This window comes from Pezoporus flaviventris, unplaced genomic scaffold, assembly GCF_033815535.1.
Source record: "Pezoporus flaviventris isolate CSIRO_AGI_PZ_B2104156 unplaced genomic scaffold, CSIRO_AGI_Pfla_v1 ptg000008l, whole genome shotgun sequence".
NCBI lineage: Eukaryota > Metazoa > Chordata > Aves > Psittaciformes > Psittacidae > Pezoporus > Pezoporus flaviventris.
Window position 1 is genome coordinate 1068229 of NW_026892556.1, and position 117752 is coordinate 1185980.

At 48.9% G+C, this 117752-nt stretch overlaps 6 protein-coding genes across 17 annotated transcripts; 3 read left to right on the plus strand and 3 right to left on the minus strand.

Moving 5' to 3' along the window:
• The first annotated feature begins 10765 nt into the window (after nucleotides 1-10765).
• On the plus strand, nucleotides 10766-47218 carry LOC133267505 (zinc finger MYM-type protein 4). 10 transcript variants are annotated; one of them, XM_061449806.1, is made up of 29 exons: nucleotides 10766-10947; nucleotides 21497-21539; nucleotides 21932-22471; nucleotides 24054-24121; nucleotides 24703-24873; nucleotides 27640-27718; nucleotides 28153-28405; nucleotides 29381-29555; nucleotides 29672-29884; nucleotides 30304-30454; nucleotides 31112-31227; nucleotides 31358-31630; nucleotides 32097-32247; nucleotides 32520-32692; nucleotides 33059-33209; nucleotides 34673-34813; nucleotides 35096-35133; nucleotides 35683-35827; nucleotides 36105-36223; nucleotides 36593-36764; nucleotides 37335-37388; nucleotides 37499-37678; nucleotides 38433-38527; nucleotides 39070-39241; nucleotides 40950-41101; nucleotides 42341-42452; nucleotides 43512-43760; nucleotides 43866-43995; nucleotides 45410-47218. In XM_061449806.1, the coding sequence occupies exons 1-29, from the start codon at nucleotides 10906-10908 to the stop codon at nucleotides 45615-45617; spliced, it is 4566 nt and encodes a 1521-aa protein (XP_061305790.1). In that variant the 5' UTR covers nucleotides 10766-10905; the 3' UTR covers nucleotides 45618-47218. The 10 variants fall into 10 exon arrangements, with proteins under 10 accessions (XP_061305790.1, XP_061305792.1, XP_061305796.1 ...); XM_061449807.1 differs by having other exon boundaries at nucleotides 10788-10947; nucleotides 30307-30454; XM_061449809.1 differs by lacking the exon at nucleotides 10766-10947 and adding an exon at nucleotides 17851-19915.
• A 3474-nt stretch (nucleotides 47219-50692) lies between these two features.
• On the minus strand, nucleotides 50693-51600 carry LOC133267514 (interferon alpha-inducible protein 27-like protein 2). Its single transcript, XM_061449827.1, has 2 exons — nucleotides 51330-51600; nucleotides 50693-50946 (listed from the first exon to the last, which is right to left on the minus strand). The coding sequence occupies exons 1-2, from the start codon at nucleotides 51400-51402 to the stop codon at nucleotides 50771-50773; spliced, it is 249 nt and encodes an 82-aa protein (XP_061305811.1). The 5' UTR covers nucleotides 51403-51600; the 3' UTR covers nucleotides 50693-50770.
• Nucleotides 51601-53091: 1491 nt separating this feature from the next.
• On the minus strand, nucleotides 53092-58329 carry LOC133267513 (interferon alpha-inducible protein 27-like protein 2A). The gene is made up of 5 exons (XM_061449825.1): nucleotides 58138-58329; nucleotides 54223-54287; nucleotides 54010-54048; nucleotides 53541-53699; nucleotides 53092-53266 (listed from the first exon to the last, which is right to left on the minus strand). Exons 2-5 carry the CDS (start codon nucleotides 54224-54226, stop codon nucleotides 53190-53192), a joined length of 279 nt encoding a protein of 92 aa, XP_061305809.1. The 5' UTR covers nucleotides 54227-54287; nucleotides 58138-58329; the 3' UTR covers nucleotides 53092-53189.
• Nucleotides 58330-62674: 4345 nt separating this feature from the next.
• On the minus strand, nucleotides 62675-89132 carry KIAA0319L (KIAA0319 like). Of its 2 annotated transcripts, XM_061449801.1 has the most exons (21): nucleotides 88902-89132; nucleotides 87556-87722; nucleotides 82593-83281; nucleotides 77421-77712; nucleotides 76596-76697; nucleotides 75642-75739; nucleotides 74425-74512; nucleotides 73858-73950; nucleotides 73230-73362; nucleotides 72286-72514; nucleotides 71182-71305; nucleotides 70530-70662; nucleotides 69578-69726; nucleotides 69121-69272; nucleotides 68804-68942; nucleotides 68470-68629; nucleotides 66665-66807; nucleotides 65711-65833; nucleotides 65136-65226; nucleotides 64726-64817; nucleotides 62675-63389 (listed from the first exon to the last, which is right to left on the minus strand). In XM_061449801.1, the coding sequence occupies exons 2-21, from the start codon at nucleotides 87695-87697 to the stop codon at nucleotides 63202-63204; spliced, it is 3360 nt and encodes a 1119-aa protein (XP_061305785.1). In that variant the 5' UTR covers nucleotides 87698-87722; nucleotides 88902-89132; the 3' UTR covers nucleotides 62675-63201. The 2 variants fall into 2 exon arrangements, with proteins under 2 accessions (XP_061305785.1, XP_061305786.1); XM_061449802.1 differs by lacking the exons at nucleotides 82593-83281; nucleotides 88902-89132 and having other exon boundaries at nucleotides 87556-87681.
• A 192-nt stretch (nucleotides 89133-89324) lies between these two features.
• On the plus strand, nucleotides 89325-92823 carry NCDN (neurochondrin). Its single transcript, XM_061449804.1, has 6 exons — nucleotides 89325-89466; nucleotides 89845-90831; nucleotides 91044-91270; nucleotides 91446-91670; nucleotides 91883-92025; nucleotides 92293-92823. The coding sequence occupies exons 1-6, from the start codon at nucleotides 89371-89373 to the stop codon at nucleotides 92727-92729; spliced, it is 2115 nt and encodes a 704-aa protein (XP_061305788.1). The 5' UTR covers nucleotides 89325-89370; the 3' UTR covers nucleotides 92730-92823.
• Nucleotides 92824-98120: 5297 nt separating this feature from the next.
• TFAP2E (transcription factor AP-2 epsilon) lies at nucleotides 98121-117533 on the plus strand. Of its 2 annotated transcripts, XM_061449821.1 has the most exons (8): nucleotides 98121-98277; nucleotides 98386-98832; nucleotides 99153-99204; nucleotides 110861-111079; nucleotides 113427-113655; nucleotides 113872-113990; nucleotides 116662-116803; nucleotides 117167-117533. In XM_061449821.1, exons 1-8 carry the CDS (start codon nucleotides 98251-98253, stop codon nucleotides 117453-117455), a joined length of 1524 nt encoding a protein of 507 aa, XP_061305805.1. In that variant the 5' UTR covers nucleotides 98121-98250; the 3' UTR covers nucleotides 117456-117533. The 2 variants fall into 2 exon arrangements, with proteins under 2 accessions (XP_061305805.1, XP_061305806.1); XM_061449822.1 differs by lacking the exon at nucleotides 110861-111079 and having other exon boundaries at nucleotides 98122-98277.
• The last annotated feature ends 219 nt before the right edge of the window (nucleotides 117534-117752 follow it).

Here is a 117752-nt window from a genome sequence, read left to right on the forward strand (position 1 = left end):
TTTGATGTAAAGCGCGCTGCGTACTCAACCAAGAGGGGCAGTGACGCACAGGTCGTTTTCACTCCATGGTGGTTGAAAAGCAAGCTCCCTGTCAATGCTCTCAATGCCGTCCCCTTGGCTGACAAAGCGGGCGTCAGTTCCCCAAAATGTAAAACTCTCAGTAGGAAAGTAAAGCAGTTGTACAAATTCACAGTGGTTGTGGTCCCTGTATTCCTTATTCTAACATCGAAAACGAGCCCAAAGTGTTCCCCATCTGTTTAAGGTTTTCAGTTTTCAGCGCGCTGCAATGGAGACACCAACGTGACAGCACGACGCTTTCATGCTTTCGCTTCAGAAGGGTTTTGCTCCATCCAGCTCCCGAACTCCTGCTGATGTTTCACATTCGGTTTGGGGTCTGAAGAACCAAACCCCACGTGAAACCCAAGCAAAAGCTGCAGGTTTGGTTTATATACACAAACCCCTGTCACTGCTGCATTGCCCTGGCAAAACGCCACTCAGTCTCATAACCACCTGTGAAGCCCCAGGCTGCCAAAGGGCTGACTTCACAGCAAAGCGAGCTTCCCTGTGGATTTACATTTTCCAAGTAAAACTGTGCTCTAGACCGATCTTTTCCCCAAATCAGCACTGTCCTCATGACTTCACCCACCTCCAAGAGCAGCAGAACGGGAGCCCCACGTTGCTTTAAAATGGACTCTCTCCAGATGTCAGCCCCTCTCTGAGAGCAGTAAATGTTTCCACCACGAGGTGTCTCAGAGGTTAAAGCGCTGGAAGAAGGAATTTGGGACGCGCTCCTGCTGCACGCAAACCTGGCATCGCCTCGCTGTCACACCTGGCTGCATCTGTTCAGGAAGCAGCAAAAAAATACTGCGTGTAAAAGGGCTGGTTTCGCCTTTGTTGTGTCCCAAATGTAAGTGAACTGTATTTTAAAGAGTTGTTAATTTTCAGCATCCCGTGGAAGAAATAAAGAGGATAATTCTGCTCTCAGTCCTGTGAAAATCTGTTCAACTCCTTTGAGGTCTGCAAAGTGGCTTTGAATTTCCACGTACCTAGTAGAGGCCAGGTTGTGCTTACATGTTTTGTAACTGCAATATAAGAGTTTATCCTGGGCTTAAATCAAAGCAACACTGATGTCGCTATGAGGACTTGAAATAAAAATGACCTCTGCTAACAGTCACCTGTTTTGTAAATACTCACAGTAGGCAGCTTGCTGTTTCCATACAAAAACAAACACGGAAGAAAGCCCAAGCTGTTCTCCCCAGTGTGTTCCACTGTAAATAAACCTTGTGTCCAGACTGGAAACCCTTTATGACAACTGTGATGCTATTTACAAGCAGCTCTGTGGTATTTCACCATACTTCATATTGATCTGTTTTCAGGGATGTTTAGTGCACACACACATGAGTTTAGTTCAATAGGTGCTGCTGGGAGAACGAAAAAAGTAGGGAGAACTCAAGATCTTTCCCTCCTCCAGAATATTAATATCTACTTATAACACCAATGTTATTACTTCTGAAGATTCTTCATACTGTGCAACTGATCTACACAAGTGAATTAAGCCATGATAAGAAGAGATGGAGGAATATATCAAAGAGGGAATCAAGCTGCCACTGAGGTGTCTGAAGTCAGGAATGTCTCAGCTGCCACCGAGCAGAAAGGCATGGATCTCAGCAGGGGGTTGATTTCGATCATTTTCCCCTAAACCTTTTCCTCCTCCTCTTAACATAAATAAAAGACTGGCAAGAAGATATCTGCATTATCTTTATATTATTAATTGCAGATTGCAAGAGGGAAGAGCAGCATGTGTCCAACCTGCTAATTAAGAATAATTACCCCATGAGGGTCTGTAAGTGACCTGTGTACAAACAGTAAAAGCTCATGAATCACAGTAACGTGTACCACCACTAAAGAAGCAATTAGATGAGGAGTGATTAAGTTGTGAAGAGATGCTGTGTCTGCATTCCTCAGGGATTTCTGACCGAGAAGGAAACAGTTTAAGGGCTGTTTGCACAAATCCAGGTATGTCACAGAACTAGAGATGCTCAGAAATTTTAAGAATCACGAATCAAAGGAAGGAGTGGAGAGGGAATGAGAGCAGGGAGGCATCTAGAAGGTGCAGGCTAGCATGCTTACCCCGCTGCAGCTCCACCAGTCAAGTCCACGGTGCACTCTCGGATAAACCAATCTCTGCAGAACGGCTCCAGTATCCTAGAGCTCAACACAGTTTCATGAGTAACAGTGTTACCTTTTCTAGAACAAAAGAGGAAGTAAAATGCCTCCGGCCACATCTGGTACCTAACGCTGGAGGCAGGATGGAAGGAGTGGCTAATAGCTGCTGTGATGGTGATTCAGCTGCACAGCAGAGCTCTCAGCAGCCCCCCTGTGATGAGAGTTATCCTCTTTCTCCTGCACTGTTTTCACTCCCTCCATGAACACTAAATCTGCTCTCCAAGAGTTTTTTTCTGTATACCATAACGGATACGGCTTTTTTAGTAGGCCCTTTTTTAACCCAGATGTATAAAAGTAATGCAGGGCCAGATCAGAGATCAGAGTGAAAGGCAAGCGAATTGAGAGGCTGAAAGAAGGGATGAGGGGCTGATTGTCTTTGCACAGTAACATCTTTGATTTCAGTGGATGTAATCTTGATTCCTAATGGAACAAAAGAGATCAGAATCAGGGTTAAGAGTCTGCAAAAAAAGGCAGTATTGGATCTGCAGGAAGTCTGCTGTCTGGAGCACAAATTCACAGTTGCGCTGGAGGCTGTGCTCTCTCAACCTGGAAGGGTTAGAATTCAGGGTTTTCCATTTCTGATGTCTCTGAACTAAATTAAGTTACTAAATGCCTTAAGTAGCAGGAGTTTTGAGTTCTCTGTCAAAATCCAAACTAGCATCAAAGTCACTGGAACAACAGCTTTTTCCCTCCCCTGGCTGCCTGTGTTTTCCTCTCTGGGCAGTAGCTGTGTTCTGCAGTGGGCAGTGATGCTTGCACACAGTGTGCATGCCTGCTGAAGGCACACTTGAGCATATCAAGTCTGTCTTCCAAGAGGCTCCAAGAGCCCTCTGTTTCCAATGAAGGCAATTAGAGTTAAGGGTGCTTATGGGCTTGCAGAAGCACTAAGCATAGTTGTATGACAAAGCCATCAAGCTACACGTTTCCTCAAGCTGTGGAGAGAAACAAGATATGCATCACTGTCCCTGGAAGTGTTCAAAAACCATGTAGATGAGCCTCTTTGTGACATGGCTCAATGGTGGCCTTGGCAGTCCTGGAGTAATGCTTGGACTTGATCTTAAAGGTCTTTTCTAATCCAGTTGATTCTGTGATTCTGTAACAACTAAAATTTCTCCTGCTGCAGTTAACAGCTTCCATTGCTTCTATTAAGAGAATTTAAAATGTCACTGAGAATAAGTATACAATGAGAATGGGAGGTAAACGATAATGAGAATCAATCCTATTCTTCGTTCTTACTGACAAGGCAAGAGCTCAACAGGAAACGGATACATGAGCTCTGCAAGAACACCAGCAGTTCTGGACTGCACTTCTAGTTAATGTTTGGCTATGCAAAGAATGTGAGTGGAGCAGGAAAAGCGAGTAGCCTCACAATGCTGGATTTCATCAGACTGCATGGGCTTTCTTAACAGCTTCAAAACTGGCAATGTCTTCTCTGTGCACTTTTTGGAATCCACTGGTATTTCCAACGCATAAACTCACACACGGGGGGATCATTGGAAACATACAGGAGACAATCATGAGAAAATTAGAAAAACTCTTTTTGCATTATATAAAAAGAGTAGGTGTATTCAAAGAAACATTTGGCAAAAGTGAGGTAGTCACAGCACGAAATTCAGGCTGGTGTTAAAAAGCGGCAACCATTTGTAAATGGGCACTCCCATGTAACCTACAATAAAGAATCAACAGGCAACATCTGTGACCCCGAATAGCCCAGATTTTGCAAAAGTCTTAATCACTGTTTTCCTTTTTAATTGTTTTCTGAACCTTATTATAGCAAATAATGCCCTGGAAACATCCCTGTATTACAAATAATACCCTCTAAACATCATAATATCACATGTGGCAGAGCCTGGAACTGGTCCGAAACAATGTCTCGCTGAGGTTTTACTAATCTCACCCTGCCTTGCAGTGGGTGCTCAGAGGGGGCAGCTTCTTGCCAACACCAACTCTTCCACTGCTGATCAAAGGTGCACAAGGGCTGTGTCACAGTAAGGACATTTAAGGGGATGAGAGTTTAGATTTTCAGTAAGGAGAGAAAAGCAGATGAAAAACCGTGACACAAGACCCTGCTATGAGCCTTGCCAATAAATCTCTGCTGGTACCACAAGAAAGGTGTGAATATAGCTAGAAAATAATTAATAACTGTTTACTGCAACAAAGATGAGCTTTCTGCTTGCTCCCTATGCCAGCCTCCACCTGCACTCTGCTGTGGACTAAATGCATCAATGTCTGGAGGATGTATGCAGCTGATTAAACACAGTTCTCTTCTCCCTCTGGGTTTTGTGCTTCTGCCATAAACTTTTCCACAAAAGACCATCCAGTACAAAAAATACGCTTCAAAAGTAATGCAAGAAACAGTAACTTGTGGATGAGTACTGACAGTTTTGAAGGCTTCAGAATAAAAAAGACTGAGAGTCACTGAGGCAGTATCAGCTGTTTGAAATACAGAATCAGGTACAGAAGTGTAGAAACCATGTTTGCACATGATGGTCACTATCTGTTTAAATATTTCATGATGTATGCAGTGAAGCTCCTTCCTCCCTGTTGACTCTGTGATTTTAGTAACCAGCATACTTCTCATTAGCTGTGTTCTGGGGTTATTTTCCCATTCCCACAGGGTTGCACAGTGACAATGGATGAAAACAATTTCCGTTGTACTTATATCCAGGTTCACTTTGGGGCTCTGAGTTTCTGAACTGCCATATTTGGTGTGCAACAACTGATGTCTGGCATGTTTGGAAACAAAAGCCTGTGTTACTTAGACTTTAAAAGCAGAAGCAGAATAAATTTGTAATTACTGTGATTAGAATAAAAGCGTGATTGCACTGAACTTAAATCCTGGTCCAAATTTCATTTCTACCCACCCAAATAGAAGTAAAACTTCATAATTAATACTGGATTGTTCCCATTACAAAAAGACACTGTTAATTATTAATGATGCTTGGAGTTCTTCCTAGCTGTTTACATCTTTTCACCCTCCAGTTCATGGAGTGCTGAGGGTAACGCAGCGTGTACAAATAAACCCCTCAGAGACGTGGAAATGACTGGTCCTGCACGCAGCAGAGCTGCTCCTGGATGTTCTTATCAAGCAAAGTACAGAGGGGCATTTGTTCGCACGACCAGAGATGGAATATTCTCTTTGGGAGTTCAGCTTCCTCCTTTCATCCCACCCACCACCAGACACTTCCTGACATTTCTCCTGCAGGCAGAGCAAGGCAACTGCTTTTTTTTTTTTTCGCCTTCTGCAAGGCTGTTCCTTCAGTAACCTGTGGGTGGGTGGTGGGGGAAGGGGATGTTAATCTCAACAGCAAACACAGCCGAACAAGTCTGGGACGTGAGGGGGAGTTTGAGGACGAAAATAGGCCTCTGCCAGCCCTCCTGCGTTTGTGTGTCTATGACTAAGCACGCTGAATGCATCGCTTTCTAAAACTTGGCTTTTCTCTTTCCTTGAGCTTCGTTGTTTCCAAGCCTCCTGCTCCCCTTTGTCCTCGCAGCCCCAGGGGACCTCGCAGAGGCAGGCCCCTTGCATCACCAGTGCCAGGGAAATGCAAATCCTGCCTGTGCGCCAGCTCTGTGTGCTGAGGGGGACAAAGCCAAAGCAGCTCCAGAGCGGGGAGACAAGCCCACCTCGCTGCTGCTCCTGCAACAGCCTGTGTTCCCCCCATCTGCTCAGGCTCCAGAGGAGACTCCACTAACAAGTGCTTTTCCACTGCAATACTCACTGGTTTTGCTTATGTCTTTACAGCCGCGTGTTGGCCATAGTGTGTCTGCAGTATGGGGCCATGTAAAACTAGGAGGTTTCGGCAGTTCTGCCCACCTCTGGGACAGAAAAGGCTGAAAAAGCTCTGGATTTTGCCCAGGAAACTCCACAGGCACATGGTTAGCAGCACAAAGCACGTTTGCATAGGAATGACTTGCCAGTATAGCAACCCTGGTCTGACCTATGCTGGTTTCCTAATGCAGTGTCTTGGAAGTGAGGAGAAAGAACACTTTGCTAACTCCCCAGTCCCATGTTTTTACACATACACCCTACATTGTTCCCTCCTTGGGCCCCAGTCTGGGTACAACACAGGCCACATCTGTGTTTCTCAGCCTCCCTGTCCTATTCGGGCACTCACTGAGCTACACTGGAAAATAAAAGAGATTATTCATTGTATTAATTGGTTCAAAGAAATTACACACAAGAAAGACACAGCAGTGCTGTCAGCACCTGCAACTGCAGTTCTCTGCAGAGAACCTGAGCTTGAGCAGAGGAAGGAGTGTTGAGATCTCACTATGAAGGGCTGGCAGGTTTTCTGGGTGAACTATATTCAGCTGTGCGTGCCCCTGGGTATGTGGAAAGATCATTCATCCAGTTCATTGAGCTGCAGCCTGCATGTGAAAGGAGTTTCATGGGTTCTTTTTTAAATGTCACTGTTTTAAAGACGAATAGTCTCACGCAGAATTGTGCAGCAGATTAGAATATGGGGGCTCCAGGGGTAAATTAAAAAAGCAATTCAAAAACAACACTGTGGAACAATCTTATCTTTTCCCTGCCTTATCCAGGCATTTATCTAGGTCTGTTCTGCACTAGTTATCACCACATTATCTACATATTCTACGGTGTCTTTTTTAGCTACATTAGTACATACGCAGTTCATGTGGAGTCAAAAGTAAGTCAGGTCTGAACAAGCTGGAAAACATCCTGCTCTAATTCAAATGCCCTATTCAGAGAGTGGGCTGAGAGATGTCCACAAAACATACTGGGGCTGATCCAGTTTTAAATAGTCCACACTCACTGTCACCCCCTCATCTATCCATAGCATCAGCTTAAGCAAACCTTCCATCAGGGATAGAGTCCAACAACATATGGCAGTACTATGATCTATTTTAATGACAGGATCTATTTCTAACAAAATATTTAGGTTAGTGGTCTGAAAGCATTTTCAGTTCCATGTTGGAAGTTCCAATATTTCCATCGACTCCCTAATATACTTAGGAGAACCATGCAGTGAAATAAAACTGTTCGTTCCTGTTAGCACGCTTGAACAAGTTCCATAAGTTTTTCATTTTATAAAATACTATGGAAATTGAACATGTACCCTCACAAAGTCCTAACAGTTTTGTTAAGTCTTGCAACGCTACTGGAATTCTCATGGTAATTGAGGTTCTTCTGAATGCCTGAGCATGTGGAGTTGGATTACATGAAAACAGAGGTTTAATTAAAACAAACAAACAACTCCCCACACACACTTTCTAAACTTCAGCCTCATAATGTGCAGGCAGTGTACTTGCTGGCTCAGAAACCAAAGGTCAACAAGAAAAAGCAAGTTTGTCCTGAAGATCTTAATTCATAAACCAGCCTCATCATTTAAGGTCTTCCTCCTGACTTCTGGATACTTGAGTTTCTCAGCATTGTTGCTAATAGTTTAAGTAATTCATAAATATTTATATTCTAAGAGGACTATTGCCTCTTTTTTTCTCTCTCCCTCTGGATTTTCCGACTTCCCAGAAAATCTCATTCAGAAACATGTGCATTGTCCGTGTTCAATGCACTGCTCATGCACAGCACATCAGTGCTGTTACATGCAGGCTTTTAGCGCATCTGTGCCTGCGCAGTGGCCTTTTCTGCACAACATTCCCACGTCCTGCCAACTACACAGGGCACTATGGATGTGTCCAAGGGAACCTTGACATGTGGCAGCCTAAATCTAGATTATTTCTAGATATTCAAAACCAATACCGATATAAAGTCATATTAAAATCTTTTATTGTTACTAAATTTTGTGCCCATTTAAAACACTCAAATGCTAATTCTTTTCATCTGTGGCTATCTAAGGATAAAAGGAATCTGAATAATTACAGTTTCCCATCAAACTCACAGTTTACATATAACATCTTCTGCCATAAAAAAAAAAACAAACAAATTCTTTAAAGAAATTTCACAAAATGACTCATCAATGAGAATTATTTTATGCTTGAGGACAAGGATTATTGTGTAAGTGAAAAGCATTATTCATAACTTATTAAATTATTACATTAATTACTTCACTGTCCTTGGCATGCAGTCACTTCTGCAGGGAGGCTTGACAGGATTTCCTAAATGAATCCCAATATTATGCATCCAGCAATCGAGGCCAGATGAAGGACAGTGTTTCTATATGCTGGCTTCGTTTGCCATTGAAATGCAGCTGCCGCTTAATACCGCCCTTTAACTGTGCAAATCAGATAAAGCTGGAAGCAGAGATTTCTCTCTAAGACAAAGTTTTAATTAGCAGTTAGATTATTTAAGTAGAAGGGAGAAAGGAACACATTGTTCTTATCAACTCTTGTGGGTGCTGGTCATGTTCGACACTGTTCACAATAAAAAAAGCAATAGTCTGTATCTTACACATAGTTTCACATATTTTCTTAATAGGCCTATGCCTTGCTAATGTTTTGAATGTCTTAATTATTGGAAAGCATGAAAATGAAAGGCAATCTTACAAAGCTTTAAATATTTAGGTTTTAACCTTGAAAGATTACACTGATTTTTGCAGCCTAAATGTGACCTGCCAGGTATTTCAGCTTACAGAGGTATGCAAACCTTCATGGAATTAAGTCCTCAGAGTCTGTAGAAACAACCCTTGTATGAACTTTTGATCAACACCAGATGAGGAAGAATGTGGCCAAATATAAACCATCCATTCCAACATTCAAACCATGGCTGGCTTACAGTTGTACCAGCAGATGTTAAATTAACGACAAAATCACATGGCTCTTCATTCATGAGGGCTACAGCAGCGGCACAACAAACACGAACCAGACTGGTCTGTGCTCTCGGGCTGATTCCAATAAAGGAACGACCCAAATGTGCTGCAGACACTCCATGGCGTCTCCAAAACCACCATGCAACAGATTCAGCACAGGCAGGGAGGACCCCTAGGCTCCACAGCGGCACACAATTAAAAGGGAATAGACATGGGTTTGAGAGGTACATTAAAACCTTTCACTGCTTTTTGTGTGGAGCTCGGTTTCTTTGACAAATTATAGTTAGTACTTGTGTTGAGGTCAAACAAACGAATACATACCCGCTGCAAGGGAAAAGCCGCGAGTCCTCCATGTCAGCTTCCAGAGCGCTCCTGAAGGGAAGCTGCAACGGTCCTGCCCTTCTCCACACCCCCGGATCCATCCCTTGGGGCAGCCTCACCGCGGGGGAACAGGGAGCACTGCGTGAGCCTCGCGCCATGGAGGTGTCGTGCCGTGAGGTGCGTCGTGGTGTGGAGATGCAGCACGGAGCACCATGTTGTGGCCTGATACGCTGGAGAGTCTTGGCTTGGTGGAGCGGGAGGTATGGTGAGGTGAGGCGAGGGATAGCGAGAGGTGCTGAAGTGAGCTGTGTGAGGTGAGGTGAGATGTGCTGAGGTGAGATGAGATGTGCTGAGGTGAGCTGTGTTGAGCTGTGTGAGGTGAGGTGTGTTCAGTTGTGGTGAGGTGAGCTACGTTGAGGTGTGTTGAGATGTATTGAGGTGAGCTGTGTTGAGGTGAGGTAAGATGTGCTGAGGTGAGGTGAGCTGTGTTGAGGTGTGTTGAGGAGTGCTGAGGTGTGTTGAGGTGTGCTGAGGTGTGCTGAGGTGTGTTGAGTGGTGCTGAGGTGCGTTGAGGTGCGTTGAGGTGTGTTGAGGTGCGTTGAGGTGCGTTGAGTGGTGCTGAGGTGCGTTGAGGTGTGTTGAGGTGCTTTGAAGTGCGTTGAGGTGCGTTGAGGTGTGTTGAGGTGTGTTGAGGTGCGTTGAGGAGTGTTGAGGTGCGTTGAGGTGCGTTGAGGTGTGTTGAGGTGCGTTGAGGAGCGTTGAGGAGTGTTGAGGTGCGTTGAGGTGCGTTGAGGTGTGTTGAGGTGCGTTGAGGAGTGTTGAGGTGCGTTGAGGAGTGTTGAGGTGCGTTGAGGAGTGTTGAGGTGTGTTGAGGTGTGTTGAGGTGTGTTGAGGTGCGTTGAGGTGCGTTGAGGTGTGTTGAGTGGTGTTGAGGTGTGTTGAGGTGCGTTGAGGTGCGTTGAGGTGTGTTGAGGTGTGTTGAGTGGTGTTGAGGTGTGTTGAGGTGCGTTGAGGTGCATTGAGGTGTGTTGAGGTGTGCTGAGGTGCGTTGAGTGGTGCTGAGGTGCAGCCCATGGTGCCGCAGAGGCTCCCCACCACTATCGCCACCACAGCCTCTGCCTGGTGGCCACGCCACGAGGTCACAGCCCTGTGGCCAGCATGGGCCTGGTCGAGGCCCGCCAGGCCCTGGCGCACCCCGGGACCAGCCTGGCACCTCCTGCCCGGCCCCGCCGGGGGGCACCCGGGCACCCCCCGCCCCCCTCGGGCCTGTGGGGCTCTGAGGGAGCTCCAGGCCTCACCCTGCACTGCCCCACTGCGCCTGCGCGGGGGGCGCCAAGAGGCGGAGCCGCGCGGTCGGCGCAGGCGCGGGGCGCATGCGCGCTGAGGCCCCGCGCTGGGCTTGTCGTTGCAGCTTTAAGAGGGCTCGCGGCCTGGCGGGTCTGGGCCCCCCGTCCCCTCCGCCGCCCTGAGGGAGCCGCGGCCCCCCCGCCCCGCGCCAGCCCCGTCCTGCCGCAACCCCGGCTCCCCGCGGACCCCCCCCCACGGCGCCCCCCGGCAGGAGGTGAAGCTGAGCGGGAGCGAGCCCCGGCCCCTCGCCCCGGGCTGGGGACAACTGAGGGGGGGCCGCAACATGGCGGAGGCCAAGGAGGAGGGGCCCGCCCCCCGTGCCAGGGTGAGTGGGGGGCGCGAGGGGAGGTCAAAGGGGAGGGGTCACCGGGCGGGAGGGGGCCCTGGGGGCCGGTCCCGCCGGGGCGGGGGCCGCGGCCTCCCCTCGGTGCTGAGCGGCCGGGCCCCGTGGGGGGGACACGGGCAGCCCCCGGCCGCGGCTGTCCAGTCGCTGCAGCCGTGAGCGGGGCTGCCCCCTCCGTGCTGCGGGGCGCGCTGCCCCCTGAGGCTTGGTTAGCGTCCTTTGGTGCGCAGGGACGAGTGTCCGGGCATCATCTCCATGAGCATCTTTGCATCACCTGGATGATAAACTTAGAGGTAGCTGGGATCCATCAGCACCACCGGTCTCCTGGTCTAAAACCCACTGTTCTTTATAAATTCACTGTGGTTGTCCATGTCAAACCACAGTCAAGATGGCAGTTTGATCCAGATGCAGGTCCTCGCGCTGTAGCTGGTGTGAGCACCATCAGCTGCTGACCCTGTCATGGGGTCCTCCATCAGCATGGCACTGGGCACCCTCCTCTGCTGGAAGAAATACCTTGTCTTTTAAGAAGTGGAAGGATCTTTGTGGTCCACACCTTGAAGTAACTATAGAAGAATAACTTTTTAACAGGGCTCGATATAATCTTGCAACAAGTGAAGTCCCCCTTCCTGCGTCATGTAACTTTGGACTGAAAGCTTCCCTGCAGGAATGAGGTTAAGTTACATTTGTGTGGAAGAGCCCATAGGCCGCTACAAGATTCTGAGCTGTCCACTTCCCTTTTCCCTAAGACGAAGGTGTTTTCCCATTTCCCAGCCTTGAGAAAGACAAGAACACTCAAGTTTTCCATTCCTATATATGAGAAAAGTTTAATTTGCTGGATTTATTTCAAGCAACGTGAAACTTGCGATTGCAGTAAAACTAGTTGCTAAACGGAACAGTTGACCTTCCAGGTTCTGACTGAAGGAGCTGCACAGATGTTTGTCTGCTCTGCAGTTCTGAAATGAACATGGTCACAGAGTTGTCTCAGACCTGTGTTTTTTGGACACTTGCACTTATTTATAAGCAAACCCAAAGAATTTTGTGCAGTTGCTTACAGATCCTGCATAAATATGTAAGTCTTTGGGAGATCAGGATCTTGGCTACCTCAAGAAGTTTAAAGGGAAGAGGCTTCATATAGGACAATAACTTAGGAAATCTTAAATTTCATTCACAGGAGTTGAAATGTTAGTGATGTAAGGAAATACATAATGAGGACAGTCAAGCATTGGAAGAGGTTGCTCAGAAAGGTTATGCTCTATTAATGTCCGGTGGTCTCTTCATGCTTCTTGCCATGATGTGCTCAATTTATCTGTCGTTACCTGGTATTGTCAGTGGAAAAAAAAGATTGCCTTTTTTCTTCTCAAGCTTGCCAGTTATCTGCTAAGGAATAACAAAACAGTATTATCAAGTTCATGTCCTCTTTATTGGCCTCAGAACAAATCATTTCTCTGTCGGTTGGCTAATTATCCGTGAGTTGGAAAGTCCAGAAGTCTCCATCAGTTACTGCTCCATCTGTCCCAGTACATGATGGAAAGCCTTGTGCTGGTTGCATTGACAACATTCTCCACTCCTGCAGGAGCAGAGGAAGGATCCAGGAAAGTGGAGTTGCCCCACATGAGTGAGGAAAGAGAAAGCACAATTTGCCAGTCTAGCTTGAAGGAAAATCCCTTCCTGGTCCCAAGCCTGACAGTGAGGTTAATCTTAATTGTGCCAGAAAGGTTCCTGTGAGATTTTAACAGAGAGTAGTAGCACCAGTGCACTGTGTTCTGTCAGTCTGTAACCTTCAGAGTCTGAGAGGTGAATTTCCTCTTCTCTCCATTCCAAAACCAGTTTATGCACCAATAAGTTCTTGAGGACGATGGGGAGAAGCGAATCCTTCCCAGTTAATTGATTTACTGATAGAGGCTATGAAGAATGAGATTAACATACTGTAAATACAGGACACTTGTGCATCTTCCATTAAAGCCATAATTAATGAGGTCTTGGAAGACCCGTGTATTTCATTTCTCCATAGCTGTCCAGTTCCCATTCTACAGGAGGTCACAGTGATGGACTCTCCCAAATCCTGTACGTGAGGAATAATGAGCATTTCTCATAAAAAAAAACTGTTTTCTTTCATAGGGAATAAACAAAGACTAATTTAATAACTTCTCCAGAGAGGAGCTGAGCAGGTGCTGGTGTGTTCAGGATTGTTCTTTTCAGTATTAAGATCTTTGGCAAATATTGTTATTCCAGAAACGTTTAGGCTGGAACTGGCTCTTTGCCAGGCCCGTTGTGAGCAGTTGCTGTGTTTTAGCTCAATCCACCATAATGAGCCACAAAGTAAAACAGAAAGTTTTTGCCAGTGAAAGACTGATGTGGAGGTTTTGTCTGATTTTGATTTAAAGTATCTACAAAGTTTTTATGGCTAAATTTGTATTTTAGAGGTTTGTTTCTGCCCCTAATCAAAACTGTTGCATTTTTCTAAGGAAAAGACACCAACATATTTAACTTTTCATAGTTGCAAAATAATATCAAGATTTACTTGGAAGGTGTTTGTATGGGGTTTTTAATTAGTTTATACAAATATTTGTGGCAATTCAACTTTAATTTGCATATTGAATAATATACAATAATATCCTTGTCTTGAACGGTTGATACTTTGAATAGAATGATCATTTATTTAAGCCTGTAGCAGTGCTAACTCCTGTAATGTGACACTCCAGCTCTTGGAAATGAATTTGGTGTGAATAGGTGAACACCCGGTGGCTGCCTCAATAAAACAGCTTTAATTTTGCATGGCTTTAATTAAAAATTGAAGGATCGCCTCATTTAGAAAGGTTTGTGACAGAACTGCTCTCGAATGGTACAAAGACAATGATGAGAACATTTCTCTGCAAAGGCTTGTGCATCTCTTAGAGGATGCTTTGATGGCAGAAGTTTTGAATTCACCTTCTAAAAACCAAGTGTAACAGATCTCAGTTTTTCCCGTGAGGACTTCTCCCACTTTATGAGATACAGAAAGTCAAGTCAGCTCTTTATGCCCACCTTGAGGCCCTTTGCATGATGAGGATAGTGAAAATTAATTTTGACGTTATCTCCACTTTTGTCTTATGTAATGACTGTTGTATCCCACCATTCCTTCCAGACATTCCAATTAATGTTGTCTTTCCCCTCAGTTTATTGCAGTTTTTTGGTAACAAAACCAAAACTTAACTTTTACATTTGGTCCTTTTCCTTTTTGATAGCTGGTCCAGATTCAGAGAAGTGTTAGAAGTCTTCTAAGAGGTTGGAGAAGTTCAGTATCAAAATCTGAGTCTTGGTCCTGAGTTCGCCAAGTGCTTGGTCTGAGATCAGGGCTGGGGAGGGTGTAGGAATAATTGCTTTCCATTTGCAATCTTTTTGTGCTTTCTGTACCCAGGTAACAGTTACCTGGGTATTCTCACCTGGGTACTCTGTACTCTTTCTGCTATCAGATGGGAATCTCTGAAAGATCTTCTGCCCAGTCGTGGGGCAGGATGCATTGCTGCTGCAGGAATCTCTTCATTTCCTTTGTAAAAAGAGGGAACCTGAATCACTGGCCTAATAAACTAATGTTTAGTTGTCTAAATTTAGGTAAGAAGAGCCTGAGACAGAATTAGCACAACTGTACAGAGTTATTCCTACAGGAGAGATTTTGGAGTACTTGCTTTCTTTTATAATTTTTTTTAATAACTTGTGTGGTTTTTTGAATCTTGATATTTGTTATAACAGTCTAAAAAGCATTTCATCTTTATTAAATGGCTTTATTTGCCCAAGAAAGCCTTTATGGAATACAGTTTAGCTAACACAGACTATTAACAGGCCTTTATTATGCTTAATATTTCCTGGCAAGAGTTGTTATAGTGCTCTGCAAAAAAATTAAACTTTCTGTGTTTTTTGGCAAAATATCTGCTATCTCAAAATTGACTAGATTGGTTAAATATGTTTAAAGACACATTGGGGTGAGGATTCCAATACAAGGCAAGCGTTAGCTCTGTCACTTACCTGCAGGCAGAAGAGCGAAGCAGAGGTGGCTCAGTGGTTGGACCTCTCACTCTGATGCTGTTCAAGTACTTGCAGGCATTTTGTGCAGTCTTGTTTGTTCACAGAACAGGGCAATTCTTGGGGCTGCATGAAGCCATCAGTCACAGGAGCTCTAATCGCATAGTACCAGTGGCGTTTCTATGGGGTTTTACTGGTGTTCAGGCAGTTCATTCTCAAGAGCCTTGGTTACTTGTAATAGTATCTGCAAAGAAGGTGAAACATCCAACTGAACTGCCTGTTGTAAGAACCACTTCTTCACAGGAAAAGAAATAGTAAATCCAACCAGGGCAAAAACTACAAATGGGGCTGGAGTTGTAGGTTTGATGAGAGCTGGCAGCAAACTCTTACAATAAGGGAAAGACTTGTAGAACCTAATGGTAGATAAGCTGATTCACCAGTGTGGGCTATTAACATCTAAACCATTCTGTGAAGGAGGGCTGATGATCCCCGCTGCGTTTATCAACAAGCAGAAGGTGCTATGTTTGTCAATTTGCCCAGTTTGCATGAAAACCATCTTGTAGGCTTCCTTTTTGGGGACAGATTATAATGAAAAGCAGACGTCAGCTTACACCTTTCACTTTCTTTAAAGATCAATTGACAGAAGGTTGGGGGGTTTCCCCTTTTATTAAGGTAATTATTAAGAAGTGGTTACTGAGATGGTTCATTATCCTCTTGGGGGAGACATTGAGTAGAAGGATCTTTGGGAGGTTATAGTGCCGGTCCTGCACCCCAGATTCTTACCCTCACTGCTTCTTAGTTGTTTTATATGGACTGGTTTTCCCTTAAAAGATACGGTGATGTCTCTCTCTTTAAGAGCTGCTCAGCTTCTGAATTCAGTGGAATTAAAGGGATTGCTTGCTTTGTAGAACATGATCTTCTAAAGAGCTATACTTCTGAAAGCTTGGCCAGAAGTATACATTTGTAATCTGGGCAGTGCTGTCTTCCTTGTGGGATGCTAAAATATGGAACTAAAATGAAATACTTGGTTTGGAGTAATTACCCACTGAGTATCACAGCAGAAACATCCATTGTTATGATATGGACCCTGCTCTGATTTTGGTGATTTTTACATCCAGTTTAGTTTTTCTGACTTATGCTGTGAGAAATGGGAATTCCCTTTATTTCAGCTCACTTACAGATTTAGTGTAACCGAAATCCCAGTGTCAGTGGTGGTTTGTAGTGCCTTCAACAGCAGCAGGAAAGATCAGGGCATAGCCATAGTGAGGTTTTGAGGAGAGAAGTTCTTTGTTTTTAAAGGAAAGCCTTTCTTGTGGATGTCTTGGTTTGTTTGCTTGCTTGATGTGTGTTTTGTGTCTGGGTGTGTTTGCTAATTGCCAAAGCCCACAGGTCTAGCAGGCTTCAAATCAGCACATCAAACTAATGTCTTTCAGAAACCCATTGCAAGGTGAAGCCTTCTTTGTGGAGCTGCTTCCTTCTCAAATCCATGTTTTGTGGGCAGATGGGAGAAGGGCTCTACTTTTTGTAGGTAGGTTAAAACCACTGATCATTCAGAGTAAGCAGGGCACGCTGTAACTTTCTGTGTGTTGACAGGCTCATCTACTTGCTCCTGTACAGGTTGGTAACAGGCTGCAGCCTGTGTGTGCATGTTGGGTGGATCTGAAACCATGAAGTCAACAGGGGCTTTGTTTGGAATTAGCCTGTGAATATTCAGGCAGCTCAGGGATGTCTGGAATAGCTGGGGACAGACAGGCAATGGAATAGCTGGGGACAGACAGGCAATACACCGATGTGCTGAACCCTGTGCTGTCTGGTGAATCAGTCGGTATTCTAAAACCGCACAAGTGAAGGGCACCAGCATGTGCCTGAATCTTCTTTCCTGAGACTTAAAGACTGAAGATGCAAATTGACGGTGAAGTTAGTGAGATGCAAGGTATGAATGTGTTTCTTGAACAGAAAGATAGGGAGCCACAAGAAACTGAAAAATGCCTGCCTTTGTTTATGTGTAGAGATGGGTGTTTAGGATTTGCCTTTAAAACCGCCCGTCCCGGTATCAATTTCATTCCTCTTAGCCTCGATTAAAAATGATCTTTTGAAGTCTTGAGCGTGGCTCAGCTGCCCAGGGAAGCCTTAAGGACTCAGAATCCTCCAGGCTCCCTCTCGGAGCCTCCCCGCCGGCGGCTCCGAACCCGTTCTCCCCTGTGAAGAGCCACGCGTGGTGCCCCGCAGCGCAGGGCCGCAGCCGGGGCTGCTAGGGGGCTCTGCAGGCCCCGCGCCGCACGCCGAGCTCTATGGCTAGCCTGACCCCGCCGGGTTCTCTTCCTGCCGCAGCCGTTCTTTTCCTGTAGCAGGTATCTGCAGCAGGCTGGCTCTTTGTTACCCTCTGCTCGTCCCTCCCCAGGTGCTCCGGAGGTAGGAATGCTGGCTGTGTTTCGGTGGGAAGCAGCTCCGGGAGAGACCCGCTGCTTGACTGTGCTCGTACCGCGGAGCTTTCCCATAGCAGGGGTGCAGCGCGGCTGGCATCCCTTCCAGGGGTGTCATGTGTAAAAGGTCAGGGGGTGCTTCCTGAGCTCAGCCCTCCCGCTTCAGGAATAGCGATTACAATTTTGATTACTTTTTTCTTCCAAGTTGTGTCTTCCTTATCAGTTTAATGATTTCTGGAGTTTGGGGGTGGGGGGAGGGTTGTGCTGTGTGTACAGGGACAAGGCAATTGTACAGACCAGAAACTGAGAACCATCTCTGACTAATTTTAATTGCAGTTTTCTTAACATCTGCTTCCTTTCCACAGTTTGCTTACGGATGCAGTAAAACCTAGGATCAAACTTCAAAAGGCCTGCTAGAAAGATATGTGCCTGTGTATGTAAAGTTGTGGTGCTGTTTTGTTCATTTAAAGAAATCCTCTGGTTTGCAGTCAAAACAAGGTTGTAGCCATAGGCACCTTCTCTCTTTATATTGCACCAAAATAATGCATTAGTTGCTTGATTTATGGATGCTGTGGCACCATTCGAGTATTGAACAGGTTTTTAGGTATTTCCAATTAGCACATTAGATTCAAGTGTAAACAGTGTGCTTCTGTCACCTGCTCCAAGCAAAGCCAGCTTAGTGCTGAGGATGTAGCACTGTTCCCCTGGAGTCCTATTTACAATTGTTAAAAAATAGCAGCATACCTACTGGATTATTATTTTTTATATAAAAGCAATACTGTCTTTATATAAATAGTGATCTAAAGCAAAACGCATTGGTTCCAGGAATACCTGTCTGTTTTGTCACCATTTCTGTATTCTTGTTTCCTTTATTTAGTGCTATCTGAGTGCTAGTGAGGCAGAGTCACTAAGGAAAATGTATTCTAAACCATTTCATTTTGCTAATATCAAGCTTCAGTTGTTCTGTCTTAAGCTCTTAGGGAATGTTCACTACCTAAAAGCACTAAGTATTTTTAAACTATTCTCTGGCAAAATACTAGCCAAAGTGCTTGAATGGAGGTGTTTTAAAATACGATGTCCTGGAGTTTTGTTGTACAACTTCAAGTGCTTTTTGAGAACTGTGTTGGGGAGTTAAAGCTTAGAGTATTTTAACAGAAATCTTACTGTTCTTGAGCCTTTCCACTCGTAGTTATTTAGGACTTAATCTGGGATATTTGAGTGCCTTGTCTTAATTCTGTCAAAAGGACCCATAGGGAATGCCATCCAATGCATCAGGTTTGTGTTTGCCTCGAGGGTACTTTTATTCCACTAATGACCAAATCTTTAAAAATCTGAGCAGAAGAAATAAAGGGAATTGAGAGTGATGGCAACTGACCAGGACTGGTGAGAGAGGAAATTGCCTTGCAGAAATGAAATAGAATAATGTAGAAATAGGAAGGTGGGCATTATTGTTTACATTTCTGTGTAATGCAAGACCAGTGACAGCCAATTTACGTGACTGATTAAGGTGATTTCATGTAACTATTGCTATACAAAATTTCCTTCTGAGATGGCATTAAACAAGATTGTAATAGGATTCAGGAAGGGAACAGAAATGTATGTAATTGAGGGACTATCCCACACTCATTCAGAAAAAAATATATGAGCCCTCATCAAGGGCTTATGCCAGTTATAGACTGCTATGGAATGAGTAATTTATGGGGGAGAGATATATCTATGTATATATTTATGTGTATGCAAATATGTATGTATCCACATAGAAGCATACAAACACTTCCCCTAGTTTCCTCTCTTTGGTTTTATACCGTGTGGGAGTTCTGATGCTGTTCACCATCAGAAACTAGATGGTGGTTAGATAAGACTGCTCATATTATCAGATGCTGAAGTTCCTGTTATATAAATACTTCTAGTGGAAGCTTTTGACCACAGACATAGATCTTCCTCTGCACCTAAAACCTCTGAAAGGAAGACAATATTCAAGATCTCTTTATTCTGGTAGCCTCACAAAAGAAAGAGAAAAGAAACAAAATAGGGTGGGGTTTTTTTCTTAGGATGACCTTGTGGTTGGGAAGTGTTTTGGATTCCTTCCAGGTAGATTGTAAATGTTTTCCAACTTGTCCAAAATATTTCTGGTAGTCTCTAATGTGCTCTTGCAGGTGGCCCCTTGTGCTGACTTCAAATGAAACAGAGAGGTCCAGACTGCAAAATGTATTCTTTCCCTAATAACGGCGTTTCTGGTCTTGTCACCTATTAGTAAAAGATCTGTTATCTCCAGAGGAGGAGGAATACCCAGGGCTTGGATCTATAAGGTAACCGGGACTTTAGTAGAACCTGGAATACTTTTCCACAGGTACTCTGGATCTCAAAAGAGTTAAAGAACTACTTTGATACAAACCTACTTCAAGAAAAGGATGAGCAAATGCTTCGTCTCAGCTGAAAACTTCTCTTGCTTGACCTACAAATTGTGTGAGACTTTTTTGGAGAAGAAAGAGCATTACTGACAGGAAGCAAGAAAAGCATCAGGGGAGGTCAGTGTAGAGAAAAGGACCCAGGCTATCTTGGTTTTGCCTCCCAGGGCTTCATTTTCTGATATTATTATCAAATGGCAACAAGTTCCTCTTTCTGTTCTTCTACAAAACCTGTACAGCACCGCTGTGTGTGTCCTCAGCACCTGGTGTTAGCGCTAAGTATATCCACTATTTATGGGGATTCATTTTACACTGGTGTAAACTTGGTTGACTGCAAGTGGACTTCCAGGTCAACATTAAACTTGCATCTCTGGAGACATCCGAGGATCGTTACAGTTGTAGCAGGACTCAGGCCTTTCTGGAAGGTGTTTCCTTAGTTTTTCCCTCTAGATAATTACCACGAATTGACTTGCATCAGCCTTGTAGAAATGTGTAACTTTCTTTTTTCCCTTGGGTTCTGTATTTCACTTTTTCAGCCTCAAGTGTCTGTTCAGAGAAGCTGGAAAGTTTTGGTGAAGTATCAAAGTGTCTTGGTCTTCACAGTGCTGGACAGATTCTTGCTATTTCATGTGTGTCATATTAAGCTGAAGCAGTCAACTCTTCTTGTAGACCTGGAAGCGATAGTAGAAAGAGACTGATAGGCTTTTTGCTGTCAGATGGACCTTGGGAAAATATGTTGTCATCCTTTCCCGGAGCTGGCTGCTATCAAACTGATAGTTCCCATCACAGTCCTGTAGAATATTGGATTTACCAACTAAATGACTTGAGTTAAATGAAATTAGAGATCATCCCTTTGCTACCAAATCCCATTACTTTACTTAAGATGGCTTAAGAATTGAAGTGTGAGCAGGATCTACCAGAAAAGAAAGTGTTGAGTTAGAGACGTAAAGGAGGGATGACTTCAGTGAATTGCTGTTATCTTTTAGGCAGAAGGGAAGGATGCTAATGAGTTGGACATTCTAAAGGAAACTTTTATTATGCCGGGTGCTCATAGTTCTTCAGACAGCAGTGCAGCATGCCATCAATTTTAATGTCTGGCAGAGAATATTTCATGTAAATGGATGTTTTGCACCGCATTCAGCGTTGTCAGCTGGTTGTCCTTCAGTTACACTCCCACTGACACCCATTGTCTTGTTACTGTCAGGAAGTTAACCATTACATTTTGCTGTTCCTGGAAAGGGGACGTTCCCTGGTAGGGAGATGAAACCTTCAGGTCTGCGCAGCCCATGTCAGTGGCAGCTGGATATGCTGCTGTTTTGCCATTTAGAATGTTCAGAGGAAGTGAAGGATCACAGAGCATCAAAGGGGGAAGAATCTATGATCCTGACCTGGTACAAGTATGTCACATAAATGTGCAAATCTTGACATGTCCTTCCCTCCCTTCTCTCCTCCGCCTTCTCTGGGAAGCAAGCTAACTCTGAGTTGTCATTGTGTCCTTTTTTTATGTACTTGTGAACCTGTTAGGGTAAATGTGACTTCTCAGTGATGTGAGAGTCTTAATCCATAGAACTTTGCTTGGGATGAGAAACGAAGGAGGTGGAGTTGTGACCCTTCTTGTTGGTTTTGGTTTTCATCGGGTACTTTTTAGCAAAGTCCATGGCAGCTGACCAAGATAATGATACAGTGCTTTCCTTTTTACAGTTTGAAGATAAATCTGATGCGGTATTTGATATTACAGAAAAATGTAAGTATCTTTATTTATTTATATAAGGCCACAGTTTCCCAAAACGTTCCTCAGAAGTATCATTGCTGCTGAAAAAGACTGTTTGCCCTTCTCCACGCCCTTGCTGCTCATTCCCTTCATGCATTGCCTTCTCCACAAGTGTTACAGATGAGATGCATTTAATGTTTTTTTTCGTTAGTTTTACTCAGTTCAGCTTCTGCTTCACTATGTGGTGAGTGGGACGGAACTGTTCCTTATGTCAGCAATGTTTTACCAGTAATGTTGGCCCGAGAAGGTTTAGAGTATCTGAGGAATTGCAGCATCAAACAGATTGGCAAAGGACGCTTGCCCTTGTCCTTTGTTACATGTAAAGTTGGTGAATTTTCTGACTGGTTTTGTTTTTTTCTCCCTAGGTGGTGAAATTCTGGATGCAGAAATGTCAGAGGACACTGACAACAACTTAACGCCTGCCCTCGACAGCATATCTTATGGAATACAGAATCGAACAGGATCTGAAAACTCACTGCTGGATGATGATGATGAGGATGAGGATGATTTCTTTCTGAACTCTGGGGATCTTGCTGGCATACCCGTTGTGGGGAGTGACAATGAAGATGAACAGAATTTCACTCCAAAAGACACTCTTTCTTCAGCGATTTCTGATGAAGACCATTTGGAAGAGGGCAAGAGAGTTACAGATCATGACTTGGACAGTGAAAAAGAAATTCAGGTTCAGAATGCAATCCAAAAGGATCTCGCTTCACCATTTGAGCAGAGCCCTGTATTTAAATCAACTCGGAAAGATTTTAGCATAACAAGAGATAATGGCAAAGAGACTTTCTCAGCAAAGGACAAGAATAGAGAAGGACAGTTTCAAGAACGTGAAAAACGGTTGGAAAAAATCCCAAAAGACACAGATTCTAGATTGAAAAGCAGTTTTCTTGACAAAGCAGGTAACTGTTGGCATCGTAGACCTGGCTACCCAGCAAAGAGGAAGAAAGAACTAGACAGAAATCAGCAATAGGGCTAGTTATTAAAAACACCATCTTGTTGAAGAGAATATGTAGAGCTGTACTCAGGGAAGCATTTCATAAAGAACCCTAAACCATGGTGAACTCTGGAGTAAAACCATGAGTTGGAGAAGGGCCTGACAGCATTAGGGGGGGGTCTCATCTTCCACAGCTTGTTTCAAAGCCTCAACATATCCTTTGTTGCTGTGGTTTTCTAAACCAAGCTGGGTGACAATTCAAGCTTCCTTTTGTTTTGTCTTCAGTGTATTTTACAGACCTTGGAACTCCTTAAAGGAAAAGTTGAAGTTTAGTTGAAGTTGATAGCTGGGAAAGATTTTTTTGGAGCAAAGTACCGATTCTTCATGAATGTGCACATATTTAAAGCAGCATGCATTTGGTAGTATCAGCACAGAAAGGCCTGCTAGAAATGTGTTAGTGTCTGCAGGAAGTCAGCCAGAGAGTAGCTTGAGATCTGCTTTTCCTGGGAGAGTGCTCTCCTTCTGCCTCAGATACTTGTGTCTTGGACTTTGTCCAGCCAACATGGAGAGAAGCAGAGATGCCTGTGATCTGTTTCTCATTTGAGGGAGCCTGACAGTCACCAGTAATCTTTCTGCCCACACACTTGGTTTTGACTTCCCAAGCTCCAAAAGTTACAGTAGAAGGGTGAATGAAGGAGTTAGGAACAACCAGGCTGGAATGTGTGATTTAATTGTATTCCGAAGACTGTATGGAGAGAGGGTTGGTCAGCAAGTGAGAGCCTCCTGGCTGCTTGTTCAGATTCACAGCTTACAATTCTGGTATTTAAACTTTGTACGTCTAGTAACAGCATCTTAAAATCAGTGCTTCCAGGTGGCGCAAGTGATAGAGAAGCAATACAGATGTTTTTAAAATAAAGAAGAGTTAAAGATGTCTCATTACTTTTACCTTCAGGTGGAAATCAAGTGAGGAATATTTCTGTGCAAAAGATGTGCTTCAGAAAATTGTGAATAGTTGCAGTTACAAGGTTGTGGCTGAAAGCTGTGCAGCCTCAGGAAGAGCACTCAGTAATTGAAATAGAAATAGTAAATGCTTGATAGGCAGCATCCAGGATCCAGAATTTTTACAAGGTATGTGCTGAAAAAGCTACTGTTTCCTGGGAAAGAGAGCAGAGGCAAAAAAGAGTAGAACAGGAAAGAAAAGGATGAAAGGTGTTGCTCTGAAAGATATTCTATGATTTAGATGTTGAAACCCAGGAGAGTTCAGAACCCACAGGGGTGTAGAAAATTCTGAAGGAACAGTTTGCCTCAGAGTATCACAGCCATTTTTCTGGAATAGAAAAATAATGACCCAATAGAATAATAATAAAATGTCAGTTCTCCTTAAGGAATACCATCTTATTTGCAGGGAGGAGAAAAGGAAGTAGTTTAACGCTTCTGAGGTGCTGCCAGACTATGGGGTTGGGGATCAGCATGAGACTCTAGATAGCTTTAAAGGAAATGCATTGGACTCTGTATTCATTTATATTTAATGTATATGTTTTCCTCAGTTCATAATCAAGTAGAAGAAACATTACGGACGCAGTTAGCTCCACAAACTCCAGAAACTAACTTCAGGGTAAGCTATAGATCTTTAAACCACTTTTGCAAGTGCAGCAATATACTGGAATAATTCAAAATACGTATTTTGTATTTGAGTGTAAATTTTGAGTATCAGGAAAACTGATCTTCTGACTCTTAGCCATCTTTCCTACTTAAGCAGTGCATATTATTTTGTAAAAGTTTGGATTGAGGATTCTTTTGGTAGCCACTGTGGTGTTCAGCATGGTCTGACTGACTGGTGAGCCGAATCTAGACCTGGATGCATCCATCTGGCCTGCTGCCTTTTTTCCAGATAAGACAGGGAACAGCTTTATCAACAGGAGACGCTGCCCAAACAACTGAATGCCCCTACTGACAACCAACTTAAAGAGCTGGGTGGCTTCTGCTTTGTCCAGAGGAGTGAAAAGGATTGGGGGTGGGATGACAGAGGGTGCTGCAGGGAGGTAGGGGCAGCAGCTTGCTGCCCATCGTGTCTCTCCCACCTTCCAGTGGCAGGACCCATTTCTCTTGGTCTGCAACAGAAACTCCCCTTGGTAGCAGCCCAACTCCTAATGGCAGTTGCAGGAGGGTGAATTCTTTTTCATATTATTGTTTCAGGAGTCTAGCTACCTATTTTCTAGTAAGGAATCTATTGGACAAGAGCTGGGGAATTCCTTTGCACCAAATATTAGAATTAAGGAGGAGCCTTTGGATGACGAATATGATAAAGCTATGGCCCCACAGCAGGGACTGTTAGACAGAATTAAAGATGAACCTGATAATTCCAAGGTAAGTTTCCCATTGCATTTCTCATTTTGGTCTGACAACTGACCGCATAAGCTGGATGAAAATCCAGCGATTTATTTGGTTTGTTGACCGAAATTTAACTAGTTTAGTAGAAGGATTTTTCCCTCTTAAGCCACCATGAAACCCAGACTCCCAACTTTTTGATGTCATGTTACCATGTCACTGAAAATGTTTTGCTTTTCAGTTAGAGACAAAGCAAAGTGCCATAAAACTTTGATGATTTAATCTGTGTCAATGTAGACACTTTATCTCAACTTGGTCTCCCTAGGAAATAAAATGCAGATCATGTTTCACTGAACACCTTGTGAGTAGTCAGAGAGATGTGTAGTTGAAATGACACATTGCTGCTACTTCCCTCTTAAAGGTTCTCTTTGCAAGCACAGTGGTTCGTTGCTTTTCTTGTTCTAAATTAACACTTACAGGTCTTACCTTAGCAAAGCATTTAAATACGTTTAGGTCAGTGAAGTCAATTTAAGCATGTGTTCAGGAGACTTTTTCACTTGAGACTGACATTTTTTATGGTGATACAGGGACAAGTCCACTAATTGCAAAATGGAGAAAGTCTGACCTATGGATTGAGTGGTTCTGGAGTGAGGACTGCTGAGCTCTAGCTGGTCTCTTTGCCACTGGTTTGCTGCAGGACACCAGGGAAATGATCTGTGTTGCAGTTCCTGTCTCCTCACTGCTAATGTTTAGGTTACATGCCAAAATTTACCTGGAATTAAAGGTGTGCAGCTCTTCCAAGAACATCCCACTTGCATCGGCACGAGAGTGATGGTGTTCTTGTGCAGGCGTTAGTTTTTCTACCATCGCTCTGTACTTCTGCTAAACCTCCTCTACTCCCTGGGCCTATCTTCCCAATGTGTTTTCTCCTTTTCCCCTGATACTCTTGGTTTAATAAAATAAAGATGAAAACAAAGTGTTTGAAACTATTGAGATTTCACTGCTCTCCTGATTTGTTTAGTGTCATGAGATTGGGTTTATTTTTCCTTAAGTGTATATAACGTCAAACCACGTATAGGTTGGTTAAATCTCTATTCTCTGAATTCCTAGGATGGCATCTGTTGTGTGGATTTGTGGGGAATGCAATGCAAGATGTCTGTGGTTATCAAAGATCATATTAATAAGTAAAAGTGAAGACTTGAAGGATTTAAATATCTGTTGTGGTTTAGATGGACATTATCAAATACTGTATTGTCCAAAATACTAATTCCTGGAGTAAAATCCTGGAATCATCAACTCTGCCTGATGCGGGAGAAGTATGAGAACTGATGAAGGTTCATTTTGTTTTGCTTTAGATTGGAATGAATGTGGGGGTTTGTTGGTTTTTTTGTTCATTCTGAAAGAGAAGAGCATTTCTGGCTGTGACCAATAGTTGGAGCTGAACTTCTTGGCTTTCAACACAGTTTCACTGCTGTGAAACTATGCTTGATCATGCACAGTTGATGTCAGGATTTGCCTCTTACTGACTAAGGATAAAACTGCAGTTAAAATGCTTAAAATCCTGTCTGTCTGCAAAGAGCTAGTTTTTAAATTGTTCTATTAAAGAAATGGTGCTTTAAACCCCATCATCACAGCATGCGCATGCACAGCTTAAAAGCTTCTCTCACTTGAGCTTTGAATGTTTCAGTCTGATGATGAATGAATACTGTTGCCTGTACTCCTGGGAAACCTGTTGAGAAATCGTTTGGTAGCCTTAGTATAGAAACTTGCCATTTTCCCACAGGAATAAGAGAAGCGTTAAGTTTAAGCATGTATTACATGGATGCTGGTGTGTGATTTTAGGAGATGGCTTAAGCTGAGGGAGCAGCTCGGTGCCACTGAGAAGTGAGAGCTTAACTTTGCTCAGTGATTTTGAATTGGCTTACCTTGCAGCCAGACAGCAACTGTGAATTGAGCTCAGTCATAACATGACATCATGCCTCACTACTCTCAGATGACTGTAAGTAGGTTAAATCTTACCATCTCTGGAGTTCCAAGAGATTATGCTTTTCAGCCTATTAAGATTTACATGTAGAGTGTTACAAGCTGCTTTATGGTTCACATTTCTATGGAGAGCATGAAGCATGGTGTCAAAGTATGAATAGCTGCTGTGGAGTAAGCTAGTAATTTATAGCATGTCAGCTACTCCACAAGCGGCTGCCTGCAGGGATTTTCTCATCTTGCAGGAAGTGTAAGGTTATTCCCCTCTCGCTGAAGCCAGTCAGAGCAGGGACTGTGATGGTCTGGCTGTAGTGGTGCCAGCTTTGGTCTGCTGAGAAGCTTCACCTTAGGCTACTCTGAGGTACTTAACTCATGATTGAGTACCACATGCTTCTCACCATCTAGCTCCCAGTCTCTATTTCATTATTATCATCTATTAATGTGGAAGACAAAGTTTGTTTCACAGGATAGGAGCAGGGACAGCAGAACGCTTCTAGATGGGAAGTTTTGTGATGGAAAGCAGAGGATTCCCTTAAGCTTTGTCTGGGTGAATTCTAAGGTGTCTTGGAGTACAGCTGGCAGGGGGACTGCACCAGCAGCCATGCTTTTCTGTTTCCACATGAGACCCTGGGTTGTAGTTTGCTGTGAGCCTCTGGGCAGGATCTGTGTGTGGCTGTCATACAGCAACATCTGTAAACCCGCTGTTTGGAGGAGGCATAGGGGACTCTCTTGTCCTTAAGAGTGAATGCAACATTATGAAAGAATGGAAATCATGTAGCCTGTTTTTACATGTGTGTATTTGTTCTCCCTTTCCTTTTGTTTTAGGAGTACGGCCAACAGCCAAAATCTCAGGAAGGGGAGCTGAAAATCAGTGCCGTATTTTCAGTCAGTGGCAGTCCGCTTGGTAAGGAATAGCCAAGACTTAACTTTATTTAAATCTGTAAAATATGTCACCTTTGCAAATAGCCATGCAGGTTATTCTGGAGTTCATTTGCTACGTCTGACCCCAGTAGGAAACAAGAACTAGTTTGTTTTAGAAATAATAAAATTCACAAATTATAAAACAGTTGTATTTGAGGCATAGGAAAATTGACTGGTTTTTAGGGATGTTAAAAGTGTGTTCTCAGTCTTAAGAATAATTGAAACAATCTACACAGAAAACGAGCACAGAGCATGTAATTATGGAGAGTTCATCTGCTATTTAATTCTCCTTTAGACTCTGACAACCCACGTGAAGTCATAAGCTTTGTGCTTGCCCCCTGCACACAAGTGAGTTGTGTTTTAATCCATCTCTAACAGTTACTCTATGTTTTCTCTGTGTGTTTTTTTTCCTTTTAGCTCCACAGCTGTCATCAGGTTTCCAGCCTGCTGTGGCATCCTCTGGCATGAGTAAAATGCTTCCTTCAGTTCCAAGCACAGCTGTTCGGGTTTCCTGTTCTGGCTGTAAAAAAATCCTGCAGAAGGGGCAAACCGCATACCAGAGGAAAGGCTCTACCCAGCTCTTCTGCTCCACACTGTGCCTCACTGGATACACTGTTCCAGCTTCTCGCCCACCAGCTTCTACCAAGAAAACCTGCTCAAGCTGCTCAAAGTAGGAGGGGGCTTTAATTTGTTGTAGTAGTAATTTGAAACTTCTCTGCCAGTGACTGTTTCAAATGAGAGAAACATAAGGAGAAAGTTCAGTTTGTTAAATCTGGCAACAAACAAAACTGTAGATGGGAGATAAGAGATGGAAAGTTGCCCGTTTTGGGGCTGTTCAGCCTGGAGAAGGCTGCGTGGAGACCTCATAGCAGCCTTCCAGTATCTGAAGGGGGCCTATAGGGATGCTGGAGAGGGACTCTTCATTAGAGACTGTAGTGACAGGACAAGGGGTAACGGGTTAAAACTTAAACAGGGGAAGTTTAGGTTGGATGTAAGAAGGAAATTCTTTCCTGTTATGGTGGTGAGGCACTGGAATGGGTTGCCCAGGGAGGTTGTGAATGCTCCAACCCTGGCAGTGTTCAAGACCAGGTTGGACGAGGCCTTGGGTGATATGATTTAGTGTAAGATGTCCCTGCCCACACAGGGGGGTTGGAACTAGATGATCTTAGGGTCCTTTCCAACCCTAACGATTCTATGATTCTATGACTCAACTACCTGGTGATTAGAAATTGTGACTTTTTTGGTCCCTACCCCATTATGATTGGTATTTTCATTGGTAAAGGGGGTTATTCCACCCATCCTGCATTCTAATTTTATTTTTTTTAGTAGAGACTGTAAAACTAGTTCCCTTTTCCCCAATTTCTTTTGAAAAGATTTAGTGACACCGCCTGATGTATTGATAGGCCACTCCTAAGTCCAGGTGCAAAGTGTTTCACAGAATACCTACTTGAGAATTGTATTTCCTATCCATTTTCCTAATAGGCAAAATAAAATGAGGTCAGGTATTTAGCTCAGCAAAAAGAAAAGCTTTAAATTAAATGAATCCACCCTCTTCTAGAGAATGTTTAGTCTGCAGAAAAGGACAGCAAGTTGACATGAAGCCAACATTAGTTCTTTATCTGTTTGTTTTTCTTTTTATCCATAGAGACATTCTAAATCCAAAGGATGTAATCACTGCCCAGTTTGACAATACAAACTTCAGTAAGGATTTCTGCAGCCAGTCTTGTCTTTCTACATACGAACTGAAAAGGAAACCTGTTGTTACTATTCACACTAACAGCATTTCAAGCAAGTGCAGCATGTGCCAGAAGAATGCAGTGGTAATTGCAAACTTCTTTTTCATTTTAATTTCCTTTAGAGCAGGACAACTGGTTACCTCAGAGGTGAGCATACATATTCTCTCTATCTTTGTTATATATTCTTTCTTTTCTTCCAGATTAGACACGAAGTGAATTACCAGAACGTTGTACACAAGCTCTGCAGTGATGCCTGCTTCTCCAAGTTCCGCTCAGCTAACAACTTGACTATGAACTGCTGTGAGAATTGTGGAGGATACTGCTACAGTGGCTCTGGCCAATGTCACGTACTTCAGATAGAGGGACAGTCAAAGAAGTTCTGCAGTTCGACATGTGTGACAGCGTACAAGCAGGTATATGTTGATAGAACGCTAAAAGTATGTCTTTGATTAGATTTTGAGTGTTCCAGGAAGCACCCGATTTATTAGTTGATCATTTTGGTTACTGTCTAGGTCTAAGATAACTCCTTTTGCCATTCACTGCTTAATCTTTGCCCAGACATGTTGCACTGTTTCCCTTACCACTGAACCGACTACCAGAGTATTCCAGTGTGAGAAGACACACTGAGCCCACTCAGCAGCAGTCCACTGTGACTTCTCTCAGCCTTTGAGGTGCTCCCTGGTTGAATATTCTCTACTAAATTGTAGCATTTGAATTAAGTGGAGAGGAAAAGTAATAGTTGATAATTATTATACTCATGTCAGTGATTTATTTCCAGGTTAATAAAGGCACTTGAGTTCCAAAAGAATGACCAATTTTCATGTTTCCACAGAAGTCAGCCAAAATTACACCTTGCACGCTGTGTAAGGCTTTGAGATCATCAGTCGAGATGATCGAGAGTGCAAATAACTTGGGAAAAACTGAACTGTTTTGCTCTGTTAACTGCTTGTCAGCGTATAGAGTAAAGATGGTTACTTCTGCAGGTAAGTTTATCCTTTCACTTCTTTAGAAGCATAATTTCACGTAGTTCACGCCTAAGCTAATTTGTGTTGGAAGTTAAGGCTGACAGTCTTTTCTAGGAGGGTGGGAAGTGGCTTTGTTTTTTAAAGGGCGGTGCTGAGATGGGATCTTAAGGACTTTTGACTATAGATAAACGTAACAGTGATGGTACAGCCATTTCAGCTTTGTGTTTAGAGAGTTTAAACATGACAGTAAGCCTTAATCTATTTTCTTCTCTTGCAAGTGCAGCTGGTATGTTTCCCAGCTAGACAAATCCGCTCCTGTGAACGTATGCCATACCCCTGCTGTGACTGTTCAGCTTCTTGTTCTCCAGGGTGATCAGCTTAGCTACCTCTGCCTAATGTTGCACTGAGCTGGGCAAACATGTTCTCAGCTGTTTTTCTTGTAAAATGGAAAAATGCTTACTGACATCCTAGGGATACTGGGAGATTAATTAAAGGATCTGGCAAGCAACAGGCACTGCAGCTGCAGTGTCTGCTTCTGTAGAAACTTCATCTTGAGCTTCTGTATGTACTTGGCTTGTCATTCAGATTCTCTGTTCTTGTATGCGCAGCACAAAAGTATCTGCAATACAACCTGATGTTGCATCAATCACTTTTTCTTCTCTGTTTCACCCTCAGGTGTTCAAGTTCAGTGCAACAGCTGTAAAACCTCATCACACCCTCAGTATCATTTGGCTATGTCTGATGGGAGCATACGCAATTTTTGCAGCTACAGTTGCGTAGCAGCTTTTCAGGTATGACATTTAGGATTTCTTCTTAGCTGAATTAACAGATTAATGAATTGATGGTGGAAACACCTGGGATGTTGGGTGAAGTCTGTAATATTGTAAAATGAGCTCTGTTCCTCAATGTGCTTTCCTGCAGAATCTGTTCAACAAGCCTGCAGGAACGAACTCCTCGGTGGTACCTCTGTCACAAGGTCAAGTCATTGTAAGCATTCCCTCAGGGGCGATGGTATCTGCAGGTGGAACCACCTCAACTGTGTCCCCCAGCTCCATGAGCAGTTCAGCTGCAGCTGGTCTACAGAGGCTGGCTGCCCAGTCCCAGCAAGCCACTTTTGCCCGCCCTGTTGTAAAACTCAGGTGTCAGCAGTGTAACAGATTGTTTACAACCAAACCAGAACTGCTTGACTACAAGGTAATGAAGCTCCTATTTCTTAAAAGAAACCCAAGAAATTGTATATGCAATGGCCTGTCAGTACTGCTCTGTTGCTTACTGTGACCTGCTATGAAGGAATTTGGAACTGATCTCAGTATCATTTAATGATTATTAAAATTAATACTGATACTAGCTCTTCGATCTTAAAAACAAGAAAACCTCTGAAAAAACCAAACCCTATGATAGCCTACCTAGGCAAGCACATTCCTGATTCTTGGTCCCAGAGATGATCCTTCTAATGCAAGGACAGAGCAGGTTGTTGAAGGCTTTCTGCAGAAAATTTGCTGTATTTGTTATAAAGCTAAATGAGGGGGCTTATTTGCTGTCCGTTGTTGATTTCCAAGGGCATGATTATGCTTCTGAGCTTTTATTAACGATTAAACTGTATGATTTGGAATGTGAAACATAGAAACATTAAACTCGAAACATTCTGGCTGTGGTGCAGGGTAAAATGTTCCAGTTCTGTGGGAAGACCTGCTGTGATGAATATAAGAAGAAGAGCAGTGTAATGGCAATGTGTGAATACTGCAAAATTGAGAAGATTATCAAGGAGACAGTGCGATTCTCAGGCGTAGACAAAGCGTTCTGTAGTGAAGGTAAGGAAGGGCAGCACTGTGTCTCACACAAATCAAGTCAGAAGTGTTTTGTCTTAAAATTACTGGTGATAAGAGAAACCTAATCTTTTTAGGTTAGAAAACTGGGAATGTTTTACGTTTAGAAACACCCAACTTTGTCCACACTATATGTTTTAATCTTTCAACATTATTACAGACATAACTAAACACAAGAACTAGAGCTGCTGAGCAAATGTCATTTTGATATTAAAGGATGTTTTTTGGGTTTTTTTTGCTATTTTCTCTTCTTTTAGGTTGTAAACTGCTCTATAAGCATGACTTGGCTAAGCGCTGGGGAAACCACTGTAAAATGTGCAGTTACTGTTTACAGGCTTCCCCTAAACTGGTCCAGAATCTCTTTGGGGGGAAAATGGAGGAATTTTGCTCTGAGGAGTGCATGTCTAAATTCACAGTTTTGTTTTACCAGGTAAGCAATATTCTCACATAGCAACCTCTGGAAAGAAATATGTTAGTAAAAGAACATTTGTACATCAGGAACTATGTGAACTATCTGTAGTTGAGTTCTGTGTCCATGGGAGTATGTTGTATGTATGTGAGAGATGAGTAAATCCTTCTAAACTTTTGAGGACCAGTTTTCTATGTAGAGAAAATGTCATACAGGTTGTGGGAAGGTAGATACTGAATGCTGTGTTGCTATATGTTACCCTGCAAAAATGATGCACCCTAACAGATTTCTTCATGCTGTATTTGCTGAGCAGGGTGCAAAGGGGTTTTTATACACTTTGTTGCTCTTCACAAGTGTGTTTAATTTCTCCCTCACTTTTTTTCCTAGATGGCAAAGTGCGATGGTTGTAAGAGACAAGGTAAACTCAGTGAGTCCATGAAATGGCATGGGGAAATCAAGCATTTTTGTAATCTGCTTTGTATTCTGTTGTTCTGTAAGCAGCAAATTGCTTCTGACCCTCCACCCCCAAACAACACAGGTAAAACAGGCTAGGGATACTATTGTCTTTTGGTGTGCATGATAGTGATATGGAAATGTATTTGGAAACTGGATTCAGTGAACTTTTAAAGATGTATCTTTTACTGGGGGGTTGAGAAGAAACGAAAGCACTTTCTTTTCAGACACTTTCATAAAACACAGTTTATGGGTAAAATGTACTGAAACTTGTTGAAGACATAGTCAATACCTACTTGTCTCCTGTGCTTGACACCACATAGCCAGATATGGTAGGATGTTAATGTTCATTCAACAAAAAAAAAAATCAAGTGGTGAAATTAGTAGACTTAACAGTTGTAAATACAGATTTCCATCTCTGCACTTTAAATAGCTGGTTCTGTGTAGCCTGTAGGCATATGAGGAGTTACCACTTCTGTGTCAGTAACTGTTGATTCTTGAAGTACCAATGCCAAGATTCATGTGTGCAATAGCTGTTTCCTTGCTCGTTATTTTCACAGATAGAATGGGAAGGAGGGTGGGAATGAAGCCCACAGGAATAGGAACTATGAGTTTCTGTAGGGAATGAAATGCAAAGGGAAGAAAGGAAGAAAGGCCCATAAGGACAGGAAGAGGAAGCGAAACAAGGGGCAGAAATAGCACTGATCCTAAAGAGGGGCATAATCTCCCACTGAGTGATGGTGACTGCAACAGTAAGGTACCCAACAAGCAATAAAGAATATTAACTGAAAGTTTATAGTGTGTACCAGGCCGTATTCAACTCCTCGGCTTTGTGCATATCTGCTGCTTACATTAGTGGGAGCTGTTTTCCGTCAATAAGAGTAGAATTTATAAGTAGCTTTATACTTCCAAGCCATAACTGTACAATGTGACATTCCTGATCTTGTCAGTACACTTGGCTTTACTAAGGAGAGCAAGATGCTTGCTTCTGCAGAAGTGGGCCTGCAGCCTCAGCTGAGGCAAGTGCAAAACTGGTCTCCAGGTATCTCTCTGTCCTGGGGACTTCCAGGGTGATGGAGTGCCTCAGAACAGTCTTGTTGGATGAAGTGTGGTGATGTGTTAGTGAATGGTGCTTTCAAATGGAAAGAACCTAAGAATTCCTGTGAGAGGCTCATAAAATTCACCTCATTCATTATTTGTCAGGATCTCAGCTGTCTCCTGTACTACTTATGTTCTGTACCAAGCACAGTGAGGCATCCGGTCCTTTTATCTCCTGAGTGCTTCTCTAATACACATAGTATTAGAAAGAGAAAGCCACTTTTATCCTATGGTGAACTTCTGAAATGTTCCAGTGACTGGAAACAGCTAAAGTTTGCTTGTGGAGCCAGCTCCTATTTACACTGAAACGCAGCAGTTTGGCACCTGCATTCCCTTCTCATGCAGCAGGCTTTTTCATTTGGAGATAAATCTGGAGGGTGGATGTTGTTTCAGAAATGCTCTTTTATGAATTACTGCTTATTTTAGTTTTCTTATGTTCATTCTGTCCAGCAAACCTTTCTATGGCACCAGCTTCCTCATCAGGCCCTCCTTCTTTGAGAAAGGACTCAACTCCTGTCATAGCACATGTGGTGTCCCTTGCAAGCACCCCTGCTGCCCAGCCTACAGTTAACTCCAACAATGTTTTACAGGGTAAGACTGCTGCACATACCTGCATTTTTAAATCTCTACTCTTGAACATTGATATTTGCTCAAGGACCTTTTCTAGCTGAGGACAAGAGCCACTTCCTCATTCTGCTTCACATCAGTGCAGACAGTTGAAGTTTTGTCTTCCCGTATTTAAATAATGACTTACATTTATGTACATACACCAGGGAATGAGGTTTAGTGGGAGTTCTTTTTCTTGACCTTGGCAGAGTATGGGTTATGGTCCTCGATGTACACAGGCTATTGTATGTTTTTTTTCCTTCACAGGTGCAGTCCCTACTGTGACAGCAAAAATAATAGGAGATGTAAGTTTTAGGAGAGCCTCTTTTTCTCACTTTCGCCCAGATTGTATCAATAACAAGTAAAGTATCCAAGAATTTCACACTGACATTTTGTAACTGCTTTTCCTGGTTATGACTGGAATTTAAAAGGCATTGAGCTTGCAGGTGTGCTTTTGAACTAATGGATAGAACTTGTACAGTATAAAAGTCTTTCTGTGTCTACTGACAGCCTGGTTAGAAGTTTTAAGACAAAGCTTGTCAAACTGTAGCTCTTGAGATGCCTGTAGTTCTCAAGCAATTCATGTGTGGCTTCTGTACTCGAGGCCACCTTCAGTGCCCAGAAATGGGATGTGATGTCAAGAGGAATAGCGCAGGAGGAAGGGGACCAGCATAGGCTGCTGGGGCTTGAAATACATCATTAGCAAGCTGGGTTTGCAATGGTTTTTAAATGATCATTTTTGTCACCAAGGGGAGTTTTAGATTGCTCAATCTCCCATAGTAGAGAGCAAATACAAATCTTACGATATCCATCAAACCAATATTGACTCTGTCCTCATGTATTTTTCCAAACAGGCCAGTACTCAGACAGATGCCCTAAAGCTGCCATCATCACAACCACCTCGGCTTCTCAAAAACAAAGCATTGTTGTGCAAGCCAATCACACAGACTAAGGCCACCTCATGCAAACCCCACACACAGAACAAAGAATGCCAGACAGGTATGTATCTAATCTACCTGTTTTATAGAAGTCTGTATTGCAGTTGAGAGAGCAATGTGTGATTTACGTAACAGAGAGAGAGTATTTAAAACTGTATTTTAAGACCTTAAACTGTTTTCATTTTGTTGTATGGTATTTTCCAAGTTGCAGTTACAAGACATTTCCTATTCATTGAAATCCATGAAGGTTCATGTGTGATGAGTCTTCTGCACACTCTGGAGTGTACCTAGTGGTCATATCTTTAAGCAATTTTTTTGTTCTATTTTTGGTATAACAGAAGAAGAAGTTGTTCAACCCCAGATCATTGTGGTACCTGTCCCTGTGCCAGTGTTTGTGCCAGTGCCCCTTCACCTCTACACTCAGTACACACCAGTTCCACTTGGGATGCCAGTACCTGTAAGTCATACTTCAGTTCACTAGAGAAGTTGTTACAGTCTTGTTCCTGAACAGGACAGAGCAGTGTCATTGGGTTTTGAGACTAGTCATGCAAGTGGTATTTGAAGTCCTTGAAACCATTTTCTTTCTTTATCACATCGCATTTGATTGATCATCATTATACAGAACTACCAGTTTGTAGGGTTATTGCAGAAATGAAACAAGTTGTCCAGTCTGGAATGATTTTAAAGTTAAATCCAGTAGTCTTAAAATATGTATAAGATTAAATGAGATGAACCTTCCTTGTGTATTTGCTGTTTCCCTTCACCCCCAAACAAGCTGTCTAATCAGTCTAATCTATCAATCTAATGTTTTCCACATGTTCCATAGGTACCAGTTCCCATGCTCTTCCCAACTACCCTGGATAATGCTGATAAGATCATTGAAACTATTCAGGATATAAAGGAAAAGATTCCCACAAACCCATTTGAAGCTGACCTCCTTCAGATGGCAGAAATGATTGCAGAAGATGAGGAGAAAGAAAAAACACACTCTCATGGTGGTATGTGATGTTTTTAAAAGGTGCTGGCTATAGTTGCACCTTCCTGAAGCTTTTGTAATTTCACAAAGGTTTATCAGTCAACATTCAGTAGTGATACTTCTGTTGACAGTAACAGGTTGCTAGAGGTATTATCATCGTGCATTAGGAGGAGTCAAAATCAAGAAGACAAAGCATCTGCATTAAAAGAATATTTTCCTATCAGGCTTCTTACGGTTGATTCTTGGAGGGTGTTGCAGGTTAGACTGTGTTGAACAGTGGTTATCCCGTTCAATAAATGTGGAACAAGCTGAAAAATAAACAAAATATCTTGTCTAAAATGGCTCAAATAACAAACATGGAGGGATGGAAATGTTTGGAAAAGCAAGTATAGGTTAGTTCTGCATTCCTGTTTCTTCTGTAACAGCATGACCAAGGTAGAAAGCTGTTAAGAGAACTGTAGTGGAGAAGGGGACACATCACATGTGTTAGTGTTATGACCTAATACATAGATTTTTGGTGTTCAAAGTATTTTGTATTAGTTGTGTAAGCTGTCAGTCATTTGTAGATACAGGTTTTCTTCTTTTTCCAAAGGATCTCAGACGTCTGAGCATGAGCTCTTCCTCGACCCCAAGATATTTGAGAAAGGTCAGTAGGATTTTTTTTGTAAATGGATTTTGATCCTGCAGTCTCTTTTCTTACAAACTCCTCTTTTTGTCTGCCCCTACCCATGAAATATCTGATTGTTGTCATTACAGACCAAGGTAGCACTTACAGTGGAGATCTAGAATCAGAAGCGGTGTCCACTCCACACAGCTGGGAGGATGAGTTGAATCACTATGCCTTACGATCAAATGCCCTGCCAGAACCAGATCCAGAACTGAAGCAGTTCTCCAAAGGTGATGTGGAACAGGACCTGGAGGCTGATTTTCCATCAGGTCAGTATAATGTGAATAAAAATGCATTGTTGTATAAAAGTACACAGATTTTCTGAGTAAGCATTGTACCAGCAGCCTGCTTGTGAAGGATTTGAGTTTTCATGTAGTAAAACTGGATATTTAAAGCTGCAGTAAAAAAATTACTGGATTTAAAATACTGCTGTTGTCTTTAAAGATGGTGTTCTACAGAACCTCTGACAGGAGTAGCAGGTAGCCTTGCTTGACTTCTTTGAATTTATCCCTTCTGTGTCCCTAGATATAATCGTAGAATGGTTTGGTTGGAAGGGACCTTAAAGCTCACCCAGTTCCAACCTCTGCCATGGGCAGGGACCCCTTCCACTGGAGCAGCTTGCTCCAAGCCCCTGTGTCCAACCTGACCTTGAACACCGCCAGGGATGGGGCAGCCACAGCTTCTCTGGGCACCCTGTGCCAGCGCCTCAGCACCCTCACAGGGAAGAGCTTCTGCCTAAGAGCTCATCTCAGTCTCCCCTCTGGCAGGTTAAATGTAATCTGAGAGCTGCGTAAGAATGTTTGCCTGAACGAGTACACCTGCTGAGGAGGCCTTTTCCCTTTTCTGTGAATTTACTATATACAGAAGGTACATGGGTTGTGTAGCTGTTCAGAGGTAAATCACTATTTGAACATACAGGTGTCATTGTCAGCTGTAAAAGTACTCCATAGTATTTACGTGATACTTCTACCTGGGCTGTTAAATCGTACAATTAAACTCTTAATGGTGTTGATTTGACTTCAGACTCATTTGACCCTCTCAGTAAAGGACTGGGTTTGCATTCACGTTCACGAGCAAGACGGAGACACAGAGATGGCTTCCCACAGCCAAAAAGACGGGTAAGAAAGTACTTCTGGAACACAAGTTCCTTCCATTTGAAGTAATATCATCATGTGTATGCCTATTCTCAAAAGTAAATAAATACTGCTCCAGGGTGAAAATGAGAATTCGATTTAACTATGCTGTATATTTTTTCTTGTTCAGCTATATAAGATTTTCTCCCTCCCCACAGCTAGGTAGAATAAGTGCTCTTTTTAGTGCAGAACATTTTTTATATCTTTCAAAAAATTCCAAAAGTGATGTCTTTTAAGTGCAGTCATAACCTACAGGAAAGACTCAATTTTTGCTTGTGTAGCTAGAGCAGAACAAATTTCTGTGCATATTTATCACAGTGAGAATTGTATTTTATTGCACCTTATCTGTCAAACGTGGTTAATATTTGTCCACATAGTAAAAATGCACACATATCAGTTCAGATTCTGTCATGAGAGTAGGATTTTGTTATCCTGTCAGTATAACAGCCTTTTGATATGAGATCAAGTTAAGCATCCATAGACAAAGTGCTTACTAAATGTTGATTTGTTCTGGCCTTTGCCTGTAGGGTCGGAAGAAGTCTGTTGTTTCTGTAGAGCCCCGGAATCTGATGCAGGGCTCCTATGCAGGATGCTCTGTTTCTGGGATGACCTTAAAGTATATGTATGGGGTAAATGCCTGGAAAAACTGGGTCCAATGGAAAAATGCACAGGAGGAACAAGGGGACCTGAAGTTTTCAGGTAAATTCTCTCTCCATGGAAACAAATACTTAGCTGAAGAGCACTTGGCATGGAACGTTGCTCAAATAGCAGTTGGGGTTAGGTATTACTGAGCTTTAAAGTATCCATGGGTGGAGGAAAGATTTTATGGAATACTGTCTTATGTCTTCTCAGGAATTAAAAAAACATGGCTATTACATTCTTAATTGATCTGTTATCTATTGTAACAGGCTCTAAAATACCAGATTCCTTTTCAGTATTAGAAATGTTACTCTTTTAACCTCCACTTCATGTTCATTTGAATGTAGTAATTCTTCAGTTGTAGAAGGGCTGCTCTAGGCAGCTGCAGAGCTCTAGTCAGTTATTATCAGGCCATAGTTCTAAGTTGACAACGCCAACTTGGCTCCATCTTTTCCTCTGTAGCTAACACATGCACAAAGTATTTGTTTGTCAGCAGAACGGTTTGCTGTAAGAAAACTCTGTGCTGCAACATGAAAAACAGCTTGTTTCTGGGCTTTAGAACTGGAAAGAAACTTTCCAAAGTCCACCTAGTCTGCGCTGCAACCTGGCTGAAACTAACTTTAAAAGGCACAACTTGTTCCTTGCGTCTCACCAGGGTGATAGATGATAATGGCAATATAAATGTCACTTTGTTTTTTCTTTCTACTTACGAATTACTTTTTTCCTTACACAAGCCAGCAGTCCTGGGGCTTGGCAGTGTCCAAGTCCTCTATTCCCCAGTCTCAGATCTGTCTTATGTGTTTGCCCTAAGAGTTTTGTGGGCACATTTTTCAGAGTCTAGCAGAGAATTTCAGTGAGGAATATAATGGAGCTTCTTGAGGGTGGTGGGGAAGAGAGCAAACAGTATTAAATACCTCTGCAATGTGAAGGACTGACTGTGGCAGGACTTATATAAGAAAGATCCCAGAGGGAAAAATTCGAGTTAGAACGAGATCTGCTTTTTGCTCTTACATGGAATTTGTGTTGTCATTACATGAGAACAGCTGGGTTTTGTTTCCCAGAAGAAGAGTAATCACATGAGTTACTGTGTTTTCTTCTTGTGGCTAAGGAAGCAAATAGTAACAGTCAGTTCCAGGAAACTGTGTCCATCACATCCCCTCCCAGCAAGGTTCCCTTGTTAGTCCCAAGCAGGCACTTCTGTAAGTTGTGGAGTGCCCAAACCTGGTAATTTCCTTGCAGATCCTTTGGTCAGTTCCCTGGTTGCTCTGCTTCTCTTGCCAAATCCCACGCATGTCCCATTAAATTCTTCATTCCATCTCCCTGCACTTAACTCATGTCCAGAACTATTAGGAAATACTCAAGATCTTGCTCTCACTCAGGATTCCCCTGAGTCCAGCTGCGGAGGTGAAACCTACTTATTAACCCTCCGCTGCCAGCCTCATGTGCATGCAGTCATTGCCACGCTGCGTCTTTGGGTTTAGCACACTGCCTAACTTCAGCTTTAAATACCTGCAGCCTTGTTAGTCACTTGTAGTGTTTGTGCTGGTTGCACATGCAGGTGGTTTGGCTTTTATTGGCCAAATCCTCATTGTTGTTAACCCGCAGATATGAAATATTTCACAAGTTTACTCATACAAGGTACAAGATAGGAGATTTAATAGTTCTATACTATAGAAGATTTAATAGTTCCTACAACAAATAACAAGGAATGCGTGAAGATTTAACCTTTGAATTAAGTTAATTTTTCTAACCACTTTCTTGGCCACAGTTCGCCCTGTGAAGCTCAAGGAGGACATTCTCTCATGCACTTTTGCTGAGCTGAGTTTTGGCTTGTGCCAGTTTATTCAAGAGGTGCGGAGACCAAATGGAGAAAAATATGATCCTGACAGCATCTTATACTTGTGCCTTGGAATTCAGCAGGTAACTCAGACAATTAGGGTATTGCTGGGAACATGCAGAACTTGCCCTGGTTATTTATGCTTTATATTCATAGTCCCATGTAGCTGCTTGTTTTTTGTAGAGGAGGCAAGAATGTATCGGTTTTGTGCTTTATTCTTGTCTTAATCCCACATTGGACTAATTTTTCTGGACCTTTTTATGATCAAAATGAACAGGCTTCTTCTATACTTGGGAGGAATGTGGCATGGAGGGCAAGGTGTTTCTACCTAGGCACAAATCTTTAGACTTGGTATCTTTTTGATCGGTTTTCATGTATAGGAAAGATTTGCTCCTCAGAAATACTTGCTTTATGATGGAATGTTAGATCTCAAAGAGTTGCTCTCTAACATGCAAGGAAGAGGTTACTCAGCAAAGACTGAGCTCCTTCAGTGGCCAGACAGGTACCTGCTGTGTTGGCAAAATAAAGAAAAAGTACAATGGGAATAAGTGCACTGAAATTAATGAATGCTGAAGGTCATCTGCTAAGTCCTTACTGCCTGCCTTGAAACAGTTGCAGGACAAACCTAGTATAATATTAACTTCTGTTAAAAGCTCAGTATTCAGTAGTTTTCTGTTAGTGGCTTTGTTTTTAAAATAGTCTGCCTGTTCCTTTCCTTGAACACTCATTTGGAAATGAGAACTCAAAAGCTACTTCTGCTGTAAAACCTATCGTTTGACTAGGCATTAATAAGGTCTGGGAGGATCAGCAATGTTTTTGTGTTCCAGTTTTGATGTATTTATTGATACAAACTCCTGACTTGTAGAAAACTTCTTTTAAATGCTGCCTGACAAGAGTTTAAGGGGCTTTGTCTTGATGCTGTAAGTTGAGCTGTTTCAGCAGCCTAGCGCTCTGCCTGTGTCTATTGTCAGGAGGTGGTAGCATGTGAAGCTCTTTTCAACACATAAATACTCAGTAACTCTTCTGGGTTTTCTAGACAGACTTTTTTCAAGAGTATTTAACAGAGGGTGATGATTTTTCAGAATAGAGCTCTAGAGCTTGGAATATTAGCAATAATTCTTGCTCAGATCTCTCATTTCATACTGGGGAGGTCCCTGTCCCTGCAGAAAGTTTGAGTTGATATCTCACTGAAGACTTCAGTAAAGGTTTTTGGACCATGAGACATTGGGACATAAGAAAGGAAAAGACTCTGATGTCCTGTATCTTCTCTGCAATGTTATATATAATCGCAAACTGTATGTCTTCCTTTTTTTCTCTTGTAGTACCTGTTTGAGAATGGTAGAATAGATAACATTTTTACCGAGCCCTATTCCAGGTTTATGATTGAACTTACAAAACTTTTGAAAATCTGGGAACCTACAATTCTTCCAAATGGTAGGACAATTATTTTGTTTTGTGTAGCTGCATGACAAAGCCTTATGATAAACTAATATTTTCTCAGTGCCATGAAGCAGCATTCACCATAGTCTCCTCTTTGTCCACCATGTTCTTGTTTGTGGTAGACTAGCATCATGGATTTCATGTCTGTCTCTACCAGTCATGGACCACACTTAACTGTATCTCTGCCTTTGATCAATCTCTCAACTCCATTGAAAGAAAAGCTTTCCATTCTGGTAGTCAACATGCTAGTTCTTCTCTTCCCTCAAGTTTTATGGTCCATGCAGTTTATCAAGTTGGACACCAGCTCTATTAGTATGTAAGATCTTTTTTCAGAGTACCAGTGAAACTTGAGTGATGTTGGCAATTCCATACGTGTATCCATTTAGAAAACGAACTTTTTCTTTAGTACAGAAATAATCCAGTTACTCACAGAGTGCTGCATACAGTGCTGGGACTTGGGATTTTTTCACTACAAATGTCTTCTAACCCCCCATATGTCCTTTTCCTAACTGACTTACGATAATCACAATGGTCTATTTGTATATAAAGATGGTACAATTTAAAGTCATGCTCCACATCTTAGGAATTATACATTTTTGCAGTTGGCTGACTGTGATTTAATACAGTGAAAGCAGAACTTAGTGAGATTCTGCTGGTGTCTGCAATCTTCCTTTATAGCCTTATCTCCATTCTTCAGGTATTGGAAGTTCATGCGGTTCTCCATGCTCCCTCTTATGTTTGTGCATGCAGTGTTCTTGGGTTTATTGGTATTAACAATTGTTTATGATAGCTCTGAATTTGCAGTTCATTAAGGTAGAAGATTAGCTGAAAGAGGACTTACATGCATCTCTGGCAAAATCTGCCTCCTCAATTGTACTCATTTCTGCCTTCCCACCCTGCTCATATATGATGTTTCCATTGCTTTGGGAAAAAGCCTGAAAATCTTCTAGATTAAACACAGCCTGTAAAAGCTGTTCATTTGTAACTGAATGTAAGGACAGCCTAAAACTGCATAAATAACACTCTTCTTTTTTCTTTGCCCACTGTTTCTAGGTTATATGTTCTCAAGAATTGAAGAGGAACACTTGTGGGAATGTAAACAGCTGGGTGCATATTCCCCTATTGTCTTATTGAACACGCTTCTGTTCTTCAACACCAAATACTTCCAGTTAAAGAATGTCAGTGAGCACCTGAAACTGTCCTTTGCCCATGTTATGAGGCGCACCCGAACTCTGAAGTATAATACTAAGATGACATATTTACGTTTTTTCCCACCCTTTCAAAAACAAGAGGTAGAATCAGGTGGGTGCCTCTGTTTTGGCAATTATATTTGCATTGTCTGTTCCTTTTTTTTTTTGAGGTGCTGTTTTTCACTGAACTTCTGTGATGCCCTTTTTGTGTATCCAGATAAATTATCTGTAGGCAAAAGGAAACGCAGTGAAGATGAGGAGATTCCAGCAGCAGTGGAAATGGCTGAAAATTCGGATAATCCCCTGCGATGTCCAGTCCGACTTTACGAATTTTACTTATCAAAATGGTAAGTGACACAACCTGATTTTTGATCTGTGTATAGATTAGAACAGGCATTTGGGCAAAGGTCCTACTCAGAACTTTTGTGCCTGTGCTGTGGGTTCCTCTCTGCAGTTCCTGGTCTCTCAGTGTGAATGGAATCATGGTGATAGCACTTCCAGCGTCAGCACTGCTGTTAGCAGTATTTGTTACTGGTATTGAGTCAAGAGTAGAGTTAGAGAGGGATGTGTTCTTTAAATGCCTCTTTACACATCCACTGGGTATAAATGTAAATGGAGGGCATTACTACAGTGACCGTGGCATTCTTACATCCTTTAATTCCCATACAGGATCCTTCTTTTGAGATGATTCTAACTAATATCCTGCCATCATGTGAAAGAGGGTAGGAAAAGTGTGAATTAGGTAAAACTGCTGATTGATAGCTTTTACCTGCTGAAATGTGAGATTAACTTGTATTTAGAAGTTAGAAAGAAGACTGTATAGCAAGGACATAGATAGGAGTCGCCTCCTTCTGTATAAACTTCCAATAGATCATTGAGCAGGTGGAATATGATGTTCTTCTCTTTTCAAAGAAAATACACATGAAAAATGAAACAGCATCTCATTAGTGTCAACTAAAATTTAAATAAATCACCATCAAAAATGCACCTACTGAGCTTACTACAGATAGTTCCATTATTTAGGAAAGATGTGCATAGCAGCTGTCCCGACTCTTTGTCTCCCTCTTCTTATCTCCCTTGGCTTCACTTGCATATCATTAGAAACTCTTAGCTGTCCTTGGGCTGTCCTTGGGCATTATCATGCTCCTCATATATTACAGCTGAGCCCCTGCAGTGGTGCAAGCAGCAGTAAAAATTCACTTTGCTGTTTTAACGTGAATATTCCAAAACCAGGCAGGAGGGATCCTTGTTCTAGAGGGTTTTGTGTCTTCCTACCAGAGCCTGAAAGCTGCCTCAGAGCCAGTCTTTCAAGCAGATGGGCTTACCATTCCTCACCATGAGCAGGCCAGCTAGGATTTAGTTTTACTAGCTCTTGAAAATTCCCTGTGTGGAATTGCACAGCAGTTCTGGAAAACTAGAACCCCTTTTGTTCAGAGATTGACTGTCAAATGCATCTATCAATTGTATCAAGATGCTAGTACAATTAATTGTATGATACATTGAAGAACCACATCTGTCAAGGAGTCTCTATAATTTTCTTTGTTTCTAATGCTAAGTGACCTGGAAACAAGTTAACTGTTCCCTGCATAGAAGGGGGGAAGCCAAGTCACTAACAAGGAGATTTTAATTAGGCTGTTCAGATTAGTGTCATCATCTCAGTGTAACTTTCATTTTCTTTGCTGTCTCTCCTGCCCGTCTTTGTGAGCAGGACTGTTGATGCTGCCTTTCGATAACGTGCTCCTGCTTTCTTTATGTTGACAGTTCTGAAAGTGTGAAGCAGAGAAGCGATGTATTTTACCTTCAACCTGAGCGCTCCTGTGTACCCAATAGCCCCATGTGGTATTCCACATTGCCAATAGACCCAGGAACCTTGGACATCATGTTAACACGTATTCTTATGGTGAGGGAGGTACACGAAGAACTTGCCAAAGTCAAATCAGAGGACTCTGATATTGAGTTATCAGACTAACTGAGGTGGGGTATTTTCCTTTGACTACACACCAGAAGCACCAAACTGTGAATACGTCCAGCCTTTGGAAAATGTGTATCAAAAAAAGCCAAGATAATGTCACCTACAGGCATATTTTGAATCACAGTGGATGTACAAACTGGAACTGGAAGGAAGCAAGCTGTGTAAGCTGCAAAAACCAACATCCTGTGGCACCGCTAAATCCTCTGAACAAATTCCAGATGAACTAACCTATTTTGAGTGGTGCATAAATCCTTTATCTGTTCAGGATTTAAAACAGTTGTGAGATATTTTAAAGGAAAAGGGTTGTGTGAAACCTACCATAACAATGTTGGGCATGGAGAGCTAGACTGTGGCTCACGTGACTTCTCAGCCTGGTGGCTGGCAGTCCTTGCTGCCAAAGAACGCGTGGAGCTCCTAGAGCTCTTCACGAGGCCAGGAGAGGAAGTGGTGGTGCTCAGGCAGACACCTTCCATTATAAATACACCTACACATGCTTTTATAGTTGTTTTCCTTTGGAAACTGGGATCAAGCGGTAGGAAGGCAGAAGCCACTGGCTGTCTAAAGGGACAACTGTCTGGCTGCTGTTAAATGGGTCACACGATGCCAGAATCTAGCTCTCGGTCCAGGCCAATTCCAGCTCTTAGCTCTGTTTGGTCTTCGATGCGGAAGAGGTGCTGTAGGTCCAACTTCAGAGGGATCATGTTACGGGATGAACATTTCTGGGGTATGTACAGGAGAGTGACTGTCCTGGGGTATGTGCAGAAATCCCTTCCCTAGCCCAGTAGCTCTGCAGTCTGTTGATATAATCTAGCAAATACTGTGGTGCGCGGAAATTGTTTTTCCCTTAAGGCAGCTTTCCTTTCTCCTCTTTCCCTACTCCAATGGTTTTGGTTATTTTATAAGGCAAATCTGGAGGGCCTTGTCATTTCAAATGGAAGATACGCTCACTCTTTCCGCCTTTGCAACGCGTGCAGTGTTGTGCAAAGGATGCAGTATTACTTTTGACAACTGAACTGTGGTAGAAAATTACCATGTGTGTTTTTTTCCCACCCCACCCAAAGAGATTTAGTCATAGTGTTGGAAATCAAGAGATTTTTTTAAGGCTTGGCTGTTACTGCGTCTTTTGGAAGAGAAAAGCTCCCACGTTGTGTTTGAAGGACAGGACATTATCAGATACTGTCTGTAGCTCCCCTTTTCTCAAGCTATAGATGTGTGTTTCTGGTGACCAGTGGTCACAAATTCACTGGAAACCCAAACTATTTTTAAAGAAGAGAATTGTATGGTTTTGATGTAGCTCCGGTCATCTTCTGTAACAGGGGTCTGATATTTGATCTTGTCACTAAAATTTCAAGAGATGAAAATCAACAGCCTTGAATTCTGTTTCCTTTTTTTTTTTTTTTGTTTGGTTTTGTTTGGTTTTTTAATTATTTTTTTAGCAGTAACAGAAGTAATTTAACAAAAAATAAAATCAGAAAGTAGTCTATTGACGTCGTGTACTCGGTAGTCCTGTCCCTGCCTGTAACAGATTTCACTGATGTATTTTTTAATACAGAAAACTATGTGAAAAGTAAACCTGCCCCTGATTCTGTCTGATCAAAGCCCATCTGTGTCTGTCATTTCTGATCAAAGATGCTGCTTTCTCCACGTCCTGGCCTAGCAGTCCATAATACATACCCTGCCAGTGAACTACCCAAGCTCTTGGAGCTCAGGGATGCTCCTGCAGGCTCGTGTCTTGTTCCATGAACACTAACCTGTCCCTCCCCAGAGTTAAATAGCGAAATAGCAGGCACAGTGTTTTGGATTGGAATGGCTGATAGAACGTTTCAGGGAAAACCAAATCATTGTGGAAGGATTAGTTTGCATGTCTGTAGGGGACTGAAGAAGTCTGAGCTGTGTTTGTTGCACACGAACCTTGGCAGTAGGAGAGGGAAGGGATCTGGGAATTCCGTACTTCTTGGGCATCCCTTTGGCTGATTTCTCACTCCCTCCTTCCCTGACATTCCTCCCCTCCAGGGAATAAGCAAGGGAGCAGTTAGGATAAGCTGTTGGGGGGGGGGGGGGGGGGGGCAGGCTTTGGTTGGGTTGAGATTGCCTAAAAAGCAATACCACATCTGAGTTTTCACTTACTAGACATTAACAGAAATATTCCCATGAAGTAGCATATTTGTATCTTATGAGAAACTTACTCATTTTCTTCCTCTGAAGTCCCTCACTCTTTCTTCTTTGTGAGCACTTTCATGTACATCAATTTTTTCCAGGTACTTGGAATGAAAGACATTTGCCTTTCGTGCTCTCTCAGCGAGAAAAGATAAATAACTTCTAAGCTTGACTGGTTGAAAGCAAAGCATTGTGCTAACTGCTTTTATGTCATGGCTCTGAGCTGAGAAGGGGCTCAGTTCAGTTCAGTGATACGATTAGCAGAAGGAATAGTTTCAGTTTCATTTCCCTGGTCAGATACCTTCTGCTCGGAGGCCCTTTGGCCACAGTGTTTGTTGCCCAGGGTGTGCTTGGGCTATTTTTGCCTCTTGAGGAATTGCTGGTCAGCCTGGCTGGAGTTCACACTGATTTACAAGATGGATTACCTTGAAGGATTAACATTATTAATAGATTTTTGCACATAGGATCAAAGTTCTGAGCACTTAAGTTGTTCATAATCAATAGATCCCAATGATTTGCTGACCATGCAACAGCATTTATTATTTGAAATACTCTTTTAAGGAGCAAATCAGGCTGTAGTCTCAGGGTGGACAGAGAAATAAGAAAGAAGAATTGAAGAGGATGCTTCCTGCTAACAGGGTTTCTACCTCTGTGCTGTCCCACTGCAAGACACATGTTTAACCCCTTCATGGCACAGCTCTGCAGCCTGGTTTGGGAGCCTGGCAGCGGGTATGCCACGTTACTCCTCACCACGCGTGTTCTCAGTGCTGGCTCTTTGGATTTTTGCAGAGATCTTTGTTTAAAGTGCTTCTGGAATGTGGCTGTTTCCTTTCCATCCCTAACTACTATGATTCTATTCTATGGTTCTATGACCTGGCAGTTCTCCCTGCGAGAGGTGCTCGCTGCAAACCTGCTGCTCTCTCCTGCCTTCGGTTGACTAGAAGAGGAAACGGCGCATGCTGAGCACCACAGAATTAAGTGCAGATTGAATTACCTTACAAATTACTCTGCCAACCACTGTCTAAAAGAAACCCCTGGATTTCTCTGGCAGTCACCTCCTCAGAGGCTTGAAATGAAACAGCAGCAAAGGCTCATTTCGTGTTTCCCCGGGGTGTGCTCCCGCAGCGGCGAGGCTCCACCGGTGCTGGTTTAGTGCCAGGGGCACAGAAGGGACTCTGAATGTGCAATAAAGTCTTCAGGTTTTGGTAACAATCTCAGTAACTCTTCTCAGTCCCTTGAGCAAGTTTCACTGTTGCCTTAAAAACAAGCAAGCAGAACAAATGCTCGCCTTTAAAATCCATACAATGCTCTTCTCAACCCACCAGCACCGTGCTCACTGTCTAGGTTGGAGTTTTGCTTCCATCAGCACAACGGGTTCTCCCCTTTTTGCTTCCACATGTCATCTGTTTTGAACATTCCTAACAGAGCTGAGTGCTAGCTCTGGCCAAGGGAGAGTTGTAGAGTTTGGGATAGTTTGTAAAGTCAGAAAGGCTCAAAGGAACTTGGGTATCTTGGACTCCTCTAGCTGCAGAACTTAGTGTCCATTGGACATCACATTCACTAAGCTGATGGTTTTTCAGCAGAGGTATGTTTTTTGTTAAAGAAATAAACCCTGAAATAGCTGAGATTATCGCCTGCTTACAGGGAGAAGGGAGTTTGTCTCAGTTAAACAGTCCAGCTAAACAAAGCATCAAACACCAGATCTCAAAATGCATCCTGAGTGCACATTAACACAAATCCAGCCCAGCTTCCTGCTGTTCAGACTTAGGGATGGGGAGGCTGCAACAACCACTTTAGCCACAGCAAGGTTAATTCTGTGGTTCATAGCCAGCTATCAGGCACGCCAACAAGCAGCACACCTAGGGGACTTAGCCCTATGAGCCTTGGACTCTCTGTTGTCTCTTCTACACCTGAAACACAAAAAGCCAGACCTTTGGAGAGGCTGCCTTGACCTGCTGGGAGCCCGGCTGCTGCCTTGAGAGGAGGGTGTGGGTGATGACTTCTGACTTTCTCCCCAGTTAAGCCACCAACTCATCCTACAGCCCAGGGGCCAGCGGGCACTTCACTCCCGTTGTACCAGTGAAGCCTCATGTTCCGTCCCTTGCCAGTCTGTACCTCGGTTGTACCCCTCTGTAAATTGGCCAGACTTTCCTACCTCGTTTGGGCATTATGAGGCTAAATTCTGTCGGATGCTTTGCAGCCCCGTGATGAAAGGTGCTATATAACTGCAAAGTGTTACTTCAAAAGATTTAAATAGGTCACCAGTGCATCATAACCTATATTAAAAAAAAGAAAAAGACTTTTTCTTATATGAGAGTTTATAGAGTTCAATGTATGGTATTAATAAGTGAATTATGGAGACCCCAAAAATAGTTTTTGTTTGAATCGTATCTGTATTCTGGAAAAGTGATTAAAAACCTTTAACCTTAATAAAAGAGTACATCCTCATTTCCTGCATCATGTTGGAATCTGAGCTTAAAAGCAGAGATTTGGGGGGGTGAGGGGGTAGTTTTTAGGGAAAAAAAAATAAGGGAAAATTGGAAGTACAATGAAGGACGATGGTGTGTGAAGGGCAGAAGCAGTGGGGCAATGCTGTGGCCACCTCCTGACTGGTGCTTATCTCAGGTAATTAACTCCAGAGAAGAGCCACTGAAACCAGCTGGTTGCCATCGAGAACCTCGCTCACGTGCGCGTGGGGCACAGCACAGGACACAGCACGTGTCAGCCCAGTCTGCCATCCATCACCCCCACTGTGTGTATTAAACAGTTTATAACACACCTACCTACAGCCGTCTGGGGGAGGAAGTGCAGCACTACAAAAACTCCAGCTGGAATCTGTGCCTGGACCCCTGCACATCCTGAGGCACTTGATGGGTACCGGGATGCCAACCGCACACCAACCACCACAACACCCCTGCCTGCACATCACCTTTATTGGTTTCACTGCTCAAGCTTAGCCACAGCTCTTATGAGGGTGGGCAAGTCTCTGGGGGCTACCCAGTGCCTGCCATGCCATCAGAATCCTCGTCATCGCTGTTTTGGCTTTCTTCGTTTTCATCACCTGGAGGCTTCTCCTTCCCCCTGGACAAGGTGGCACCAATTGCTGCCCCTGATGGCCCCAGGATAGTTGTCAGCCCAATTTTGGCAGCAAGAGGCAAACCTGCAGCTCCTGCAAACACACAACGAGGTGTGATGCTCCAAGAGCATTGATGCTGCCCACTGAGGGACCCAGCATAGGGCAGAGATAACCAAGGACCCCTCTGGACTATGGAGCGCACACAGCTCCATGAGGGCAACCAGCCCCTTTCTGCTGCCCCTTTCTGGCTCTGGCCAGCGCCGTTGATGAACTACTCTTGCCAGAAGAGCAGATGCCTACAGCACAGCCCCGAGTGCTCAGCCTTGGTGCCCTACCCAGCACGTCCCGACTCTTCCCCCCACATCCTGGATTCATCCCTTCCCCACGGTTCTGGGTGATTTCACACCGGCGATGGGCTGAAGGTCGGCTGCGGCTCTACAACAACCCGAGCGCGTACCCCTGCCCTCCCCACTCACCGATGGACTGCAGCACGGCCACGGTGCTGCCGGCAGCCACCCCCCCGCCGTTGGCTATGGCAGCTGCCGACATCAGTTTGGCAGCAATGGAGCCGGCGGCGATGCCGGCTGACGTAAAGCCCAGCGCACCGACGGCCACCGGGATGCCAATGAGCACCACTCCTGCAGGCAGGACACGGCAGGCTTAGCATGGCCTCGGTGAGCGCATCTCCTCCTGCCACCAGCACCACGGACCCGGCCCCCCAGAAAGCACAGAGGTGTCAGGGTGGGGAGTAGGGGCACGAGGTGCAGGGACACCCAATCCTCAGGGAGGACAGAGGAGAGGGACTGGGGAGGGAGAGCGCGCTCAGGCTGCCCAGGGCAGTGGTGGAGTCACCCCCCCTGGAAGTGGTCAAAACCCATGTGGACGAGGCCCTCAGTGCCACGGGTTAGTGGCGGCCTTGGCAGTGCTGGGTTGGACTGGATGAGCTGAGAGATCTCTTCCAACGTAGCTGATTCTATGAGAGGAGAGAGGAGAGCAAAGGGGGGGCAGAGGGAGGCAAAGGGCGGCGAGGCGAGGCCCGGCAGCGCTGCGGCAGCGGGTGCAGGCTGGTTTCCAGGCACAGGCCACTGCTGCCCCATCCCTCGCAGCAGCCCCCCCCCAGCCTGACCCCATCCCCTGCTGCCAGCCCAGGGATGGAGCTGGGCAGCGACCCCGAGCGTGGGTCCTCGGACACCTGCCCCTCACCTGCTCCAGCTGCAGCTCCAATGACTGCTCCCGTCAGTTTACTCACCATGGCTAAAGGGGAAGGCATGGGGAGGGCAGGGGAGGGCAGGCAGCTGCAGCTGCCCCCAGCCCGCCTCTTCCCCCCTTCAGCTGCCCTCAGAAAGGGCTGATACCAGCGGTGAGGCCAGTGGCAGGACTGGGAAGGGGGAGAAGGGAGATAGATGATGGGAGAAGGGAGATGATGGGAGAAGGGAGATGATGGGAGAAGGGAGATGATGGGAGAAGGGAGATGATGGGAGAAGGGAGATGATGGGAGAAGGGAGATGATGGGAGAAGGGAGATGATGGGAGAAGGGAGATGATGGGAGAAGGGAGATGATGGGAGAAGGGAGATGATGGGAGAAGGGAGATGATGGGAGAAGGGAGATGATGGGAGAAGGGAGATGATGGGAGAAGGGAGATGATGGGAGAAGGGAGATGATGGGAGAAGGGAGATGATGGGAGAAGGGAGATGATGGGAGAAGGGAGATGATGGGAGAAGGGAGATGATGGGAGAAGGGAGATGATGGGAGAAGGGAGATGATGGGAGAAGGGAGATGATGGGAGAAGGGAGATGATGGGAGAAGGGAGATGATGGGAGAAGGGAGATGATGGGAGATGGGAGATGATGGGAGATGGGAGATGATGGGAGATGGGAGAAGGGAGATGGGAGAAGGGAGATGGGAGAAGGGAGATGCGAGAAGGGAGATGGGAGATGCGAGAAGGGAGATGGGAGATGCGAGAAGGGAGATGGGAGATGCGAGAAGGGAGATGGGAGATGCGAGAAGGGAGATGGGAGATGCGAGAAGGGAGATGGGAGAAGGGAAGCACCGCGGGGTGTCCCTCAGCCGTACCTCCCGCCATGATGCCTCCCTGCCCGCCAGTCCCAAAATGGGGCCGGGGCTGGAGCCGGGTCCTTCCCGTCCCGCCCCGGGGCCGTCCCCGCTCAGAGTCACGCCCAGGTGGAGGCGGCGGAGTTGTGCCCTGGGGGCGTTTATTCGGGGTCAGACCCAGCCGGTACAGCGGAACGGGGGAGATGCAGGGGGTCGCAGCGTGGGGACGGGTGGGGGCGGCTCCCGGCAGGCATCGTCAGGGTCCCGGTGGGCATGCGGGGGATCAGAATGCGATAGCCCCCATGACAGCTCCCAGGGCTGGCAGCACAGTCTTCACGGACATGGGGAGTCCTCCTGCCCCTGAGAAAGAGGAGGAGAAGTCAGCCTGAGCCCTCCCAGCCACGGCGTGGGGTCTCCACTGTGCCCCATCGCTTGGAGGAGGCCCCCAGACCTCACCATCCAGCGTCCCCATGGCCAGCACAACCAGTGGGGCAGCGACGGGCACCCCGAGCAGATGGGACCCCAGGTCCCCCCACTCCTGTGGCAACCCCAAGCCCTCCCCACGCAGCTGGTACCACCCAGGGAAGCCAAACCAGCCCTGGCTGCCCTCCAGCATCGCACCAGGAGCACTCACCAAGCGACTGCAAGACGGCCACCAGGCTCCTGGCAGACACACCGCCACCGTTGGCTATGGCAGTGACAGACATCAGCCTGGCGGCCAGGGATCTGGCTGCGATTCCGGCTGGGGTGAAGCCCAGAGCCCACACGGCCACGGACACAGCCACGGAGATCCCTGCGCGGGAGAGCAGCAGCGATGACCTCCCACAGGCACCCGCTTGTCCCCAGCCCCGATTCACTCCTGTGTCCCCCAGCCCTGAAGCGAGGGGTGCTGGAGGCAGAGCTCCCGCTCCGCCGGGGCAGCCCAAAGCGGTGCAGGGTCCCGTGGCCAAACCTCCCTTCCTGGGGCATCCACGGGCTCCCTGGGACAGGCCAAGGGGAAGGGGCAGCACCCCCCCCCCAGGAGGGGTCTGTGTGCGCAGAGCAGCAGGGAAGTGACGCATTTCCACGCAGCAACACCCATCCCCGTGCCTCCGGTGCCTTACCGATCCCCACGGCCGCCCCGACGGCAGGGCCAACAAGGTCTGGAACAGAGATATTGAGGGCTGTCAATCCGCCGGGCTGGCAGCAATACCAGGGGCTCCCGCACCCCTGGGACCCCGCAACCCTGCCCACCGGAGCATCCCTGTGTCCCCGGCCCCACGAGACCCCACTCGCCCACCCCGAGCCCCCCTGCGCTGCCCCCGCGCGCAGCTCACCCATGGCTGGAGCGAGAGCGGGGCCGAGCTCGGTGCTGCGGGGAGCGAGAACAAAGAGCTCCTTCCTAAGGCAGCAAACGGGGCCCGGGCCCCCGCCCCCTGCCCCGCCCCGCAGGAGCCTCCCCCCAGTCGCTGGGGCCCAGCCCAGTGGGGGGAGCAGCCACAGCTTTTGTTCATCCCCCCCCTCCCCACAAGGGGGTTTCGTTCCCATCGCGGGGTCCCAGCGCCACGGCTCTGCCCCTGCGCCGCCGAGGCCGGGGATGGGGCCGGGGATGGGGCCGGGGATGGGGCCGGGGATGGGGCCGCGCCTGACGTCACGCAGCGAATTCCCAGGGAACGGGTTTCGGTTTCCCCAGTTCCCAGCCCCGCTCCCGGGTCCCGGCCCTGGAGCGGGGGCGGGGACGGGACCGGAGCCAGCGGAGCTGCGTTTGCCCCGTCCGCAGCGGCCGGACCCCAGCGCTGCCCCCACAGGGACCCCTCCACCCCCTGGACCCCACCATGGGATGGGGCCGCGGGGCTCGCAGTCACCCCCCCGCGTTCAGCAAGGGGGCAGCGGTGCCGTGGCTCATGCGCCGCTGCAGCTGGTTGAAGGGGACCAAATCCAGTTGCAAGTTGATCTGGTTCCTTTTGACCAGCCCCAGGGATGCATCGTCTCTCCGGAGGCCGGTGCTGGCGGTGCTGGTGGGGAAGGACCCGGTGCGGGGGTCCCAGCCCAAAGATACATACTTCTTAACATTCCATAACGCCGGCCGACTCCATATGGGCATATGAAGAAGTATGTAGGGTTGGGAGGGAGAGGTGGGCAGCATGGGGCTGATGGACACCATCGGCTCCGGGTGACGGGACGCTGGAAGGAGCCGGCGGCTGTGGTGAAGCATCTCCGGCCCCCGGGGACATCCCCCCTTGGTGGTGGCACTGCCCCCTGGAGCAGGGGGAGCTGCGCGTCTGGGGAGCAGGACAAGGCCGCGGCCAACGCGCGTGCCTGGGATGCGGCTTCCGCACCGGCCGGAGGATGCTCAGGCTGGCGATGCACGCACTGCAGGGCGGTGGCTGCCCTTCACGGGTGCTGGGGTGCTCCAGGATGTGTCCGAGGCTCAGGTCTCAGGCACTGGGGCACTACTGAGATGGGGCTGTGTCCTGTGAGCCCGCAGACGTGGGACCCCATCGGCCCTGGATCTTGGCAGGGTCCCCACTGCGGCTGTGGTGCTGGGTCAGGATGCTCCAGCTGCACCCCCCGCACCCTGCAGCGCCCCCAGGACCCCCCACACCACCCTGTCCTCCAGCCCATGCACCAGAGCAGCGGGTGCATCTCAGTGCCTCTGAGGCCAGCACTGGGGGCACCCGGCACCCTCTTCCCATGCTGCAGCTCTGCGCAGGGGAGGCTGGAAGTGCCATCGCCCACGGGAGGCTCAGCTGAGACCTCAGGGGCTTCAGACCCTACTGGGGCTGCGGGAGGGCTCCCCAGCCCCAGCACAGTGCCCAGGGCAGGGCGATGGAGGGCACGAGCATCACCACAGCCCAGCCATGCTCTGCCCCCCATCAGTCCTGATCCCACTGCGGCCTCCCTGTCCCGAGCGCCCTTCCCACCCCTATGCCCCTGGCTGGAGCGGTGCCATGGCGGTTCCCAGGCCTGTCCCCTCGCAGCCTGGGGAGCAGGACCGCGGCAGGGACACACCGTGGCCGTGACTCAGCGCCGGGAGCTGCGGCCACACGTGCTGGAGCTCCCTGCAAGAAGCCGGTGGGTGCCAAGTGCACGCTCACAGCAGCCACAGGCAGCAGAGACGCTGCTCCATGGGCTCCGGAGCCCCCAGACATCCCCATGGGGCACAGGGCTGCTGCCAGCACAGCCCCAGACCCAGGGATGCTCCTCCAGCACCCCAGGACCTCCCACACGGGGACCTGGCACTGGGGCCCCCCGGGAGATGCAGCTCCCAGGACCCAAGTCCCTGGCGCAGGGGCAGAGCCTGTCCGAGGGGAGCAGCTCCATGGGCCCCGGCTGACCTTGGGCAGCCTCCCAGGATGGCAGAGCTGCAGGTACCAGTGCTCAGGGGGGTCCGCACAGCGCACGGCCCCGGGCACCCCTCGGCCGGGCTCCCCTGGTGACCTTGGGCTGCCCCCAGCAAACGGGACATTTGCTGCATCCAGGGTGCCCATCGCCCCCAGCCCAGGCCGCCCCTGCCCTGCCCCACAGCCCCCCACCACCTCCCCCGTGCCCAGCCGTTCCCTGTCACCAGCACAAGCCCCTCTGCAGCCCCCAGCCCCAGCGCTGCCCTTATCGGCTGCAGACGCAGCCCCAAGCAGAGGCTCTCCCGCAGCTCCTCTGCGCCCCTGCTCCCTCCTGCACCCCCAAGGGCTCCGGGCAGGGCGCTGGTGGGCACCGGGGGCCCTTGCTCTTGCAGGGGGCAGGCAGAGGAGCCGGGGGTGCTGCCTGGGGCTGGCTGTGGTGGCACCCGGGAGCCTGCACAGCACCCAACAGCCCCAACCTGTCTATAAAAGGAAGCAGCTTTTCCCCCTGCTCCCCCCAGCGCCGTGCTCTGCGGTCGCTGCCTCGCAGGGGCCTTTCCAAGTTTCCCTGTTCAGCGCTGCCCCCCCGAGCGGCTCCCCCCGGCTCATCCATCCCCAGCGAACCCACTGCGGCAGCCGCTCAAAGCAGCACCGCAAGGCCCAGCGAGGAGGAGGGAGGTGGGTGCAAGGGGAGCACTGATGGAGGGTGCCTGGGGAGCACCCTGGACCCTGCCTGCGCTGTGCCCCTTTGCCTGCAGGCATTGCCCGTTGCAGCACATGGCCCGTAGAGCCCTGGTGCACCCGGCCACGGTGCTCAGGCTTCTCCTTGCCTGTGTCCAACCCGCGATGCTGGGATGCCCGGGAGCTGGGCTCCTCTTCCTGCCCCATCCCACTGGCATGGGCTGCCCCTGCTTTGTGTGGCCGAGCCCCACTGCAGGGGATGACCCACGGGAGATGGGCCAGGCTCTGCCCCGCTGCCCGCGGACACGAGCACCCAGCGCCCGCTGCCAGGACCTGCCGGGGGTGCCCCCAGCCCCGCAGACTTCGCTGCTGCCCTCACTCCTCCTCCCGGGCTGGCCCGGAGCTGCGCTCACCCCAGCGGCCCCGGTCCCCTCCCTGCCCACCCCGAGCTGCAGGCAGGAGCCGGGCGGCAGCGGCAGCCCCAGCCCGCTCGGGGCTCGCTGAAGGTTAAACGCTGCCGGCGGGGAGGTCCCCGCTGCCCCCCGCACGCCCCGCACGGTCACTCACGGCGCTGGAGGTGACATCGCCCGGCTGCGGCTGCGGGGACACCCGGCTCCAGCGCGCTGCTCCCCCGCTCGCCTTGACTTTGCCACAGGACTGCTCCGGCTCGTCCGCAGGAGCTTGCAGCATCCTCAGTTCAGCGGGAGAAGTTCCTCGCCAGGGAGGGAGGGAAGGAGGGAGGGATTTAAGGCAGCCCCTGCCTGGGATGCGGATGCCTCCGGGTGCAGGTGAGGACCCCCGCTCGCTGGGCACCCCGCAGACCGCTCCTCGCACGCCCCATCCCGGCCTCGGTGCCCCAGCGCGTGGCTCGTGGTGTGCCCGGCTCCGGGGATGCTGCACGGGTGAGCCCTGCTGAGCACCCATCTCCCTGCTGGACCCGGCTGTCACCAGCGCGCAGAACCCGGCCCCCGCTGCCTGCCCGTGTCCCCTGCGCCACGGCGGGGGTCCTGGAGCAGTGCCATGGGCAGAGCTGGGCCCAGCACTCGGGAGGGTGAAACCTGTCACTGCTGCAGCCTCAGGGGCTCCCCCAGCCGAGGGCCGCCGCACAGGGACGGGCATCCCCGGGCTGGCGAACCCAGCACCCGTGGGGCAGCGGGTTTAGCATCCAGAGCAGCAAAGCCCGGGGGTCCAGGGGTACCCCCGCTGTCCCCAGGCTCCCACCCAGCCTACCTCTGCCTGCAGAGAGCCGGCGGGGCGAGGGGCTCAGCGGCTCGGGGCTGCAGCGGGGGCAGGAGGCTGGGAGACACCTTAGAGTGGTTCCCAAAGGGAAAAGCCAGGACAAGCAGCGGCGTCCCTCCCGCGGCGGTCCCGGCGGCTCCGCGGCGCCCTCCCCACGCCGGGTGCGCTCTGTTTGCCTGCTATTTTTGGCCGCCTCAGAGCTCCTCTCGGGCTATTAATAATGAGAGTGCGAAATTCGTTTGGCCTCTCCTATATAAGGGAAGGTAGAGGCTTAGAGGCAGCTAAATATACTGGCGCGTGCGGGAGCAAGCGGGGAGGCTTTGGCACCGAGTGTGGAAAAGAGATTGAACAATGGAAAGACGGACTCACGGGGCCCTGTGCGGATGGACGGACCCTTGGAGGGATGGATGGAGGGCGATGGCGGCCGTGGGCCTGCTCCGCAGCGCCCACATCGCAGCCTGAGACCCCTCAGGGCCCTGCTTCGGCAGGATGAGGCGGCACAGGGCACTCCTCCAGCCAAACCCCGGCCGCTCCTGGGGCAGCTCCCGCAGTCATGGGGGCCGTGCTGGGTGCCAGCGGTGCCGCGGTGTCCCCAGGAGCCACCGGCATCCCTGCAGCGCCCACATCCATCAGCACAGGGCTCTCAGTCGTTGTCACCCCAGGTGAGGTGGGGGAGCTCCCGTCAGCGCTGGGGCTGGGGGGAGCCCGGCGGGAGGAGGTGAAGCAGCAGCAATTGAGGGGATCCTGATGACAGGGAGGTGCTGGGGAGCGGTGCCAAATCCACACGAGGAGCAAGGACAGCGAGGGCAGAAAGGGGAGAACGTGCGTGGAGAGAGGAGAGCGCTGAACCCACCGCATCCTTGTGCCCCCTTCCCTGGGCCGCTGAGCACCAGACACCGGGGCAGCCCCGGCAGTGGTGGGCAGCGTCCTGGAGCTGCTGCCGCGGCCACGGGCACCCCGGCCGCAGCTTCTCGAGCTGTGAAGCTCCTGCCACCAAACGCCCCAGAGGAGCAGCCTGGGGGTGCTCTGAGGCTCCAGACCAGACCCAGAGCCAGAGCCCACCTCGGGGAGGTGACGCTGCTGAAGGCAGGAGCAGTTCTTTGCCCTTGGGGCAGTGAGAAACCCTCTCTCCCTGTGCTGCCCGGGGGCTGGTGCAAGCGGCACCCACCCCAATCCAGCAGAGGCTGTTTGAAGCCCCGGGAGGGTTGTGGTGGCTTAATCTGGAGGCAGCTGCTGGGGGCAGGATGGGAGCCCGACGGATTTGGCTTCTTACATCCTCAGGTGACATTGAGCAGCGTGAACTCCAAGGGCTCCAGCACAACCCGAGGACCACGTGAGATGCGCAGTGGACAGAAGGGCGGCTCTCAAGGTGAGTCTCCTCCTCCCTCTGAAATATCCATGTCCCACGGTGCCATCAGGTCCCTTCTGGCTGCCGTGGTGCTACAGCAGCCAGGCACAGGGACAGCTGGGCAGCCACCTCCGTCTCCTTCAAGGACAGCAAATAAATGCTCTTCTGCTGCATGAGGTGCAGTTACCCCAGGTGTGCGCGCAGCTCGAGCCCTGCTGCTGCCGCTGCTGCTTTCGTTTCCAGTGAAATCCACGGTCGGACCCTGCCTTGGTGTCAGGAAACGGCCCGCAGCGGGTCAGGAGGCTCCGTACGCGCTCAGCAGGACACCAGGGGCAGGAGCCCTTGGGCTGAAAGGTGACTTCGAGCAGCAGGAGCTAATGACGGTTGTGCTAAAGCAGGGGCAGGCAAACAGAGCAGGGCTCAGGACACAAGCACCGGGGCTGCAGCACGCACCTCGGCACCGAGCAGCGCCTCCAGCACGGGGCTGCCGCACGCTTGGCTCTGTGTCAGGGGAGCTCTTGGCAGCCCCGCTCGCTGCGCTGGTCCCGGAGCGCCACCGGGCTCCAGAGCCGGAGCAAAGGCAAAGCCTTGTCCCCCAGCGCCTGCCGGGACCCTGCGGGCGAGGGGGAGCCCCCAGCTCTCACACACAGAGCCCGGCGCCCCCAGGAGCCGTCCCGCAGCTGCAGGCGCAGCGCCTGCCCCGGTTACCTGCGAGAAACGCTTGGTTATAAAGCATGACTTCCAGCCTCGAGCCAAGCAACGCTGCAACCAACACCACTGCTAAACCCGAGCTCAGGCTGGGCAGCCCCCCCAGCACAAGGAAAAGATTTAAGAGCAAACTATAAACTACACTGGATTTGCCTCAAGCATCCTCAACCGGTGCTGGAATAAGAGAAAGTCCCACGTGAAGCTGGGGGCTCATCTGATGCCTCAGCTTTTAACTTCCACACGTGGGGAACTTGTAGCCAGCGTCGCTAATTGTGAAATCATCGTGCATAGCAATGCAGAAACCTTCCCCAGCAAGGTCAGCCCCGCTCATGGCACTCGTAATGAGCCAGCAGCACTGTCAGCAATGCCACAGGGAGAGGGTGCCAAGGGATTCCTTCCAAGGTAAGGCCTATGTGGGCCTGCCTTGGGAGAGGTCTGTTAATGGTGCACTGAACAGGCTGCTCCGGTCTCAGGGTCAAGGGGCTCCTACATTGGACCAGAAGTTGCTGACGTCAGCCTGGAACATCTCCTTGCCTCCAGCAGCTTCCCAGGTCCTCACGCTCCCACAGGCCAGGGTGCAGTCGCTGGAGTATTCCCTATTTCGTGCAGCCCTCGAGCAGTACTCGGCCCCGAGGGTTAAGATGTGGAGCGAGGAAAAGCACTGCAGCGCCAGGGAACACTAATGGGAGCCCCAAGCCTTGCACTGTGCTCTGTCACAGACCCGTGCTGGGTGATGACAGATGACTACCGAGTGAGGAAGTCATCCCGTCACCCTCACTGACCCTAACCGAGCCGCTCCGCGCAGAGGGAATGGCACAGCTCCCCAGACCCCAGCCTTCCCCCGCAGGGCTGCCAGCTAAAGCACCACAACCCAACAACTATTACCCACAGGGAAGCGCAAGCAGGAAGAAAAGCTCAGCTGAACAAAGGTGGTGGTGGTGGTGCTAACAGGTTTTAATTCCCTCCTCCGTAACAGGAAACTGGGAAGCATGCCCTGCACTCCGGCAAGGGGACTGCTCCCTGCAGCGATCACCAGCACAGCCAGCCCTGGCCTGCACAGAGGCATCCCCAGGATGGGAAGGAGCAAGAGGCTCAGGAGTACAAGCCCCAAGGACCAGAATCAGTGAGAGCCCAACAGCTCCAACAGCACAAACCGCTCCCAGGCCCAGGGCCAATCCCTGCAGCTTCCAAACCCTCATTTTGTTGTAGTTCATCCGACACCCAAATGAAGGGACACGCATCAGAGGGTGGCATCACCCAACAGTTAAGCAGCCACTGTACGGAGCCAGCCCTGGGCTGTGCCCCTTTCCATGGGGAGCATCCTGGCCTCAGCCATCCCCTGCGTGGTCCCAGGCGGGCTCAGAGGGAAGGAGCCATAGGGAAAGCGGGTGCAGGAGCTGCCTGGGAAGGGGAAGCCTGGCTTGGAGCAGCAGCTGCTGTGACACAGACAAGGCTGAGGGTGGCCCTGGCTGTGACGCAGGCAAGAGAGAGACAATTGCACAGCCTCAGTCCTCAGGAGAGCTGCAGGCTCCAGTGCTGGTGCCTGAGGAAGGCAGCCCAGTGCCCAGGCAAACAAACAGCAGCAGCCATGACTACATTCAACGAGGGAACATTCCCCCTCATTCAAGAGTGTTTAATCTAGCTCAACACGTCAGTAGTGCAGCAATATACAACTGAGGAACTTACAGCCTTTCGGCTTTCATAGCTCAAAGCCAATGAAACAAGTTTCCAGTTTTTAAACACAAAGGCAATAAACTGCCCACCCATCCACAGAGTAGTGGCATCCTTCATGCCAGCGAGAGGCTGATTTCTGCAATCCACAGCAGCACAGTGAAATAAAGGAGCCAGGATGGTCACACACCTGCCTCCCAGAGCCCAGGCAGCAGAGACATGGTCCCTTGGTGCTGGCACTCACCATGGGATGCCCTTGGCCACAGTTCCCTTTTCCACCAACTAAAGGACACCAGCACGTTGTTAGGAGCACAAAGGGCTCTTCATAAGGCTGCTACTGCCAGCCAGAGGGAGCAGCCAGCTGCTGGGGACTGAAGATATCAACCTCTGTTAGCCTGGGTTGTGCAAATCTTAAGAACCACCCCCCAAAGCCAACCCCCCTGGTATATAGCATTTCAGAACTGAGATATGGTTAATGTCCACACTCACGGACGGCCTGGCGACCAACAGAAGCTGCTGGGGCCACTGAACAACATCTCACAGCTTTGGAATTAAGCCAGATATTAACCACAGGTACCAAAGGTGGGTACCCAGGCTCTGGTACCCAGGAGGAGAGCGTGCTGCAGGAGGGGGTCTCCTAGCCCAGCCAATTACCACAGACAGGTCAGCTTTTCACACCTGAACAGGCACCAGGTCATCAACACTCCCAGTGAGTACAAGCTACAAACCCCTCTCCTACCTGCAAGAAAAGGAGTGTGACCATAGCGTTTCCCCCTCCTCTACACTCCAAAAGCAGCCAAGTGCATGTGAAAGGACAAGTCTATATTAAAATAGTGCTGAAACCATTAGGGAAGGTGGGAGTAAACGTTCGACAGCACAAGTAGCCCCTGGAAAGCTACTGGAGCATGAAGGGAGCTCAGAGCACAGCTCAAAGCACAGCCTTGACCTTCCTCCTCTGAGCTCCCAAGGAAAGAGAGCTGGAAGTCCATGGGTGTTTCCTCCGCTGCAGTCTGAGGTGACCTAGGAAGGTCCTGCACATTCACAGTTGCTCCAAGTGGTTCTGTCCTGTCGCTCTCCAGACACCAGCTCTGTCCTTTCCTGATGCCTCACCTGGGGCTCACAGTTGCCTTCTCCCTTTGATCTCCCTTGAAGTTCAAATTCAAGTACAACCAGATTTAACTGAAAAGAAACCCACAAAACCAAAGGTATTTTCTGTGAAACGAGTTAGCAGCGTTGTCCTAATCAAAGTGGCCTCCAAAGGCCCTTGTAGGATAGGGACGGGAGTGGCCTTTCCCACTGAGCTCCAGCAAAAGGCCGCCTGAGGGGAGCTATAGGATTTCCTCCCTCTGGTTCTTGGGTTTGAGCATCACTTGTCCATTGCGCAAGGAGCCGTTCTGGCTCCGCAGCAGTTTCCCTTTCTCATGGTCAGGCCATGTGAAGATGGCTTCATCGCTGTCCAGTTCAGACTCCGAGTGCATCAGGCTAGTGTTGAGGACCTGGGATTTCTGTCTGCCACCTTTGAAGGAGAGAGATTCTCAGGTCAGAAATACTTTTACTACTGGTCAACAACCTCACCTTACTCCATTCCTTTTCCTATCATGTCAAAGGAGCAGCCTAATCACACTTTCCTGTGTGGCTGAAGCCAGTGACCCTGTTTCAGATACTTTGGCATGATGGGGCCGCCGCCGCTCCAAGATATTGCAAAGCACAACAAACAGGTAGGAAAGCAACTGACATTACCAGAAGGGGCTGAGAATATATGTGGGAGCTTGTCTCCCTGACCTTGCTTGGGGCATTGCCTAGAAAGCTCTCTGAGTGCTAAAGGCTGTAGTAAAGAGAATATGCAAGTGTGTGAGAAGATCACGGTGTTCTTACTACCCTCCCTACTCTCATCTCTGCCTCTCTTGCCCAAAAAAGATAAATTAGCAGGATGAATTTAAAGCAAGGACAGGAGAGAGATATTTACTGTCAGCAGAGGAAATATTTAAATTGAGCTTTTCCTTAATGGAGAAATGCAACATTTCCTCTGTTTGCAGAATGCTCCCTGGACATACCTATCAAGCAAAAAGACTTTAGTCAGCTGCCAGTCTCAGAAGCAGCAAGATGAGTTCAGTTACCAGAGAGCAAACGGTAGAGGCACATCTGCTCCAGCCTGCAGAACAATAAGCCCTTCATTTAACAGTGCAGCTCTTGTGTGCAAGGTGACAGACACTCAGACTAAAGCAGAGTTGGGTGCTGAGGGAGGAAAACACCCAGGTTTTCTTCAAGGGTATCTGTATTTATGAGCTGGGACAGCCTGGCTCTCAGAGGAATTGTGTCATCAGCTCTGTCGCTGCAATGCCCTCCAATGCTGCTCTTAGGGTCTGCTCACTTTGCTGGAACACCATTAAATGGGATAATACTAGGAGGAGCAGTTATTTTTCACTAGCCAACAAGGATCAGGGACTGTTTTCCATGCAGGTAACCCCTCCTCTAAACAAAACCAGGGTGCACGCCCTTATTAGAACCACACATTTCAAACTACCAGAACCCAGTGCAAAACTAGAGCAAGAGAAGTTATAGTCAAGACCCAGGTTTGGGCTGCCTGGGTCAGGCTGCTCTGCACAGCTTACATACATCCACTTACTACTTCTGTGATACAGAGACGTTAGGACCAGGACAGTTTTGGCTCCAGTTTCTGAACCAAAGGGATAACTTGACTGTATACAGATCTGAAACAAGCTCTCAGATCTTCTGAGACTCGTCAGTGCCTAGCATCACGTTTGTTTCACTCTGTGATTTTACGTCCACTGAGGAAGAGTGCTCTTAGTCAGCACTCTGGAAACGCTGAGCTCTTCCCTCTCATGTTTTACCTGCTTTGGGATTTGGTTTTAGCTCCAGGCTTTCTTGATCCGTTGCATCCAAAATCTTGTATTTGCTTTTTCTCTTGGCTTTTCCTTTTCGTCTGAAGGGGAAGAAAAGGAATTAAGAGGCAGTCCATTTCTAAAAAAGGCTGAATAAAAACCAACTCTGATCTTAAAAGCTTATTTCAGATTACCTTCACATCAGAAAATAAAACATTGAAAACATTCCTTACTTGCACATTTTTAGGTTAATCCAAATCTTGCTTCTTAACTGAACCCAGACTTCTAGGACTTCAACGTTTCACTTGAAACACTGACAGAGTCCCAGGGCTAAGCAGATGACCTGCTGGGTTTGAATCTTTCATCTAATGCAGCTCCTAAAGCACTGACAGAGTGTGGGGTTATGGCCTCAGTCCTACCTTTTGCAACAGCAGATCACCATCCAGGATAAGATTCCAAAGGCAACCACAATGACAAAAGATGCAATGATCACATACAGGACGCTCCACTCTGAAAGCAGAACACCCCAGAGACAGACAGTTTAGCACCTCACACATTTGATGGTGTGCACTTTAGATGACTATTCTTGTGGGGAGAAAAAAGGCAGGCCTGACCCTTTGCAGAATTAGAGGCTACCACCCATCACTGACAGCACCACTAACTCATCCATGGAAGCCAGACTCGCTGCACAAGGGCAATGTGTGTTAATTGCTTTCTCGTGGCAGGAAAGCCTCCGTAGGGGCACGACAGAAAAGGGGTGATTTATACATTAAGAATGGACTCAGATCTTATAGTGAGTGCTCAGTGAGAGGGTCTGAAGAGGAGTCCCTTCCCTATCCCCTGCCTAGAAGGTTGTGTTGTGAAACTGGGGCAGGGACTTGGTGAGAATCGTGTCAGAGATACTGTGAGAAAGGTGCCTGCTACTCTGCCCACCCTGGCTTTCAAACACTGTTTGCTTTCCACAGATGAACAATCCCAGGGAGGTTGCACATACCACAGTTGCTTTCACCATCTCCCATCTGCACCCTGATGAAGTTCTCCATCCAGAAAGGGTCACAGATGCAACGCTTGGTGAAGGAGTCACAGCGACCATGCTCAGAGCAGTTCAGCTGACACGCTAGGGACCAAAACCAGCAAGGTGAACTAGAAGACTCACACGTGAGGCAAAACCAGGACATTACAGTTCAGTAAGGACAATTCCCATAGGCTCTACTTCAATCTCATAGATGAGATTCATAGCTTAGCCATAATCACAAGCAGTAACAAATGCAAACATATGCATGTAGGCTCATCCCAAACTAAAAAGTCACACTTCACTAACAACATAACACACATAATATGCTAAGAAAACATTGCCTAATAAATTGTGAATTTGATATGAAAGTTATGGAATTTGTATATTTGTAATGGAAATGCTTTTAAATAAGGTTTTGATTTCCAAATTCAAACCCAGCCTGCAAAACAAGAAACAAATAGATCCTTTAAAAGGACCAACGGGAACTGAAGAGAGGCTTTTGAAGGCCACAAAACCGTAAGATCAGGAAGTCATGAAAATAATTATTTTACATAATTCTAGTTTAAAATATCTAACTGATCAGCAAATGATCCTCACAGGATGGAACTCATAAAAGAAAAACACTGCTAACGCAAAGCTGTAAGAAAATGATGGAAAGAAAACATTTCCTTCAGACTGATACATGTGCTGCAGAGGAAATGAGTATGTTCACAGCTACCAAGATCTGCAGTTCTATTGTTTGCAGTATGACACTCATTTTGTTGGCTCTATTCCATTAACACAGTATTTTAGTTTTATAAGGATCAATCTGCTTTTGATTTTGTGAATTTTTATCTTCCTAGCAACACAAGTAACCATTTACATAAATAGTGAATAGACAGAGCCAATGGGTAAATAACTGATTCATGTGTAGTCTAACAGACTCTTACTTACTGACTGTGTTAATTTCCAACGCTCTGAAGATGAGGAAGTCTGACTGTTGTTTCCTTAGTTCGTTTTTTAGCGTCCAGGCTACCTCTCGTCCTTTGAATATCTGATGGGGAGGCTGGTTCTGCACAAAAAACACCATCTTCGTGCTGGAATCAGACAAAAATCATTACCTGCTGCTTCTCCAAACATCAGGTAGAGAGCCATTCTCCCCAGTCTGTCATTATTCAGCATCCCAAATTTATCTGAGGATTAGACTTCTGGCTCCATCTTGAAAGCAATGATGGCAGAGCTGGCCATACAGCACAAGACCCTTCAGGACATTTGAGCCACCCATATTCTCAAAGGTAGGGCTGGACTGTTCATGAGTTTCCTTATCAAGCACATCTTTGCATGGTCATGCTAAGCATGCAAATCTCCAATCTTTAAGGTCATCCCATTTTCATAAACTCCCTCCCTTAGACTTTACTACACACAGAACTTGGAGGCTCATTTAACTGCTCAGCACAGAGCTCCAGCATCTGAGAAGACAGTGAAGGTTTACAGTCTTTTGCAAAGCTTTGCTTAAATGCACAAAGCATTCTAGCCAGAAAAAAAAAACTACAGGTGTAGAGGATACTGTATTCTGCATCTTTTAGTGCACTAACATTATGACAGAAGAACTTGCTCCCCTAGGCTTGCTCGCCTTGCAGAGCCCTGCATATCCTTCAGATTCACTGAAGGATGCTTCACATTTACTATTACCAGTGAGCCTATGAGTCAACAGCATGTTAGCAAAGCCCTCAGAGTATGTGAACAGCAGCTGGGGGAAAAAGATCTTTTTTAAACAGAACAAGCTACTTTGATAGCTGAGGCAAAAATGGGATCTTCAAGCCATCTGTCAGAAAATAATCTGTGCTTTTGTAACACATCCCACACTTTTATTTACTTAATAAGCACAGGAGCAGATGAAGCGTTAATTGCAAGGATCCCTTACTTGCATTACTCAGTGGCCTGGTCATGGCAAAAATAGGTAATACTACAACAGAAAGTGCTGGCTCTTCTCTTCTGAGCTCTTCAGGTTTGCACGGATAATGAATTCTGATTTTACTGCTACAGCAGGCAACGTGGACACGAAGGAATCGATACGTTACAGAACTCAGGAAAGTGTAAAGTACAACTGCAGATTTATTGCTGACTTGCTGCATGATTTCAAGCATGTCCCTTAAATCTTTTTCAGTGCTTTATCTACCTTAAAGCTACTCAACTTTAGTAAAAGTTAAGTGCAGTGTTGCACTTATTTCAACAGATTACCACTCTGCCCTTGATAAACTGTTGCCATGCCACTCACATGCAAGTTCAGGCATCCTCAAACACCCCTACAGCAACGATGGACCACTGCCAGTATGGCCATATGTCCAGCTGCTGTTGTGACAATGCTGTAGTACCAGCAGCTGAAGTTTCCTGCAGAACAGTGCATTACCCTAACCAGCCATTTGTGCAGAGGTAGAAACATCCTTCAGATAGTCTTCACAATTTTCAAACCCAGGTAAGATTAGTTCTTAATGTAATTAGTTCTTGAAGTACAGATTTGGGGGACAAAGACATTAGCAACAGCAGTTTTTAAGGACAATGCATCATCTCCAGAGGGGAAAGATACCAGAGACCTGCCTGGCAACACACCTTCTCTGACCCGAGCAAGCAGGAATATCACACGTTAAGCAACATTTCCACACATTCCACTTGTCCAGTCTATTTTCCAAGAGAAAACAGCCCTTGGTTTACTAAACTCTCAAGCAATCCCCCTCCAGGTAGTCCCAGATGAGCCCTACCTTTGCTCAGTGTATGGCTGGATCTTTTGCACAGTGATGTCCGAGTCGAGGACCCCCAGCAGAACGCCTATCTGTCGGATGAACATCCCCTTCTGCCTCTCGGTCAGCTGGCTGACATTAACATCCAGAATTATCTCCACAAGGTTGTTTTTCCTAGGATCTAGTGCAAATGTACATAATAGAGATCCTTAGAACTTCTATTTAACAGTCTGGGGACAAGTCAGGTTTCTAGTTTCCAGAATTTCTGCTTTGAACACAAGATTACAGAATCACAAACAGAAGGCTTGCTAGTTCAATGTAGGCAACTGTGCTATAGCACAAACCCCAGACTCACCAGGTTTGACTTCCACTGTGGTCCTTTCCACATCACTCTCTCCTTTGGCATCTGTTACTCTGAGGTGGAATGTGTAGGTCCCTTCTACCAGATTGGACAGGAGGAGGACAGGGTGATGGTCTGAATTATTTAAGACTTCCTGAAAGGCAGAGCAAAATAAGCAGCAGGAAACAAACTAAGCATGATATCTCATCATGCTTGGGGATATCACTACAAGGTAACATGTACAACGAGCTTTATAGCTCCTCAGGAGCTGTCAGTGCTCCTTTCACCGAGTTTGTGCTGCACCAGACTGCCATTTAAAAAAGAAACCTCACCCCAGCTGCAGGGCTCCCCTCGTCCCGTGTCCACAAGTAGCTGACAATTCCCTTATCGTCAGAGGACTTCGATCCATCTAACTCAGCTGTACTGGTGGGCAGGGTGATGACAACATTACCAGCAATCTTTGCAACCGGTGGCTTGTTTATTTCTAAGCAAACAAAAAGGAAGCAGCTGGAGTAAGAATCTGGTAACATCTAATCAAAAACTACTGCCTTAGATCTCCACTCTACCCCAGCAATCCTGGCTGACCCTGGGAGAAGAGAAGGGAAATTACAAACTGCAGGATTCAGCTGAAGATACTGTCCCTCCAGAAAAGGATAAACCCCTGACTTAAGAGAAGGCCATTTCAGTGCTCTCCACATTATTTTGCACCCATTCCTTCCTCTTATTGTGCCTCTGAACAGCTCAAAGGAAACCTGTGTCTCGGGCAGCTCTGCTCATGGCTGGACATACCTTCTTTGACGATGACGTTGACGGAGCTTTGGCTCTGCAAGTTCCGCTCATCTTTAACTGTCAGAGTAAACTCGTATGTCCCAACCTGAAGGCCTGTTACAGTGGCAATGCTGCTGTTGGCATTCTCCAGCTTGACACCATCCGGGCCCCTAACCAAAGCACAAGAGGATCAGTTCAAGCTTTGCACAGACCACAAGAGCTCACACCAAACAGGAGGCTTGAGCTCAAGCAGGGTTTATGGGGATGCAAACAGACAGTTGCCTAGAAATACAGTGTCCATGACAAAATGCAAAATTATTTCCTCCAGTTACAGCAACATAATCAAAAGAGGAAGTGCAGCATTCAGAATAAAAGCATAATTTCTGGTGGTTTTGTGTTTTGGTTATTTTTAAACCAGGGGAGCACTGATACCAGCATTCAAGTAGGGCTTAAAAAGTAGTACTTTCAGCAGAATTGGCTTGTGAATTGCACAAGCCATTTTTTTACAGAACAAGTATACAGCAGAAACAGTTCATTTCTAAGAGCTTCACACACTTTGCTTTAGCAAATAGAAAAAGCTACTGCAAGTTGCTCACAGACTTTTTCCTGGATTCCCTAAAGCACTTCAGTGTATTTAGAGTCTGAAAGGAAGCGTGACAATGAGACCACCACTGCCCCATTCAAACATTCTGCAAAAGCATCAACTTAGAAGGCCCTGCTGTTGCTGGATTACAAGAGTCTCCTTTACAAACCACAACCACGCTTCGTCAGGCCTAGAGATGAAGGCAAAGCTACCTCTAATGCTCTAACACAACTCCACCTCTCTCTAATTAAAGATAACATAAACATCTTTCTAGTCACTGGCAAAGCTTGTCAGGGCCAGTGACCAGGATTTAACACAAGCAGGAGGAGTCTTGTTTTAAATTAAAGCCCCAGCAACATGCATAAGAACAAGTTGGAAGATGACACCCACCGGGTTTTTTCCCAAAGAAAGGAGACTATCTTCTGGTCATCCGAGCTCTTGCTGCCATCTAGAGTGGTGCTGTCCACAGGAAGAGTTAATTCTTTATCTGGACCAGCATCTGCCTTTGGGGGCTTATTGTTCTCTGAAAAAGGACGGAGTATTTTTCATACACACCACAAACCCCAGCAATAAGAATTTTTTCCATGATTCCTAGTATATTCCTTGCTCATTATCTCAACCTTGCACTCAAAAGAAAGTGATGTTAAAAGCAGATCAGTGTTTCAGTCACACATCTGCAATAAAACAAAAATAAGATATAGGAGCTCTGATTTTTCCTCTCATTCTCTAAAGACTACTCCACTTTTCCTGCTCCTGTCCTGGGACCTAGCACTGTGGGCAGAGACAGCTGCTTGGAAATACAGTCCTGCCATTACACTGGGATAACATCAGTTAGACTACATTGTGTAAAATAAGAGAACAGCCTAGAAAGGCAATAAATCAACAAATATGAATATCAGCAATATACCAGCCCAGAATAGTCCTAAATTAGAGCAGCTTTTCTGAAGGCAGCCCAAAGCTACCATAAACTCTAGAGTATGTCAACAGATTGATGCTCACCTTGAGCCTCTGGAAGTGGCAAAAGCAGCTAATGGCAGCTTACCTGGCTGGACTATCACAGTGACCTCTGCTGTGGACTGGTGCCCAGCAGAATCAGTCACTATTAGCTGGTACGTGTAATCCCCTTCTTGCATTGCAGAGAGCTGCAGCACTGGTGTTCTCACCCCCTTTGAGAAAACATATTCGTGTATTAAAAAGAATCCTTATGGAGAGGAAAACAGAGAAGAATCTGCTTCCAAAATAACTATTATCAGCAGGTTCTAGGGGCTTATTACCAACTCCTGCTATGGGGCCAGGAGTCTGTGCCCCTTGAGCATACAAGGCACTTACAGCTAAATTTATACACAGCAACACGAACACTGTTGTGGAACGTAACAAGAGTAATGCCATACAGGTGCTCACATCTGAGATTCAGTAGTTAGCAACTCAAGCAAACCCTGTGGGGAGCCCTTTGCAAATCATGCATGTCGTGAAGCTGATCCATGGATTTTCTTATTCTATAGATTTGACAGTAGTAATAATCTGTAAAAGAAAAATGATGACATGGAAACAAGTTCCATCTTACGCTGTTCAGGACTGAGGAGTGTCTGGCCAGTATCAGCAAAGTTTAGGCTCCAAGGCTCAACTCAAAAGATCTGGTACATTGCATTTGCCCAGCTTAGGAAATGCTTCGCCTGGTACAACGGGTTATCCTGTGTGTCTAAATGCCATCCTGACCAGCAGGTACTTAAAGGGTCGCACAGTCTGGCTTCCACACCTGCTTAAGAATCCCTGCTATACCATCGCTGATTCAGCTACCACCGATGTTCTGAGAAGTCAGCAAATGAACAGAGAAAACATGCTTCCCTAGCAGCCACAGAGGTTCAAGTGAAACGGGTGTGATCAAGTTATGCTGAGACCTGTTGCATGGCATTGCTCAAGAAAGAAAACAGGATGCCAGTGAAAACCTGCAGCTAAACTGGTACAGCTGAACCACTAAGCCAATACCAGCTTCGTGCTGATTTAGTTTTTATATATTTAATCGTCACATGCTTGCTCTATAGGATTATCAAAGACATTTGCTAACAGTCAATTAAAAATGGTTTGATTATAGAGAAAAAGCCAGTTAATCAGTAACCCAAATTGAGTCCTGGAGACCTGCACTGACCTGCATCTCCATCACCTTCCCTTTGCTGTTAGGGCTGAGCAGCCACTCATAGCTGACAATGCTGTGATCATCGGTGCTCTGATTCCCATAGAGGGTGATGGAGTTCTGAGGCAGGGTAATCACTTGGTTTGGGCCTGCATTCGCCACTGGAGGATAATCCACTGCTTTGTTCACAGTCAAGTTTGCAGTGGTGGAGTTGCTGGCACCATCTGAGTCCACGACTGTTAGACTGAAGTGGGAAAAGTAAAAAGTGAGAGCAGTGAAGAGTCATAATCATCAGAGCTGAATACAAAACACTGGCTGGAGTGAACTGAAATCAAATGCAGGTAGTACTACAAAACAGAACTGCTTTTTGCTAAATCCAGATGTGGAAATCAACCTGATTAGTTCATATACCAACTGCTTAAGAGGAGATAAGCATTCAGCTATAGGTACTCAGGTTTATTTTATTTTAAATAGATCTGGTGATGCAGGCCATGGACATCACACCAAAACACAGATCAAAGGGAAAACATAGAACAAACAGGAAAGTAAAATCAGCTACTCTTTATTACTCAGGTACGTGAATAAAACCATTAGGCCTCATTCACTTATCTGGGACAAACACACTGCATTTAAAAACTGGATTTAAGGCCTTGCATTTCTTCCTAAGCCTCTACTCAAGCAGTTTAGATTTGATATTTCAAGAGACATTTTGTAGTGCTGGCAGACCATTCGTTCCCTTCTGCCATCATCTTAAACCAGTGCTACAACATAAGAATAAAAAGGAGCTGGATAGCTTCTCTCTTCTGAAGTGAAAAGCTATAACTACCTGAAAGTGTAGGAGCAGAGAGAAGACATCATAAAATACAGTTCTCTCCACACTGATTTGTTTTTTTCAGGAATCTTGTAGGTTTTACTCTCAAGGGATGAGAATTGATCAACTTTTCCAGGGAATAACCTACCTGAATGTGTAATTCCCGGGTACCAGGTTGGTCAGTGTCAATATGGCAGTATCACTAGAGACCTTCTCCTCTCGCAAAGGACCCTTCAGCTCTTCCCAGTGATAGCTGACAATTTTATCGTCATCAGTGCTTTCTAGTTATGGAAGAAAACGCACATACAAGGAGTTGGGAAATGCTGCTTCACAAACCCCAGATGTTCAGTCCCCAAATTCAGTACTGGTTTAGTGGGCAAAGGCATTTTTGGTGCAAGCCCAATTCCTGTTTATGAAACCAGACTAACGCTTCAGGAATCTCTGATGCACAGATAACCCAAACTGTGTGCTCTCCTCCACCCTGTTTGACAAGTATACTCAAACACCCTTAATCCCAGCTTTCTACATGGGCTGGGGGAAAAGGAAAAACCCAAACCAAAGCACTTACAAGATAAAGCTAACTGGGAGTAAAACAACCTAAAATTATTTAAAGGAACTCCCCTCTCCTGGCAGGAGAGGCTGGTTCTTTTCACCAAGGTGTGTTTGACAGTGTCACAGTTCCTCTTAGACTTCTTCCAAAGGGCCAGCCCAGAATCCAACACACAGAAGCCAGGCTTGTTAGACAGACTGCTGGATTTAAAACTGCAGGTACTCACGGCTGCCATCAATAACAGTCGAAATGGTTGGCAGTGAAATCTCCTGGAACTGTGGGGACACGATGGCAATAGGAGGCCGATTCACCCGAGGCTCTGCAATGATATCCGAGCTGTTACAATGACATCTACAGGCAGATCATGATAAAAAGCCCTGGCCAAGGAACTCTACAAGTAAAACTACTTGGCCTTTGTGTGCCAGGAGTAGCAAACAGAATACGTACTACATATCCTCTTTCATCTCTCCAGCCCTATCTATACCCTCAGTCCTGCAGTCAGCGAGTCCAGAAGAGGAGTCCAAAGTGTGGAAGTGCTGTGGCCACAGCTCCAAGACAGCCAAGATCAGACTGCAGAGAACTGCACAGTCAGTGACAATGATTCATGCTTTCAGCGTTAGACACCAATCTGGGGAAACAGTGCCTTAATGCACATACATATATCTTGAGTTTACAGCACAACGAATTTTCACTACGTCAAACCACAGTCCAGTCAAATAAGCCAAACACCACGATGCAGGTATTGGTTTGTCAGAGACAGATGAAGTTAAAAGATACAAAGCCAGTGACTCACTTGGATTCACCGTTACGTTCACATAACCCTCTCCACGTGCATTCTCCCCATCGACGACGACTTTGAATTCATACAGACCAACAGTAAGCTGGAAGGAAGCACAAAGGATTATTTACCTTCAGGATGGTCAAGAGCTATTAGAAGATCAAGTTACCATGTTTTAGCACACTAGCAGCATAAAATATGGGCAATTATACTTCAACCTACGCACACACAGCAAAGGATGGTTTCCAAGCCAAAAGGTATTACGTATCTTAATTTACAATGGGCTGTGCAGAAACCAGGCTAATATTTCTTTGTACCACAGGTGCCACAGGCTTGTCAGTCAAGATTTATTTTCTAGCAACAAGAGGCCAACAGAAGAGATATAAGATTAGTTCAGGTTGTCTGGTCACAGGAATCTGTATGAGTGGACTGCATTTCAGATGAGAAAGGCTGAATGGAAGAGAAGAAAATCTCTTCTTTGGTGTTTTTACACAGGGAAGTATTTCTTCTCTTCCTTTTAGGTGACATGGATCAGACAATAACCCCTTCATCATTAACTATTGAACAAAAATGAGAGCATGAAGGAGGACTATGTGCTGGACAATGATCGTGATATCCAAAAACTCTGACAGACATGCTCCTTTTGAAAGACTTTCACCTGCATGATATCATTACTAAAGCCTGTAGATGCTTTCTGAGTGCAGCAGAATCCAAGATGCTCAAAGGAATGTCTCACAAATACAGAACTGTATATTCACACAATATTTAAAGCCATTTCCCTGTTAAGAATCCTTTCAGTGTTAGAGCTTGTCTAAAAGCAGCAGCCAGGGACATGCTATGAGAAACTTCACAGCTCTCATTAATGGAGTCAGCAAGTCCCTTTTTCAGTGGGACTTCAAGGCTTCAGACCTGAACAAACCACCACACTGCTTCAGAAGCAGAAATATTCTCAACCCTTTATTAATGCTAAATTGTGCCATTTGTATGGCTTGACACACTGCTGTAGGCAGCTTTTAGATCCCAAAATCAATTTCTTCCTTCCCTCATGCCAGATCAATCTCGTTTTTATAAGAGACTTAGAAGAGGGCTTGCAGTCAAATGTTGGCTGCCTGCCCATCATGCAATTTCCTATTCATCTTGAAATCACACACAAGTCTTTCCTGGCTGCCAGGGTCCCCATCTTCTCCACTTAGCATTTAACACAACAGGATACGAAGCAGCAAAAGCTTTACCTTAGACAACTTGAGGGTCTGGGAGTGTTTCCCTTCCATTTCTCCACTGTAGTCTTTTGGATGAGTGATCAATTCCCACTCATAGGAATAAGTGGTTCCTTAAAAAAAAAAAAAAAAGATCCAGACATCTGTTTTTAAAAGACTCTCTTTCTGTCATGATAAAAAAAAAAAAAGCAAAGGTATTAAACATTTACAAGGCACATTCTGCCACACTATGGAGAAATAAGACAGCTTGAAGTTTGGGCTGCAGCTTTTTGGGAATATACCCAGGAAAAGAGACAATCTGTGCTTCTAAACACATGTACTCTGGAGCCAAAACCCATCTTTCAGCCTCTAAGGCATTAAAGAGCTTTGGAACAATCACAGCTCCGGGATAATGAGAGAGAAAAGTTGTATCATATCCTCAAGTCCTGCAGACACAATGTAATGTCAGTTTTTGAACAAGAATGCATCTATCCCTGTTGCTGTACAATACGTAACATGCTCACCTTTCCTCTGCAGCTTCCCACTGCCACTGTGGACAGAGTTATAGATAAGAACTTTACAGATACCTGTGAACAATCTGCATGATGAAATGACGAGTGTGATGAGCAGAGAAATGTGTTCCTCAGTGTGCCAACCCTCCCAAATCAGATTCCAAATCACCAAATGAGAGATCACTTGCTAAAACAGCTAATATCCTGAATAGATGCTGAAGATCCACTGCTTCCTCAATAGCACTCGAGAACATGCCATCTCCCAAATCTGACTTTGTAGCACTTTCAATGTTTTTTGTGCCTGGCTATTTTCTGTGAGAGGCAGCATAAGGTAATAGCACAGGATGAAAAGCACCCACAGGAAAGTGTTCCCTGACAAAAGACATTTTCAAGACCATCCTTATTTAATGTCCTATATAATGCCCATTTGCCATTTCACCATCACAAGCCCTTAGCAGAATTCCCAGGGAAGCCTTACCAGGTGGTTGCTCAGGGAGCACAAACGCATTCAGCTGAACTTCATTCTTTGGCAGGGTCACTTCGACGCTGTCTCCAGCGGAAACCACCAGCTCCTTCATAACTGAGAGGGAGAAACAGAATTGAGAGAGGAACAGGGAACATAATTAAATAGGTACATCAAAACTGCCTTGGTTTCAGTCTGTGGAATGAAAACCAGCTACAAATGGCTGTATTTTGTAAATAATCCATCACTCAATATAGTTCCTGTTTCAAGTTTCACTGTCATTGTTAATGCAAAAGCACTAATAGGGTTTTAGAGTTTTAAGACAAGCCCAAAATGGCTCAGTCACCTCTCCCTCTTTGCAGGCTCTGTGCAGCTCCTGCTCCCTTTCTAAAGAGTTGAAACATGACCTCAGGCCCTGTACAGGGGAATCTATTCACCCAGGCCCAGAAAGATGGAAAGGGTTTTACCTGACAGGTTTTCAGCAGTGAACCTAGCTGCAGCCCCATGACACAGCAAGACAAACACTGCTATTTACCAACCTGCAGCTCCAGACCCTCATAAATAGATGAAGAATCCATGGTATTTTGCTTTTGAAACACTGCCTGGGGGCTGAGATTTTTTTTAAAACTGCATAACTACGTCACTGAGCATGGAACCTCAACATTCAATCCTGGTCCTTTCATTTGTATTTTCTTTTCAATCCCTGTCTTTCCATTTCATTTCAAATAGGTAGCTTGTGGTTAAAGACTATGAAAACTACAGCCAGTGGCAATTTCCTTCTTGTTTGTAGCATTAAGGTAACCAGAAAGTTGACTGCACTTCAGGTGCTCACGTTCTCACCTGGAGTGGTGGCAGGAGTACTTGGTGACGCAGCAGTGGTGGTCTGGGTTGTAGGAACACTGCCATTTGTGGGAACTCCACTTGGCACAGAAGTAGCTGTCTGCATCTTCGCTGTGCTTTTCACTGGCACAGGGCTCACTGTGGGCAACACATCTGAGGAGTGAGGATGGACCAAAGAATCATCTGGCTGCCCAGGCTTCTCAGTCTTCCCTGTGGCTGTCAAGCCCTGTGCTACAGGACTGGAGAATGTAGCCAACACTGATGGTTCTGGTGCAGATGTTCCTGCATGGATCTAAAGGAAAAAGCTGTCTGAGTTTGACTTGAACACCGAATGCCAGTTTTATTTCCTGTGTTTTAAGCTCACTTCACCTCCTCCAGTTAGAGGCTGAAAAGTCCCTGTTTTTTTTCCCAGAAGCAGGGTATTTTATTGCTTCCTCTTTTCTCCTCTGCATTGCTTCTCCATGTTCTTTCTCCACAGCAGGCCATTTCTAGCTCAGCTGAACACTAGTTAAGACCACAGATTTAACTACAGCACCTTAAGTACCATGGCTGCTCATGTGGCAAACACAACGGAAGATCTAGGCTCATAATTGCAGTGAGTGGAGCTAAAAGAGAGGTGGGGTAAGACAGAAGCATGAAACAGGGACCATTTGGGCTATTTTGTCCATGTATTCTAAAGCCGTGCAGTTGGCAAGCAGGGAGCAGGAGGATTGCACTGGCATTTTTATATAATAAATCACTGCAGCAAGAGGAAATTCGTTTCAGAATCACTCTTCAAAGCAAGGTGAGCTGCCCCAAGCAGCTCCCTGCGTGCATGCCTGTCCTGGGTTCAGCAGTAGCAGTCATGTTTTTTCCTTTGTGTTAACTGGTGCAGTGCTGTGTTTTGACTTCTAGTTTTGAGAACAGCGTTGGTGAAGCCGATGTTTTCGGTTGTTGCTAAGTGATGTTTACCCTGACCAAGGACTTTGTGAGGCTCATGCTCTGCCAGGGAGGAGGGGAAGCTGTGAGGAAGCAGAGACGGGGCGCCTGACCCGGGCTAGCCGGGGAGGTATTCCATACCACAGCACGTCATGCCCGGGGTGGGGGGTAACTGGGAGTTGCCCGGAAGGACAGGGGCTTCCGGGTGGAACTCGTTTTCTTGGCCGGTGGTATCGTATTCTCTTCCCTTGTTATTTTCCCTTATCATTGTTTTAGCTGATAGTAGCGGTGGTGATTTGTTGCTGGACTGTTCTTGTCTCAACCCGTAGGAGTTGCACTCTCTCGATCCTCCTCCCCGTTCCTCCGGGAGCGGGGAAGGGGAGAGCCCCAGTGCAGGGAGGGGGGGGGGGAGACGAACACGGACCTTGATTGTTGTCAGCTTGGCACCACTCACTGGGAGTGAGTGAACAAGTTACCTGACTGGGTTTAAACCACGACAATGCCACAGGAGATGCTGCTGGGGCAGGGAGCTCAGCTGGAGGGCAGAAAGCTTGCTCACATCCATACAGGATGAGGCACTTTATTGAAAACAATCAAAGTGTCAGGAACAATTTCCTTCCTTTCATCACAAAATTCCTTTTACAATACCCAGCCCCATTCTAGCTGTTAGCCTGCCAGGCAATACTCTTGACAATTTGCTTTCCACCATGAAGAACATGTGTGCAGCAGATTTTGTTGAGCTAACTATTTTGAGAACATCTGCTAAATATTTCAAATGGAGCCATTTACCATCTTAGACTTGGGAAGTGTTTTGGAGCTGAATTACCTACCCCTAGAGGAGCTGATCAAAAGCTCATATTGGAGGAAATATTCTCAAGCTTTTACACCATGCTGTTGGGCATTCAGGCCAGGAAACAGGCACTGGAAAATGCTTTAGACCATAGGGCCAAATGCTGCTCAGTGAATGGGCTGGGCTTCAGAAAACACTAAATGCCAGCTGAAAAACTCAGCCCATGTTGCATGTATTAAACAGCCAGCCAAGAGTAGCAACAAAAGCAGCAAAGGCTTCTCTGCAAGAAGTTCTTTTTGCAGTTGGGGAAATTGTTTTCTCTCCCATCTCTCAGCTAACTTTCCTTCAGTCACCAAATATAAAACATCTCAATCCATCAGTAGGTTTGATTAATATCTCAGCTTTATGGACCAAAGAATCAAATGCTATTTGCTAGTGTAACAAACACGAGCTGTTTTTCTCTATTTGCTTACTTGCTGATGGATTTATCTTTAACAGAAGTATGGATTCTCTGGAACAAAGATACAGGCAAAATCCAGCACACTGCTCTGTTCTCTCCCCATTGGCAGGCTCAGGATTGTGGCTGCCCCAAGCAGTATCATTTTGCACCCATTCATAACTCTGGTCAACTCAGGATACTGTCTCCCTTTTATCCAGGTTAGAAATGCTGGCATGAAAAGAGGAGCAGGAACTCAAGACAGACTTTGCATGGGAGCAGAAGGTCTGCTTGACTTCACACCACTATGGGACACCACTTTTTGCTTAGCAGATCAGCATCTACCTGCTGGGCACAGCAGCCAAGGCTCCACTTTGGTAACATTTTCAGTGAGTTGGATACTTCCTTGACTTACTTCTTCAATGCCTAAAATAACCCACTTTACAGTTAACAGAGATCCTCTTCCTTCCAGAAGTCTTTGGGATGAATTGACAGCCAAATGTCTGAGAAGAGCTGGAATTAGATACGCTTTGCCTGGGGCAAAGTAACAGTCAAAAATGCCTCATGCTTGCAAGCTGAGACATTTCTTATCTTCACTCCATAACCCTGAATTCTTCAAAGCACAGAACAGAAGATTTCATTCTTGGGGATGAAGGAGGAAGAGACTAGAAGTTTGCCAGCTGTCGTACCTCATCAGCTTAGAAAGTAGAGAGAAGTAGCATACTGGCCTGAGTGAACATAGGAGTATCAGACACTTTTGATTCCAGCTGCTGCCTTTGGCCTGGGACAAGTGACCTGGTGTCTGAGACTCCTACATGTGTAAGGCAGAACTCAAACAGCTACACGCATCAGAACCCACACTGAACCTGTGTTGAAAGCAGAATATCTGTAGAATTTTCTTTCGTGTTTTTAATTTCAATGGGCCTTACTTTGCTAAGCCTGGTCTGAATTTACAAAATAGGCTCTTCAGCTTAGATTGTGTCCTAGATGACCTCTTTGTAAAGATCCCTGACACAAACTTGTGGTTAATGTCACAAAACCTGGGCTGGCTGGCTGGCTCCTCCCTCATAGGGTAAAAGCACCCAGCACTAGCAGGAAGCATGACACCAAGAGTCAAACACTGGGCTTGCTAGGGCCAGCGGTAGTCAGAGCTGAGTGCAGGAATGAGCTCTCTGGCTCTGCTGCAGCAACTCCACTTTAAAGGCTGCAGCCTTTCCCAGTCTGCCTGCAGAGCTGCTGCAGTGCTGCAGCAGCCCTTCACATCAGCAGTGCTGCACTTAAATACTTCTCCTGCTTGGCTATAAGTGCTGTATTTTAAAATTGCCAAGTATTTCTACAACAAGGAAGAAAAAAAAACCTGGTGCTTGGAAAATGTCAGTCACTTTAATGCAAAAGCACAAATTCTCTTCCTTAGTTAAGGGCTGATGATCAGGGGGCACTCTGGTTCATCTTGGTACACTCTCCTGCACCCACCTCTGGTTCCATAGCATGGGTACAGTAAGACCAAATCTAGCCCGGGTGAAGTTGTACTGATGTCAGCATGTGTGTAACTTGCCTTATTTTGGTCCATAAGCAACCCAACTTGGAAAACTCCCTGCTTTAGCACTGACCTCCTGCAGAGGCTGGCCTCATCCCAAGTACACGGCCCTGAATGTTATCTCCTTGGCCTGAATTAAACTGCTCACAGATCAGAAATGCAAGGACAGCTGCATAACTTGCTGTATAATTTTGCAGGTGAAAGTTGGATGGTTCAATAAGCAAGGAATTAGCCCAGGGCTGGATAGAACCAGCTTTAGCTCAATACTCCAGTTAAGGTGGATTTTTTCATTCTTTCTCCTCCACAAAACCTCCATCCTAAACCTCAAAAGCCTGACTGCCAGGAATTCCATCACATCCAATGTATTTCACTCAGACATTTTTATTTGGATGAACCTGCATTTTGTCAAGAGATACGGACTTCCTTCACAGCAAGAACCAGTAAGGAGAAGAAAAAGATCTTGAGTCAGCCCTAAAAGCTGTGGGGTTCTAGAAAACCAAACATTTGTGAAGCTTTAGTGCATGATTTCACATGCCACCCGGGCTGCCCTGGAGCTCTCAGCAGTGTCACTTGGCTGCTCTCCACATCCTGCTCCGCAGGGTGGTGGCTCAGACCAGTCACAGGCCTACCTGGAACAAGGATTTGAATGCAAGGGAGAGAAACAAATTCAGTTAAGTTTCCACAACAAGAACGTAACCACACAATAAAGGCATTGGGCTTCAACAGTGCCAAATCCTAGAAACATGGCAAAAGGTATTTAAGGAACAATTTCACAAAGCAGAATTCTTTCTACAAACTTCATTTAACAATGTAAACGTGCCAATTTCTCTTTACCATCTAGATTTACTAATTTAACATTGTACATGTTTGGAATAGACTAAAGTGGTTTCATCCAACCAATGCCAACGTAAGCTTCTGTGGATTTGAGAACCTGAAGCAGTCTTCAAAAACAGAAGAAAAACCATGGCATTAAGATGCCAAGCCAAGCAAGCAGCTGATGTGAAAGTACACTGGAAACTCCATGCAGGAGTCCACAAAATACCATATTTAATTGCTTCTATTCAGCGCTCAAAGGAAAACAGTTTATTTTAGTTTTGTGGGTCTAAAAAGGTACTTTAACAGGTAACAGTTTGCAGCTCCCAAGCACTTCCCACTGACATCATGTCTCGCTTTTCTTTCTACCTGGCAAATACACCATGTGATTATACAAGAGATCAGCATTAGCACTACCATGACCTCCATCTCAGCTCACCTTTCCAAAGATAGTTTATCCTGGCTAGGAAGAGGGGGAGAGAAAAAACCCTACCACCCAATAAAGCAAACAAAAACCCCACCCTTGGCCTTGCCTTGTTGACAAGAGGCTGAAAAAAGGCATCCAGAAAGGTATCTTATCACTTAAGGACTTTTAAGTGAAAGTCTACATAAAGCAAATTGAGCAGAAGGGTGACAGCTGTCCAAAGCAGCCCCATTTCAGCCCCAGCAATCACTTACCTGTGCCAAGCCAGCATCATCCACATCACTTGATCTGTTCACATTATTGCTTTTAGGAGGGAACAGGCTTTTGGGTTTCTGCTCTCCTGGATTCTGTCCATTTTTCAGCAAGTCTTTCTTTTCATTTGGATGGCCTTCAGGAAGAGGCCTGTCTGCCACTAAGCGCCTCAGTACTTGATCCTTCAAGAGCTCTGCTTCATTTCGGCTGCTTTTAGATTTGCTGTCTGATGCTCTGGCTGCAGCCTCCTTGCTGGGGCTCACTGCTATATCCCTTTTCAGGAGTTCTACCCTGTTACCTGCCACACTCTGCTTCTGGAATGACCTCCGCAGTCTTTTTGTCCTCTTGACAGGGATGCCCCACTTGTCAAACCAGGTCTTCACATCACCTTCCCTTTGAAAAGTTAAGAAGTGCTCTGTGCTTTTTGATTTCTTTAAAAACACCAAAACAGAGTCAGAGAAGCCAGTCCTGTTTGCCTGACACATGCCAGGGACAGTGCAGTTCACCTGGATGCACATATTTTCCAAGAACCAAAAGGCATCACAGGTGGGGCTCTGGCAGCAAGCAGCCTGACAGGAGCGCACGGTGTGAAACCCTTCCAGCAGCTGTAAATGGTGATCTTCCCACCGTCTCAAACGGCCACCAAACAGGATCTTCCCTGGCTCACATCTAGATCGGTTCCAGTTTGCATCTGGGAAAGGGGAGGGAAGACAGACAGTTCTCAACCCTTTAAAGTAACAGACAGTAGATATTCATCACTGTTGTCAAGATTAATCTAGGGCACAGGAGTAATGTGGAGAGAGAGGACAGGACAACAAAATGAAGGCTTCTCAGAAGCTATACCTGGCCTCAGGACTTACACAAAGTTTTAAGCAACAATCTGCACCTCCTACCAAAGGGACCACCCCCCTTTTTGACAGTAATGGACAGTAAAGCCATCCACAGCAAAAGAATTGAGAACAGAAAGGCTCCTGTATCAGAGAGGACTGCGAGGCATAGCCTGGACAGTGAGGCTGAGGCTACACAGCAAGTTAAGAGGCACAAACTGGTAACACAAATTATGTCATTTTTAAAAGTCAAGTCACTTAAGAGCACAGATGAGCACTAAAGCAGCAACTGCTTTACGTATTTTTTCTACATTTTTCTTAGCATGAAAAAAATTCAGAATGCTTGCAAGGATCAATGGATTAAAGGCTTCCAAAATTCAGAGCTCTGCAGATTAAGGACTCCCTAAAAATAGACTAATGAGCTATGAAGCTGTTATGCTGTGCTGTGTTCATCATCCAAGGGATAACGGGTCACTGGAAGATTACAAACTGTCGCTGGACTCTGAGTAGTGCAGATGTAGATGCTCCAGCTCCAGCTCCCTGTATGTCGAGAGTGGAGTTCTTGAATATAACACAAATGGGAATCTTTTTCTCCATTAAAATAGTCTGAGTTTCAGTTATAATTCCCTGATTCCCATTTCTTGACAGCATATAAAAAAAAAGTTCAGTAACATTACTATCCAGTAACTCTGAATACAGACTTCATGTTGCATTATATCCACATTCATTATGTTTGGAACTAAACAAATAAACAGGCACGGATGTAGAGACTACTGATTCATCTGTCTCCCTGGGAAGTCTCACCCCACTTCTCCTGTCACTTCCAAGTTACAATCAAATTAAAGATGAAATATGCTGGGGCAGAGGAGAAAGACTGCACAGATCTCCATGTCTCATAAACCAAACAGAAGTGATTTGGTGATGGCACTGTGGTGTGTTTTATGATTCTTGGAAGACATCATGCAAGGCCTCCACTGCCTGGCACTACTTGAACCATTTGACTTGAGGACTCCAGCCACAAGGACACAACCTCACACTACTAAGATGGCAAGGAACTCCAATCCTCTGAATCAAAGTGGTATGAAAGTGCAATGACTTTGACCTTAATCTTGCACCATACCTCCAGGGACATGGAAAGTTACAGTACTTTTATAACCTTTTGTGACCTGATTAGCATTGTATGATTGAAGAAAGCAAGTGGAGAAGACTTTTTGTTGTTATTTTTTTGTTGTTAATTCAGTTATCCCAAACACCAAAACAGGTGTAACAGCTTCTGTGCTCCTGGTCATTAAAGAACACACAATGGTGTTTCTCACCCAGAATGGATTAGCCACTTTTTTGAAATGAAGGAAAATGGCCATATTCACCTACCTTTTGTGTGGAATCTCTTGCTACACCAAGAATTTCAAGCAAAAAAAGGAACTACCACCACCACAAGGAAAAGTTTGGGTTTGAAACATCAGAAAGCAGGAAACAAAAGTGACATTTATAGCTTATTGCGAAGCCAGCTGAGTAAAGGCAGTTTGAAGACAAGGTTCCAGAAAGCTAGTATCAGCTGCAACAGAATGCACTTGGGATCTGTGACCAACAGATGGGGGACCAGAGCTCCCTGCGGGTGTCTGAACCCACAACTGTGCAGAAGATGGGGAAGCTCTTCACTCAAGCAACATCCAGCTGCTTGAGTGTGTCAATGAAACTTTGCCTATGCTCCACAGAGAGCAAGCTGGACATCAGCACCTTTAAAGTCATCACCATCCTTGTCACACTTCATCAACACACAGCGCTTCCTTGGAGAGCAAGCAGACAGGCAGCCTACCTGCCCGGGGCAACAACCGGCCTCATTACACTCCAGAGTGCTTGGACTGACAGTCACCCTGACACAGGGACAAGCATCTGGCACTAACCTGATGGGTCTGAAATTAGGACAGGAGATGGGATTGGAGAGTGCACACACACAAAAGTTGTATGTATGTACACACACACTCCAGGCTTAAAGAAACAAGTAGCTATTGAAAGAATAACACTATCACTGGGAATTTCAAAAGGGTCTTATCCATTCAAGCTCAGTCGAGTCTAAAAAAATTAACTTTCTATTAAAGATTAAGCACTGTCCCTAACATATCCCGTGAAAAGAATAATGTACTGCTTCCTACATCCCTAAAACGCCTCCTCCTCCTTGCCCAGTGCCAAGATGTCAGCCCTGGCTCATACACACTACTCAAATTATCAACTTGATACAGAACCCAGTGAAATTCAGCAGCAGCTCTCAAGTAACAGGCTTAGAACTGGGGCACAAACAGAATAGGCCAAAAGTTCCCAGGGAAAACTACCCCTTGCGAAAAATCACCACATAACACAAGTATTAATTCAGCTAAAATGTAAACCCTGAATCCTCATAAGCATCTCTCCTAAGCATGCCAGAGCCATGACTTTGCCCAGATGACACAACACTACCATGCTGAGAGCATTCTGCTCTTTTAACCCAGTGCTATACCAAGATGCAGAGATCTGAATTATATTTTTGGCCAGATTTCACTTCCAGAACTCTGCTAATGCCCACAGAATCTGGTGCAGCACCTGCACTAGGTGGACACGGACCTGCACCAAACAAGAGAGGCAGCTCCAAGTAGCAGCAGAGTTACTAACTCCTCCTGAGAGTGGTCTGGTCTATTCCTTCCAGTTCCTTGTGCTGAAACCACACACAGCAGGCAGATACAGGAACTCAGAGGCTGGGTCAGGCCAGTAAACCTGGTCACTGATAGCATCAACACCAGCAGCTTCAGAGAAAAGCACAAGAAACGTGTCGGCACAAACAGCCCTGAGCACGAGTTCTCTCCTAAGCCCCAGCAGCCAAGCCAGCCTTGCACAACTCACATCACAGGATGCCTGCACAGTGAGTGTGCTTAGTCACTTCTTAACATTGGCTTTGTCATTTTTTTTATTCCCTAATATATCAGTAGAAAAACTGCTGCTCTTCTCAGGACCTCAGGAGTTCCTGCGCCAGCAAAGCAGCTCACAGCAGGGAAACAGAACGGACAAGAACAGTTTCTATTAATATGCTCAGGTTCATGGGCTTCCTCAGGCACTTAATCCCTCCTGATATCAGATTAATGATTAAAGACTTGACTCTATAGACTTTTTAAATCCATCACATGTAACCAATTATGTCAACACAAGTTCCTTTTACACAACTCTACAGCCACAACTCCTCCTCAGCTTATCAAACTCTGCTCCTAAAGTGACACAAGGCCAAAAGGACAAGAACTCTAGAATGGAAAATGTCCCCACATTGGGATAATTATGTCACATGTAATTAGATTTCTTTCCATACACTTCATGGCTTTAACTCTCCCACACAGACCAGCCCTCAAATAGAGCGGCACTCTCCAGAAGACATTCCTGGAGTGACACTGGATGCACAGTTCTATACTTCTACGATATTATTAAAGGCAGGAAATGTCACACAGGAAGTCCAGTCTACAAGGAAACCCACAGTCCACCTGACACACCATCCAAACACACAGTGCTGAGTGCCCTTTGCTAGGCCAGGAATACAAATACATCTTCCCAGGTTCTAAATTAGCTGCTTAAGAATCAGGTCAGGATCTGAACTTTAAAAGAAAGCCAGACAACAAACAAGCAAAACCCCACACAATCGATTACATGAAAGCCCCATACAAGCCACTCACTTAGTTATTTACTTGAGCAAGAGGTTGGTAACTCAAGGTTGAACAGGAAATAAAAAAGCAAACACAACTGCCCATAGGCAAATACAGACTATTGACACACAGCATTTGGGGAGTGTTAAACATTTGAGGGCTGAAAAACCATTCCTGCCTTCCCAACTTGCTTTGAGTAATCCTCAGATGAAATCATTTTCCAGGTATTTTCCACTACAGTAGCTGTGGGACAGACAGATCCTTGCGGCTGACCACCTGGGTACTCAAAGTAACAGGTCCTTATCAGAGCAAGTTAGGGTTAGAAGAAGGAATTCCACCACACCCCACATCTTTCCCACCCTTTTGATGGCTCATTTAGTAACTGCAATAATTTCACTTTCAGAGTATTTTAAACAAGTGAGAGGGACAATATCACAAAAACTACAGGCAGGATCCCAGAGAGAACAGGAGACTCTCACCTGCTGAGGAGCACAAGGCACACAGGCAAGCGCACAGGTAGAACAGCTGCAGACTTCTCAGCTCCCTTGCAGCTTTTCCCAGGCAGTGTTGTGACAGAAATCGGGCGCTAATGCTGAACTTGGCTTCCAGTCTCTTCTCCATGGCCTCTGTGGGCAGCAGCGGGGTTCTAGAAACACATAAGATGAAACGCAAAACATCCACTGGTAGTTGGTATGTTCTTGCACTGATCCTGGCGACGCTCTAAAGAGCACAGAGCATTTGCAGAGGTAAAGGAACATCTCACCTGCTGTGACTTAGTCCAGCTGCTGCTCAGTAACTACCAACATCTGATACGGGAGCAAAATTTGGAGTAGCAAACTTCCCAGTGCTGAGCCACAGCAGACTACCACGAGAGCCCTTCCCCTCATCCTTGGGATTTCCTCCTCCAAACCCCACACTTTCAGTGGCAAAACAGCCAATATATCTACTATGCAGTCTGCTGGATTGCAAAGATACCTGTGAGAAATTCCAGTTCCAAATACACCCCAGGGAACAGACACCCAGGAGCAACATGAGCATAAAACACAGGCTCTGATGAACCCGGCACATCTGCCGGAGATGTCACCGCCTGCACACTGGTGCAGGCTGGTACCAGCCAGAAACAAAGAGAAATAAGAATACAGCAACACTGAGAAACAGGGCGCTGAAGACGTGCTTCGCCTCGGGCTTTGCTTCACAGGGCAGAGATCACAAAAACAATGATAACCCTTCTCAGTCTTCCTAATGCCAAAGGCTCTTTTATAGCCTCATATAGTACTGAAATGTAAATTAGCTTTGGATGATGTGAAATGAAAACATAAATTACTTCACAAGTAATCGATAGGGTCTGATTTTAAAGAGTAGTGAAGCACCTTTAGGCACAAGCAGTTAAAACTGCCATTTCTAGAGAATGAAAGGGAATAGTCACAGGGAACATGGGGGATGTTCTCACTGACAGCCAGACCCACCAGCCCGCTGCTCAAACACTCCTGTTTGTTAAACCCCAAGGGAATTTCACTCCCAACCGACAGCAACGAGCGTGAGCTGCGGGAAGGACGCACACGGGAGGAAAACTTCGCGATGGGAGATGGAACCCCGCGGCTGCTCTGCCAACGGGTCGGTACCGGAACGTCCCCTCCCGGCTCCGCTCCGCCGTCCCCTCGCGCTCCCACAGGGCACGGCCCGGTGCAGGAGGCCGCGGGAACAGCCGGGCTGCCCCGCTCCTGCCCGGCCGGCGGGACACGCCGAGAGCGGAGGCCCCAGCCCGGAGCTGGCTGTCAGAGCCCCAGGGCCGGGAGCGGGAGGAAGCAGCGCAGCGGGTACGTACCAGGGGCGCATGGCGAGGCGAGCCCAGCGGCTCCTCGGCAGCCTCAGGCGGGCGGCGGCACCGGGCCGGGCCTCCAGCGCGGCGGGCCGGGGGGCAGCGCGGCCTCCTGCCCCGCGGCCATGGCGCCAGCAGCGGGCACCCGCTCACCCCTCACCCGGAAGCTGAGCCTTCACTTCCCGGAACCGGGACGGCCTCCGCCGGCGCCCGTTGGTCGGTGCCGGAGCTGCAGATCCGGGGCTCCCGGCGCTCCCTCAGCAGCGGGCCAAGAGGCCGCGCAGCCACAGGGGATTTGCCCACAGGCCGCGCGGGGGCGGTGGCTTCAGGGACCGCCCAACAAGGCGGCAAGCGGTTGGGCTGTGACGCGGAAGCCGCGCGTGGATTGGCTGGAAGGCAGAACGGGGCGGGGCATCGGTAAAGGGCCCGGCGTGCTACCGGGTGCGCTCCGTGTCCGTGCGGCGGCCGCCGGGCCATGGCCGAGGCCGCGGGCAGCTCCGCGCTGAGGCGGTGCCTGGATGTGCTCAGGGACGCGAGGAACGACAGCGAGCAGTTCGCAGCGCTGCTCCTGGTAAGGAACCGGGGCGCAGGGGGGCGGTGCCGCGGGCGCCACCGGGTCGGGAGAGGGCAGGGGGAAAGCGAAACCCGCGTGTGCGGAGGTCGGGGCTGAGCGGCGTTGGGAGCCTCGGGGCGAGGCGCTTCAGAGCCCTCACGGTCCCATCAGCAAGGCAGAAGGAGCCCGGCCTTGTCCGGGTGCGCTGAGGGGTCATGCGTGCTGCCACGCTCCCAAACCCCCCTGGGAAAGCTCCCGTTAGCGCTTAGAGCAAGCGCCCAGCTCAGCGGGTGCTTCTCTGCGCTAATAAAAGCTGTTTAAGGCTTCTTACTTGCCTGTTGAACCCTGTACATTCTGCAAACCGCTTGCAGTGCTCACCCCTGGTTTGCCTTGCAGGTGACCAAAGCGGTCAGAGCTGGAGAAGTAGACGCCAAGACCCGTCGCCAGATCTTTGATGCAATTGGATTCACATTTCCCACTCGCCTGCTCGCGTCTGCGAAGCCCCCACCGGGCTGCCCCGATCACACCTTCCGGGCGCTGGGCCTTACTCTGCTGGCATGCTTCTGCACCGATCCCGAGTTAGCGGCGCACTCCCAGATCCTGAACAAAATCCCAACCTTCAATGACATCCTGGTTTCCCCCTGCAATCCGGACAGCGCACCCATGGTTGATGATGTATACCAGTGCCTCAGTGCCGTCATGGCCACAAGCAGGGGGCCCAGAGAGCTGGTGACCAAAGGGACAGTGTCTGCCCTGTGCCAGGCATATGTGAATTGCAGTTATGGCTCTGACCGTGCGTTGGCTCTGCTCCTGGGGCTGTTGGCCATAGCAGAGGAGAAGTGCTGGCAGAGAGATGCTCCACACCTCCTGGCCGTGCTGAGCAAGCTTTCCGAGGATTTCCTCAAGACTGAAGACATGACCAAATTCGAGCTGTGCAAGGTTCTGCCTCATTTCATCCCCTTGTCACCACCGCTCACACAGGACCCACAGGGCTCTGAGTGCCTCCATAGGCTTTACAAAGGGCTGGCTAACATCTTGGGCAGTAAACTCAGCCAGTCGCAGCGGGACCCTGCCCTCAAGCTTGCTGCCTGCCTTGTGCAGGCCTATGGGTCAGAGTGGATCCCAGCAGGCAGTGCTGGAAGCAAGTTCCTGGCCTTGTTGGTGAACTTGGCTTGTGTGGAGGTCCGCCTGACCCTAGAGGAGCCAGATCCCTTGGAGGTGGAGGGGAAGAAAGAAGTGGTAACAGCCTGCTATGTCCTTATTGAGATGGGGATCCAGGAGTGCCTGAGAGAAGAGAAACCACTGCTCGAGGAGGTGCAGAAAATGCAACTCATGAGGATCATGGAGGAGGCATTTGGAGCTGTAATATTCTACCTGAGGCAGGTAATGCAGGGTTTGCAAGCAAAGAGCATGTTTTTGTGTGTTTCTTGGGGAGGCTTTTACAGCTGCTAACCAGGATGCTTACTGGGTGCTCAGCAGCTCATGGCTGTGTAGAGGCAAACTGCATCTGGGCCCACTGCAGTTTTCATACCTACAGCAGCTCGATAGAACAGTGGCCCGAACATCATTTTCTTTTTGCTTGCTTCTTCATGCAGGTTAAACAGGAGGAGCTACAAGATCCTTTCATATTTGCTTCTGTTCGAATCCTTGGAGCCTGGATGGCAGAAGAGACATCCTCCCTCAAGCAGGAAATCTGCGAGCTCTTGCCCTTCCTTGTTCTTTATGCTAGAAGGCTTTTCAAAGAGGGCAGCTCAGCTCAGAGTCCTCCCCAGTCAGAGGTGGTCAGCACCGAGGGCTCTGGCTTACCCCAGGATGCTCTGAGGTGTGTATTTTAATCACAGAATTGATGCATTTCAGCACAAGCCTGCTCAAATCTTCTCTTTTCCATTCTCCCTGCAGTGCCAGTTCCGTGGCTCTTTTTTTACCCCCCACAGCTGGATTAAATGCAGGGCTTAGACCCATTCTACCTCGTGCTCCCAATTTTTTTCCCCTTCCAGGCTTCTGCTACCTGGTTTTTGCCATTTAACAGCAGAGGACAGGCCCCGGGACATCCTCATCTCAGAAGGGGCACCAGCACTGCTGTGTGAGTACTTCCTCCATCAGTGGGAGGTGCTGACCTCCAAGCCTGGGTCCCTGACTCCACTGACAAGCACTGAAATGAGTCTGCAGACCATGTGTGGGATCTTCCTTAACCTGGTTGTGACAGCACCAGACCTCATCAGGTAATGGAGCCACAAGAGGTTGCTCCGATTGCACCCTCTTTCTTCCCAATGACGTTGTGAAGTGAGCTTACAGGATCTGTTAAAGCTAAAAAGGGATGTCCCTTTTTCAAAAGCAGTTACATTACTTTTTTGGTGCTGCATTTAACCTTGACATTTCCAGGTGCTTCTGGCTCTGCTCAGGAAGCACGGCTCAGGTTTTGCTTTCTCTCTAGGCAAGACAAAACCTTTCGCTCCTTGATGGACACGCTGATGAAGTCTCTTCCACTTCTGCTGCCCCAGAAGGATCACCTGGCTCTAGCAGCAAACATTGCCACTCTGGGCCTGATGATGGCCAGGATCCTTGCAGATTCCACAGGTAGGAGGAGTTCCCATTGGCAAATCACTCTGGCTGATTGGGCTGGAGAAGGCAAATATGAGGGAAGCAGGTCCAGTTTGTAGTTGGAAAAGTGGCAAAACCAAAAGCCTGGTGGAGTAAGGAATAGGCAGGAAATACAGCAGGCTGATGCACTGGGATTAAGAGATTTCTCAGGCAGGAGGGGGTTATCCTGCTCTCCCCAAAAGCCCTGCTGCAGACAGAAACACTGAAGGGCGCTCTGTATCAAATAATTCCTTTTTCTTCCAGCTCTCCAGGGGACACAGCGTACCAAGGAGTTCTTTGGGGCTGCCATTTCCTTCCTATCCCAGGCTCACACTGCCCAAGCAGAGCCTGGCAGTGACAGCTTGACCTTGGCTGTTTCGCCTGCCTACACGAGTGCCTGGGCTGACATCAGTGAGCTCTGGTTCCTGGGAATGCAGGCCTTGGCCGGCTGCATCCCACTTTTCCCCTGGCTGCCACAAGGCATGCTCCAGGTGCAGTGGCTGGAAGGGCTCTCCGAGCTCCTGACCCGTGTTGCTGCAGCCTCGGTGGACTTTGAGCTCATCACTGCTTTCCAGGGGGTGCTGGTGGAGCTGGCCAGAGCCAGCAAGCCCTGCAGGGACGTGATCCTGTCACACCACGGCAGGGAGTGGGCCAACCTCTATGGTATGGCAGCTTTGGAACAGTGTCTGTCTGAGCAGTGAAGAGCCAGCAGCACCCTGGTGTGGGGAGCAGTCAGCACAAGATCTGGTCAACATCTGCCCCACACCCTTTGGTGCCAGATGGGGATAAAACCACATTCAGTACCAGACTTCCTAAACCTGGAGTGATGTGGCAGAGATGAGCCGATGCACAGAGCTCTTGCTGCCTCAGAACGTTTCAGCATACCCCCACTTGACCCTCTGTTTCTTTTCAAAAGCAGCCTGTATTATTAAAGACGTTTTTCTGTTGCTTTGTTTTTCATACTCCTGCAGTGTTGGGATTTATTTCTGCCCAGGGCCCTCAGAGCTTGCCTGCTTCTGCCATTAACACACTCCCAGTTTTGTCGCAGCAAGGGTGTCACTTTAAGTCAGAGGCTTGCACGTGTTAACGTGTAAAGCAACTTGGCACTACACACAGAAACCTGCAAAAAGCAGGAACAGGGACAGCTTTAATATTTACTGATGGCAGTGCCCTGTGACTTGGCACAGACCTGGCCCCTTCCAATGGGAAGCTGTAGAAACGTGCTTGCGCCATATGGGACAACAACTCCCTGTTCATGACTGACACCAGATCATCATCGTAATTCCAAATGTATGTTTAGAAACCCTTCACAGCACACTTGAAATGGCCCGGTGTTCCCTGTTAAGCACCCACACATGGCACAGCCGCAGGGATTTGTATTTCCCCGGGCTCCCTGGCTGCAGGGTTGGGATGTAAAGGGATTTTCCCCTATTGCCAGGCTATGGCTTCAACCTGGGCTGCAGCTCTTCCACCAGGTGTCAGTCGAGGAGCAAGTTGGGAGCAGCAGCCTCGCCGGAGCTGGATCTGCTCCCAGACCCAGGCGCTGATCCCGGCTGTCCCCAGAACTGCAGGGGGGCTGCGGAATCGTTTGGCACAGAGGAAATCGAGCAAAGCAGAGCTGAGCTGAGCTGCTTTGTACCAGATCCTTAGCTCTGTGAAGGCAAACATAGCTGGAGCGGAGGCAGCCGCTGCTGCTCAGGGCAGATCTTTCTGATCTTTCCAGCTGAGCTCAGAAAAGTTCCTGCAAGCTGGGACAAAGGTGGGTGCTCCCAGAAGGCAGCGATGTAAGCCAAACACACAAATGAGCCTCCTGGCCTTGGAAAAGAGCACAGCTGCCTGAGTGTGGGCTGGGAGAGCGTCCCCGTCCTGCCAGGAGCACCCCAGCCCTGCACCCAGGGAAACAGCAATGCATTGGAAGAATCAGAAACATTTCAGATTGCCATAAAAACCATCCCAACCCTCAAATGCTTTACCTTCCATTCTTCCTGGGCCCGTGTGCTCTTCTGCCTCTGGTCAAAGGGTGTGGAATTCCTGTTAAGGAAAGACTCTCATTAGTGCTAATGAGAGGCGCCTTTATCAGCAGGAGGGTGCCCTGCTCTCCTCCCTCCCAGCACTGCACTGGGCTCACTGTGGTTCTCCGTGCTGGCTTGGCCATCCTTCATCCCCGCAGGCAATGGTAGGAGCTTCCCCAACACCTGACCAGAGATCCAGCCTGGTCCTGAGGACCCTATCCCAGACCAGAACAGCCCCAAACCCAGAGGCCTTTAGCTGCTTGTCTTCAATTCCAGGCAGGCTAACTGGGAGCAAACCAAAGCCCAGCGAAGTTCTCCATTTTATCCTTCCCCACATCCTAGGGCGCTGGGGTTTGGCCCCCAGCAGGTGCCTGGGAAGCACCTGACCCTCATTCTCATGCTCCTCCAAGGAAATTCCCATCAGGTGAAAGCATCCCAGAGATGCTGTTGTGTAGATGTGGGGGCTCCTTGAAGACTATCATAGAATTCCAGATTGGTTTGGATCGAAGGGACCTTAAAGCTTCTCCAGCTCCAACCCCTGCCATGGGCAGGGACCCCTTCCACTGGAGCAGCTTGCTCCAAGCCCTGTGTCCAACCTGGCCTTGAACACTGCCAGGGATGGGGCAGCCACAGCTTCTCTCTGTGCCAGTGCCTCAGCACCCTCATAGTGAAGGGTGGTGATACCCTCATATCACCATCCTCTTGTCCTGGGACACCACTTTCCAAGCACATTCTAGGACTGAGCACCCCTAAAAGGCCATTGTCCCTCCCCAAGGCCCCTGGCTCTCACAGCAGGAGCTCAGCACATTCAGGAAGGGAGAGCACAGGCCCTGGTGGAGGCCCCCTGCCATGTGGGTGCCTCCTTTGGCTCTGCTTGTGCCAGGCTGCAGGCCCTGGCGTGCCCAGCATGGCTCAGCCCTGCGCTAGGGAAACAGTGCCAAGGCTTCAAAGGCTGTGGGGTGACTCCTTGGCCACCCCAAGCTTTGTAAACCCAACTGCAAGTTCTCCCCTGGCAGCATTTACCACTGTGGCACCGATGCTCCAGTGCCAGAAAGGCACCACCTAACCTCCCTTGTCATCTGCCCCGCTTTGAGATCCCAGCACAGAGTGGAATTGCAGCCAGCAGCACCCAGAGGAAACTGTGCTTTATCTCCCAGTGCCTTTTCAACACCAGGACAAGCCCTCCAGGAATAAGGAGATCATTCATCGTGGCTTGGATGAGGTGGATAAGCCCCCAGAGGAGCAGATGCGCATGCCATTTCACTTTGACAGCTCAAATGTCCTAACACCATTGCAATCCCCACCACAGCATGCATTATCCTACACTGTTTATTCACATCACCCCAAAAGCAGTGGCAATAAAAGTATTTCATAGGGCTGTTATGTGGCTGCTAGTGCAGCCCCTTCCCACAAACCTCATGCAGTGAGAGGTGTCAGGGCTGCCCCCTTCCCTACCCTCCCCTTGACAGGGTCCCCATCCTTCTCCCCAAAGCCCTGCCTGGCTCTCCAGCCCCATACCAAAGACCTTCCTTCCCCACCTGGATTCCCAGGAAGGAGATGTGGGAAATGATAGGAGCAGCCCACATTTCTCCCAGGTGGTGATGGGAGCTGGGCTTCTGGAGTAAAACCAGTTCACCTTTGGCTGGGGCAGAGACCTGTGCTCACGTGCTCTTGCTTCTGTGTCCCTACTGCAGGTATTTTCAGCAGGTATTTTCACTGCTGAGCCCTGAAAGCCGAGGTTGCTGCCTCAAGGAAGAGCCAACAGAGACACTGATCACCGGTCATTGGTCACTGATCACTGGGAAGGAACCTTGGGAACTTCGGTACAAAACCAGTTTTCCAGAGACTTCTGGCTTGGGTGCAAATGCAACAAGTGGTCCCTGGGGTGGAGACCTGGCCCAGAGTGACAAAGAGGGCTCCCCATAGCTGTGGGGCGAGGGGACAGCTCTCATGTTGAGGACCTTGAAATGATCATGTCATTGTTAGCAAACACAAAGGCTTTTTGGCAGAGCAGAACACAAGCACAGCTGGTCCTTACCCTGGGAGGCTAAGAGCAGGTAGTGGGGAACTGCAACAGAGCACCCTGTGTTGTGATGACACCCAGCACTTGCCGTGGCCATGATGAACCAGTAACAGAACCAGTGTGTGTGCAGCACCCAGTGTGACCGTCCTTGGCCCTGCCTGGGACCTTGGGACAGCAGGTTAAAGCAAGTAATTGTTCATCCTCACTGCTGTGGCTTAACGCTGCCTCCTGCCCATGGGAGACCCATAGGATTAACTTGTCCTCATCACCAAGAGGGTGAAAATACTTGAAGCTGTACAGAGCGAGCATCCTCCTGCTTGCCCCGGAATCCCACATGCGGGCTGGTGCATGGATTTTGCAGTTTCACCTCTTTCAGATAAATAAAGACCAACATTATATGGACCAGAGGAGCAGGGGACGTGAAGAATGAACGGGAAAATAACTGCAAAATACAGCATGTCAAATCCAATTTTTTCCCAGCAAATGAAATGGATCTGGTTCCTACGGGCAAGGACCCCTTCCACTGGAGCAGCTTGCTCCAAGCCCCTGTGTCCAACCTGGCCTTGAGCACTGCCAGGGATGGGGCAGCCACAGCTTCCTTGGGCACCCTGTGCCAGCGCCTCAGCACCCTCAAAGGGAAGAACTTCTGCCTAATGTCTAATCTAAATTCACCCTCTTTCAATTTAAAACTGAAGTGCCACCTTTAAAACTAAATGCTATCTTTAATAGAAATAAATTAGAATAAATGATCAGCCTTTGCCTCCTAAAGACAGGTGGCAGGGTAATATTAAAAGAAATGAATAAAAATTCATTTAATGAGCATTGTTAATTAAACCTGGAAATCAAAGAGGTCTGCGTTGTGGGAATTCAGAGGAGAAATGAAAATGAAGGGAGCTGTAGCTCGGGGCAGGAAGAGCGGAATTAAATTAAGAGCGATGTGGGATGGTGCGTGTTGGTGCCGATCTCACCCGCCGCGCGTTGCAGCGCAGTAAAGGGGTTGTTCTGTGCTCGCACACCAATTACACGCTGCCACCCATGGAAACTCCTGCTCAGCAACGGGCACCCGGGTGGCACGGTGAGACCGTGGGGCCCCGCGGGACATGACCCTGCCCGGGGCCCGGTCTCGGTGCCCTGCACCGGCGTGCGGCGGGTCGGGGGTGTCAGTGGGGGTCACTCCGTGCCGCTGGCCGGCCGCTGCTCCCTCCCGAGCCCCGCCGGTGCCCGGTGCCGCGGACGGGGCCCCGGTGCTGCGGGCCCGCCTCGCCCTGCCCCGGAGGGAGGGCCTAAGCAGAGGGCGAGGGAGGGATGGAGAGGAGGAGGGAGGGAGGAAGAGGAGGAGAGAGGGATGGAGAAGAGGAGGGATGGAGGAGGGCGGGAGGCAGGCACGCTCTCCGTCGTTGCTTCCCAAATTCCCCTGGCTCTATCTCCCCGCTCCCGCCCGTCCCCTCGGGCGGGAGACCCAGACCCTTCCCTCTCTCCCCAGGTCTGGGCTGAGGGTCCCTGCTTCCCATCGTGGAGGAGCGAGAAGAACCCCGAGGGGAGCCCCTGGCTCTCCCGGCAGCAGCAGCAGCCCCAGACCGCGCTCCGGCCGCCGTTGGCCGGAGGTTGCATCTGCCGCCGGGGCTCCCGCTGTGTTCCCTGCGGGGCTCCCCGCTCCCTCCTCGGGCTAATAAAGTCAAACCGTAGGGCATCGCCGCGGCCCCGCAGCCCGCCCGCGCCCCCGGCCTCAACCGGCCCTCGGGGCTCGGTCCCCGCTGCGGCCCGGGGCGCTCCCTGACGGGGCTCTCAGGCGGCGCGGCCCGGGGCGGGTGGCACCGGGGGTGGCACCAGGGGGAAGGCGGTTGGGGAGCGCGGCACCGGGGGCTTCCGCAGGGAGCGAGGAGCGGCACCGGCCGCGCTCCCGGGGCAGGCAGGTGCCCCCCGCCTCCCGCCGCCGTCTCGCTGCCCCCGCCGTTGGGAGCCGTCGGGCCCCGCGGGAGCGGGCGGCGCGTCCCCGTCCCCGCGCTCTGACGCGCGCTCCCGGCGCGGCAGGCGCGCCCCCGCCGCTATAACTGGCGCGCATGGAGTCGGGGCCGGCGCAGAGGAGCGGGAGGGCGATGGGAGACGCCGCTCCGGCGGGATAGAGGGGCGGAGACGGGGGCACCCCCGGGGCCCGGCCCGCCCGGGGCTCGCCGCGGGCCCGCACAGATGCTGGTGCACAGCTACCCGGGCATGGTGAGTGCGGGCCGGGGAGCGGGCGGGTGGGCAGCGCCGCGCCGGGCCGGGGGTCGGGGCCGCCGGGGGTCCGCGTCCGCCTCACCGCTGCTGTCTCCGCCGCCGCAGGACCGCGCCGAGGGGCTGCCCGGGGCGCCGGCCGGGGCCCGCCTGCCGCAGCTGCCCGCGCTCAACCAAGCGCCCTACGGCTCCGCGCCGCCGCTCTGCCACACGCCCGCCGCCGACTTCCAGCCGCCCTACTTCCCCCCGCCGTACCCGCAGCCGCCGCTGCCCTACCCGCAGGGCCAGGAGCCCGGCTACCCGCACCTCGGGGACCCGTACGCGGCGCTCAGCCCGCTCCACCAGCACCAGCAGCCCGCCTGGCCCCCGCAGCGTGGCCGGCAGGACGAAGCGGGGCTGCTCTCGGGGACCCACCGCGCCCTGGGGCTCGACCCCCGCCGCGAGTACCCCGCCGTGCCCCGCCTGCTCCACGGGCTGCCCGAGGGCGGACACGGTCTCACCGACGGCCCGCTGGGCCTCCACGGCCTCGGACACCACGGCATCGAGGACATCCAGGTACCGAGGGACAGAGGGAGGGCGGGAAGGGTCCCCGGGGGAGGCGGGTGGGGACCGATCCCGCCGCCGCCTGTGCGGCCAAAGGGATGTGAGGGGACCCGACCAGGACAGGTCGGGCCCCGAGGCGTCCGTACCCCCGGGCAGGGAGAATCGATGGGCAGGGAGCCCAGTTACTGAGGCTCGTCCGTTCCCGAGCGATCCCTCCTGGCCGGGGGCAGCGGGTGGACCGGGTCCCGTCGCTCCGGCCCCACTCCCCGAGCGGCCGGTGCCCATCCTCACCGGGAGCTGCCGGCTGACGGCTCTTGCTTCGGTGCTTTCAGACCGTGGACGACGGCGGGATGAACCTGCTCGATCAGTCCGTGATCAAGAAAGGTAAGAGCGCGGCGGCACCGCGGGACGCGCCACCGGGGCGGGCTCCCCAGCGTCGGTTTTCCCCTCCATCAGCCGTCCCACCGGGCAGCTCCCCTCCCGACGGGAAGGGCTCGCTGCTGGCCCCAGCGAGACTGAAACGAAAACGGCGGGTCCCGACGGGCCAGCGCCTCCGTCTGCCCCGGCTCGCCGGGATCCCTCGGGCGGGAGACTGAGGCCGCCGCTCCTTCCCGTTCGGCGGGACCCATATCGGGGGAAGGACGCGGTTAAGGGGGGCGAGGCGGTGGCGCGGCCGTGGGGGTCGGTGCTGCCCGTTCCCTCGGCCCCGGCCTCGGAAACAACCGGGGCCTGCGGTGACTGCCCGTCTGCGGCTCCAAAACGGGGTTTTTCCCCGGGGACCGGTGGGGAGGCAGCCGCTCCTTGCCGGTACCGGTGCGGGACTGCGGGAAGGGGCCCCGCCCGTCCCCCCGGTGCCTCCCGCTGCCTCTCCTGATTTACCACCGATTCTCCCGCACCCGCTGAACAGCCCCGCTGCTTCCCAACAAAGCCCCGGGGTTCAATCAGCTCGGCTCCGTTAAATATCCTGCTGATGAAAGCTCCGCCGCGGCGCAGCGGGGGGACACGACCGGGGCCGCGGCTGCTCGGGGCGGCAGCTCCCGCGGGGGATCCCGGCGCGGGTCCCGCTTCTCTTTGCGGGTTTCTACCAGAACACGTAGATGGGAAGGATGCTGCTAACGGGCGCTCCGTGGTTCGGGCTCCAGCACAGGCGGGGAAACGAACCCGCCGCAGCCCGGGTGGGCTCGGTGCAGGGTTAACGGGGACGGGCCCGGTGCCCGCAGCCCAGCCCGGTGAGAGGTTGCGGGGTGAAACGCCGAGCGCCGCGGGGACGGGGGAGAGTTGGATCCGGCCGGGCCGGCCCCGGGCAAAATGCAGTTGAAACCGGGAGATTTTAGGTCGCTGCTGTGCCTGAGGCTGCAGCGAGCCCCTGTCCCAGGCCCGGCCCGCCGCGGCTCGGGGTAGCGTCCCCATGGCCCTGCCGAAGCCCCGGTAAGTGCCCAGTCCCGGTACCCGGGGAAAAATACCCCTCCGGTGCGGCTCTTCCCCTCCGGTTCACGGGGGAACAGCGTTCCCGGTGCGTGACAGCCCCTTTCCACGCAAATCGTTATTGTACGAACGCAGCTTCTTTCCACGCAACATTTCAGTGGGGCATTAACGACCGTCGTTATTTGAGCTTGAATTAGAACACACGAGAGGCGTTCCATTAACGAGCCGTGCCTGAGAAAGGCTGGGGGTGCGCTGCCCCCTCCTTGAGCCGGAGCAGCGCCCGGCTCTTTATCAAACCCCGGGCTCGGCGGGGTGTACGTGGAAGTGCGGCCGAAGTTACGGTGTTGGGGTGGTTTTTCTCCCCTCCTTACTGCGCTGTTTTATTCGGTTTCTTTTCCCTTCCTTTTTCCAAAACGCGCCATTCCTTAGAAATTCTCGTCTCCCGTGGGGAGGATTTGTTGTTGTTCGGTGCCAGATTTGTGTCTGGGGATCCTCTAGTTTCAGTTTCGAAGAACTAATAAACGAGCCCTGAGTGGCAAGCGGGGGGTGCAGAGCCTGTGTGCTCCTCCCGCTCCGGTTCTCTAGGGTTCGCCTAAAAGGATCCCGAAGGGTTCTTGTAACGGCGGCAGAGCAGGGGGCCGCCCGGGGCAGATGGAGCCGAATCCCACAGCGCTGCCCGGGGCTCGGGCTAAGCTCCGGCCGCCTCCGGTCTCCGTTGGCTCCGTATTTCGGTGGCTTTCCCGCCTGAGCGATGCCCCGAAATGGGCGAGTTCGGCTTAAAGAAAAGATGAGGAATTCGGGAAGCTGCAGCCGGATCCCGCCGCAGACCCGGCGGGCGGTGACAGCGGGATTGGAACCGCCGTTCGTGTCCCGCGGAACCGGGGGCAGCCAGTTCCCCTGTCCCGGAGCTGCCGGGGGTAGCGGCAAACGCCGCTGCCCCCTCTCGAACCGGGAAAATGAATTACTCTGCTTTATTATTAATAATTTACAGTACAGGGTCGTCCTTCACCGTATCTGCTTGCTCCGAGCTGACTCCTGGAGCCACAGCGGGAGCGAGAGCTGAGCCCGGGGTGAATTACACCCCAGGGAAAAAAAATCAGGAATATCACAGACAAATCCCGAGCGGTTTCCAGGCAGGAGGGGAGGCGAGGGCAGGCGGCCGGGGGAAGGCGGTTCTCGTTGCGCTTCTTTCCGTGGGGAGCGATGGTAAACGGTAAAAAGAGCAGTTTTGTCATAAATCGCGCCGAGATCTCAAAATCCCTCACAGGAGATGATTAATCCTCGAATTCCTGCCGGGATGGCCCTTGGACAGAAACCTGATAGAAATCTGTGCATGTGAAAACAGATAAATCTCACAATTAGTTGCCGAGATACTGTTGTGCCGGTTCAACCGAATATTAATCGCCTGCCCCGAACCCCGAAGCCACCTTTTAACTGCCCGCCTCGGAGGCGCTTTTCTTTCTTTTATTTCAATACCAAGCGCAGGGGCCCCCGGGCCGAAAAGCGCCCGACGGGAGGGACGCGCCTGCACCGAGCCCGCAGCCGGGTTTCCATCCGGGGGGGGCTCTCACTGGTGTATCCCCCCTCAAAACAGGCCCCAGCAGCGGGTGCTGGGGCTTAGGGAGGGCGCGGAGCCCCGGAGCGCGATGCCCGAGCAGCCCTGGTTTTCTTTCTGGTGTTTGCTTCTCTCTTTTCCTTCTTAACCAACCTCCTCCGGGTTTAGCAGTCGGTGTCATCACAGGGGGGTTGCTGGGGAGCGGGGGGGTGCAGCGCCCTGCGCACCCCGCGGTGTCCGCCCGAGCCCGCAGCGCTCCGGTCCCTTTTGCTGCCGGTAAGACTCGAATTTAGCGAGGGAGAAGGGGAGGCATCGCCCACCGAGGGCTTGGGGGGAGCCGGTCACGGATAGAGCAGGGCTGAACCCGGCCGTTCAGAGCGCGATTTCCATCGGTGCTCCCGACACCGGCTCCGGTTCGTTATTCCCGTGGAGAGCCCCGGGGCTGGAGGCGCTGGCGGGGCCCAGTGCTGCGTGTGGCCGGGTAGAGCCAGGGTTCCCCTTCAGAAAGCTCGGAAGCGCGCTGGGAAAGGGAGGATGAGCTTCCCTCGCGCTGCGGCACAGAGAGGGAATGGGTTTCGTTTGGGAATTAAATGGATAAAACCTTGGATAGGGCAGCAGAGCTCTCAGGAATTTTCTAACACATTTGTTCATTCTCCCTCCGTTCCCAAAATATTTCAGAACGATTTTTATGTGTTTTTAGTTTGTTCGGGATTTTTCTCAAGCATTTCTATTAGGAAGACGTTTGACTTGAAAGCAGTAAAATGAACACTACAAAAGTTCAGTTCAGCTCTGGCTGCTTTCCGCTACTGCACCTATGGGCATTTTCCACTCTGCTCACCTGCTGCCCTGGTGTTAACGCTTATCCAGACATGAAACCCCCGAATGGCTGGAGCCCCAGCGAGCCCTGAGCAGCCGCTGCTCCTCGTGTGGGTCCTTCCCTCAGCTGGGTGAGGAGAGGGCGAGTTTCTGTTTCTGAAATCAAGCGTTAAACCCGCACACTCAGTAGCAAAAAATCCTGCTGCTCGGTCGTAAAATAAGGAGGGGTTTTATTGCTTTGCCAATCCTTTTTTGCCATCCTTTCGGGATCAGCGGAAGGCTCCTGATAGAGGCTTTTTACGACAGAGGAAAATATGAATTGCTTTCCCTGGCACCTCGGGGCACACTGGGTGCAGGAGCAGCCCTGGGTGCTGCCAGCGACAGGTCAGGGCCCTGCGAGCAGCGGGGAGAGCCGCAGGGGCCTGCGCGCCCTGCTTGCGGGCAAGGGTTTTGGCTGGAGCATTTTACAACCTGGAGTACAGCTGGAGTAGGGTGTAACCAGCGTGGGCTCACGCTTGGCACCCAGGCACGCACAGCCCATGGGCACTGCGTAGCTGGTGGGGACTGAACTCTCTCGGCTTGGCGCTGAGGCAGCAGGATTTGGCCGCTGCTCTCTCCCTCGTGTTTGTGACTTGCTTTGAGTTTCCATCCGAGGCTCCAGGGTGGCAGCGCTAGCGTTTCTGCTCAGGAATGTGGACCTGTTTGGCTGGATGCTGGACAGACAGATGGAAAGCTGTGCCTCAGAGTGCTCCGAGCCCGCATTTAGAAATATTGCAAGGAGGAGCTGTCACTACTAAAGAATGCAGCAGAGGAAGCAGATTAAGACCAAGATCCTCAGATCCATTCGCCACCGCACGCGAGCTCCAGGTTTCGAAGCAAAACCTCCCCATGGGCTCTGGGTACAGGGCTGCTGGTGGGGCCAGGGCTCTGGCCTGGTGGCGGCAGTGCCATTCCTCCTTTGTTTTGGTGCAGGGAGGAAGGGAGCTGTAACAAACACTGCATGAAGCCACATGTGGCAGAAAAAAAGCCCTGAAAGAGTGGTAGATTAGATAAACATCATTTCCTGTGATGAGCAAGGTAATAAATGAAGTCATCCTGTAAAGCACCTGGGGCTGCAAAGACACGTCTTTTATAAGACTGGCCACGGATGTGGGTGGAGGTGCTTGGACTCCAGTCAGATGCTGGGTGCTGAGCCCAGCTGGCAGAGCCCTCCTGGCTTCCTGCAGCTTCATCCGCTGCCATAGTTTGCCTGAGTAGGAAAAGGGGCTCACCTGGAACAAGCCGGGTCTTGACTGGAGGCTTTGCTGCCTTAGCCCTGCTCACAAAGGCTTTAAAGTCGAGACAAGCCCTTGCACACACCACGAGATAGAGCGTTCATCAACCCGCAGTCACACCTCCCGATCCGGGCACACATGCGTGCGCGGCAGGAACACCTACAATCAAACAGCCACACTTAAAAGAAAGTTTTTACTCTGAACTGCATCCAGATCACCATTCCTCCATTAAAATTACACTTTTAATGTCCTCTAATTGCACCAGGATAAACCCAGGTGTGTGTTCATGTGAGATAACACACGCGGGTACCGGTGAAGGCGCTGGGCTTTGTCTCAACCTCGCCGGTGCCTCCCGGGCATGTGTTATCTCCAAGTTTCATGTACGTTGTCATGACTTACTGTTTAATTAGATGGTTTTAAATGAGTATTTTTTCTCTTTGTTAGAAATAAAGAGCAGGTCTTAAAGGGTACGTTTAGGTTGCTGTCTGGCATGTGGCTCGAGAGCCAAAGCAACAGGGCTCCTCTGGAGATGGACTCTAGGCTAGGCTTCTCCATGGGCAGCACTGAGTGGGGCACCACAGACATGCTGGGCTGCCTCTGGAGCTCTGAAACTTCCCTTCCTGCACTTCAGGGGCTGTGGATATTTCAGCATTTGTCCCCATATCTGCTCTTTATGCACTGGAGCTGCTCTAAGGTCTCCCCATAAGGAGCCTTCTCTTCTCCAGGCTGAGCCAGCCCAGCTCTCTCAGCCTGGCTCCATAGAAGAGATTCCTCCCTGGTTAGTAATACTCCAAGATACATGATCTCAGGAAAAAAGAGTTTGCAATCTGTCTTAATTATTTGAAGAACCTAAACAAGGTTCTCTGAAGTCCTAGACTAGCACCCTAACCACTAAGGCATCCCACCCTTTCCTGTGTGATCCTAGGGAATTACTCATTCTTGCTGTCCTTCCATTTGTTTATTTGAATTCTTAATGCAGGAGCTAATTTGCAAACGTGGATCCAATGCTTGGAGATGCTGCATGCTCAGGTCTCATCTCCATGCTCCATCCCATACCCAGCTCTTGCTACCGCTGGGTATCACCTTTGGTTTGGGGAGAGTTTAAGTGCTGTGATGTGGTGGAAAAGAGCAGAGAAGCACAAGGAAGTGGGAAGGAATTGCTAGAAATAAGCCTGATCTACCCATGCAATTACACAGCCTGGAATCGAGCGTGCCTGCATCCCGGGAGCAGGACAAGGGCAGCTGTGAGCAGGTTCAACTCCACTGCCTAGGAAGCCATGGCAGCATCTGCGGTGCGTGCTTGGCATTCCAGCCCGACTGAGCCTCCCCACCCTCTATCTCAGGCATTTATCTGGCATCAGTCACCCGAGTGCCGAGGCGCCAGGGAGTGAGGGATCGGGTCAGGCCCTGCTCCCTCTGGACTGGTCAGACAGGTCCCAGGGAGCAAGCGGTGTCCCCAGTGAGGTGGCTCAGTGGGGATGGTGTCCCCCAGGGCTCCTGGCAGCCCCATGGGCTGGTGCGGTGTGAGCAGAGGGTCTGAGTGTGGGTATTCAGGGTGGCTTCAGGCACAAGAGCCAAGTTGGCAAGAGATGGGGGCAGGCACCGGGGAAACACCATCAGAAGGTTTGTAGATGCTGCAGGAGCTGCACCACAGTTACCTGTGTGCAGATGTGCCCCATCCTGCACAGCTGGCTGGTCCGAGTTGGTTTCCCCATAGGAAAATGCAACGTTGCTCCTTCCCTGTGGCTCCTTCCTGGCACCACGATGGGTCCCATGTCATGCATCCTGGGGCTGCCAGCACATCTGCTCTGTTGGACAACCCGGCAATACACAGGCATTAGAAACCCGGAGCCCCTCCTGAGCAAGGAAAAGGAAAAGCATTTTCTCTGTGGCAGTGGGCAAGCGGTGCCTCTCCTCAGAGCCATCCCCAGGCAGGCTGGTGACTCCAGCACAGATTTACATTGCTGCGGCCTGAGACTCGGATCGAAACCCTCCCGCATGCTCTGCAGGTTGGCAGCAAGTTCCATCTGAAGAGAAGTGTTTTCCTATTATTACTCTCATCTAATCTTTGCTGAAGGGTCTTTTGCCTTTCTATAACCTAAACACATTTCAGCAAATTGATTGCAGCATCACCGTGGCTTACATGGGCTCCGCTGCCGCTTGCAGAAGACGCTGCCTCTTTCTTCTCCCTTTTTAGATTATGTGGATGCAAGCCACACAAATTCAGGTGTTCCTATGGGGAATACAGGGGAAACCTCTCAAGCACGTTACTGTAAAACGGATTATGCTGTTTAAACACAAAGATCCCGCAGACCCCTTGCCAAAACGTAATGGGAGTTAGTGCTGCTAAACGAATAAACCTGTGATGGTAAAGGCTGCAGGGCAGAGCGGGGCAGTGCGCGGCGGGGAGCGCTGGCTGCCGTGCGGCACGGCTCGACCAGGCTGCGGTGGCATGGGACGAGCTTTCCTTGGTGTCAGCGCAGAGCATTGCGGTCTCCAGTTGCCCTGGCTTAAATCCCTGGGCTCGCCAGCCTCCTGGTTCAGTTGCTTGCCTGTAATGTGCTGGGAAACCCCTGAAATCAATAGGAGCAGAGGCTCAAGTCCATCCAAAGCAGTTGGCAATAGAACTGAATTTTGAATGGGTATTTTTGCAATGGAGCTATGAAGGTTCAGAAAAGGGAGAGCATTTTGAGTCAGGGGACTCTGTAATCACCAATACTCGCTGGATTCCAGGGGAGCATTTCCGAGTTTACTGCTGTCAGGGATGACAGCACAGCCCAACCCATGAACTGGAACACAGCAGGGAAATGGGTGGGAGCTCACACCAAAGTGTTTGGGAGCAGTTTCCAAAAATCCACAAACTGTCCTGACCAAGCAGCGCGTTTGGGGCTGAGCCGTTCCTCAATGGTAAAGCAGGGAAACGCATTAGCTGCAAGTCTTAATTAGAGACCACTCACTAATCCCCTTGCCAGTCCTGGAGGAGCACAGCGTGCTTTCACAGAGGTCTGAGTAAATTTGGTCACTGTATTGATTGGCCATTCCTATCAAGACACAAGGTACTAAGCAGGCACCCCACTGAACCAAGACACCACATCCTCTGGTCTCCAGGGGGCTGAACCTTCCTGCTCCATCAGTCCAACCCAGAGCTCCCCAGGAGACACCTGCAGTGACACAAGGCAGGTACTTTGCTGGGTAAAACAGAGGCACAGAAAGAAAAATGCAATTAATATCACATGGCACTCTAATGTATTGATTTGCATGGGAAAGAGAATGTTAAGTACAGAGCTTTGCATAGGCATGGGACCTCCTCTGATTAGCTTTCTCATGGGAATAGTTTGAGTTATATCCCTGCTCCATCTCTGAGGGTCCGAGATCCATTTCCCTATCAGGACTCAGCAATCTGGAAAGCCCGGAGATAAAACAAGATTCTTTCCATCCTTCCATTTGAAAAGGCCTTCGAGCCAATTACGGCGTTTCCTAGAGATGCTCTTTGACATGGGGACCTGGTTCAGGCTGTGCATTCAAGATAAAGAAAATACCTGTATAATCCCCTCGGGGAAGGAAGGATAATTACAGACCACAGGTTTGAAATACAGCTGATGGCACTGACCTCCTTCCCTGGACCATCAATAAATACCTCTCTGCTGAAACACCAGGAAATTGGAGCAGCTGAACTCCGCAGCACCTCCTCCGTGAAAAAGGGCTTTGAAAGGGGTGGTAGGAGCGGTTGCCTCTGGCTCACACCCACATGCAGATACTCCTTTATATATGTATCTCCATCTTATAATTTACATCAGAGACATTCAAACGAAGGGTAGATTAGCTCACTGACAGCTCTTCCTCAAAGACAGCAGCAACCCCTCGCCTTTTGGAGCGCCTCTCATCAAACATCCATTGGACTGAGCTTTCCATTGCTGCCTGCCTGGAGCCGAGCTGCAGTACAGGACCCAGGGGGCTCAGGGCTGTCACCACTGCACCTCCAATACTCAGCAGCTGCATAAATAGGTTTGCACCATTGCAGGTTTGCACCTTGAGGCTCCCACAACCGTGTTTTGGGATGCCCTGAACCCACAGCGATGCACAACACAGCTGAGCTGACCATGGCATGGCCCCAGAGAGGGACCAGGGGTCGAGATGCTTTTAGGGTGGCTGGAGACAGCGCTGTGCCTGGAGGCGGGACATTGCTTTGTCCCAGGTAGTCTTCTAAAACGATTGGCCGATACCTGTTTGAAACACAACCTGAACTGCGGCACACTCCCACCTGAAAGGTGTTGCAACAAAAGCCCCGATACCCAGGGATTCCACATTGCAAAAGAGGAGGATTTACCTGCAATGTATCTAAGGAGAGAAGAAAACAGACTTGTAAGGCAGGCAGCGATTTGCATGTTCCCTCTGGACTTGATTTTTCCCCTCACAGCACCCTGAGCTCCAGCTGGAAATGGAACTAGTAACACCACGCCGAGCAGTCGGCTTCCAGGGACCACAAATCTTCCTGCTTACAAATTGTCTTGCAAGCAGGCAGCGCGTTTCTCGCATGGAAATGCGGCAGTGCTACTTCTGTGTACTTTTACAGGCAAAGCTCAGGTTTTCCCTTAAAGCCCAAAGCTGATGGTGTGCAGCCACCCCCCGAGCACAGGCGCTGGCAGCACCCACATGCAGAGCCTGAGCCCGGACTGCAGGTGCTCCTTTTGCACTGGTTATTTGCACATCAAAGTGGCTGTTTCAGGAAGCATAGTGGTGATTTCAGGCACAAAGACTTGTGCACGCAGAGGAGGAGGAAGGAGTACAGAAGCTCAGGCATGGAGCATCGTCATCCTGGACAATGCGGATCAATTTGTGCTGAAACTCATCAGGGCAAAGCAGGAAATTCTCCAAGGCTTTCTAGTCCCCTGGGTAAAGGCCTTTGAAGAAAGAATGGGTTCTTTTTGCTCCTGCTTCTTTGCACATGGAACTTAAAAGCTGAGAGACCCATTTCTGTGAACCAGAACAAGAGTGTCAGAAACTTCATGCTTCATCCTGAAGGCACAAGTCTCCTTGCTCCATCCACCAGGCTCACAACAGTGACTGTCAGTTTAGTGGTTTCTTCTCTTTCCCCCTGTTCTTTGGTATCTCCTCCTCACAGAAACAAGGCAGTGGCATCCTATCCCACCTGCAGCATCACTGGAGGCATCAGGACCTCATGCTCATGAGTGTTGCCTTCCTACGCCTATCTGCTTCTCCAATGAGCATCATTGCATCCCGCACTTCAGCCCTGGACCAACTCCTTCTGGCTACATTTATCATCCAGGGACCTCACCTGGAGAAATCTCTCATCAGGGATCACTTGGCAAGTTTCAATTAGGTATCACAGCATCTCTCCCACACAGATGTTACTATCTCAAGCCCACATTGGTGAGGTGACCTGCCCAGAGCCATAAAGCAGGCTCCTGGCTATGCAGGGATGCAGCCAAGGAAGTCAAGGGATGAAGCCTTCGGACCTGTTTTGAAATCACTCTCTCTGAATCAGGGTTTTTCAGGCCACAGCAAATGGAGCTGGGCGAGTTTCATCATCTGACAGTTACACCCAAGGGGTGGTTGAAAGAGCCTAGGTCTGACTCAGCACAAAAGAGCATCTCTGGGAGGAGATCACAAGCTTTGGGGGTCCAAAGAGAAGATGAGGCTGTGTGTCCCTGCTGATAGCACCAGGACAGGCGACTGGTGTGGGACTCTGTCTGCACTGCTGCTCAATGCACACGTGAAAGGTGTAAAGCATTGCCAGTGGTACCTGCCATGCAGCAGTGAGAGTCTGAGCCTCGTGGAAATGCTTCCTGTGAGTTACAAGGAAGAAATGAGCATCATTTCCCTTCCTGCATTCAGCAAGACATCACATGCTTATTATTGACATGCTGCCATTCTCAGTGGTTCACTTCAAAATACAGGAGCACCATGAGAGAAGATGATGCACTGACAAACACCTCTATTGCACAGCGTTAAAAGGAGTCTGGAGTTATGAAAACAGGGGCCATACACCATCAGTTTTCTATATAGCAATTCCCAACTCTTGGGCAATAGCTGAAGACTGGATTGCTTACAAAAGCCTTCCCACAGACCATGGCTGCATGCATTCAGAGCATGGCCATTTACCTGAGCTTTGGTAAATCATTTAACTTGTTCTGTGCCTCAGTTCTCCCCAGCTGCAATAATGAACCAGTTCGCACAGGCACTGGGAGCCAGTTAATGACTGAAGTGGCTGGTCCTGTACCAGCCCTGGGCAGGGATCAGCAGCGTGTGAAGCTCTTTGAGGTCTGTCAGTACAATCTCATTCCAAAATCAGTTTTCCCTTTCAAATCAGCCCCTTGTGACCCGTGCAGCCCCACAGTGCTTACCTCCATCCAGCTCCACCGCAGCATCCCCAGGACCAAAGGTTCACCAGGGCAGAACACTTCGCTGGGGCTTCAGCTTGTGAAGCCTGGTGCCTCTTCCTTACCCTTTCTTCAGCTGAATCAACCCAAACCAAGCATTGCAGAGGGAAACAGACCCTCTGTCCTGCCCTTTATACCTTCCTGGGGTGGGCTGACCCAGCTGAGCCCTGTTCTGCTCATCAGGCCGAGGTCAAGCACTTGGGCACTGGGTGGTTTGGGCACCAGCATCTCACCCTTTCCTTGTCAGCCTGTGCAATGCGTTGGTGCATCACTGAACGAGCATCTCTGTGGCGTGTTTCTGCTCATGGTCCTGAGCGGGAGCTGAGCCTGCCCAACCCCTGCCATGGGGATGAGCAGGGGCTCATTGATGGAAAGGTGATGTCCTGCCCCCATGCCAGGACAGGTATTGCCCATGGCCGACCCTACAAACCTCAGGAGGGGCGAGCGGTGCGGTGACACTGATGTGACATTTCTTGCCAGCTGCAAAGGGGGTCGGCACCGGGGCTCTGGGCTGTCGGCTGCTTCGGTGCCGACCCGCAACCGCTCTCATGCTTCCTTCTTGTCTGCAGGCTGGCTCAGGTGCTCCGATCACCTGCTGCTTGCGGGAACAGGAAAGCAGCAACTGAAGATCGAGGGGGACTTTTGGTTTACTCAGATGACAAGAGACAATTTTGGTTCCCCCAAAGCCAAGGAAACAAAGCTGTCAGGCTTTAATGGTAGCTTGTCTCCCTCCTGCAGCATGTTTATGGGCAAACAAGCTGCAGATCAGACCAGGCAAGCAGCAGCAGGTGAGGCCAAATAACAATAATTCCTAATTAATGGCGAATGTGGCTGTGTTTGTTCTTGTTGTATCGGGGCAACGCTGTCTAATGGATGAAGCTGTTACAGGACTCAAGAGCCCGGCTCGGTTTCCAGCGCTGCATGATGCCGGGCCAGCCCCCCGCTCTGTTTCTGCCTTCTCACTCGGTGTGCCCACTGCTGAGGGTGCCAGCTCTCCGTGACACGGGGGGCCCCCTCCCATCCCTCCATGTGCCGAATCCAGTGGGGCTCTGGCCTCGAGGCAGAAGAACGATGCCAAAATCCATGTTCTGTTATGGGTGCCCGGTGCCTGCACGGTTTGCTTGTGGCACGGAGCGGGGCTGACCTGGCTGCTCCGGGTTACAGCTTTCAAGGGGGGTTGTTTCCGACAGCAGCATCATTCCTCAAATTGCCAGCTTGTGTCTCAGAAGCGTTGCGGTGTCTCCATGCATCAGCATCCATCCGTGCCTTCCCACCGCCCTGCCCCGCACGCTGCCGGTGTCACACCGGAGCTCCATCGGACCCATCTCCAGCCCAGTTTTCCATAGGCTCCAGCTGCGTTTGCCTCTTCCCCAGTGCCATGTTTCATGGGCATGTGTTCTGAGCCACGGTTCCCCTCCCTCCTGCACGTCTGCCCATCCCTTGTGTGTCCGTGGTCCCCAGCACGCATGCGGCTTGCATGCGCGCCACTGCATGACTTCAGGCATGCACAAATGTGCCGTTGTGTGAACAGACAACGTATGTGATACTACAAGCAACATCTGCTCTCCAGGGGTGCCTGGTTTGGGGTGGCCCTTGCTGCAGCAGAACCCGCATCCGCTGGGTACCTGCACCTGAAGCAGCACACTCATTGGCAGCACTGCATGGATGCTTGTGAAATGCACTCTGACTCTTTATTTCAAGGGTGTCCTCTAGAGACAAACATAACCTGTTCTGGGACTGTGGAAGAAAGCTTTGAAGTTGCTGCTTCCTGGAAATCCAGCTCAGGTTTCCTGCGTCTCCTGGTGACGTCGCTGTGTTTGCTCTTCCCTGAACATCTCTCAACCAGCTCCAGTCATGGCAAACGCCAGCATCTCGTCCTTCAGCCCCCTGACTTTGTGCAAGTCCCACTCTGAAAGGAAACCCAATGCACCCTAATGCTCCTTCCCATTCATCTTTCACTCTTCAAACGTGACCCATTTTTATGTAACATGTGCTGCCTTTTTATTGCCACGCTAACAAGTTCTCGAGCTGTGTTTTACAATATGCCGATTGTAAGCACCCCTTAATAGGGCCAGTTCACGTTCAGGGTTTTCTGTTTCATTTTGGGCATGTGGATTTCCCTTCTAAACCCTGCACCTCGCCCTCGTGTGCATTGCTGCGAACCCTCTGAATGTGCACTGTGGAGCAGTCATTACCGAGGAGCCACAAGGAACGCCAGGGCTGAAATGCTCTCTGGATTCTTTCAGAACCTGCTTTCTTTTCCAACATTAACTGAGTTATTAATTTCAGAACATAAAGGCCAAGGAGATTTGGCACAAGTTTCACCCATAAACCTTTATTGTGTCTAAGAATGTTTCGTACTGGAATGACGTAGGGGAAAACTGCCCAGTGCGCTGCTGCAGCCCCCCTTGCCTGCCCAACCCCTTGTGTTAACTGACTTCTGCCCATTAAGTATAAGGAAGTCTGTGCTGGGTTAATTTGGTTTGATCTTCCCAAGCTTCCTTGAAGCCAGGTGCCATGAAAGTTTAGGGCCGTGGCTTGCGGGGCTGATCCCAAAGCTGAAGCCAAAGAAACGCTTTCCCTTGGCTCCTGTGTGTGCGCAGTGACAGGCACAGCCCTCAGCCACCCCAGCACCTCCTGGCTTTGCTGCAGGGTGTGAAGGTGGTGGCTCAACCCCATCCAGTGGGACACAGCCTGGGCTGTAGCTGTGACCCCATCCCAAAGCCAGGACAGCAGCAGCACCCAGCGCTTCCCCATCCCATCCCATCCCACGTGCACGGAGCACCCCGAGGAGGCAGGGAGGGGAAGCTGGTGACAGGTCCAGCCGCGATGCCGCGGACAATCCTTAGCGTTCCAGGAGACCAGCCCAAAGCCTTGGCTTTAAGTGCAGTGGGAAAGCGGGGTCCAGGCTGCTTCCATTAGTCCTGTTTTCCTTATTTCATTTAGCCTCATCATCCCACCTCTCTTCTTTCGCTGAGGAAAGCAAGGAACTAAGGGGGCTATCCCAGCCAGCCGTGCTGGTGTCTGTGGATGGTGCTGGGGACTGGAAAGCTGCCGGCAGAGTCACCGAGCAGCTTCCCTGGCTCTGGAATCTCTCAGCCACGGTCTCTTCTCTCTCCCTTCCTTTTCCCCCAGTGCCCATCCCCTCGAAGGCCAACGGCACCACCATTTCCACCCTGTCAATGAACAAGGACGGCCTGATCGGAGGGGTCACCAATCCCAACGAGGTTTTCTGCTCCGTGCCCGGCCGCCTCTCCCTCCTCAGCTCCACCTCCAAGTACAAGGTGACGGTCGGGGAGGTGCAGAGGAGGCTCTCGCCCCCCGAGTGTCTCAACGCCTCTCTCCTCGGTGGAGTCCTCCGCAGGTAAGCTCCAACGGGCAGCCCAAGCACGCGCTGTGCTCAGCACCAGCCCTCACCTCTCAGATTGATGGAGGTTCCGGTGTGTGGTGTGCTGGGGAGTAGCGGCTTTGGTGCTTTTCCTCTTTCCTTTCAAACCTAAACCCTTATGTTAATATAGATATTAATTAATATTAGTATTAATTAGATTCTAATCCCCCTGCCCTTGTTCTCTCTTTTCAGAGCAAAGTCAAAAAACGGGGGTCGGTGTTTAAGGGAAAGGTTAGAGAAAATCGGACTGAATCTGCCTGCAGGAAGGCGCAAGGCTGCCAACGTCACCCTGCTGACATCCCTCGTGGAAGGTAAGCGTCGCCATCCCCTCCCCTGGAGCCTGGCAGTGCCGAGCCCTCCCTACCCTTCACTTGCGGCTGGCCAAAACCGAGACCACTGAAATGATGCAGCGGGCACCAGGGACCGAGCCTGGAAACAGCCCCGGGTGAGCCCCGTGCTGAGCTGAGCCGAGCCGAGCCGGGCTGGCTCCCGAAACTCGGACTCTTCTGTCAGAGCATCGGAGCACTCAGCTCCAGTGACGCTTCCTCAGGTTCACAGAAACCAAATAGAGCCAGGCTGAGAGAGCTGGGCTGGGGCAGCCTGGAGAAGAGAAGGCTCCTGAAGGGGAGACCTGAGAGCAGCTCCAGTGCCTGAAGGGGCTGCAGGGAACCTGGAGAGGGGCTTGGGACAAGGGATGTAGGGACAGGCCAAGGGGAATGGCTTTAACCTGCCAGAGGGGAGACTGAGATGAGCTCTTAGGCAGAAGCTCTTCCCTGGGAGGGTGCTGAGGCGCTGGCACAGGGTGCCCAGAGAAGCTGTGGCTGCCCCATCCCTGGCAGTGTTCAAGGCCAGGTTGGACACAGGGGCTCGGTGCAGCCAGTGCTGGGTGACAGCAACCTGCTCTGCCGAGGCTCCATCCCTGCTCCACGCGGTGTGAGGTGCCTCTGCTTAAAGCCACTTGTTCATTTGCTCCCCTCCTACTTTCCGCACGATGGAGATGATGATGTTGCCTCCGCATCTTGGGAGCAAAGCACACGGGATGCAGACAAATGCAGTGACAGCTCTGACTCCCTTCGAGCTTTGGAATCCATTGTGTTTGTGCCCAGCGTGTTGGAGGCAGCTGCCTGCAGTTTCTGAATAGAAAATCATCCCCATTGTTGCCAGCAAATTAAATGACCCGCTTCATTAGGCGGGGGCTGTTACTGAGGGCAGTTGGTTCGTGCTGAATGAAAGGCTGATTTCCATCAAAAGAAAGGAAGGAGAGAAAGAAAGGAAGGAAGAAACGTACATTTGGATTTCAGGTGGCTGCTGATGGTTTGGTTCCTGCTTCCCAGCTCATGGTAACTCAAAGAGTAGTGCCATGTGTGCCTGATGGATAGGATCTCCTGCACAGAAGTGTAGTGGTACGGGGAGATGGTGCTATTGCACTGCCATTGCTCAGCACGCAGAAACCGGCTTGTGCCCCTGTGCCCCAGGCACCCTCTTGCTTGGACACTGCCTGGGTTGGTTTAATTCATTTTCTCCCCTCTGTTTTCCCACTGCTCATTCAAACAATTCACTGTGTGGGGTTTCGAGTGCTAACAATACACTGACCCCCAGCCATTCACATGGGGAAGAGGATGGGTACCAGGGGAGCACGGTGAGGGCTGCAGGTAGAACCACAGCTTCCTTTGGGAGCCCTTGTCCTCTCTTGGGCACCTGCTCCATGAGAGGAGCTGCAGCACACACGGGGCAGTGTCAGGGCTGTATTTCAGCCTCACAAACACCCTTCAGCTCTCAGGCAGAGCTGAGCACTGGGGCTGGCTCCTGCAGCCCCTCTGCTTGCTGCAGCCTCCTGCCCCACGAGCCTCCCCTCCTGGCCTCTGGCTTGGTTTGTCTTTAACCACCCCCTTGTGCCCTCCGCAGCACCTCTGCACCAGCATCCCAACAGCCTTTAACAGCTCTGCTGTGCAGCCACTCACATGCACCAGGGAGGAAACAAACCTGGCTCCATGCTCCGTGAGGCCACGCAGCCCTTTTTTACAGTCACAATAACTGCTGTTTTCAGCAGCTATTACTTTCTGGTTGTTTTTCAACACCCAAACAACTGCAGCTCTGATTCTCTGTAGCTTTTCCTTATTTGCCCCTTCTTTGGAGGAGGAGACAAAGTGGGAAGTGTTATCAGGATATGGGAAGCACAGACACTTTCCCCATAACAGGGAGGCCAAGCTGAGCTCTGGAAGCTGGGCGAATGTGATGGGATCTAGGTTAATGCTATTAGGATGGATGGTCTAATACATATGAGCAGCAGGAGGGCAAGTCAAATTAGCTCTGCCTGCCCGACCGGGATTTCGGGTGTTGGGCATGATCAATTGCCATCAGCTCTGATTATTTCCACGGGGATGCCTGGAGATGGATCAATTCCATCAATGGGTGGGCATTTCCATGGGGTGATGGATACGCTGCCTGCACGTCCAGCCCGAGGGCTCCTGCTTACTGCAGGAGGATGTAAACCCCTTCCTTCCGCCCCTTTCTCACATCCCTGTGTTGTCTGGCAGCCATGGGGCTAAAGTCGCTTTTTCACCCTCCAGCCCCTGTTTAAACCTCTGCTCAATTAGAGAGGCCAAGCAGGGAATTTTGGGAGACGCAGGGAGAGGGAGATGCCGCAGGGGAAGTGAGAAACACCTCTGCTGTTCTTCCTTTGGGAGCAGTAGCCCAGCATCGCACCTCATCCTGCTCGACCTCCAGCACCACCCTTTATAAAAGTTAGCAGAGGAAGGCACCAGTTTCCGCTTGGCACGGGTCCACCTGGCCCGTGCAGACTGGCTTACAGGGGGGTTTAAGAACCTCCTAGAGGTGCCTGCACCGTGAGCCAAAGGCGCGGAAAGCTCTTGGGTGGCAGCAGAAGAAACAAGCCCCACCAGTGGCACGGCCGAAGCTGCTGCACAAAGCGCTCCCCTTGCACGCAGGCACTGACGCAGCTTTGACTTGTCCTGCTCGTAGGCGAAGCCGTTCACCTGGCTCGGGATTTCGGGTACGTGTGCGAAACCGAGTTCCCAGCCAAGGCAGCGGCAGAGTACCTGTGCCGCCAGCACTCGGACCCCACGGAGCTCCACACCAGGAAGAACATGCTGCTGGCCACCAAGTGAGTACAGATGGCAACGAGCCGCCAGCGTGCTGGGTATCGGCAGTGCGGGTGGGCAGCGTCAGCCCTGAGAGCTTCCTCTTCCACAAGGAAGAGACGGTCCCGCTGCACACGGACATGAAGGATGTGCAGGAAGGTGAACCATTTGCTCGCTCCTCCTGGGAGAGGTTAACCTAACCCCAGGGAGCATCCCAGCACCGCCACACGCACCAGCTCCAACTCTGCACCCAGGGGCTCTCCCCAGGCTGGAGCTGGAAACTCCCAAGGGGGAAGCAGACACTTGAGCCAGGAGCAGGAAAAGAAGCCCCAGACACAACGGTGCCCCTGCAGCACTCGCAGTAACCACAAACCTTTCTCTTCCAGGCAAATCTGTAAGGAGTTTGCAGACTTGATAGCCCAGGACCGCTCGCCGCTGGGGAACAGCCGCCCCTCGCTCATCCTCGAGCCCGGTGTCCAGAGCTGTTTGACTCATTTCAGCTTGATAACCCACGGCTTCGGGGGCCCTGCCATCTGCGCAGCGCTCACGGCCTTCCAGAACTACCTGGTGGAGTCCCTCAAGGGGCTGGATAAGATATTCATGAACAGCACAGGGAACGGGCACACGGCCGGAGACTCCAAAGCGTCAGAGAAGGAGGTGAAGCATCGGAAATAACGCGTTGTCTCCATCCCTCTTCCCGGCGAGATGATGCAGTGCACTGTGTGCTGAACTGTGTGAACTGAACACGGGAAGAAACTCACACAGAAAAGACGAGAAACAAGAAGATTTAAAGAACTGAAGGTGGTAGCAGCTCCCCTGGGCGCGGTGAGGTTGAGAAGATCAGCCAGGTCGATGGCTTCTTGCCTGTTGGTTTCAACTCGTGGATGCAGGAAGCCAACTCACGTGCAATTCTGGTTTATTGAAAAGCCCCCAGTGAAATCCTCCAGGAATTTCTTCCAACTGAAAACCTAC

Bases quoted from the DNA above. Each gene is read 5' to 3' on its own strand.
- TFAP2E (XM_061449821.1), top strand. From the start codon at position 98,251: ATGCTGGTGCACAGCTACCCGGGCATG. The intron at 113,991-116,661 runs GTAAGCGTCGCC...TCCTGCTCGTAG, and splicing joins GCTGACATCCCTCGTGGAAG to GCGAAGCCGTTCACCTGGCT. The intron at 116,804-117,166 runs GTGAGTACAGAT...TTTCTCTTCCAG, and splicing joins AACATGCTGCTGGCCACCAA to GCAAATCTGTAAGGAGTTTG.
- LOC133267513 (XM_061449825.1), bottom strand. The intron at 53,700-54,009 runs GTAAGGCACCGG...TCTCCCGCGCAG, and splicing joins CGGGGCGGCCGTGGGGATCG to GGATCTCCGTGGCTGTGTCC. The intron at 53,267-53,540 runs GTGAGTGCTCCT...CCTCTTTCTCAG, and splicing joins GGCCGTCTTGCAGTCGCTTG to GGGCAGGAGGACTCCCCATG.
- LOC133267505 (XM_061449805.1), top strand. From the start codon at position 21,452: ATGGCAGCTGACCAAGATAATGATACAGTGCTTTCCTTTTTACAGTTT. The intron at 37,679-38,432 runs GTCAGTATAATG...ATTTGACTTCAG, and splicing joins GGAGGCTGATTTTCCATCAG to ACTCATTTGACCCTCTCAGT. The intron at 43,996-45,409 runs GTAAGTGACACA...TTATGTTGACAG, and splicing joins GAATTTTACTTATCAAAATG to TTCTGAAAGTGTGAAGCAGA.
- LOC133267514 (XM_061449827.1), bottom strand. From the start codon at position 51,402: ATGTCGGCAGCTGCCATAGCCAACGGCGGGGGGGTGGCTGCCGGCAGC. The intron at 50,947-51,329 runs GTGAGTGGGGAG...GTGTGTTTGCAG, and splicing joins GGCCGTGCTGCAGTCCATCG to GAGCTGCAGGTTTGCCTCTT.
- NCDN (XM_061449804.1), top strand. From the start codon at position 89,371: ATGGCCGAGGCCGCGGGCAGCTCCGCGCTGAGGCGGTGCCTGGATGTG. The intron at 90,832-91,043 runs GTAATGCAGGGT...TTCTTCATGCAG, and splicing joins TAATATTCTACCTGAGGCAG to GTTAAACAGGAGGAGCTACA. The intron at 91,271-91,445 runs GTGTGTATTTTA...TTCCCCTTCCAG, and splicing joins TTACCCCAGGATGCTCTGAG to GCTTCTGCTACCTGGTTTTT.
- KIAA0319L (XM_061449801.1), bottom strand. From the start codon at position 87,697: ATGGAGAAGAGACTGGAAGCCAAGTTCAGCATTAGCGCCCGATTTCTG. The intron at 68,943-69,120 runs GTGAGGTTTCTT...TCTGCCTTTCAG, and splicing joins AGGGGAGCCCTGCAGCTGGG to GAAGTCTTAAATAATTCAGA. The intron at 65,834-66,664 runs GTAAGTAAGAGT...TTTGGTCCCTAG, and splicing joins GTTGGAAATTAACACAGTCA to CGTGTCAGCTGAACTGCTCT.